At 40.0% G+C, this 144,179-nt stretch overlaps 1 protein-coding gene and 1 pseudogene across 19 annotated transcripts; both read left to right on the forward strand.

Annotated features, from left to right (window-relative positions):
* Nucleotides 1–9,444: 9,444 nt before the first annotated feature.
* Nucleotides 9,445–80,311, forward strand: SLC38A1 (solute carrier family 38 member 1). Of its 19 annotated transcripts, none has more exons than XM_081483118.1 (18): nucleotides 10,216–10,336; nucleotides 21,851–21,967; nucleotides 25,998–26,215; nucleotides 36,084–36,159; nucleotides 36,448–36,563; nucleotides 57,235–57,308; nucleotides 58,726–58,818; nucleotides 59,142–59,223; nucleotides 60,426–60,508; nucleotides 61,996–62,054; nucleotides 62,178–62,291; nucleotides 63,659–63,738; nucleotides 66,887–66,987; nucleotides 69,318–69,436; nucleotides 69,981–70,122; nucleotides 70,214–70,311; nucleotides 72,107–73,397; nucleotides 73,548–78,425. In XM_081483118.1, the coding sequence occupies exons 3-17, from the start codon at nucleotides 26,094–26,096 to the stop codon at nucleotides 72,206–72,208; spliced, it is 1,461 nt and encodes a 486-aa protein (XP_081339244.1). In that variant the 5' UTR covers nucleotides 10,216–10,336; nucleotides 21,851–21,967; nucleotides 25,998–26,093; the 3' UTR covers nucleotides 72,209–73,397; nucleotides 73,548–78,425. The 19 variants fall into 19 exon arrangements, with proteins under 19 accessions (XP_081339250.1, XP_081339253.1, XP_081339244.1 ...); XM_081483137.1 differs by lacking the exon at nucleotides 72,107–73,397 and adding an exon at nucleotides 71,806–71,944 and having other exon boundaries at nucleotides 73,723–75,037; XM_081483119.1 differs by lacking the exon at nucleotides 73,548–78,425 and adding an exon at nucleotides 12,502–12,594 and having other exon boundaries at nucleotides 72,107–72,679.
* Nucleotides 80,312–144,148: 63,837 nt separating this feature from the next.
* The window catches only part of LOC145544606 (cytochrome c oxidase subunit FA4 pseudogene), a 281-nt pseudogene continuing 250 nt past the window's right edge, over nucleotides 144,149–144,179 (forward strand).

Genomic DNA, 144,179 nt, shown 5'->3' on the forward strand with positions numbered 1-144,179 from the left:
TGTTTTCCATTACTTTTTAAAAATGTTTATTTATTTTTGACTGTGCTGGGTCTTTGTTGCTGCATGGGCTTTTCTCTAGTTGTGGTGAGCGGGGGCTACTTTCTAGTTGCAGTGCACAAGCTTCTCATTGCTGTAGATTTCCTTGCTGCAGAGCACAGTTTCTAGGGTGCGCGGGCTCCAGTATTTGCTGGCACATGGACTCAGTAGTTGAGGCTCCCAGGCTCTAGAGCACAGGCTAAAAAGTTGTGGTGCATGGGCCTGTTTCCCTGCGGCATGTGGGATCTTCCCAGTCAGGGATCGAACCTGTGTCTCCTGAATTGGAAGGCTGATTCCTTACCACTGAGCCACCAGGGAAGCCCAACACATTACTTTTTAAACACAGGTTGAAGTTCCTTTTTTTCCTTTTAAAAGTGTCACCCGATAAGCTCTTGATGTTTTAAAATGGCAATTCATTAGCCACAAGTTTCCAAAAATGGCTATTCATTTGCTTTGTGTATATAGGCTCTCAGACTTTAAAAACTTAGCTAAATGTAAATTTGATAAATATGTTATAAATATTTTTATATTCCTTGTCATTTTAAGGACTTGAAATTTAAATTCAATAGAAAAGAATTAGAGCTACTGAACTATTTCTATTTATCCATTCATACATTCATTAATTGGACAAATATTTATTGTGCTTCTATTATGTCCAAGGTGCTTGGAAACAGTTAAAAAACATGCCATCTCCCCTTATGAAGCTTGCAGTCTGGTGGGGGAGATAATCTCTGAATAGATCATTTCAGTGGGTTTCAGAAACTGTCATCTCAGGCAAGTGACTTCTAAACTGCCATGACAAAATCAAGTAGCCAAGAGTGACTGGAGGGGTCCTCCAGCTGGAGGCTCTTGTGGAAAGCCAAAGTGGGGTGACAAAGTGGGCTGCAGGGAGACAATATCGCTCCTCCTATTTAGATGAACAGATTGATGATGGCCCTCTCTCAGCTCACACGTTAGACGCAGCATCAATTGCAGGATCCAAGGTATCTTGAGGAAGGAGCACAGAGGGTGACACCGGTGCCCTGGTTAACTTGTCCCTGCTCAGTATATTGCAATGCATTGCATTTGTGTATGCTCGGTTTAGTGAGTTTATAAAATATATTTTCTGTTTTATCTAGTTTAACTTATCCTCCAAAAATGGACAAAGTAAATTTGAAAGATTCCTCTAAAGAAACTTCAGATGAAAAATAATAGTAATACAAGCTTAAGATTTGAAATACGAAAAAGTAGAACTCATACTTTACTCCTAGAGAGGGTTCTTTTTCATACTGCAAGGTAAAGCAATAACTATCAATCAAATGTGATAAGAAGTCCATCAAAACAAATTCAGAATTGTCAAGTAAGGTCCATGCTATAACCATTGATGATGACCTTTATCTAAGTGTACATTTATAGAGTAACAACGAAATAACAGATCTTTGCAAATTAATGGACAGGATTAAGAACTGAATGACTTGGTTTGATAAGTACAGCCAATAGTAGTTTGCTTCTGTTGGGTCCCTATGTCTCTGTGAGGTTTCTTTTCCAGCTATGACAGCCATTAAATAAAAGAATCAAAATTGATCAAATTTGGAAACAGACTTGTGAATTGCTGTATCACAGAGTATTAAACTAAGATTTTAAAAGTAAAGTATACTTGATAGAATTTATCTTACTAAAATGTTAATATTGTAATAATAATTAGAAATATATTTTAGTAATACAAAAAATAACAAATAAGTATAAAATCCTGCTATTTAAGTTTTGTGAATGTTTTTATGTATATGATAAATAAGACAATAATACAGATGTATTAGTGAGAAATATATACGGGTACATATTATGTTGCAGAAGTAAAATCAAGGTGTATTTAGGTTAAATTAATTTTAAAAATTTAAAAAATATATGTTTTTAGGATGACATATGTTATCAATGCCCATTGATGAGAACTTTTCCAGAAGTGTGTTATTGGAGGCTCATGCCAGCTATGGTCATAAGGAGGAAGGAAAAGGAACAAATGCCAGAAGTATTTAGGAGGCGGAGTGACAGGACTGGTTATTATTCCTCTGAAAATGCTCACTGGATCATGTCCATCACCGCTCCTTACCAAAATCCTCCACATAAAGAGGATAGCGTCCAAGCAGGTCTCACGTCTTCAGGGGAGCCTCCCCAGATTCCCAGACCAGGGCATGTGCCTCTGTTACCCCAAGAGTCATGCTGAGGCCTCTCCCTCACAGCACTTCTCTCCATCCACACACTTCATTCACTGGTGAGATCATTTGCAGAATGTTGGTCCTTCCAAGCTCCATGAAGGACTAGCAGAATGCCTGGCATTTAGTAAATGTTAGTGCAAAGAACGCATCAATTGGATCTGAAAGATGAAGGAGACACTAAGATACCCCCCCTACCTCTAGCCTGAACAGTTGTGACCATGATGGTACAGTTTCACAAGATGGGGTCTATGGGGGAAGAGGAGGGTTTGGGCTGGGGGAAAAATGGATGAGCTCAATTTTGGACATGTTACATCTGAATCAAAAACTTGTGGAGTATTTTATTTTATAGGCACATACATGTGTGTGTGTATAGTTAACTAGAAACATATCAATAAACCTCTTAGTAAAATTATCCCATTTGTGATTATGAAATAGTATTGTATGTCTAAAATAAAACTGAATACCTAGTCCTTCAAAATCAAAAACACTGAAAATTACTGGGTATTTCCTATTTTAAGAACAATTACTTAAAATAGAAATTTATTTTAGTAAAGTGTGTTACTCTACTCAAGTAATGAATAGGGTTCTTCCCCTTTTATTGCTTGCCAGAAGGAATAGAAAAAAAAGACCCCCCCAAAAAAAACCCCAAAAAACCCCTTCCTCCCCAAAGCTACCTTCTCAGCAGAAAACGCAAAAACTATATTTCTGCCCAGCAAGATTTTAGCATCATATATCCTCCCTCTAACTTCCTGAGATGACCTTGCCCTTGTCTTCACCTGAACTAGCTCACACTATCCATCTGGGGCTTGTTTCAAATTTTCATGCCTTCTGAGTTTGTCATTCATTTTCCCATTTTTTTTAATCTCTATCCTCACTTCCCTTGATACCTCTCATCACTTCCCTACTATTGCTTTCATTTCTCTGGCTCTTAGATGAAGATTCTTTCTCTGTTGTATTGCTTTTGGACACCCAAACTGATAAGAAAGTAAAAATGATCATACTGGTTCAGATCTAAGGAACAGTCAGCCCTGTATTCCATTTCTCAAACTATCTCTAAGGGTTTGAGGGTTTAAAGATCTCCCTGAGTGTAGCCACCTGAGTATTTAATTTGGACCTGTCATTTAAATTTGCTATCCTTACTTTGAATGAATGCTTTCCAGCATGCTTTTTGCCTTTACTTGCCTGATTCCAAACCCTGTGCTCTTAGTGAACATCTCTGTGTATTATTTTTAGGATGCAGATTCCCAGAAGTGACACCAATGGGATCTAAGTTCTTCCTATTTATTTCCAAATTATTTTCCAGTAACTAATATTGTTATGTATTAAATACCTAAGATACATTATGACTTACTTGAAATGTTTACACATATTAACAAATGTATTTCATATTACCATATAAGGTAGGTGTTATTGTTTATTTCCACTTTAAAGATGAGGAAATTGAAGAACAGAGAAGTTAAGCAACTCACCCACAGTCGGAAAGTTATTAGGCTGTGGGATCAGAATTAGAATTCAGAAAATTTTGCTTCAGGGCCCACATTTTAATCACTAACTTAAAAATGTGATCAAATTTAATTTTATCACAAAAAAGTTGTAGTAACTTATACTGGCACCATTAACAAGTGTACATAATATACTCAGTTTTGGAACACTTCTATTTTTTGATTAGCACATTCGTATGTAGAGCTTAACTTCCCTTTGTCACTTTAAAATTAAGGTTTGGAATGGACATGGAGGACTAACTAGTTTCTAATAAATACTTTGTCTCTTTACTCCAGTAGTGGGAGAACAGGATTAGAGGTGTTGGTCTGACAGCTGTTTCAGTATGGAATGAACATAATGCAATACTCATGCCTGTAAACTGGGGCTTTGAAAATTCATTGCCCTGTGCTTATTTCTGCAAAGCATGCAAGAAAGTAACAGATACCACTTATTGTGCACTTACTATGTGCCAAGCATTGTGGTGAAGATTCTGGAGACACAGAGTCATTCAAACATCAGACGGGTATCATTACCTCATTCAGTAAGAAGCTAGGGAGATCCAGGCATGTTGATCTGCATAACAATGCATAAAGGTCAGGTAAATAAACCTCTGGGACTGATCACTGGCTCTGGTTCTTCAGTTTAGCTTCAGTGAATGAGACCATACTGCCACACAGTCACAATACAGAACAAACCCTACTCGCTGTTCCCCTGACAGATGAAAATTAAGTGACCCTACAAAGCTAACCTGGGCCAAAATCAGGAAGAATAGACATTTTTAAAGAGGACTGCGCTGCGATTTTATTTTAAATTCGGTTTAGATTCAGTACAATTTGTTGACCTCCTGCCAGAGCCAGTTACAAATCTGGGGAGGTAGATTGTCTATTGAGATGCTGGAAGAGATGACAGCAGACCCTGTCACAGTGCTATTGGGGGGAGGGGGTATCTGCTCCAAGGATGGCCCAGATGACTGGGGACGCTTTTAAGTTGCAAAGTTATTCTTTGCTGTGGCTGCTGTAACTAACTCCTATTGTCAAAATATTGTCATCTATGACTGAGATCCAAAGAACATCGAAGTTGGTAAAATGGGTTAATTAGGCAAAGAAATGTGATTACATCCATCGAAAGAAAAACTAGGTAATTTTAGAGACCATCTGATGTTTTAGACCATATTAGTTGGAGTAAAAGACTGATTTCAGAATAAATAACTTATTTTCTAATGAGGTAAGATTTTTTTTCGTAGATGGCCATATTACTTCTGTTATAAATAGAAGATATTCAGGACACTTATTCTGCAAAAACTGTACCTACTGATCTTTCTATTTCTCATCATTGTCAAAATTCAGACTGTCCTATAATTGATGTAAAAGAAAAACTATACACATTCAGAAGATAGTTTTGATCTCATTTCAAAATTTATCCACAAGAAATATATATATAGATCTACCTACTGATATATTTGGACAGCTTTGAAAACCCATGGGGGAAAGCACCTTTTCTTTGTGAGTGCACAGCTCTCCTACTGGGCACAGGAGACAGGAAGTATGTGCAACCCAGGTGAGTACAGGGTGAAGCTGCGGTGAGAGCACGTGTGGCTCAAGTTCAGGCTGAATTTTGTTGCGGATGTGACTGATCTTTCTTCACAAAGCTGCCCCTCCTTTCTGGAACCCTCCAGAAAGGGCCCATGGGAGCTACTAGAAAACTCCCAGGTGACCTGAGGTGATTCAGTTCTCCTTTCACACTACAGATTCCTGCTCCAACCTCATTTTCAGATACAGAAATGTTTCTTTTCTCAGTACCATAGGGCAGCCCACTGTATAACCCATTAATGTGTCCTGACTACGTGAGTATCATTTGGGGACATCTACTCAGTTGCAAAGGTCCACAGTAATATTAGATACAATCAACAATGCCCTTGGGGCTCACAACTCTGTTACAAAGCAAACTGATTCCTGGCCTGCATGGAAATAGGGTAGCAGTCCCCATGTGAAGGCAGGGGGTCCTTCATCCTCTTGGTCCTCCAAAGGGAGTTGTTCCAGCATCAGGGAACATTTTAGAGCCAGGCATAGAAAACTGGCTTTGGAATCAGTGCTGGATGTAAGACCTAGATATGCCAGTTAGAGCTGAGTGGACTTGGAATAAATTCATTAGACTCCGAATCAAGGGTTATAATGGACTGCACCTCCTAGGAATGATGTGAAGATTAAACGCGAGACCACCTATTAGGTGCTTATGTTGTTGCTTGTCTCTCGAGAGGCACAGAGCGAACAGCAGAGTCATCATCACAATACCCCCTGCCTCCATTTGAGACCACAGCAATTGGGTTTAAATGCTGAGCTACTGAAAGGACCTCTAACGGGAAGTTTCACCTACAAGTGGTTTTGGAGGAAAAGCCACACTGAAGCTACTGGGCACTCTTCCTGAATACCATCCCCATCCTCCTTCCCTGCAATCCTCTCCACAGCAGCTTCTTCACTTCAGCCTCCAAGGGGACATCTACACTCCATTTCCAGATTGTCAACTAAAATCCAGATGAGAGGTGAAGATCTTTGCACACTGGAAGCCCAGGAGTGTCTAGTTGCAAACGGTTGTAGGATCATGGTTAAGCCTGAGCGTGGACTTTGAATTTGGGTCTGAACAAGAATCACTTCCCTCACGCCCCCTTTCACCACTTAATTGTCTTAATGTGAACTTAGCCTCTTCAAATCTGTTTTCTTGTTTACACACAGGCTAATATGGTATTGAGTAGTTGAAAGGATAACATGTAATAATATTTACACATAAAGTGCTTAGCACAGTAGGTGGCAAGGAGTGAAGCCCAATTTGACTACTGAATCCAGTTTGTAAAATGCTACCTTGATTATCGGAGAAGGCAATGGCACCCCACTCCAGTACTCTTGTCTGGAAAATCCCATGGATGGAGGAGCCTGGTAGGCTACAGTCCATGGGGTCGCTAAGAGTCGGACACGACTGAGCGACTTCACTTTCACTTTTCCCTTTCATGCACTGGAGAAGGAAATGGCAACCCACTCCAGTGTTCTTGCCTGGAGAATCCCAGGGACGGCGGAGCCTGGTGGGCTGCTGTCTATGGGGTCGCACAGAGTCGGACACGACTGAAGCGACTTAGTAGTAGTAGTAGTAGTACCTTGATTATTGTGGCCTTGTAGTATAGTCTGAAGTCAGGGAACCTGATTCTTCCAGCTCTGCTTTTCTTTCTCAAGATTGCTTTGGCTCTTCAGGGTCTTTTGTGTTTCCATACAAATTGCAAAATTTTTTGCTTTAATTCTGTGAAAAATGCCATTGGTAATTTGACAGGATTGCACTGAATCTGTACATTGCTTTGGATAGGATAGTCATTTTCACAATATTGATTCTTCCAATCCAAGAACATGGTGTATCTCTCCATCTGTTTGTGTCCTCTTTATTTCATCAGTATCTTACAGTTTTCTGAGTAGAGGTCTTTTGCCTCCTTAGGTAGGTTTGTTCCTAAGTATTTGATTCTTTTTGTTAAAATGGTGAATGGGATTGTTTCCTTAATTTCTCTTTCCAGTCTTTTGTTGCTAGTGTATAGGAATGCAAGAGATTTCTGTGCATTAATTTAGCATCCTGCAACTTTACCAAATTAATTGATTGGCACCAGTAGTTATTACTCAGCCATAAAAAAGTAATGAAACTGTGCCATTTGCAGAGATGTGGATGGACGCAGAGACTATCATACAGAATGAAGTCAAAAAGAGAAAAACAAATATTGTATATTAACACACATATCTAGAAAAATGGTACAGATGAACCTGTTTGCAAAGCAGAAATACAGACACAGATGCAGAGGACAGAAGTATGGACAATGGACATCAAGAGGTAAAAGGGAGGTGGGATCAATTGGGAGATTGAGATAGACATATATACACTACTATGTATAAAATAGATAACTAATGAGAGTCTACTGGGAGAACAGAGAGAAAAAAAAAGGTACAATGTTTATAGGACATAAATTAAGTTAACCTTAAAAATGCATTACAATATATATTAAGAGCAGACAAATACTGCTTGATTCCACTTACACAGGGTAGTTACAACAGCTGTCAGAAAGTACATTGGTGGGGGGTGGAGGGGGAATGGGGAGTTAAGTGTTTAAGGGGAACAGAGTTTCAGTATAGGAAGCTGAAACATTCAGAAGATGGATGATGGTGAGAGTTGCAAAACAATGTGAACGTACTTAGTGTCACTGAACTATACAGTTAAATACAGTTAAAATAGTATGTTTATATATATGACTTTTACCACAATTAAAAAAATTTTTAAAGGCTACCTAACTGCAGCCTTAGGTGCACAGAAATAAGTTAAAATCTTAATCAAAAGATAAGCTTCCATCAGACGATCAGACATGCTCTCTAAACACTGGGGAATATACCAGTGATGATAAGGTAAATATTTCAACTAGCTGATGGAGCCATGCTCCGTCTATCATCTTGCATGTTCAGATTTCCTATCTTATTCATAAGCATTATCCCTGCCAGGCAAAGTACACACTACTTCTAATTAGCAATTTCATTCTAAATTAGCTTCCTCTAGAAAGGGAGGGGGGAGAAAAACCAACTTTTTGGCGACGTGTATAATATTATTATGATATGGGTACTACTAACTGTGGGTTGTTTTTTTTTCTTTTACAAACTTGGGAACAAAACTAAGGACAAACGTTAGGCAGGCGAGGGAAGCAGTGTCAGAGGCAGAATTTGATCGCAGGTCTGTTTGAGCAAGGCTCCCTATCCATCATCTTCCCCTTTCTGTTTGCACTGCCGTTCAGCTTCTCCGGTTTATTCAAGAGCTGGCCTTCTGAATTAGGTTCTCAGACAGCCATTGTTGAACTAACCAAGACCAGTTTCTGCCACTCGACGGAACGAGTATTCTAGTTATGAAGCGTTTGGTTTTCCTCTCCCTTTTCCAGCGGTGACTAAAAAGCCATAGCCACTCCATCAAAGGCTACTCCGTCTGCCCTTTTGAAATGCGCCAGGTAGATTAATTTTTGAAAGATGATTCACCTTCCTTTTCCTGTTTTGATGGAACACGGAGACGCAACCATTCCCGTCAATAGAAGGCTCGAGTTTCCACTCCGCAAATTCGCGCGGCGCTGACTATCTCATTGGCTGACGCGCAGGTGGGATTTCCTGTCGCCATTTTAAGGAAACACACTGCCCTGCAAGGAAGTGCCCAGTCAGTTCAGAGGGGCTGTGCCCGGAACAAGGAGAGAGCGAAAAAAAAGGGGAAACGGGCCCAGCGGCCCCAGACCCCTCCATCCTGCGCCCTCGCTCCCCGCTGACCCCCGATTTCGAGTGCCGGGCTTCTTGATCCCCGACGCGCCACGCCCGGGGCTCGATCACGTGGGGTCTCCCCCGTAGCCCAGAGCGCGCCCCAGCTCAGCAAAACCACCCAGTCCCCTCAACAGAGCCCCTCAGCATAGATCTCGGGATGGGGGCTGGCCGGGACTGCGGGTGCTGGATCCGGAAGAGGGGAGGCGCCTCCCACTGCGGGTGATGGACAAAGGCTTTCCAGAGGTGCCCGCCCTCCCCGCCGACCCCGGCCTCCTCCGCGCGGTCCTTAGGGAGCCTACAACGCCGCTGCCTCGCTGCCAGCGGCTCCCACGCCGCTTGCAGGGCTGTGAACGGACCAGTCACTCCCGCGGCCATCCTCACGCGGCGCTCTTCCCACAATGCAACTCCCCTCGCTCAGGCGCCCCGGCCTGGCTCCGGCGTACCCCCAACGCTCCCCCAGCCCCACATCGCACAGCCCTCCTCGCCTCCTTCCGTGCCCTCCAAGCCACCGCCCCCCTCCATCTCCGAGGGCTCCCAGTTTCCGGCCACCGCTGCAGCTGGGCTCTGGGCTCGCCGCAGGGCACCAGGAGGGCGTGGGGCAGGTGTCCAGGCTGCGCGCACACTCCGCTCCCGGTGCCACCGCCGGCGCTCCCGACACACAAGCGCCCCGCAACCCCTCCCTCGCTCCCTCTCTCCCTCTCTCTTTCCGATGCTCAACCTCCGCTGGCCGCGGTCGCCGCATCCTCGGCGGACGGCGACAAGGAGGCAGCCAGGGACGGCCGCCTAGGCAAGAGACACCATGTGATGGGCACCGCTCAGTGACACGCAGCTTCGGTTAAAGAGCGGACGCGCAGGAGGGGAGGCGACGGCACGCGAGACGCGGATGAATAGCCTGAACAGCTAATCCATCGCAAGCCATGGATGAGCAAGGGCGACGCGTCCTCCAGTAGGAGAATGACTGGGCTTTGATTCGAAACCCTCTGTGGCCGAGCGAGCGGATGTAAGTGCGAGGCTGGCGAGCACCGCGTGGGTAAGGGTTGCTGGTGGGGGGAGCTTCTGATGCAATCGGCCCCGAAAGGAGGAGGAGAGTCAGGAGTGCGCGGGCTGGGGCGGCCCGCCGCTCCGCCTGAAGGTCGCCGCCCTTCACCTTCCTCAGAAATCCGCCACGCCACGCCGAGCCTCCCCGCCCAGCCCTCGCTGACGGAGGGCACCTTTCATCCGCCAAGGCAGCCAGACCTTGACACAAAGGACATCGCACGGCTGGGGGAAAATCCGGGAAGGGCGGATACCACTTTTCCCTTTTTTTTTTGGCCCGAGGTAAGATTTCCCGTTCCCAGGGAGAGCTGAGGGAGCAGCGGTGGGGAGGAAAGGGACGTTTTAGATGTGAGAGGAGGCGGTAACGCAGAAGTCATCCATGCGAGCGTGAAAGGAAGAAGTGCGCGGCTGAGCCGGATGCGTCCGGATTTTGCTTTTACCAAGAGAAAAGTCAGATCCTTGGTTCTGCTGACCGCCTGCGGCAGTGTAAAGAGGCGTGGAGCCCCTGGTTTCAGCGTTGCGTGGGCTGCGGCTTACTTTTGGGGTCTGTTTTCTTAGTGGCATATTGTGGTGCCAGATCTGGTTAAATCATTCGAGGGTTAGGAACCACGCGGGTCTAGAGAGCCGCTCCGAGGTGAGGGCTCTACTGCATTCCCGAGGAGTGGTTGAGTGCTGGGCATTTGCGGGGAATTTCCTGTGTCTTAGGAGCCTCAAGGAAGGCATGTGATGTCCCCGGGGTTGAGTGTGCGGCCGGCTGGGTCTCGGGGACTGGCCGCGGAGCCCGAGTAATCAGGAACACGCTCGCCGGCCCTTCCCGAGCTCTGCCCGGCTCTCAGGAACGGAGAGGATGCGGGCTGTGAGGTTGGGGGACGGGGGGTGAGGGGGATTATTAACGGATGCTGGCAGTGACTCACTGCCCTTTCCCGCCCCAAAGAGCTTCTTTCCCAAAGGAAGGAGAGAAAGAGAGAAGTGCCGTTCTGAAAGCTGGGAGCCGCTGGAGCTGGCGAACAAAAGGGCACCGATTGCGCGGGGCCCGGGCGCCGAGGGTCCTCCCAGCACGCCCACCTCTTCCCCCGACCCCCTGGCGTCCCTAAATGTTACCACAATAGGCCTTTAACCTGGCCGGGCGGGTACCCGGAGGAAAGTGCTCCTTCGCCCCGGTGCACGCCCCCACCACCGTCATTCCCCTCCCGGAACTTCGGGGTCCTCATCACCAACTGGTGCCCCCAGGCTACAGGGCTGCTTGGGCGCCGCTTCCCTGTGGAAGTGCCCAGCCCTGGGTTTGGACTGAACTGTAGTTAGAAGGTACAAGTACATATGGCGGCAAAAGGAATTTAGCGGTAACCGCGTCAGGGCGTTTCGCCGTTGCCTTTCACAGGCTGCCTTCAGCTTGGGAAGTTGGTGCTATAATTGAGAGTCCTTTGTGTCTGACCCTGTTTTTATTGCTCTGGTTCTCCGGTGAAAACCTATTTGCCACCAGGATCACATACTTTCGCGGACGAATTCCTGGTGATGTATTTCATGAGTTGAAAAAGACCCGAGCGCTAGGAAACCGTATTTACGTTTGGAAAAGGATCTGACATCTCTGCTATGGGCTTAAGACTTTTTAATATAAGGGGAAGGAGAGAATAAATCCATCGTTTGCAGACTTCAGGACCCAACAAGACTGTAATTTGTCACCTTGATAGAAGAAACTGCGGCAACTCGTGCTTTTTCTGACGTCAGAACGACGACGGAAATAAAACCTGAGCTAGGTGGCTGGCTGGCCTCATTGTTAAATTAATCTCTCGCCGGCTGGGTATTCCTGAAATCTATCAGCCAAGTCAGGGCTCTGATCCATGGTAGGCCCCCTGGATTTCAGTTTGTGCCCCAACCTCAAATTGGCTTTACTCCTCAGAGTTATTCAGTTCTCAGTAGTTCCTTAGACATCAGGAAACTCACCTGGTTTGGCTTGAGGTCTTAACCTTGATGAGGTGAATTCACTTTTTTCCCCCAAACATATTCAATGAGTGTTTCCTACTGAGAGTTTATGTGGCAGTTAGCAACTACAAGATAAAGTTCCTGTTTCTGTGAGATGTCCCTTCTCTGGGGGGAAATAGACAATAAATACACCTATAAATGAATGTTGGAGATTTGTTCCTGCAGTGAACAAATAAAACCAGATCAATCTTGTGAGGAAGGCTGATGCCTGAGATAGATGACCCTCTAGGTGGATCTTTGTAAGAGGGTACATTTGTCCTGAGACTAAGAGCCCAGGCACCTGATTATTGCTAGACTGTCTTTTTCTCTCTCTGGGTGATGCATGAGGGCAAAATTAGTCACTTACCATTGTTTCCCTAATGCCCAACACAGAATAACTGCTTAATAAATGTCTGTTGGATTGAGATCTTAGTCAAAACATCTTGTTCACCACTTAATGCTACTGTTGACCATCCTTTTCTTTCTAGATCTCATTATTTGTTCCTCTGCTAAGTCGGAGAAGGAAATGGCAACCCACTCCAGTACTCTTGCCTGGAAAATCCTATGGACAGAGGAGCCTGGTAGGCTGCAGTCTATGGGTTCGCTAAGGGTCGGACACAACTGAGCGACTTCACTTTCACTTTTCACTTTCATGCATTGGAGAAGGAAATGGCAACCCACTCCAGTGTTCTTGCCTGGAGAATCCCAGGGACGGGGGGGCCTGGTGGGCTGCCGTCTGTGGGGTCGCACAGAGTCGGACACGACTGAAGTGACTTAGCAGCAGCAGCAGCTAAGTTGAAGCATCAGAGTCTCTTTTTACTCTGCTTCTTCTCTCTTGCCTTCTCTCCATTCCTGAGCAGTTACCAGGAACCTGCAAATGATGGATAAACCTGTCTTTTCATCTCCATTCCCACTGCCCAGGTTCAGGTCTCTATCACTTGATTTAGACAGGGTAATTTAAGGAGTTTATTGGGATTCAAAAATGGTGAAACAGACATGGAGGTGCCCTGAAGAAACCAGTACTCAGGGGAGCAGACACAAGCACGGTGAAGGGTAAAGAGTGAAGTAGCCAGCAAAGGAGGCGTAATGGGCTTCTAGTTGGCCTCCTTGGTATCAAGCTCTGCTCCCCTAATTCAGTCTCAACAATTCCATGGGATCTGTATTTTTAAAACTAATTTTTAACTAATCTTTCTTTTGAAAACCTTCAGTGGTTTTCAAAAACCACTGGTTTTCAAAATCAGTTGCCTACAATTAAAGTCTAAATTCCTTAGTCAGGCACCTGGGACCCTCCACAATCTGTTCCTTACCTCTTTCCATTACTTTCTCCCAGTTCACTGTATGTCCTGTCACTTTCTGCCTCAATATCGATGCTGATTCCAAACTGGAATGCCTGCCGAAATGCTATATATTTGTAAAAGGCTTAGCCCAAATGCCACTTTCTGCCTCTTCAAATAAGTGTTCACTGATCACCTCCTAGCCTTTTCATGCTTATCTTTCACATTTTCACCATCAGTCCAGGTGATGGAAGGTGAAGTAAGGACAGATACTTTGAGTCAAATGTAAATGCCCAGTCTCAACTTACCAGCCTAGACACCTTGGGCAAGTTGTTTAGCATCTCTGAGCCTCAGTTTCCCTCCCCCCCCATTTGTTAAATGGTAGTGATGGTGGTGATGATAGTGGTACTTATCTTCTTGAGTTATCCTGAAGGGTTAATGAGGATAATAGATGTGAAGAGCTTGGCACACTGTTAGTGCTCCATAGGTATTGAATTAAAAGAGACTTCAGGTTTCTCATCTATCAGAGGAGGTGGGGGAAGTTGATCAGGAAAGTTCCCCTTACCTCTAATGTTCAATGAATATTTAATCATTTAAAAATATTTTTCTGAAAATGTCTTAATGGAAACTACCTGAAACTTTTCAGTCCCTGGGCAAATGTACATCTATGAAAGGTAGTATGGAGGTGGGGGAAGCAAGTGCATAGAAGGAAGTGAAATCCAAACAGCATCATAGACTTCAGAGAAGGACACCTTAGAACACTGGCCCTAAATTGATCTTTTTAAAAAACTTATATCTGGAAGTTGATCACATTTTATTCATTGGTTTTCAGCTCACCACCTGTGTGTTAGGGTTACTTACTAAGCATAAAGGAATCCAGTGATAGGAAAGCACCATGGTTTGGGTAAACTTTGCAAGCACCCAGGTTGCTGTCAAGGAACTCTGCCTCAGGTAATGGTATAGTGTATCTTTGCCTGTAACTAACTGGGTCCCCTTGGGTAACTCAGTTAACATTTTTAATGCCCCCTTTTCTCATCTGTACAATGCTAATGACAGTGTCTGAGTTGTGAAGGTACAATGAGAACAGAGCTGAGAACATCCTTGAACAAGTTCAAACTCTGCTAATCTGCAGGTTTAGGAGATAGGTAAAGATTAATGATTCTCAAAGCAGGCTTCACACCAGATTCACCTAAAGTCTTTTAAAGCTACCAATGCCCAGACTCCATTTCCAGAGATTCAGATATAGTTGGCCTGGTGTAGAGCTCAGACAGGAATTTTTTAAAAACAACATCGGGGTAATTTTTATAAGTGATTTGGATTTAAAAACAAGCAAAACAAAAGCAGAAATTAAATAATGACTTCCATATCCCATTTGATAAACCTCTTGGTAATATGAAGTTATGAGCTTGATTGGCTTTTTCCCCAACTTCACCAAATCAACTGGCTGTTGACATCATGGAGTCACAGCCTCAGGTAACAATTTATAACTTGAATTTTCCCAGGTAGAGAAGCCTGTCAGAGTGATGCAGCCAGGGCCACATAAAGATTTAATGTGTGGATCTCAGTTTCCATCTGTTAGGAGTGACGGAAGACAAAGAAGATTGGAAAAGAAGGGAACAATGGAAAGGAAAAGGAAAGGGAGAGTTTATGGCCTGAGGTCTGGGAGGAGGGGGCTTTGAGTTGGGAGAATGGCAGGACAGAGCACAGAGGAAAAGTTGGGCTTGATTTACTGAACTGGTTTTGTTATGTTGGTGACTAGAGAACCAAATGAAACCTGTGGGTGTATTTTGTAGGTCTTGTTTTCTTAAAATTGTTTGGAATTAGCTGTCAACATTTAAGTATCTGAATTTCACTTAAAACTTGATTTCTGGCATTTCTTGAAAAGAAATAAAAAGATCTGTCTTATTTTTACTGAAATAGATGAGACACATGTTCTCCAGTTTCTTGTATGCAATCTGTTTTGCTCATTTGTCTTACCTACTTAAGCTCCAGCTACATTTGTTTTTAGCTTTTAATATAATCTGCAGATCTTAATATTGGCAACACATTAGAATCTTCTCAAAGCATTTAAAATATCCATTCTTAGATTCCATTCTAGATGAACTGAATCAGAAACTTGTGTGTGTTAGGGGGCATGTTATTACTGTTATTTTTCCAAAGCTCCCAAGGTGATTTCTATGTGTGGTTAGAATTGAGGACTACTAGTCTGAGTCACCTATTCAGAAGACTTGTCTACAAGCCCATCTTATCTCTGAAAGTGATCCATTAAGAAACAGTGTGTAGAATCATAAATTGAGAGGATTTTAGAACCAGGAGAGATCTTTGAGAGTGTATCCATTAATCCGAACTTCAGATTGTGTCTGAGAAAAAGTCCAAAGAGAAAAAAAGCTTGTTCAAAGATTGTAACATCATTTAGTATGAATTATAGTGTTTCATTATATTTTCTCTTTTCAAATAAAGGCATATTTTTAAATGTTGATAAGTGATCCTCTTTACATGCACCACTCTGTGGTGCTTTCAATTGGTCGTGATTTCCATTTTTCCTAGAGTATTTTGTTTGGAGTTAGCTAGAACTTAAAAAAAAAAATTGCCATTCATTGTTTTTAGTCCAGTAGTAATTCTTGATCAGAGGTATTGCTAGAGCAAAAAGTACATGTGCAGAGAAAGAGACTTTCTCAAAGGTTATGGGAATATATTTTGGGCTGTTTTTTAACTCTGTATATAATTATTTAAATCTATTAATTTTCAGTTGATGAGAGGGATTTTTACTTTTGTGTGTTCACACTGCTTAAAGACACTCACCGTTTTAATTAAAGTTAAATTTTTAAATGTAATATACAATACAGTCTGTCCCCCTGTATCCAGAATTGCAGGTTAACTTCATTAACTTTTAAAGTTTATTAGTATTTTCTCTCTTTAAGAAATGAGAATAATTCTAAAACATTTGAATGAGAAGGTTAACTCCTAGACATCTTAGGCTGGACATGTTGATAAGAGACATTTGAAAAATCCATCTGGATGAGTCAAAGATTTTAATGTAAAAAATAAAATTGTGAAAGTTATAGAAAAAAACATGGGAGGGAACTTTTGGGGGAATAGGCAGTGAATGCTCTGGAGTAGAAAATGACAACCCACTCCAGTATTCTTGCCTGGAAAATTCCATGGACAGAGGAGCCTGGCAGGCTACAGTCCATGGAGTCGCAGAGTTTGACACAACTGAGCACGCAGCTCAGCAGTGAAGGAGGATTTTTTCACTGTAGACGCTTTTGTACTTTATGAATGGTGTACTGTGTACATGTATTACCTAGTCAAATATTTTCTAATAAAATGACATAGTTAAATACAAAAATAAAAATAAAACATCATCTAGGAACCTGAACAGAGTTCTTGTGGAGCAGGTGTTGGGATACTGTAAACAAGACAGGACCAGGGGTCCATCATTACAAGGAAGTGAGGTGCTCCTCTCTGCCCCACGCAGAAGTGGTCAGTCCTTATTCCCCTGTGAGCTTCCTGTAACACAGGGCTTCTCAGCCCCAATGCTCCTGGCCTTTGGGGCCAGATAAGGCTTTGATGTGAATAGCTGTCCTGTGCATTGGATGATGTTTAGCAGCACCTCTGATCTCTCTCCGCTAGAAGCCTACAACATCCTTTCACTTGTGACTGCCAAAAATGTCTCTAGGCATGGCCAATGTCCACTGAGGGCGGGGGCCAAAATGGTCCCTAGTTGAGAACCACTACTTTAATATTAACCCTTTCTGTGGGCTTGTAGAAATCATTCCAAGAATTCTTAAACATTCCAGCCATAGTGACTGGGTTGTTAATGATAGATACCTTTCATTAATATAGTACTTTACAATTTTAAATATATTATCACATACTTTGTACATGCACAGATCAAATGTAAAATAAATTGGCAGAGTTGATGAAAATTATGTGGAGCAGCTGTACATGTTGCTTCTTTTAACTTCTCACTTTTGTTTTCCTGAGAAATTGTGTTTGTGAGGATTGTGCTGTCTTGTCTGCAGGCAGATGATCAGTTTAGTCATCATTATTAACGTTTTTACTATCACTGTGTTAGGGAGCTAAGAGGTCTGTGCTCCCTGTCTTCGAGAAGTTGAGAATGTAATTAGGAAAGAGGATAACTCCATAAAGAGATTATGAAAACATATAAGACCCCTTCCTATAAGCCAATGAATATACAAAAGTGCTATGAGAAGTCATCACAGGTAAATAATCACAAGTTGGTCATTGGAGAAAGACCTTACAGAGAAGGTTGGCTTGAAATAATCTTTTTTAAAAAACCACACAAGCCAGCAAGCTGGGCTTTTTAACAGAAATGTACTTCAGTGGGCACAGGCTCAATGGGAAAGGAAGTGGCTGAGAAGTATGTTAAGGGCCAAGTTGGGGGGCAGTGGGAGGAAAGCCGAAAACTGCAAAGCAGATACATTACAGGAGTGAAAGGTTCAGAAGGAGCATCCTGGGAGAGAAATTAAAGAGTTAAGAGGGGACTTCCCTGGTGATCCAGTGGCTAAGACTCCATGTTCCCAAGGAGGCCTGAATTCCATACCTGGTTAGGGAATTAGATCCCACATGCTGCAACTAAGACCCAGCACAGCCAAATAAATAAATAAATATTGAGGGGAAAAAGAAGAGTTAAGGGCAATCTTGGCTTTGAATTTGCTGTTTCAGGGATTCGATTAGTAGAAACACTTAGGATTGACCAGGGGAAAACAGGAATATGCAAGACATGGACTTTCAGGAAAAATCTAGTCTGGGCTCAGTAGGCAGCACGGCGGAGGGGGGGGGGGGGCGGGGGCGGGGCGGGGAGGGGGAAGCAACCAGCCAGGCTAAGATTGTGGTGCCAGAAGGAACAAGAGGAAGGAAGGGATGGTATGAAATGTTGATGGGACTCAGAGACTGATTAGATACCCGGGCTCCAAGTCTGAGTGATGAGGGGAACCAACATTATCGTGAACAGAAATAGAAAAGCTGATGTGTGAGGTCAGATGGTATGTTCAGTGGGGCACGTGGAGTTGGAGGTCACGGCAAACATTCATGTGGAGAGGTCTCCCAGGCGGCTGGGGTCTGAAAATAATTTGTGAAAATTTTTCTGAGCAGGAGGAGGGAACCTGAGAGATTGTCTCTCCCCTCCAGCTTTCTCAGTTTACAGATGAAGAAATACGTGGCATGTTAAGTGATGTGATCATCAGCAAGTAGTATGTATGACAGAGATCCTATCTCCTAATTTCTAGAGGAATTCTAGCTTTGTAAAACGAAAAGGCCTGGGGAAAAGAGATCTGAAAGACACCCTTGTGGGATGAAGACTGACACTTCAGGCTTGAAACTTACAAAGGGAAGAGTTTGGAGTGTGTGGAGGGGAGGGCAGCGGGTAGGGCTGCCCCCACACAGAGCACAGAGGATGGGAGCAGGACTGGAGCTGGCAGTGGAGGCTGGAAACAGTTCCTCTGAGAATAAGGAGGCTTGCAGATGCAGTGAGAAGCAAGGTGGTGGGAGTCAGGAAACAGTGCCCCTCCCGTGGGAGGTGAAAGGTTGAGAACTGAGAAAAGGCCAGTTGCCTTGATTAGGAAGAGGTAGCAATAGCAGCAATGACAGTTGCCCTCGTTTGCCAGAACCAGGGCAGGCACCGACCCAGTTGTGGAAGCTTTACAGTGACTCTGCGAGGTAGATACTGCTTTATCTCTATTTTACAGATGAGAAAACTGAGGCAAAAAGATGTTAACCTACTTGCCCAGAATCAGCACAGCTCCTGAGGGGTGGAGCCAGGATTTGCCAGTGGAACCAGGGTTCTAGGGAGTGATGAGAACAGGGGCAAGTTGTTCAGACTGTTGGCAGTAGAGACAGGAGCAGGCTGGTTGTTCAAAGTCACTTTCCAAATATGGAGCTGAGCGTGATTGACAGAAGTTGGGGGAGCCAGCAGAGGGAGAGTGGGAGGTCAGGTCCTAGCGGAGCTGAGACCAGGAGCACTAGCTAAATCATGAGTTTTGAGTAAGAGAGAAAACACCTTCTCTTCTGAGACTGCTTACTGGATCTCAGTCTTTCACTACTGAAGGTCATTCCTCACCTCCCAAGGACCCTGGATTTTCAAAGATTGTATCCACTTTAAATTTTTATTTTAGTTGAAGTATAATTTATATGCAGTGCAACAGCTGAATCTTAAGCATATTGTTTAGCGAGTTTTGACTATAACTTGAATTATATTAATTCACTTCCCACTTTTGCTACTCCAAGGTATATAACATTGCCAGTCAGAATCTAGGATTATCACACCAAGTTAAGGCAATCTTGCCAAAAGTAGGACTTTTGACATTCTAATTAACCTGTTTAGCCTGTTTGAGGCCTTTTGAAATATAGTGAAGCAACTCATAGATCATATTATTACCATCTGAGAGTCCGGTGAGCCAGGGACCCCCAGTATGTAAATAGACTCAGTTTGTTGTGGGAAAAGATGTCGTGGGAAGAGTTGTCAGGAAGACATAACCATAACTGGCCTCATACCTAACACATTCTCAAAACCACTGACCTAGCTGTCATAATTCATTCTCAGGAGTTGAACTAGGAGAGGTGTGATCTTATTCTTCCTAATCACCAATAGTAATTCATAGCAGTTTTGAAGTTAAGTGTACCTGACTGGATATTTGGCTTCCCAGGTGGTGCTAGTTGTAAAGAACCTGCCTGCCAGTGCAGGAGATGTAAGACTCAGGTTTAATCCCTGAGTCAGGGAAGATCCCCTGGAGGAAGGCATGGCAACCCACTTCAGAATTCTTGCCTGGAGAATCCCATGAACAAAGGAGCCTGGCGGGCTACAGTACCTAGGGTTCCAGAATCAGACATGACTGAAGTGACTTAGCACACATGCATGACTGGCTGTTTAGTGTCATTTAGGAATTCTTGTTATATTTTAGATGTGATTGTGATATGGTGGTTTTTTTAAAAAAATGGATCTGACCTTTTAGAAGTATGTATTGAAATATTTACACATGATATCTGGGATGTTTTGTAAAATAATTCTAGGTGATGCTGGGTGTAAAACTTCAACAAGACTGGCCTGAAATGATAATTATTGAAGTTGGTACATGGGTGTTCATTATTATGTTTTGTCCACTTTTATATATGTTTAAAAGTTCTCATAATAAAAAATTTCAGAGGTTGAAAAGAATAAAATTAAGAATATCAGTCAGGGTTTAACTGCATATAAACAGAGATCTCTTGCATGTTAAGCAAAAGGGATTGAATACAGGGAATTAAAGCCTGTAAAATTGCTAGAAAAGATGGCAGACCAGGCTTTGGGCTCAGTCTCTAGGAATAATCACAGAGTACCACCACTCAGCTCGCCTAAAGGTCTTCTCTTATGCCTCCATAAGGAAACCAGTTTCTCATTGTTTGAACTGCATCCTCCGGGAACACATCACTGAGGCCAAATCTGATGGTCAGGAATTCACCACCACAGTCGTTGGCTGCAGACTGCAGCACCTGCTAAAATTGTACCAGCACAGTGGGTGCCTGGTCCCCACCACTTTCCTCTCTATTGTGTGCGTGCTAAGTCACTTCAGTTGTGTCCAATTTTTTGTGACCCTATAGGCTGTAGTCCGCCAGGCTCCTCTGTCCATGGGGATTCTCCAGGCAAGAATACTGGAGTGGGTTGCCATGCCCTTCTCCAGGGAATCTTCCTAATCCAGGGATCGAACCCAGGTCTCCCACAATGCAGGTGAATTCTTTACCATCTGAGCCACCAGGGAAGCCCAAGAATACTGGAGTGGGTAGCCTATCTCTTCTCTAGGGGATCTTCCTGACCCAGGAATCGAACCGGGATTTCCTGCATTGCAGGCAGATTCTTTACCAGCTGAGCTACCAAGGAAGCCTGTAAGCAATGTTAAATTCTCTGTATATCCTCTTCTTTGATATGTATCACCATGAAGAGTAGAGAAGTTTATGTTTTTTACATGAGTACTATTAGTAAAATGTACCAATAAGCATACCAAGATAATACTGCTTCTTCAGAGTATCTCTGAAGATTGTAGTGAAGGATCAGAAATGTTCTGTGCTTAGTAAACTGTCATTTGTAACCTGTTACAGACTCTGGGGGATAGTCATTGTAGTTGGGCTAACATCAAGATCTTCACGTGATGATCTCATTCAATCTTATAATTAATTGTACAGTCCTATAATTGCTTCTGTCCTTCAGTGAAACTATACTTCTTTTGTTTCTTAAACTTGACCTGCACTTCCTGTCTCTTTGTCGTTGTTCATGTTCTCCTTCATTGAGAAGCCTCAGCTTAGGGCCCGTCTCCACCTGTCGTCTCCTGTCCAACAGGCACTGTGACTGGCCAGCAGTAGCAAGCTGGATGTCAATTTGTGGCAAGTCAAGCAGTTAAGGAGCATTTTCAGCAATGAGGTAGAACTGTGTTATGGACATTACTCAGGATAGGAGACTATATCTTGTTAAGTGAAAAAATACGTCTTAAAAACTCTATGGTACGATTTCCATTTTTGTAAATGTATACATATTTTTAAAAAATCTGTACTCATTCTTTTCATTTAACAGATACTTATCAAGTATCTACTGTGTGCCAGGCACTATATCTATGTGCATAGAAAAACCCCTGAAGCTCATACTCCAATATATACATACAGTGATCATCTCTGCTTGCTGAGATAACAGGTGATTTTTTTCTTTTTATTTGTTTTTTCCTTCATTTGCAAGCTTGTATTTTCTAATTTTCTACACTAATGTTAATTATTAACATGGAACTAACATATTTTTTTTAAAACATGTCTATTCTTCAAATGTGTACTATGTAGTATTACATGAAAAACAATAGACTAAAAACACTAAAATTCCAAAGTTAATAAAAGAGAGCTAAAAAGGAAGAAAGAAAGGAAAAGAAAAGGAGAAAAGAAGGGAGGAAGAAGCACGTTAAACTTTAACAGTGGCCCATTTTGGATATTGGGTTTCTTGTACAATGTTTGTTCTAGAGATTCTGCAATGGGTGTATATCAGCTTTAGAACCAGAACTTTTTTTTTTTCCTTTTTCAAGAGCCAGTTCAAATGTGATTTTTCTGTGAAACTGCCTCAGATCCCTGAATTTGACCTTTTCAAGCTTTTAAAATCCTTTCATCACCTAGCACTCAATAAATATACGATAAATTGAATGGGTAGCATTTTCTAAGTACGGCCTTAACTTTTTTAGTGACAAGTGTCACTAATTTTGTTACTTTTCTGCATTTTTCCAGTGTTTGTTTTCAAGAATAAGTTAGATTTCAGATAGGCTCTTTCACAACAATAAAAATTTATTCTAAAAAAACAAATAGGAGATTACAACATAGACAAAACAGAGACTGACAAAAAACCATGTGAGGACAGAGCAAGAAGACAGCTATCTGTAAGGCAAGGAGAAAGGCCTCAGAAGAAACAAAACTTGGCAGCACCTGATTTTGGACTTCTGGAACTGTGAAAAAATAAATTTCTCTTTAAGCCAAAGGCAAAAATAAATGTATCCTACGTGATTAACTTAGTACTGGCATTTGCCTAATACTGACATAACTTTAGTGGCCAGAACTTCATCTGTTCTTTCTATTCTTTTCCTCTTTTGTCCGTTGTGCGCACACACGTGTGTGTGTGTATACATATTATATATTTGTATACACACATGTATATTAATATAAAAGTTTGACTACAAACAGTAGACCCAAATCTGTTGCTAGTCACCTTTTCCTCTCCTTAGAAATTTTTTGTCTAGTACCCTATTTCCTACAAGTTTATGGAGAGAAAAGGACTCCTTAGCCCAGATTGGAAACGCCATGCACTGAGTGAACTTTCTAGAAGCCCTGCCGGATCGCTTCAATAGCCTCTGAAAGAGTCATTTAGGTGAGAGCCAGGGTAGCAAGACTCCTAGGAATGACCCAGTCCAGTCCACTTGTGTGGCTTTCTTTAGAGGGGGCCAAAGGGTGATGGGGGCTTTAGCCTTTTTAATGCACTCCAACTTTTGCAAAGAAAAGACAGGCTGTGGACATTGCTGCTGTGTGAAGGCACTAAAAGCAACTAGTCATGGCCCAAGCTCCAGCACTACCACCATGGCTGGAAGAATTAGCTCCGAGCTGCCAGATTGGCTTTAGATCAGGAGTTCAAGGAGCTTCAGTCTCTTGTCCCTGGTTCCTGGTTTCCAGAAGAGGTCCTGCTCTGCAGAAAGGGTGAGCCTTCTGGAACCTGAGGTATTAGCCAGTATTTATCTTGTGGAAGCTTTAAAGGATCCTGGAACCAGGGAAGTCTCTTTCTAAATGTGTGAATGAAAAGGAGTAACGTGTGGCCTAGCTGTTGGGAAGAGAAGAAAGAAATTCTTGAAGAATTATCATCCCAGGGTACTTTCTGGGGGTCCAGAAAATATTATCAGTTAGCAGAATACTTCCTGGGTATTGTAGGATGCTTACATGGGCACATTGGAGTTTTCACTCTTAACTAGGTTACAGTTGTGGAATTCAGGGTCAGACAAAATATCAAAACATCATCCAAGGGGGTTTACCATTGGAGGTGAAAAAAAAAATCACATGACATTCTGCTTTATCCCTTGGTTCCCATCACCTCACTGAGATTATCCAAGTGAGGCTCCAGGCCAGAATACTGGAGTGAGTAGCCTTTCCCTTCTCCAGGGGATCTTCCCAACCCAGGGATTGAACCCAGGTCTCCCACATTGCAGGCAGATTCTTTACCAGCTGAGCCACCAGGGAAGCCCAAAAGGATGCAGACCAACAGCCTAATGTAGAGGTACAGTGGCAAGTTCCTCAACAAAGGAGCTTCTGTCCTTGTGGAGTGTGGGGTCCAGGACTTGGGGGAGTTCTGGGTCCCTAGTATGGATAATCTTGAACCTCCTTTATTAATTTTTTTTCACGGCTTCATTACGTAGGCATTGTTGATGAACTCATTGGCCATGAGTGATTGATGCAAGTTCTCTCCTCTCCCCAGAAATCATGGATGGGACTGAAAATTCCAGTCCTCTAATCAAATGTTTGACTCCACTGGCAACCAGCCCCCATCCTTAGGTGCTTTCCCAGAGTTGTCCCATTAACATAACAAAAGACATGTATCACTCTTACAGTGTGTGTAAGTCACTCAGTCATGGCCTACTCTTTGCAACCGCATGGGCTGTAGCCCGCCAGGCTCCTCTGTCCATGGAATTCTCCAGGCAAGAATACTGGAGTGGGTTGCCATTCACTTCTCCAGGAGATCTTCCCGACCCAGGGATTGAACCTGGGTCTCCCTCATTACAGGCAGATTCTTAACCATCTGAGCTCTAAGGGTTTGGTGAGCTGTGAGCCAGAAGTAGGAACGAAGACCAAATATGTATTCTTTATAATAAATCGGGGCTTCCCTGATAGCTCAGTTGGTAAAGAATCCATCTGCAATGCAGGAGACCCTGGTTTGATTACTGAGTTGGGAAGATCTGCTGGAGAAGGGATAGGCTACCCACTCCAGCATTCTTGGGCTTCCCTTGTGGCTCAGCTGGTAAAGAATCCGCCTGCAATGTGGGAGACCTGGGTTCAATTCCTGGGTTGGGAAGATCCCCTGGAGAAGGGAAAGTGAAAGTCATAAAGTGAAAGTCACTCAGTCATGTGTGACTCTTTGAGACCCCATGGACTGAGTCAGACATGACCGAGTGACTTTCACTTTATGATAAATCACAGTACCACACCTCTGTGGCCACCTGCTTTTTGATTTGTGATGCTGTGTGTCTGAAACTCTGTAGTGATAGTGCTCAGTTGCTAAATTGTGTCTGACTCTTTGTGACCCCATGGCCTATAGCCTGCCAGGCTCCTCTGTCCATGGAATTGCCCAGGCAAGAGTACTGGAGTGAGCTGCCATTTCCTCCTCCAGGGGATCTTCCCGACTGAGGGATGGAACTCTCATCCTCTGTATCCTCTGCATTAGCAAGTGGATTCTTTACCACTGAGCCACCTGGGAACCTGAAACTCTTATATGTCAATGGTGACCGCTTTGAAATTTAAATCACAGTCATCCATGTAGGGGAAAATGTGAACTCGGCAAGTCTTTCATTTCTGTGAGGAAATATAGTTTCAGGTGGATTAACCTAAATCCCCAGAGTATGAGTTTTTAATTCCCTAATTCCCTGACATGGAGTGATTTCATTGAAGAGATTGATTTAATCTCTTGCAGTTGATGGATAAACTGTTTGCTAAATTTCAAAACACAGATTTGTCCTTTGCTGCTTGGCCTCCAGGTTGTGTGGTTGATCCTGCATGATGCCATTTATTGAGGATTTGCATTTTTATTAAACTGGGATTGCTAAATCAGAGGTGCTTTTGTGTCTGTTCAGTCTGTACCCAGCTATGTGTGTGCCCTGTGGTCTGACGCATTAAAATAACTGAGTCGCTTTCCTTTTAAACTTACTGCTTCATAAAAGGGCATCTCTATTGCCTAAAGATGACATGGCATTTCTATAAACATGAACATAAAGATTATGGGACATGACTCATTTTATAGTTAAAAATATAGGGAGACTTATGAAAGACATAAAATTTACAGTCTGTATAATTTGATGTACCAAGATTGCTTTAATACATTGAATAACAAAATGTAAAAGTTATGTTATCAGTAAATTAGTTGTTTGTGTGTAATAGTTTATTTTTAATCAGTGGTATTTGTATGTTTAATTATTTTTCCTTGTGTTGTATTTTAGGGGTGTCAACCTTATATTTTTGCTGCTATCCATTTGTAGATACACTCAGAAAAAGAGAATTTGGACCCAGTTTTTGACGACAGGTAGTTTCTAAACATGATGCATTTCAAAAGTGGACTCGAATTAACTGAGTTGCAAAACATGACAGTGCCCGAAGATGATAACATTAGCAATGATTCCAATGATTTCACTGAAGTAGAAAATGGTCAGATAAATAGGTGAGTATTTTTCCACTAACACTTTCTCTCCAATGAAAGAAATGTCTCTGAAATATTATTCTGGTTTTTCAGTTATTCTCTTGAATTATTCATTACTAAAGTTATGCTCCATTTGAAGATGTAATTTGAATTTCATATGTGACATCTGTTGGGCATAGTCTGCAATAGCAGATGAAGCAAATAGGAAAGAAATTTATTCATCCTTTCCAATCTTTCAATTGAGTCTAATAAAAATGTATAAATACATTGGACCCCAACCAGCTCTAACTTTTCAAAAGCTTTATGCTTATGAATTAGACCAACTGTTGGAATTTAGCTGCACACCATATCTGAATGTGTACTACAGTCATCTGGCTTCCCCCACATTTTAATCAAGAAATGGTCAAAGTCGCGTTTGCCAACGCTCCCATGTTAAAACGACAAATACGTCATTACAAGCATCATTCGTAACATGGATTTTAAGTAATAATAACATAGAGCTAAATGCCTCTGTGAGAAACTAGAGAAATAGTACATGAAACAGAGAGAAATGAAGAGATACTGTGAGTGAGGGGAGGTAGAGGGCAGGTAGGAAGAATGCTGGCCTGGCAGCTCTCACCCTCAGCTCTGACTGCAGCAAGTCCTTCCAACCCTTGGGTCCTGTGTTTCTTAAGTTACATGAGTAGGACTAAACGTAAATATATATGTATACATATGTATATATTTTTAATTTTAATGATTCAGGGCATTATCTGACCTGATTTTTTCTTTTTAATTTATTGAAGTGTAGTTGATTTATATATTGTGTTAGTTTCTGGTGTATAACAGAGTGATTCAGTTTTACATATATATACATTCTTTTTTATATTCTCTTCTAGTATGGTTTATCACAGGATAAATTGAATATATTGATATTGAATATATTGATAATTCCCTATGCTATACAGTAGGACCTTGTTGTTTATCCATTCTATATATAGTAGTTTGCACTTGCTAACCCCAAACTCCCAATCCTTCTCTCCCCTACCCCCTTCCCACTGACAACCACAAGTCTGTTCTCTATGTCTGTGAGTCTGGTTGCATCTCATAGATAAGTTCATTTGTGTCATATTTTTAGATTCCACACATAGGTCATATCATATGGAATTTATCTTTCTCTGCCTGACTTACTTCACTTAGTATGATTATCTCTAGGTTCATCCATGTTGCTGCCAGCTTATGTGGATCCCTATCAGAAAGCTTTTCAGCTTGGGAGTTTGTGTGTGGTTTGTTTGGAGTTGAGGCCTCCTAAAAGGCTGAGAGAAAAGTGAAATATGCGGGGACAACTTACTAGAACATGGACCATTCTGCACTTGGGAGGGCAGGGTCAAAAGGAAATTGGGAAAGAGGAGGATGAAAACATTTTGTCAGCTAACCAGGCATCTCTGCAGCAATCCTTTCTGATAATCTCTGCATTCTGATACAATGCGTAATTGAAAGTCGGGGGTAGGATTGGGCTGCCCTCTACATACACTCAGAAGTTTTAGGGCCCCACCCCCTTATTCTCTTCTTTAAATGTTCTCAGAGGTTAAGTCTCCAACGCAAATACTTCCTCACTACCATCCAAGTATCATTTAGTGTGTGGTGATATTTCTTATTGTTGGACCCAAGTTTGCTTCTTTCACCTTTTCTGCATAATTATTAAGAATAACTGCCATTTCTTGAGTGCCAGTTGTGATTGTATATTAACATATCCTTATAACAATCCTTACAATATCATGCAATGTATTCTTTTGCAAATAAGGTAATTTAAAAATTCAGTGTACCAATAAGAACATGGAAGCTCAGAGAAATAAAATAACTTGCTCAAGGGCACGTACAGGTCTGTAGGAAATCCATGTCTTTCTACCCTCTTCTGCTACCTCTGATTAGAGTGCTCCGGCATGAGTGAAAAGGATAGTTCCTACTCTCAGTTTCAGTTCAGTTCAGTTCAGTCACTCAGTCGTGTCCGACTCTTTATGACCCCATGAGTTGCAGCACGCCAGGCCTCTCTGTCCATTACCAACTCCCGGAGTCTACCCAAACCCATATCCATCGAGTCGGTGATGCCATCCAACCATCTCATCCTCTGTCTTCCCCTTCTCATCCTGCCCCCAATCCTACCCAGCATTAGGGTCTTTTCCAGTGAGTCAACTCTTCGCATCAGGTGGCCAAAGTATTGGAGTTTCAATTTCAACATCAGTCCTTCCAATGAACACCCGGGACTGATCTCCTTTAGGATGGACTGGTTGGATCTTCTTGCAGTCCAAGGGACTTTCAGTTTAAACCCTGCTAAACTCTACTGGTGCTGTTTTCTGCTCTGGGTTCCTGGGATGTTCTGTAGTCATTACTGATTTCCACTGAACAATGGATGGGACATCTGTCAGCTGTTTCATAAGTAGCAAATTTTGGGTTTGTAACAACTTCATTCCCAAATCAGTGTAAGCCTTGAGGACATTAGAATGAGAGTCTTTTATAATATTCAGCTCAGGCTCTGAACTTTATCTTTAAAAGTTTTACTACGAAAAAGTATTGTTTTGGAGGCGATAACCCCTTGCAATAAGAGAAGGCACTGCTTCTCACCCCTTTGGGTGCCTGCCAAGAGAGTCCACTTGCCTACTAGGCATGGGCTGTACAGCCTCATATTTTTTGGAATTTGGTTCCACTGTTGCAGATGCAGTGTGATGCATTTGTTTGTCTCCCCTCTTTCGGTGACATGGTTTATGAATCTCGCTTCATTTCTGGCTCTAGACCAATAAAAATTAAAAATAACATATTACAGCATGAAGCCAAAATGGTAAATAAACATCAGAAGAGATCCCCCACCCCCATGATTTCTGCAAAGCTACACCTGAGTACCTCTGACTCTTCTGGTAGCTTTTTCACATTGGTGGGAAGAAGTAGGCCTGATTATATGAATCTCAGAGAATCCTCTCCCAAAATAGTGAACTTCTAGGTAACAGTGTGTCTTTGTGAAGAAGCTAGAGAAAATGTTGAAAGCAAATGTTGAACACTGATAGCCTAGCATGCAGCTGATAGCCTTGCCTGGAAACTTCTCCCCCTAGAATACTTTAAGAAGCATTTTTTAAAGTTTAGTTAAAAATAGAGTAGAACCCTTTGGGTATTAGGACTCCTGCCCTTCTTCCAGTTCAGTTTTATTTCATGCCCTAATTTTTGGGATTTTAGTCATAGAAATCGTGCCTGACTCTCTTGTGATCCCATGGACTGTAGCCTGCCAGGCTCCACTGTCCATGGAATTCTTCAGGCAAGAGTACTGGAGTGGGTAGCCATTCCCTTCTCCAGGGGATCTTCCCTACTCAGGAATGGAACCTGGGTTCGCTGCATTACAGGAGAGTTCTTTACTGTCTGAGCCAGACAGCAGAAGCCCTGCAGTCATAGAAGTCTACCCCTGGAACAGCAAAACCTTTCGAAATGTCCACTGGACCAGTATTGCTGACACTTTAATGTGCCTATGAAACACCTGGAGAACTTGTTAATATGCAGATTCTGATTCAGTAGCTCTGGAAGTGGGCTTGAAATTCTGACTTCCTGCAAGCTCCCAGGTGATGCCCTTATAGCTGGTCCATGAACCACATTTTGAGTAAGGAGCTCTAGACATTCCTCTAGATGTGATCTTCTGGAGAGAAGGAACCATCTTAACCATCTTTATATCTCTTGTACCTTGTTATGATACTATAATGGTGCCCAGTACAGAGCAAACACCTCAAAGTATTTGTTAAATGAAAGAGACAGAGACAGACAGAGAGAGCTGTTAAGTACATGGTTTGAATTTCAACTTGTATTGAATGCTGGCTCTATCCATAGGTCTTGTGTGATCTTGTGCTTTGAGCCTTAATTCCATCTCTATAACACAAGCATGAAAATAATACCTGACCTCCTGGGATTGCTGGGGAGTATTAAACGCAATGCTGTTTGTAGGTTAAGGACTCAAGCTGTACTATCAGCCAGCTTAAGTTCAAATTCTGACTCAATGGGTTAGTTATTAGTAATGTAACTTTAGTCAAGTTATTTAATTTCTCTAAAGTGGAGCTAATTATGGTGAAAAGAGATGAGAAAACTCATATAAAGTACTTGGCACAGGGTCTGGCAAGATATGGGAAAGTCTCTAACAAAATTACAGACCTCTTTCTTTGGCAAGCACATCTTTCTTCTCCACCCAAGGGCTAACAAAACTGTTTTAGGTTTGGGGTGATTGTTGGTTATTGTTATCCTAAAGTTGTTGAAATATTCATAGATGATACTAAATGTATCCAAGCAAATATTCACATATTTTAATATTTATATACTGTTGTTCTCATCTCCGTGTATAGTTATTGTTGTTATGACCCAAGAAGCTTGTAACAAAATTTGAGAGTCTCTCCTTAAGATTTTCCTTAATGAGAAACTCTTGTCACTACACACTGCATCAGCCTTTTTTCTCTTGGTCCGTTATCTTTTAGAGTTGATGAACTACGTTTGTATCATTGGGAGGACTCTTGAAAAGTTATCCCTTCTTTTCTTCTAATGTCTTTTCGGTACCTTTGGGAAGAAGAGGCCATGCTGCTGCTGCTGCTGCTAAGTCGCTTCAGTCGTGTCTGACTCTGTGCGACCCCATAGACGGCAGCCCACCAGGCTCCGCCGTCCCTGGGATTCTCCAGGCAGAAGAGGCCATAACTTCTTCTTATATTCAGTTTTCATGTCGGAAAATTCTTCCCTGGCCTTAATCGCTCCTGTTACAACAGAAGTCTGTTTTCTCCTATTTTCAGTAGAGTTTATCCATCAAATAAGGCTTTGTTCACCTCTCAGTATTCTCTTTAAATACCTGCTGTTTCTTTAATTCTTTCATGTTTTCCAGTCCCTTTCATGCATGTTTTTTTCCCTCCTTTTCTCTTTCCTTCGTATAGAATGTAGTGTTTTAGAGGAAGAGCTAGGAAAGGTTATTTAAGTTCAGCTATTCATCTCTTTTGTGTTATAAATCCTCCAGTGAAACAGTATAATCTAGTAAGAACCTGATTGGTGGAGATTAAAATAGGAAGATTATTTTCCCATTGCACAACCCATCCTTAATTGGATTGTTGTTGTTGGTTTATTTTTGGTTTTAAATAACTGCTCTATATTGCTTGCCTCCTTCACATACCTCAGTATAATGCCTACATCCTTTTTTAAGGCTTTGTCTATTGAAGGTCAGCATGACAGCCACTGTAGATTTTTGTTTTGTTTTGTTCACAGAACAGTTGCCTACCTAAGAATTGATCGAATTCTGCTTTATGGGTACAGACCGACCCAGCGAACACTCTTTCTTAATAATACTCTTATCATCCTGAGACCACATGTCAAAGACACCTTCTCCAATAGCCCATTTTTAAGTCAATAAAGAGGTCTTTGCAGAGGTCAGTGCTTTTTTAACAGGCAATTGCATTTTTAAAATGGTGAGATAACAGAAACTTGTGATAAGCTGCTGACCTAGTTATTGTAAATGGACTTTTTCATCACAAAAAAAGATTGTTTTTGATGTGTGTGTGTGTGTTTAAGTTTGCAGCAATACAAAGCAAAGATTGAAAAAGAGAAGAAAATGTGGAAACACCATAAAGAAAATGCAGAGGCTTTCTTGGAGTACTTCATTCTTACCAAGCAAGATTTCCCTGTAGCCTAAGCCAGTCTAGTTCCTCAATGGAAGAGGAACCTTGGGTTTATGGAGGGTTCCTCTGAGTTGCTAATGAGAGGGGCAGGTACATAGAAGAAGGAGCTAACGGGGTGAGAACATGACACCACCACTCTGAATGCAAGATTAGTGCTTCGTGCCACAGTTGGTGCCACAGAAAAATCATAAATAGGTCAGAGTCAGAAAAGTCCGTTCAATCTAGAGTATGCAGCACACACACGGAGGATGAGGACTGTGAACCAGGCAGGAAAACACTGGCTTAGAGGAGGATGGAGGGCCTCTTGAGGGGAGAGTGCATTCCTAGTGGTACTGTTTTTCAGTCTCTCTTCTCCAAATGCCCTAGTCTTAGCTCCGTCCTCACTGCCTCTTGGGAAGACCATTCGGAAGAGCAGGGGGAGCTAAGATTGAACAACGAAGCCAAATCAAATTCATCAGTACCTGGAATTTGCAGGTGAAGCAATTTGTACTGAAAACTTTTTCAGTAGGAGTGCTAGTAAAGATTTTTGGGAAAACCTATTAAGCTTGGCTGCATAACGTAGACGAAAAGAGGCAGAATCGAGAGGCCCTTGAGGCACAGTGTGTTTTCATAAGCTTTTTCATGGTTACTCATCACAACAGCTCTGCAAGTCCCTTGCATTATTTTCCTCCTGTGGAAGCGTTGCAGCAGGGAGCTAGCAGGCACGCAGGGGCCTCTTCTTCCTCCCCTTCTGTTGCAGCCTCTGACCCTGCAGAATGCCCCTGCATCCTGGTGCCTTGATCCATTTTTCTCTTATCAGCTTTCTGCCCCAATTCTGGGGTACACAGGCAGGCCAGGAGCTTAGGTCTGCCATAGCAGGAGGCTTATTGGTGTTTGGTTTAGTTGATTTGAAACTGTTTGGGATTTTCCCCTTTATTTAAAAATAATGAAAATTCTCTTTGGAAAGCAAGTCCTTCCACAAGAAAGGCAAACGGGACCTTCTGGATAATGATTTGGCAGACTTAAGTTGGTTGTTAAAATTAATCTGGTTACATGCAGTCTTTTATTTAACAGCAGCACTCAATATGAGTCCATTTCATTTTGGCAAGTCCAGCACCCCCATTTCCTTGGGCTGCCAGGATGAAAAGGAAGGCTGCTCTCCCTTGTCCCTCTCCACCCAGATCTGTAAACCTCAGTTCTGTGGAAAGATTTAAAATGTTAAGGGCAAAAGAAGGGCCAAGGTTAGAGAACTGTCAGATGGGTCTCCAGAGAAGTGGCTTTCATTATGTCATTCTCTTGTTAAGACCCTGCCATGCTATTTCCCAGACCTCAGCCTTTAAGATTCCTCTGGCTAATCCCATCCAATAACGGTTTTTCCTTTTCTGGCTTCCTTATCTCCGTTTCGTATGGTCTGATGTTCCTATTCTGGTGTTTTGGTCTGTTGTTGTCTTTCAGTCGCTAAGTCGTGTCCAACTCTTTGTGACCCATGGACTGCAGCATGCTAGGCTTCCCTGTCCTATACTATCAGAGTTGACTCAAACTCACGTCCATTGAGTCAGTGATGCCATCCAGCATTCTCATCCTCTGCCTCCCCCTTCTCCTGCCCTCGATCTTTCCCAGTATCGGGGTCTTTTCCAATGAGTTGGCTCTTTGCATCAGGTGACCAAAGTACTGGAGCTTCAGCTTCAACATCAGTCCTTCCAATGAACTGGTTTGATCTCCTTGCTGTCCAAGGGACTCTCAAGGGTCTTCTCCAGCACCACAATTTGAAAGCATCAATTCTTCGGCACTCAGCCTTCTTTATGGTCTCACATCCATACAGGACTACAAGAAATGCTCCTCAACTGGAAAGTCACCTCCTGTGTTTCAGGAGACCAAGGTTTTCTTCACTTCCTTTTCATTTCTGACAGTCACTGGACAGGTCCTAGGCAAATGCAGATGCTAAAGGAAATAGACCACAACTGTGTTACTCATACCAGGTGGTGGCCTCAGGGGAGGTTCATAGTTTGTATGTTGCTTGCCTTTGGTTTACCAGGTGAAAAAAGCAAACCTGAAGAATATGGATTCAAGATAAATAAAACCAACACTGATGATATATATCGTTCATTAAAAAATGGTTTGTTGTGAAATACAGCTTCGTTCAGAAAAGCATCTGAAAATGTATAGTTCAAAAATACATGCTTCTTTAAAATAGTCTAGTTCAAGTGTCTTTATATTTATTAGTGAAAAATTCATGGATTATTTCTTACTAAAGCCAGATAATTAAATGTCCAGAAAAACCAAAAAGAATTCCTAACATGTTTTACTATTACACATAGCAGTTTACTTATGGGTGGACTTTTCCTTGACACTTCTTTTTTTAATGGGAAATTTTTTAAATTAGAAATTTAGGCCATAAAGTTCTAACGTTAATCCCAATAATATATTTGCTGGTTCTTAGAGCATTCTGATTGCCTCCTTCTGTATCTTTTGTATATACTTGACTCCACTCAGCCTATCTGAATCTTCCCCAGATTCAGAAAGAGTTCCTTTCATTTTGTCCCTGGAGCTATACTGATATTTTGCATGTGCTCTCATTTAACTGTCCCAGTAACACTGTGAAATAATGCAATAGTGTCATTCCCATTTCACAGATGAGGAAACTGAGGTAGCATACTCATGCCCTCAGAACAAGTGAGGATTGAACTCAAGTTCTGAATCCCTTTAAGCCCTAGCTCTGCCCCTGACCATGGACCATATGCCCCTCCTCCTCTACCATAATTTCCTCATCTGAACTCCTATGGGCTAGTGTCTACATCACTTATGACACACCTCCATGCCTCCCACATTGCCTGTATATAAGCAGGTGCTAAAGGAATGTTTCATGGGGAAAGAGTTATTTTCCACTTTTGCAGGGGTAAGAGGAGGGAATTCCTGTGTAATAACTTTGTACTCCAGGAATGTGAGCTTATAAAGAGTCCTGCCTCCAGTATTCTTTTTAAATGCCAGCCTTATAGTATTTTTGACATTATCTAATGTTCCATTAGAGAAAAATCTATATAAAAGTTAACTTGCATTGCATATAGTGTTTTAATTTATTGATATTAAAATTACTCAAAATCTATAGCTCTTTTTGATTTAGAGTTGTCTTTTGTTTCCTGTCAAGATGAGCATCTACTGTTTGCATTGTTTGGTACTAAGTAAAGTGAGGGATATACTTTGGCCGCCTCATGCAAAGAGTTGACTCATTGGAAAAGACCCTAATGCTGGGTAGGATTGGGGGCAGGAGGACAAGCAGACGACAGAGGATGAGATGGTTGGATGGCATCACCGACTCGATGGACATGGGTTTGGGTGGACTCCGGGAGTTGGTGGTGGACAGGGAGGCCTGATGTGCTGCAATTCATGGGGTCGCAAAGAGTCGGACACGACTGAGCGACTGAACTGAACTGAACGTGAGGGATATAAAAAGGAATGAGACAAAGTATCTGCTTTTGGAGCACTTTTAGTTTATTAGGTAAAACAAGAATGTGAGCAACTAATCCTGACAAAAAAGCAGCCATGAAATTAAAAGACACTTGCTCCTTGGAAGAAAAGCTATGACAAATCTAGACAGCATATTAAAAAGCAGAGACATCACTTTACTGACAAAGGTCCATAATGTCAAAGCTATGGTTTTTCCAGTAGTCATATACGTATGTGAAAGTTTGACTATAAAGAAGGCTGAACACTGAAGAACTGATGCTTTCGAATTGTCGTGCTGGAGAAGACTCTTGACTGTTCTTCGGGCAGCAAAGAGATCAAGCCAGTCAATCCTAAAGGAAATCAAGCCCGAATATTCATTGGAAGGACTGATGCTGAGGCCACCTGATGCGAAGAGCTGACTTATTGGAAAAGACTCTGATGCTGGGAAAGATTGAGGGCAGGAGGAGAAGGGAACAACAGAGGATGAGATGGTTGGATGGCATCACCAACTCAATGGGTATGAGTTTGAGCAAACTCCAGGACATAGTGAAGGACAGGGAAGCCTAGTGTGCTGCAGTCCATGGGGTCACAAAGAATGGGACACAACTTAGCGACTGAACAACAAGAACAATCCTGACCAAAAAAACAAAAACAAGTTAGTGAGAGCAGTTGGATAGGGCTATAAACTCTTAGATAACTGATTGATAACTTTTCATGCATGATGTTTTGGTAAATAATAAATCATTTAGTCACAATGTTAAGCTCCAAGTCATTATAATGAGATTAAATCATTATGCCTCTCTTTACAGCAAGTTTATTTCTGATCGTGAAAGTAGAAGAAGTCTCACGAACAGCCACTTGGAAAAAAAGAAATGTGATGACTATGTAAGTGTCATTTTAATAAAGTTTGCTTTTTTTTTAAATTACAATAATTGCAACAGATGTTTTTAATTCATCCAGCATAGTACCAAAAGGATAGCAATTTACTCACCAAGACATTCCTTGGAGCCTGTGTCTTCTCTCCTGAAACCCATTTGAAAAAATAACTAGACCACGAAGAAAGAATTCCTTGAATTTCATTTCCCTATTGGTTCCTGATAGTGCTTTAAAGGCTTTGGAGTGATGATCTTTCTGGAGGACTGTTTTGTTTAGTGTGACTGTGTCTCTGTTCAGATTCCAGGAACAACCTCCTTGGGCATGTCTGTTTTTAACCTAAGCAACGCCATTATGGGCAGTGGGATTTTAGGACTCGCCTTCGCCCTGGCAAACACTGGAATCCTACTTTTTCTGTGAGTGTTGACACAGCCATACTTTCCATTTAAAAACAGTATTTCTGTATGTTTCTGTTCATACCCAAAGACATTGGAAATATTTTAAAATGATTCCTATTTCTTTTTATGTTTTACTGGCTTGACTAAGTTATAGTGCATACTTTTGTGTTGTTTGTTTGAATGCTTGTTTTCCAAGAAGCACATTAGTCTGTACACCTAAGAAAACAGAAAATCATTTTATTAATCAAAAATACCAAAATAAGCACTTGTGAAAAAGATAAAAGATTTGAAAATAGCCCTTGTTTTTTGGACTCTTGACTTGTCACTTTAAATCTCAGCTAAATGGTGAAAATAAGAGGTGTTTAATCCATCCAGTCACCACTTTGGTATTTGAGTTGCTGTGGGACATGAACTATATCCAAAGGTAACTGCAAACTTGTTTGTGAGAAATATTCAAGAAGCACAGAAGTTTTCAGTGTTTTAAAGATGAGAAAATAGGGTGTACTTTCCCCCTGAGATTCAGTGAAAAGAAAATGGACAGTTTTCTTTCACAATAAGTTCATCTGAAACTGTTGAAGAAGACTTTCTGCAAATGTACAGAGGGCTAAATTTCAGTTGGAATGAGATGGCAGATCATAGAAATCATTGTTTATACCAGGAAAATTCCTACCCAGTCTGATTCCCCTCTCGCACCTCAAAGGAGTATGAGTGGTGCTTTGCCTGATGAGGCTAGTACAAAATGCTCTTCTCCTGGGATCTTGCCTTTTTGCCCCTGACGACACTCCCACTCTTCTTTGGGCTTGCCCAATAGTTCTCATTGTTGTATTCATCATTTCTTTGGAAGCAGTTCCGAAAAGACTACTAACCCTGCAAATTGTGTTTATTTCTTTAGAAAGACTTAGAAAACTGACAGAAGTACATTGCTACCCATCCCACTACTCAGGCATCAGAAAATGCCCATCCAGGCTGTGCTGTAGGGATTAATATTCTTACTTTTGTGTGTAAACCCATTAGAGGTGTCCTTCCTAGAATCAGAGCAACTCTGTATAGGACAGTGAATCTAATATGTTGCCTTCCTTTTTTCAGTGTAATTCAGGAAACCCTCTTCTCTTTATTGCCCAGACTGAATCTTCCTAGGTGGTCTTTCTGTGTATGTATATCTTGAGCCAAGTGCCAGGTTTTAAAAGGACAGAAGTTGAACAAAATATTTCTATGGTGATATTTTTTTTTGTATATGTGAAACTCTGGCCCTGTGACCCTGTGATACCATAGGTGGAGTTTGAGTAGCTGCACTTGTGATTTTCAGTGCATTGACATGAAATACCTGACTGCTACTCTCTCCTTCTAAGTGGTTATGTAGTCCAGCAAGTAACTTAGCTACTGTGAGCTGCAATTCCCTATGCTTTGAAGCAAGAAAATTGCACTAGAAAAAAATCTCACAACCCTATTTACCTCTAAAACCCTATGGTTCTGTGACAATTTTCAGTTATTCCAAAGCTGGAAATAAGTTTGGTTCAGATGTAAGTGTTTTACATTGATTTCTTTCTTTTTAGCTATTGTAATATACAAAGTGTCAGTTCTTTAATGAGGATAATAAGAAAACTCCTGTGGCTCATACTCTATGTCAGGAACTACTCAGAGTGTTTTATGCTGAGTCCTGACAAGTCTATGAGGCAGGTACTACTGCCAGTTCCCAGTTTCACAGATAAGGGAACTGATGCTTGGACTTCTATTCTGGAATCTCTCTTTGTCACCATCCTGGTAATTCCCTCTCCCTTTCTTCTCTGCTAGGTCCTTTGTTCCCTGTATTTTCATTTCTTCCTGTTTCTGGATTTACTTCCTTGCTTTTGCTGCTGAGAAAGGGTAAATATAAATAAAATTTCTGAGACCTTCATATCTGAAAAATATTTTTATTCTGCCTTCATCATTGATTGGTAGTTTGGCTAGATATAAACTCTCTACTGGCAGACATTTTCCTTCATAATTTTGAAGGCATTGCTTCATTCCTTCCTAGTTTTTTTCTGTTATGAAGTTACAAATGCTTCTGATTCCAGATCTTTTATATATAGCCAGGGCTTTTGTTTTTATTTTGTGTTTCCTGGAAACTTGCCAAATCTCTTTGTTCCTAATGTTCTGCAGTTTCACAATGTTGTGTCTTGCTCTGCATCTCTTTTCATCCGTTGTCTCAAGCAACTGGTACAGCTTTTCTTTTAGAAATTCATGGTCTTCAGTTCTGGAACATCTTCTTACATTGTCGTCTTGATGAATTTCTTCCGGCTCTTTTTCTTTTTCTCTCTTTCTAGAACTGTTACCAAGATTTTAGACCTTCTGTACTAGCCCTCTAATTTTTTATTCTTTTCTTTATTTAATTTGTATACTTTTTCACTGTACTTTCTGGGATATGCCATCAAGTTTTTCTCCAACTCTTTACTGAATGTTTTATTTCTTCTTATTTTTTGTTTACAGGAGGTTTTAAACATTCTTTGAATGTTCCTTTTTTTATATTATTTTGTTTCTGTTTTATGATTTCATTGTTTCCCCTGAGGATTCTAGTGATCATTTTTCTCTGTTATGGAAAATTTCAAACACCAGTAGAGAGTCTAAAAGCTTCCCTTGTTCCCTTTATCTCATGACCTTGCTTGTTTAGTCAGCCCCTTTCCCAGGTTGTCTTGAAGCAAATCCAAGCCACCATTTCATTAAAAAATATTTCAGTGTATTTCACTAATATATAAGGGTTGTAAAGCATAACCATAATATGTCGTACCCAAAAAATTAACCACAGTTCCTTAATATCATCAAATATTGAAACAATATTTAAATTGCTCTGATTACCTCATTTTTAACAAACAATTGGATTGTTCACATCAATACTCAAATAAGGTCCATATAGTATGAGTGTTTGGTATGTGGTTTAAGTCTCTTTGAGTCTGTAGGCCTCCCATTCTCTCCCATTCTCTTCTGTTCTCTTCTGTGCAATTTATTTGTTGAAGAAACTGGGACATTGGTCCTATAGTGTTTCTATAATCTGAGTTCTGCTGATTGTATTCGTGTGATGCAAGTTGACTTTTCTGTTTTGGACTCTTTCATTTTAGAATCTTTCCTTAGATGTCACGTTGTCCCTCTCTGCTGTATTCAAGAATTGCCAGGGGGTGGGGGGAGAACGAGGCTAATTGAAATCTGGTATACATGAGTGGGGCTTGTTGGAAATAGCTTAACTAAAGATGCTGTCAGTAGCCCTTTTCTTGGGGAACCAGCCATATCAGTTTCTCCTTGGCTGTTCACATCACCCAGAGATCTTCCTGTAAGGCCTGGACATTGCTGCCATCTTTCTGGGGACCAAGTAGAGGGAAATGGCTTGGGGGAATATCTCTGTGCATGTGTGCACCCAATCCTGGTTTTCATTGCAGTACCCCTCCCCCACAAGCTGTGCTGGGTCTCTCACTTGGAGACTTACAGTTTATATTTTTCAGAGAATATATTTATGTATCTTTTGCCTAGATGGGAAAGGAGCAGTCAGCTCAATTTACAGAGTAGATACCTGGTCTGAGGAATCTAGCTATTTCTTGAAGTTTGACAGATCCTCTTTATTTTAGCTCATCGTGTCCATTGTTGCCTACTTCCAGTAATGCCACCAGGGCCTTTTGGGAATTCTCTGGTGTAAACTGGCTTGGCTTTCTCCACTGCAAATTTAAGTTTCAGATCTGTCTGCTTCCCAGCTTCCAAAACTTTGTAATTGTCTCCTCTCTCCTATTCTTACTATCCTAGCAGTTTTGTGCCTTTAAAAAAAAAATCCCTTTACAGGTTTATTGGGGCAGGGGAAGCAGGAGTAAATTCTAGTATTCCATCAACCATTCCTGAAATGTGGTTGATTTTTAGTTACACTGGTTCAGGGATAAGTCTTGTCTTATGACTCTTCAGTTTCTGATTGAGGCAAAACTTAGATGAAGGTGACTTTTATAGTTGTAGGAAGATCTCCTCTGGATAAAACCATCATAGGTTATTTGGTTCTTTGCAAGATCCATGAATAGCCAGCACCACACACCAAATCTTCAGGGTAAAGCTCATGAAGGTAGTTGCATAGAGACCCAAACTTACAAGTTTTTCACAGAATGCAGAACTCTCCTACCTCAGAACAAGGGCTCACTCTGTGTTGTAAAACCAGCTGCTCCCACAGCTGCTCAAAGCCAAGAAGCAGTTGGCAGGATGAAGATAATTCATGTGGTACAGGGCCCTGTTCCAGACTCTTATTGGCCAACACCGAGAAGGAGTCCAAGCCTGCCCGGGCTTCTTTAGAAAAGCAGCTGGGAAGGCTCCTCTGTGTCTCACTGAGGCTGGGTGCCCGACTCTTCACTGGGGTCATCTGGAAACTTGCTGGGGTGATTGCTTTTTCTTGGATGAGATTGGGGCTTATTTGGGGGACCTGACTATAATGGCTATCATTCGTGTTTAAAGCACATCTGATTTAGCTAGAGTCAGTGAATTCTGCCCTATTATAAGAATACTGTGAGGATTTGTGTTATCCAAAGCCTTTCTGAGGCCTTATGTTGTCATCTTAAGAAACAGGAAATATGGTCACGGGGAATCTCAGCTTATAGTTGTTCCAAATGTATATGTTCTCTGTTAAAAAAAAAAAATAACGGGGCTGTTCCCTGAAGCAGCGATTTGGGGATGTGCTGAGGCATAACGTGAAAGTGTTAGTTGCTCAATCGTATCCAACTTTTTGCAGTTCTGTGGACTGTAGCCTCTGTCTGTGGAATTCTCCTGGCAAGAATACTGGAGTCATTGCCATTCCCTTCTCCAGGGAATCTTCCCTACTCAGGAATTGAACCCAGAACTCCCACATTGTAGGCAGAATCTTTACCATCTGAGCCACCAGGGAAGCCCATCAAAGTAAGGGTGAGATGCTCCTATCGAATCGAGTTTTCCTAAGAGTGGGGTCCAAAGGAAAGGCAGTGGATGCTGAAGGAATCTCTCTGTGCTATATCCGCCTCCTCTCTTGCTAATCTCTTTGCACAGCTTCCCCATAACTTCATCAGAGCAAAAGCAGGAATTAAAAGTAAATATTAGCATGGAAGAATGACGGCTTTTGTTATGTTTGTTATTTCACATTACCATCTCCTGAAACAGGAAAGTTGCATTTTCTGAAGATTTCTATTAAAGGCCTACATTTTATAGAAAATTAATCTCTGAAGAGCATGTTATCTCCTCACTGTGCCAGGTGAATGAGAGGTTAATTACACTATATAGAAGCTGATAAAATAATAAATGCTTTATATTTTTCCTTAACTTCTTAGCATGTATTATTATTTTAACCATGTAACCTTTAAGTTTAAAACCATGAAAAAGAAGAATGTAATTCATGATATTCCTGGGAGCTCAAAGAGATATCACAGTTTATTGTAAACACTGAGTTTGTAAACTATCTGTTCAAAATGATCATTGTGAAATAACATTATAATCTGTATGGAATAATAATTTAAATTTTATTTTGGTTGATTATTACTCCTACCTATTTTTGGTGTTTTCCATTTTCTGTCTCACTTAGGTAGTGGTGATGAGAATAAAAAAGATAATGTGTCTAAAAGCACACTTTGAAAAGTGACAAGCAAGAAGACATGTATTAATTAGTAATGACCCCATCAGGCTCCTTTAAGAAACTAATGAGTGTGAGTATAGACTGGCAGGGGAGATGGAGATGGAGAGATAACCAGGAGTACCTGGTACATAGTAACACTATGTACTAAGCATTTGCTGAAGTATTAACTAGGTAGCTACTAAATAGTAGGTAACATTTGTTGAACGGTAACTATATATACCATATTATCGCATCTAATCCCTACAGCAACACTATGAAGTAAATATTACCCCCATTTTAATGATGAAGTAACTGATGTTTAATAACACCTTAGAAAGTAGAGGAACCAGAGTTGCATTCAGGATCTCTTGACTCTAGAACCTGAGTGACCTAAAACACTGTGCTGCCTTTTAGTGATGCCTTCAGAAGCCAAACTTACATTATTAATGTACTTCTTGAGACAAATCTTATTCTTAACAATGGGTACTTGCAAGTTAATCCCTTAACTCTTGAAAATCACCATATAAAATCAGTCAGTATTCTTGAACTACTTTACTGATGTTCTACCAAGAAGCATCTGCCACCTTTTTTGTAATAAAAATAGTTCAGGAATACTAAGGATACCAAATTGTGTATCAGGGGTGGTCAAGTTCCTGGTCGCAGCAAATATAGTACATGCCTCATGTGTTCAGTCACCTAGTCATATCTGACTCTTTGTGACCCCATGGACTGTAGCCTGCCAGGCTCCTCTATCCATGGGATTTCCCAGGCAAGAATACTAGAGTGGATTACCATTTCCTCCTCCTGGGGATTTTCCCAATCCTAAGCCGGGTCTCCTGTGGCTCTGCACTGGCAGGTGGATTCTTTACCACTTGAGCCACCTGGGAAACCCTATACAAGCCTCAAGTATATTGTAAAACTAGTAGGCTTTCTGAACTGCTTCATATTTGTCTTTATCTGTACTTGCCTTTGCCTTTGCTATTTAAGATTTCTCACTGCCCTTGAACCTAATTCCTTCCAGGACTTTAACTAAATTTTTTGTAATTAAGAATTGAAAACCAAGAAATAGCAAAGTCAAATAACATCAAGTTCACTATTAGGGAATTGGTTAAATAACCATAGTAGTTCCATGAAATGGAATATTAGACTACTATTTAAAAGAGTGAAATAGACTTATATGTCCTGGTATGGAAAAAATTTCCAGGAATGTTATTATGTAGAAACAAAATGAATATTGGGTGGAAGTAAGCATGGGGATAGATTGCATATATGTATGTGTATTACATAGACTTTGTGGGGAGGGTTCACAAGAAAACTGTTGACAGTGGCTACTTCAGGAGTATGACACTGGGCCTGGGGGTGCAATGGGAGTGGAAAGTTTACACTCTTGAAAGTGTCTTTTTCACCATATGCTTTAAGGGAAGAAACTAGTTAAGAAAATTGTTTTTTAAAGAACTTAAAACCCCTGCAATGAGACTTTCTCTTACCTACAGAAAACTTGAGAAAAAAAGAGAAAAAAATATTTCAGTGTGGTTATTTAGACCACAAGAGCTAGAATGAGCCATCAGTACAGTGCCACCTGCTCCAATCTGCATTTTCCCCTCATCTCCCTGCAGACTGCCTCTGCATCAGCCACAGAGGCCACCAGGACTGTACCCATCACCTCGGCCTTTCCACTACCCCATGGGGGCCACCCCAGTCCCATACCATCCCTGTGCTTCTGAATCCTGACATTCCTATAAGACCCAGGTCAGATGCCACCTCCAAAAAGGTTTCTCTGATCCTCCAAGATAGAGAGAGGATCTCCTTTTCTTCTTTTTTTTGTGTAGCCTTTATAGCAAATAACACTTCCATTATTTAGGGCTTCCCAGGTGATGCAGTGGTAAATAATCTGCCTGCCAGTGTCAGAGATACAAGAAATATGGGTTCAAGTCCCTGGATTGGGAAGATCCCTTGGAGTAGAAAATGGCAGCTCACTCCAGTAGTCTTGCCTAGAAAATGGACAGAGGAGCCTGTTGGGCTACCGTCCATGGGATCTCCCAAGAGTCGGACATGACTTAGCAACTCAACACAGCACACATACTTCCATTATTTAGGCATATATATTCTGTTTCCTGTTGGGCACTGATCCCTACAAGGGCAGGGTTAATGTCTAATTCTTCCTTATCTCTCCCCCCACCCCAAAATCCGAAACAGTGCTTGCCTATAGCTGATCTCAATAAAGTTTTCCTGAAATGAATGAATGACTCTGTAAGAATTAGCTTAGTCTTACAAAGGCTTTAGGGAAAACAACGTCCCTTATAATTTTGCAAACTTATCAGAAAGAAGAAAATCAACTATGAGATTTAGTTCACCCTCCAATTTTAAACAGTCTGTGGAGATGTAATGAAAATTATAGAAGGTTAGCAAGGGACTCACCACCCTTTGGTTACTTTCCTGGGAATGCCTCCTTCATTTGAAAAATCAAAATAGAGACTGTTAAGAAATACTGTATGAGGTTAGCACTGCATTGCTAAAAGGGCATTTGTTGCTAAATTGCTGTTTGCAGAAAGGACAGTAATTTTCATTGTCAGTTTACAGCAATTACCTTCACTTTGTGGTGGGTTGTTTGTTCCAATTGTAGGTAAAGTCCCTCTCTTAATATTTACCTTTGTAGACAGTTATCATTATCTTATCACCAAAAAGATGCAACACAGTATTGTCTATAATCACAGTGTTTGCAAACAAATCAGTAAATAGCCATTCAGTAAAGATAAATCTAAAAAATGAGGAATGCTGGAAGCCAAGATCAGACTACCAGATGCCTTCTCTAGTGTTTTACAATTCAGCCTGCATAACGGGTAGGCAGAAATGGAATTAGAACAACAGACTCATCAACACATTGCCCTAAGTCCTGTTCATATATTATGGTTATCTGATCATTACTGTCGTGTCATAAATATGGGCTTCTTGTTCTATCAGGAGATTTGCTGTCTTAAACAACTGCCTCAGCATAGCTCTCTGGCGTCTCTCAATCTTTTTCTGAAAATTTTACCAAATTGGAGTGGGATTGCAGTGTGCCTTTGCAAATATTCTGCATGATCTTGAACTGTCATTGCTTTATTACTTTAGATACATTCCTAGAAGTTTGAATCACACCCACCAAAGATAGTTTTGCTCTTAGCCGTAACGAAGATGATCTGTGTGATATTTATCAAGTCATTTCTGGTAAATGTTGAGTTGTCTTTTCTGGGGGATCTGAAGCAGCCAGTTCTTTGCCTCCTAAGTAAAGACCAAATTGGATGTTGTGATATCAAAACAGGCACAATAAAGAGGAAGTCAATAGGAAATGCTGCTCTTCTGATGATCCTAGGAGGTCCCTGGGTAGAGGCTCACTCATCTTCCATCTTGTCAGTCACTTACTTGTTTTCAAAATTCTTTGAGTTATGGTCTCCGTTCCTTAGAAATGATTTGAAGAGAAAATTGTTGTCCTTCAGCTGGCAGCAAATATCATTGGCCTCAGAGTCTCTTGTTTGGGAATAATGATACTGGAAGGGGAGCAGTGGCACATTCAGGCTTGCCAGCATTTGAAATACATGTAGAAAGGACAGCGGCAGTGCCCTTGACCTCTATTGAAATTCACTGGATGAGGAAGCTTTTCAGAAATGGGGAAATAGGAAAGGTATTAGTGTTGTGCTAAAAATGAGTGCTTATTTTGTAGACAGAAGGAGTTGGCAAGTGAAAGAGATAGGTCCCACCCACTGTTTTTAAAAATTGAGCAGTTATGCTTAGTTGATGAATCATCTGAGATGTGTCCGATAAGGGGTTCCAAGAAGTCAATTCTCTTGGCCCCAGAGACATGGGAGTGGTGTGTGGTGTGCGTGTGTGTGTGCATGTATGCATAAATGTGTACACTGAGTCTTCACTCAGATCTTCCTATGCTGAGTTGCATCCAGTGCCCTGGTGCTACCCAAGGACAACAGTGTGGCCCCATCTTGGAGCCCTCTGTTTTTCTTAGTCTGCATGAAGCAGCTTAACTAAACTGAGGTTTTAACAGTACTGTTCATGGCCATGATGCATAGAATGCCTTTAACATTTACTCTTCTGGGTTACAGTAAGACAGATGTGTCACACAGTAGGCCCAAATAGTCCAGAAATTTGGATTTTCCAGACTAGCTTGAACTCACAGAGTAGTAGGTAGTTTAGCAGATTGGAAAACTGCCCTAGTGTGGGCCACTTAGTCTGGCTTTGTTCTATGGCCCCAGGCTTCACCTTTCGTCAGGCACACTGTATCAGTGATCTACGTCAGGATCAGGGCGGGCAAACTATAGTCTACAGACAAAAGCCACCTGCAGCCTCTATTTGTATGGCTTGCTAGACGAGAATGGCTTTATTTTTTTTTTTTAAGGGTTAAAAAAATGAAGATACTTATAAAGTATGCATTGTTTCATGGAATCTTTTTAACAATTCTATTTATCATCCCATTTTACAAATAAAGAAGCTAAGATTTACAGAGGCTAAGTAACTTGCCCAGGATGACACCAGTCAGGAGTGGGAGGAGGGACGTGAGGGCAATGATGATGTATTCCTCTTAACTCACCTTAAGTGTATGGGTTGTTACCTTGGAAACAGAAAAAGTGTGAATTGAGCCTGTATTCCACTATTCCTACTGAAATAGAAGTCCACACAGCCCATCAAGTACAGCAGCTTCCTTTACCTAATGGTTATATGGAATTCTTTCGTCACTCAGAGGTCACATCTTTAGAGTGTAATAAAGGCGGCATCATTTTGAAAGGTAAGGATCTAGGTTTGAGGAGAAGGGAAGCCAGTGATCCTTGTGGAATGGAAGGAGAGGAAGGAAGCCATGTCTAGAGTTAAAAATGGAGCACCCACAAAACCCACAGCGTTCTATCAACAAGTATAGGCAAAAAACAGGAAGTGGGGGTGGCACATGGCTTTCTTTCTTGCTGGTACAACTTCCTCATTTAAACTCAGACCTCCTCCTAACTTTCTTAGCTTCTCAAAAGTGTCAACTAAACTGATAAATTCTATTTCTATCTGCATATCTCTTTAAAAGCTTCTCTCTCTTTAGGATTACATTAATTATTATTTGATTTGATCACCAGTGATATACATTCCTTGCCTTAGACAAAACAAAGTACCTAATCAACAGTGAGCCTAGTTTAAGAGAACCTTTGCACCACAGAATTTAGATTTGCCTACAAGAAAAGTAATGGAATTGTACAAATAATTGATCCTCATCTGTTCCCTGCCCAGCCTTTGAAAACCATTCCTTTAATTCTCTTGTTCACTTTGTAAATATTACAAATAATCACATGCTACCAGATCCTAGTGTGCTGGTCCTCTGACCCTCAGAATGTTGAAATTTAATCAGGGTGTAGTGACTAAGAAGTCCATTTTGGGACTGAATAACTAGATGTTTCTGCTCTTTTCCATAAGTATTTCATGAGTTCCTTAAGTTAAATAGGGATTACATTAATGAATTTTGGGCTTAAACAGATGCGCACCCCCCAAAAAAGGGTTTGGAATAATGATACTGGCATTTGAAAGATTCTTTATATTTTTTTATTTTAATACTATTATTGTAAAAGTAAGATAATCATTAAAGCCATTTTGAAAATGTATAAAATATAAAAAAATCACTCAAAGTCTGTTAAAACAAGCTCAATTATTAATACTTGGATATATTTTACTCTAAGTTTTTTTGTCTTCTGCTAGGGTCTTGCTTTTCACACTCGTATTCTTCTGTGGACATTTGACTTTGGCAGACAGTAAAGCATGGTGGATAAAGACTCTGGAGTTCAACTACCAGAGTTTGAGGGCTATGATGCTGGCTTTGTGACCTTGGATAAAATATTCAACCTCTCTGAACTTTAGTTTCCTTATCTGTAAAATAGGTAGTAATAGTACTATTCATAATTAAAATACTGTTAAAAGTGTTTAGTGTGGGCCTGACAGAGTGACTATTTAAATTTATTGTTCTGGTCAGTTCAGTTGCTCAGTCATATCCAACTCTTTGTGACCCCATGGACTGCAGCACACCAGGCCTCCCTGTCCATCACCAACTCCCAGAGCTTGCTCAAACTCATGTCTATTGAATTGGTGATGCCATCCAACCATCTCATCCTCTGTTGTCCCCTTCTCCTCTTGCCTTCAATCTTTCCCAGCATCAGGGTCTTATTGTTAATATAAATTTCTTGTTAGCAGTGATCAACAAAGTGTTTAATTATACCGAATTCTCATTGAAGTAAATGAAAGCTCTAGGAGGTGCATTTGTTATGTAAAAAATAATTTTGATTTTTCAAAATATTTAAAATTTCCTCATGAATTATAACAGCTTGTCCCTCTCTCCTAATTTTCAGGCGTGTCTTCTTCCATTTAAGCTCTCATCAAAAAAAAACTTCTTCTGTGTGCCCTTTCCTCTCTACTTAAGCCTCTCCCACTGGCATCACTCCCCAGACCAGAAACTATACTGCACCACCCACTCTGCACGTACCCCCCAGACACCCTGCTTCAGACCACAGCCTCCTCTACTTCCCTCCAGGGGCTTCCCTTTGGATACTCCCAACTGTGCCTTGTATGTCATTTAAGACCTCTATGCTTGCTTCCCTGTCAAGCTTAGATGTCACAGCCCTTCACTTAAACTCCTCACTTCCCCCCGCCTGAAATCCCCTTCCTCCCCTGGTGCTGTATTCCTCCCCTGGTATCTGGGCCTGGGGCCGCCGGAGCTCCGCCGAGATGCCTGTGCCCACCCTTGGTTACCCCTATGTTCCCTTTTCTTCTAGCTTGGAAAAGCCCTGAACCTGAGCTCCCTGACCACACAGATGAATGACATTTCAAATTCATCTCATTGGGCTCTCCAGCCCTTCCTTCATCCCCAGCAGGCACTCTGCTCTCTTCAGTATTTTAAAATCTTTATTCACTTCATAGAGATATTTCTTATATGAGGAGTTGAGGGTGGAGTGAAAGAGTGGGGAGAGTCAGTGGAGATGAGAGGTGAAGGAGAAAATGGGGAAGGTGGAGCCAGCCTGGAAATGTGGAAGAAAGGTGGGAGATAGAAGACAGCTTGAGAGAGACCAACATCACAGGGAAGGACTGGAGAAAGATGATTGGCCAGGAAACAGAGCTTTTCCTACACTTGTTAAATTCCCTTGTCCTGGGGTTTTACATTTTCTTGCAAATATTCTGCCTCAATCAGCATGTCTGTCTATGAGTTTGGGAGTGAGGGGCTGCAGTTTGGTGGGACACGATGTTACATAAAAGCAGGATGAGTAATAAAGACCACTTTCTCTCCAGCAAAGGAGTTTTCATGTGAACTATTCTAATGATGAGGATGGCAAAAGTTTTATTATATTTTTTAAGCAAATAATTCATTTATTCATCAAATATTTATGGGTACATTTTATGTGCCAGACACTCTCCCAGGCACTGGGGATATCAAAGGATATAGAAACAGAGATACCTGCGTATCTCTGATACCTATCTCTGATAAAATAACATTAGAGTGTCAGAAAATTTTTCAATTCAAGAAAGCTTTCGTGGGCGCCAAGACACAGAGCACTGGTGCTCTGGCTCCGCCTCAGGTGCCAGCGCGCATGCGCAGAGCGCCGCAGCTCAGAGAGACGTGCAGGCAGAGCAGAGAGGAGTCCGCGGCCGCCTGAGGCCTCAGTGTAGGGATGCTAGTAAGAACATCCTTTCCTGAGTGACTTGATGTGAGAGAAAAACACCAGCTTGTCTTTTGGTTCTTGGGCAGGGGCGCTCCAGATCTCACAGGAAGCTGATGTTCTTTTCTAGTGGGGAAAGAAGAGGAGCCACAGTAATGATTTGCGTAGTAATTGCTTCCTTTCATGGCCTCCCTTGTGATAAGAAAGAACTGTTCATTCCTCCCTTCTAGCTCTTCTTCCTTGATCTTGATGTTCTCCCAGCCTCTGCCTTCTCAGATGAACAGCCCCTACTAGTGTAGAATGTGGTTAGTAAATTCTTCCCTTTGGACATCCTCCCAGGAAGGTGCCCTGGCCCTGTGTTTCCAGAGGAGCACTGCTGGCCAGTGCAGACCCGACTCTGCGTGGCTCTGGGCCTGGGGCCGCCGGAGCTCCGCCGAGATGCCTGTGCCCACCCTTGGTTACCCCTATGTTCCCTTTTCTTCTCAAAGCAGAACTGAAAAGAGACAGGAAATTACCAGAAGCCTAGCTTTTTCTGGAGAACCTGCAGAAAGGGCAGTGCCCTAAGGTTGGGAGTGCAGGCAGAGGACAAGTCAGCTGAAAATAGGCCCCAGATCCACTTTCCTAGGACCAGCTGAGCTCCTTGTTTGGGCTAAACTGACTACAAAAAGGAAGATAATAACTGCACTCGTAAGGTTTGGGTTGGAGGACTAGCCCTAGGAATTCATAGGGTTTCAGCCTGTCTCAGCCAGGTGTCAGGGTCTCTCAAACAATCTCAGGCCTAGCCCTTGGCTCCAGTCACAGCACCCTGCCAACCAAGACCTTTACTTGGAAAATCCAACTTCACACCCCCATCCCCAACCCCCACACCCACACCCACCCCTCGCAGTTACGTGTGGACACCGTTGCTCCTTGCTGAGCTGGCTTGTGGATTTGTACTTCAGAGGTACAAAAGTAATTGATATAATAAGTCTGTTGCTTTATGTCACCAGCCTGAAATGCCATCACCTGGTAAGAAATAAAACAGGCATCTCTGGACATTATTTTTTAAAAAGGTTTTATACTCTCAACCAGGTTTAGATAGAAGAGGGGGGATTATATAGTGTAGTCAACCTCAGGGCCCCTTTGGAAGAAAGGACATGGCAGTTGGGGAGGAGTGTGAAGTTAAAAATAATTTAAAATATAATTATCCTAGTGAAGTAAGTCATGCCCTAATACCCTTAGGAAGTCGACTAAAGGAAACAGGACTCACTTTCACACTAAGAGTCGGTCAGGGTCCCACAGGAATGGCATTGGTTCAGTTGTAAATGCTTCCCTTCAGCCCAGTCTCACCTGGACAGCGATGGGGTCTGTGTCCCAGGTAATCACACTGAACATCTGCAGACAGTGTGGCAGGTGATGTGGTGGCACTGGTTCAGAGGTTGTGAGAAATAAACACTGAGATGGACATGCCAGGGGACCAGAGCTCGTAGCTTTACATCCTGGCTACTCCAGGTGCAGTCCATGGACCAGCAGCATCAGCACTACCTGGGAGCTTAGGAGAAATACAGAATCATCTGACGTCCCATCCCAGACCTGCTGACTGGGAATCTTCATTTTAACAAGAACCTAAGGAGATTCAGATAGACTTGAAGCTTGAGAATAACTGCTTTAAACACTGGCAAGGGAGAGGACAGGGAGAGTCATGCTGGGAGGGTTGGTAAAGGTTCTCTCTTTTTTGAGAGAAGTGGGGCCTGGATGAATTGAAAGCCCTCACCTGTTGGCAGCCTTGAACACCCCCATCTGAGCTATTTCTGGATCCATAGTGATGACGGCTGCTTCATCTTCACCTCTTTCAAGGGCTCTGACGCTCTGTTGGAGAATGTCATATGATTTCTTGTTATATAGCTGAGCTGTTAAAAAGATAGTTTCATCTTCCTTAAAGTGTTGTGAGGTTGGGTTTTATTCTTTTTTTCTTTTTTTTGAAGGTATAACTTATGAAATTCTTAATTTAAATTAAAGGATGTAGGATTGGATGAATTTACCCAGATACAGTTTTGAAATCACCACTACAGCCATGGTATAGAACATTTCAATCATCTTAAGTGTTGGTTCCATTTATTGTCACAGCTTTCCATTTCATTAGCATAAAATACTTTTAAAAATGAAAATTTTTATGACATTAGCCATATAATCTTTGTATATGTTATAGAAGAACAAAGAATCACAGTCCTATAAATATGTTTCAATGACCGATAAATGTTTTTAAAATAGATGTTTAGGTGTTCATTGTTTAACGTATGAGACAAAATTTTCTTGCAGCAAATAGAGGAAAACTATCTCTGAATATATTGCCAGAGGACTGAAAATTGACAAATTTCATCCCATGTTTCAAAAGTGGTAAAAAGTAGAGCCCAAGCATCATTCCAGAGCAAATTACTAAATAGCTTATTTATGTGCAATTACTGCAGAAAATTTTGCTCCATGGGGCAAATAAGTATTTCCTAAATAGTCATGCCAAACTAATTTATCTTTTGAAGAATGAACTGGTAACACAGGGAATACTTCTCAATACTCTATAATGACTTACAAGGAAAAGAATCTTGAAGAGTGGCTATATATATATATGTATAACTGATTCACTTTGCTGTACAGTGGAAATTAACATAGCATTGTAAATCAACTATATGCCAATAAAAATATTAAGAAGAAGAGTGAACTGGTAGGTCACAGGACTGACTTAAGCCAAGTGTATCTTGATTTTTGTAAGATATTTGGCAGAATCTCACATGACTTAAAAATGAGATTCTAACCTTTGTAAAGTCACTTATTCTTAGCTAAGAGTCTGCTATGTGCTGTGTTTGATATTATAAGTATAGGTAAATAGGACAGGCCATGAGTGCATGCTTAGTCACTCACTTGTGTCTGACTCTTAGTGACCCCATGGATTGTGGTCTGCCATACTTCTCTGTCCATGGAATTCTCCAGGCAAGAATACTGGAGTCGATAGCCGTCCCCTTCGCCACAGGATCTTCCCAACCCAGGGACTGAACCTACGTCTCCAGCATTGCAGTGAATTCTTTACCATCTGAGCCGCTAGGGAAGCCCTAGGACAGGCCATGGCTTTGAATTAAACCATCATGGCCGGTCCTACAGTCCAGTGATGGAGACATATAATAAAGCAATAAAACAAGAAGATTCCTCTGGCTGCTGGATCCAAGAAATCAAGAAAAAGGAGACATAGAGATTATCACAGCTGCCCAGAAATTAAAGATGATAATGGCTTGGATTTGAGTAGTGGCTGTGGAGATAGGAAAAAAAAGAAGGGTATGGATTGGGGTTATATTTTGGAGGCAGAAATGATCAGACACTTGCCAATAAATTAGACACGGGGGTAAAATAAGGACCCAGGATGAAAATAGCAGCACTACTTTCAGCTCAGCCTCAGTTCGAGTGCAGAGCACTTTCCAGAATCAGGTTGGGCTGTACTTGTGTCTCCTGACAGAAGATCTGGCAGACCTAGATGCCTTTGTGTTGGCACAGGGCAGAGAGGTTTCCCATCCTGGCTGAAAAGCTGGGCAGGGTAGTCTCTCAAGCTCTCTCCTGAGTCCAGGAGTCTAGAATTCTGTTTCCTAACCAGCCTCTTGGTTCTCAGGGGACACAAAATCTAGTGGAGTGTTCCTGCACCACATTTACAAAGTATCGCTGATGCATGCTGAGAAGGCAATGACACCCCACTCCAGTACTCTTGCCTGGAAAATCCCATGGACGGAGGAGCCTGGTAGGCTACAGTCTATGGGGTCACTAAGAGTCAGACACGACTGAGCAACTTCACTTTCACTTTTCCCTTTCATGCACTGGAGAAGGAAATGGCAACCCACTCTAATATTCTTGCCTGGAGAATCCCAGGGACGGCAGAGCCTGGTGGGCTGCCGTCTATGGGGTCACACAGAGTCGGACACAACTGAAGTGACTTAGCAGCAGCAGCCTCAGCAGCTGATGCATGAGGGTTCTCAAACTTCCTGACGGCATTCTTCACAAGACTGACCCCCCTCCACTGCTTGCCCAGGGCCTGTGTCCTGTCACGTTCTAGATCCCCTCCTCTTCAAGGCTGAACATCAGTCTGGACTACTCATACCTTGACAACTGCCTGGTGCTGGGTTTGCTTCCCATTGAAACAAGCCTTTGTCAGTGAGCAGCTTTTGCCCCAGCCATATGAAAACTTTTGGTCAGTGGTTAGCAATGTGAAAGGTTTCCCAGGTGGCGCAGTGGTCAAGAATCCGCCTGCCAATGCAGGAGATGCAAATCAACGCAAGTTCAATCCCTGGGTTGGGAAGATCCCCTGGAGTAGGAAATGACAACCCACTCCAGTATCCTTGCCTGGAAAATTCCATGGACAGAGGAGCCGGTGGACTATAGTCCACAGGGTCTCAAATAGTTGAACACGACTGAGTGACTGAGCATGCACACACACAGCAGCGTGAAGGCTTATATGACACCCAGATGAGATGAGAAACATGAATCACTTCTGTTCCTCTTAGTTCAGGAATACCTGCTTATGTTTCTCCTCCAGGAAACCAAACTATATGTCCAGATGTTTACTTGGACAAGTAGGGGCACAGTTATGCTGAAAATAAATGTTCAAATAAGTCATTATAGTCTCTCAAGTCATTCTTCCTGCTCTTTCTTTTAGATGTCAGCTCCCACTGGAGCCTCTTAAACTATTCTGGGATCTGTGATAACTAATTAGATACCTTATCACTTCTTCTAAGAATCTAAATAGGGAGGTGAATTTGTCTAAATTTTAATCCCAATAGTGCTAGATTCTGTTATAGGCTAAAGCAGTCTTAGAATTTTAATACATGCAGAAGTTGCCTTTTAGTGGCAACTTGGAAAAAGCTTTTTGCTTTATATTAGCTTTCAGTCTTGGAAGGGAAGGTGTATATGTTGGAAGGGCTGTAGAAAAGGGTCTTCAGGGATTGGCTATCAGACTTACTATAGGGTCATTTGGTTGGGGGTGTGGCCTGATGGCTCTCAGACATGGGAGCAGGGGGCTTGTCATCACGTTGGGATGACCTCAGTTTGCGAGGGTTAAGTGTGGGGAAGAAGATAGCTGAGTTTCCTGCTAAAATCTTCCCTGATAAACCCTTTTCTCCCACTTGGAAAAGAAAAGGAAGCGATATGCATGCGTGCGTGCTGAGTCACTTCAGTGGTGTTGACTCTTTACGACCCTGTGGACTGTAGCCCTCCAGGCTCCTCTGTCCATGGGATTTCCCAGGCCAGAATACCAGAGTGGGTTGCCATTTCCTTCTCCAGGGGATCTTCCCTACCCAGGGATCGAACCCAAGACTCTTGTGTCTCCTACACTGACAGACGGGTTCTTTACCACTGGTGCCACCAGAGAAGCCCTGATATAAGTGCGTCATCTCCAAAGAAAGTCCACCCAAAAGAAAGGCAAAGAGGCAGCTGGTACGAGAACACCACGTGGTCCTGGGGTTACTAGCTGGGGAAACAGATGTTTCCTTAGAATCTTTCTTTTGCTACTGAAGACCCAGTTCTTCCGGGCTGAGGGCCGTTGGTTAACCATTAGGTAGACATTAGTAATTATCCCTCCTACAAGGTACGTATTTTGAAAGGTCATACTCTTTACTCGATAGCTCGGGGCCAGTGGTAATGTGCACTCTTCTCCCCAGCTCAGTCCCAAGAGAGTCAATTGAGCAGAGGACAAAGTCACTCCAGAAGAGCACATGGCTAATCCTCAAATTCCGTCCACTCAGCCCCCAGTTGGGAAGCCCAAGCTCTCTGTGCCACACAGAAATAAATCCCCTGTGGCCTGGCACAGGCACATGTGGAAATTGCTGTTTAGGGTTCAGTGTCACTGTGAGTGAACTCTGGGTGAAACTCAAGGCCTGCTTCCTCAACATACATATTATCTTAAAAGATGAAAGAAAAATCATACCACAGTCCTGTGTCTTACTCTGTGGCATATCAAGTCATGTTCCACTGCTTATCTCAAAACTGCTCCATTGCTTAATAAACGCTTGCTCTCAGCTCTTCATGTCCCTCAACCAGAATAATAATAAGGCACTTACCCTCTTATTCACCCTCTTAGTCCGAGATCTAAGTCGGACATATTGACATATCCAAATGCACTTCCTTACAGTCATACATAAATTCCCCTTTATTAGCTGGTCAGTTGTACCTTCACCCAAAGGGTTAGGTTTTCTGATCTTTCTCCCAGTATTTGTTTTACCTCTGCTGAGCCCTGTCCCTCTTTTATGTTTCCTGGCCAGTCTCTGGCCATTCATTCTTTGCCCTTGACTGTCTCTGCTCCCCCGTTTATCTCCCCATGGTTGAAACACAGGCGAAACAAAATGCTGCAAGACAAGGGAAAGCTAAGAAGCTGTCTTTCTGCCTGGAGCAAGGGAAGGCACCTGAGGAGGTGCCATCTGAGCAGGGGTTCAGCAGGTGTGCGGGATGCGGGCAGGTCTGGAAAGAGGCCCCTGCAGAGAGAACTGCACAAGGGGCCAAGCACCACCCAACAGTACTTGCCAGAAAAATAAGTGCCTTAATTTCTCAGACATGGAATCAATTGCACTAATGTGTTGTTTCCAGGACATTTTTCCCAACATCAGGAAGTGAGTGGTTTCATCTTGTTCTTATTAATAAATAAGCTTTATTTGCAATTCTTATATCTGTTTTGACCAAATGATTCTGAAATCTATGTCATCTCCCACATCATTTTTAACTGTGCTCTTTCTTGAGAGAGGTTTGGCAATGAGCCAGATGTACTAAAACAAAAACATGAGTTCATCATTCAACAAAGTCTTTTCATTACAGTTGATTGTTAGAATTTTCCCATCCATTAAAGGAGGTTCTTTTAAGAGACACTGGGAGCAAAAAAAAAAAAGTGAATTATCTCAGTGGTTTAATTTATAGATTCAAAAATAGCCGTAGAGTAATTAGATGGAAAGAACCCTAGACACCATTTGCCTTTATATTATAGGCAAGGAATCTAGGGATGGGAGACCTCAAGCAAGGGGCCCAAAGTCACATGGTCACTGACCTAAAGGTCACTTCATGCCTTCCTCTCCCAGCCCCCACCCCTCCCTTCTCACACTTCCTCACTCAGATGTCACAGAAAGTATACCAAGCTTTTGTGGTATAGACCACAAAAGCTTTCTTTCACAATGTTGTTTTAAAAGTCACCTCAACTGAAATGATCCCAGAGTGCCATTTATATTTAAGCTTAGAATTATGTAAAAGATTTGAATTCTTGGAGTTACAGTCCAATGAACAGTTCTTTACTTGGTAGAACATTTTTATTGAAGATGTTAAGGAGGGTGTGACTAATAGGTTCCAGTATTTGGGGCCTATCAGTGAATAGTGTTAACCTATAAATCAGCCTTGGCCTTTCTACAGTTTAAGGTCAGAGTCTTTATAATTATCACAAGACTTATTTTCTTTGCTTTAGGGTACTTTTGACTTCAGTAACTCTGCTGTCTATATATTCAATCAACCTGCTGTTGATCTGTTCAAAGGAAACAGGTAAGCTGTTTGTAAAGCCAGAGTGATAAATTCTCACAGTGACATTTTGAACAAATGATACTTTCCCTGTTCAACAACTTGTTTATTAAAGAAAAACAGTACTTTGACCTGTTGTCGCTGGAAGACCTATAGTGGTATTTACTTAGAGAAGATACAGGAACATATAAATGAACTTGTTATGAATAGTAAGCAAAGAACATTGTAATGTAAAGAGAACCCTTAAATATACTTGCTTTTCTAGTTTAAGATGACTTCATTTTAAAGACCTTGGTTTTCCTTAAGTATTTATAAATTCAGACCAAGGATCCCATGCTTTTATATTATAGGCTCCAAGGTTTTAAAAGTAAACAGAGCTTTCATTCTCTTTTGTGCATATTCCAAGGAGAAAATGTGACTCCCAAGCAATGTGGGCGTCAGTGTGCTGTGAAAAGACTTCAAGTTCTCTGGGCAGTGTAATACCTGAAGTGTTTATTTTCTATTCCTGGGACACTGGATTATGTTTGTAATACTTTGACTTTTACGTTAGCTAAAACCACATTGGCCAACCATTACTGTATATAGATGACTCCATTTAACTGGAACATTTTGTAATAAACTGTGGATCTAACCATTGTCTAGTTTAAACATCAGTCTTATGAAAGAATAAACAAAAGTTTAATTATAGTCTTACCCAATTTCTTTCTGTGAACCTTTTGAAAAATGTGAGCTGAACTATTACAAAGAAACATAAACCCATTTTTTTAATGAATGGTTTACCATTTTAGTATTTGTTGAGATGAGCCAGTTGAAGACTTTAGAATTTTGCTATAGCCAAATTATTCTCTCGAAAGAGTTATCTGCTGCTCTCTTTTGTGAGTGTCAAATCTCTGAAATAAAGATCAAAATTCTAATGTCGTGGTTATTGCATGTTTTTATGTTATTATATTTAGGACCCACAAGGCATTGTTGGAATATTATTATTCTTTGTTAGCCTCATCAGTTTAGGCAATTCATTCAAAAGGAACCTTTCTTCCCAGCCATCAGGGTTTTTATTTTTAAATCAAATTTTTATTTTAATGACATACATCAGGCCTGAGAATAAAATTAGGGTGGGAATTTCCCCCCAGTAAAGTAGGGAGATTTTTGAGATGATTAAAATAAAAATAAGGCTTATGACCTAATCATATACTTGTAATGCTTTTGTAGCCAACCTGGAAAAAAAATGGTGGTCATGTCTGACATTTTAAAAAGTCAACAAGTTGTTTTTGTTTTGTAATGAGAATGCCTTAATTCTTGCAAAGCCAAGAAGACTATGTATATGATTTTTGATAAAGACACAGTAACTTGGGGAATAGTCAATAGAATGGTGAAATCCTGGCTATTTTTAATGTAGGGAACTCATCATTTTTACTGTTCTCAACTATGGTTTTTTAAACAGGCTGCATGGTTTATGAAAAGCTGGGAGAACAGGTCTTTGGCACCACAGGGAAACTCGTCATCTTTGGGGCCACCTCCCTACAGAACACTGGAGGTAAAAAGATTATTTTTTTCTATACATTAAAGTTGTGAACGTTATTACTATTTTTTCTAATCTCAGTGGTTGGGTGGCTACATGAATTTTAACACAATTCAAGCAGTATCATTCTCACTGCTAAAATTGTGCAATGAAAGTGAAGCAGAAACAGTAGTCACTCACAACCACTTACACTTACAACCAGGGGTACTTGGACAGTGTCTACAGCCATCTTTATGTCCTACTGAAGGTTAGTCTAGAGACAGTCTGGTCACCTTTTATATAGCTTGCAACGTGAGCCTCAGTGTCTTCTTTCTAAAAATGTTCTCATTTTCTTCTAGCAATGCTCAGCTACCTCTTCATAGTAAAAAATGAGCTACCTTCTGCCATAAAGTTTCTAATGGGAAAGGAAGAGGAATTTTCGTAAGTTATAGACTGTTGTTTAAAAGATAACTAAAGTTCGATGCATGATACAGGGTGCTCGGGGCTGGTGCACCAGGATGACCCAGAGGGATGGGATGGGGAGGGAGATGGGAGGGGGGTTCTGGAAGGGGAAAACATGTACACCCATGGTGGATTCATGTCAGTGTATGGCAAAACAAATACAGTATTGTAAAGTTAAAAAATATATAAATAAACTAATTAAAAAAAATTAAAAAGTGAAAAAAAGATAACTAAAATGTTTTTAATTGAAATGTGGGCTAATAACCTAAGTTTTTGTTTTATGAAGACTGCAGAAACAGAATTTTCCCTAGGCTGTTTTTTCTTGGTTTGTTGTTTCTGAGGGTATATAAATGAAGGAAGCAAGGAGAACCATTTGAATCTGAGCATTTAAAAGATAGATTCATCGGCCGTGCTATAGACACTAAGTCCTGCAACTTCCCAAGAGCTTGAAATTGACATCTAGTTCCTATGAAATAGAACAGATATGGAGTATTTTTAACACAGAAATAGAACATGCAAAATTAAGACCTGAGACTCTTCCTTAAAGATGAGACAGAACGTTTGGGGAGCAGAATTGACATGAGCCAACCTCATTAAAGATGTAGCTAACCTTGGAAAATGTTGCCTCTGCATTTGGCACACAGTTATGTTTTGACTACCTCTTGTTCAACAGTTCTTGTCAGTCTTAGTTTCTCTGTCTTCTTTCAAAGGGAGAATTGTAGAAGCCAGAGTTCCTAGTGTTCTAGCATCAGGATTCAAGGTCAAATACAAGCGATTAGGGAGAAAGCAATGCCTACCTGTGGTGACTTATTTTTTGACGATATTTACCAAGCCAAGCAAAAAGGAACTTTCTCTTTAAATAATTGATAAGACAAGTTGTAACCTGACAGAACGTAATGTGTGCATTCAGCTTTGAAGTCATATAAATAATTCAGAAGAATGGCACGCTTAGCCAATGGGGGAGAGCAGGGAAAAGCAGTATCTCTTCCTCAGTCACATGGAGAGAGAGATGATAGTAAATGACTAGTGATTGGCTTAAAGTGTTTGGAAAAAATCGAATAATTACAATTAATGGTAAACATTAGTGATAATAAATTTTTTTTTAATATTGTGAAATTTTACATGTGAGAAAAAAAGTCGCTGTCTAAGAAAATATGACTGTATGCTTAAATGCCTTTCAGAGCCTGGTACGTGGATGGCCGCCTGCTGGTGGTGGCAGTTACCTTTGGCATAATTCTCCCTCTGTGTCTCTTGAAGAACTTAGGTAAGATCTTGCTTTTATCACAGTCTCTACTGCAGTCAGATGAATCAGAAACCTAATAAAAACAAACAACTTTGGTCCCTACTTTGACTTGCAGGGTAAAGATTGAGTAATAATATGTAAGTATTAATGAGGCATGACTTTAATAGGGGATAAAAACACTGGCTTGTATGCGACTTTGTAAGCAGTCCCTCTACTAAGCCATGGAAGGGTAAAGGGGGTCCTGGGGCCAGCAACAGAAAATGCTCTGTCTAAAAGCCCAAAGTCCAAAAAATGGAATTGTCTTCATAGAAGGTCTTACACACTCTGATTGTTTAGATGAACAGAATTTCACATCTAATACCACAGAAAGTGGCCTATATTTTTACCCAGAGGAGAAGGGGACGACAGAGGATGAGATGGGTGGATGGCATCACCAACTCAATGGACATGAATTTGAGCAAGCTCCAGGAGGTGGTGAAGGACAGGGAAGCCTGGTGGTCCGTGGGGTCACAAAGAGTCGGACACAACTGAGTGACTGAACAGACAAAAATTGATATTATGCATCAGTCTTAAATGATCAGAGCCTAACCAGGCTCAATGATTTGTCTCACTGAAGGGAGAGAGGGAAGTGAAAAGTGGTAGATAATCACTAAGCCATATCCATTTGGTTTTGACATTTTTGCATGTGTGCTTGTATTTGGAGATAAGAATCCCTGATGTTATGAAAATTTCATGTGTGAAATAATGCAGCCAGACTTCTGTCCAGTCCAACGCTTCTGAAATGCATTTCCTTATAATTATGGGCTCATTCGAGGCAGACATTTCAAGTTCTTACCACACCTCTGTAGCTGTTCTGTTAGACCTATAAGTAGATTTTTTTTTTTAAGCTACTTAATTTTCTGGTTTCTGAGACTGTGTTTAAGCTTTTCTGTGTATATATAGCTCTTTTTAGTACTAGGGGGAAAGGACTCTTCTCCCCCAGAGCTGAGAACCGTGCAGCCCCCAGAGACCACTGAACTCTGCCTTTCTGGAGCTTACGGTGCTCAGAGATCTCCCAGGCGTTCTAAGGGGAACAAGGTCGAGTGCCTCGGGTGCTCAGTTTATCCCTAGAAATCACTTCATCTCTTCTGTGCATATTCAGTATGTACACAATAAGTACATAATCAAGAACTATTGAATGGATCAAGCAGTAAATGGATTTGGCTTTAGGAATTCATTAGAATACAGCAGCAGAGACTTAGAGCCAAATTTGGGAGGCTCTTTTCCCCTGGATTCTGGAAATCTGCATTCTCTAGTGTGTCAGGAAGAACTGGAATCAGGTCACATACTACTGTATTGTTTTAATTTAAAGTCACCATTTTTTGCCAAATAAGATAGCCCTATCAAATAGAAAATCTTATATTCATATTAGCATGTATGGATATTATTGGAACCCCAAACTGTGCTTGAAATAATGCATTGAAAGAGGTGATGAATAAAATAATAATAATAATTTAAATTCTTTTTAGGTTATCTTGGCTATACTAGTGGATTTTCCTTGAGCTGTATGGTTTTTTTCCTAATTGTGGTAAGTGCTGGTTGAAATGGTTGGCCTGGTTTTGCCATAGTATGATGCTACATAATAATTATGCATTATTGGGCTTTATTTGATAAAGTTTGATTGTTTCTCCTTTATTTTTTTTAATGCTAGGTTATCTACAAGAAATTTCAAATTGACTCTTGTGTTCCAGAGCTAAATTCAACAAGTCCTAATTCAACAAATGCGGACATGTGTACGCCAAAATATGTTACCTTCAATTCAAAGGTAAGTTTCTTGTCCTTTAGATATAAAAATAGGAGTGCTTTTACAAAGGACATTGTGTTTCTTAAACTTGTTTTAATTAAACTGTCTTTGATGCATTTGTTCTCAAAGGAACAGGGTACCACAGGTTTCAAATGCCACAGTCCATTTAATGACCTTGAAGACATACACAAATGGTGTATTTCATGCTCCCTTTTACCCAGTTTAGTGTATGACAACCTAAAGTATTCTCTGTGAAAACCTCTTTCTGCACAGTTATCTCAGCTCTGCTATTTCTTATAGTTCTTTAAAAACAAACTCATAGCATCCTTTAGCCCACTGCTTCTTCTTTTCTTAAAATTAATTTTTTAATAGGAGGATAATTCCTTTACAATGTTGTGTGGGTTTCTGCCGTACAACAACTTGAATCAGTCCTGACTATATGTATACCCCCTCCCTTTGAGCCTCCCTCCCACCCATCCCCATCCCACAGCTCACTGCTTCTGTCTCATGGTGACAGAAAGGAATACTTCAAACTTCCCCAGCTTGTACAGTTGAAATACAGACCCCACCACAAACTGGCACTTAAGGAACATTCATACGACATATTAGGGAAGGGTGGACTATGAAAACAGGCAGGCTTGGATTTGAATCCTCAGGCAAATTGTCAATCCCATTTGTAAAACGATGATTCTATTGTGTATCTTACAGGGTTTCTTAGAATGTGCCTGATACCTTGCTTGGGCAAAATTATAGCATGAGAAATGTTACTTTTCCCTTCTTCTCTGCCAGCTTCTTTTTGCATAAGAAGTTACTATATTGAATTACTGTTTTCTAAGAAACTAATTTAGATTGATCTCTCACATGCTGTCTTGATACTCTTAAAGGTACACCAAAGTAGTGAAGTAGTTTTCTTTTAAGAAAGTGATTTTCTTTTTAGATGCCATATTTATGCACCCTGTATAAAGCACAGAGCAGTGAAACGAAGGTGCCTGTTCTGGCTGTGTTGCCTCACCTGTCTTGGGGGGAGCCAGGAGAATAGCACTGGTCTGTCTCAGGATTGTGGGGATTCAGTGAAATAACAGAGGAAAGTGCTAGTAACCAGCTAGTGCCACATAGATAGAGGTGATGCAATGCCTGGAGGATGTAAAATACACTGTAGGTGAGCCTGGCTGTAAAACCCCTCTCTGCCAAGTGCCTAATGTCTCAAGCTAGATAAGCTGTCTTAGAAAAGCTGCCCCTATTTTAGATATCAAAGTTCCCCTAATAACCAAATAATCCAAGGATTCTGAAGGGCTGTCAGATAAAAAGACAGCTCAGAAATACTGGAGCTATACAGTTTTTAATGGTAAAAATGCCTTCCATAACGTTTATTTTTTCCTTTCAAATAGACCGTGTACGCTTTACCAACAATTGCATTCGCTTTTGTCTGCCACCCGTCGGTCCTGCCAATTTACAGTGAGCTTAAAGAGTAAGAGATTTGTTTAATTTTTTTTTTTTTTGCAAACTGGATCATTTTACAGCCTCTCATTAATAGGCAAGTGCTGTATCAAAATAAATGGACTCGTATCATGAACTCCCACAGCCCAGCTTCAACATTTACTTTGTCATTCTTGAGCAAGACACAAACCTGCAGTATATTTTGGCCATAAATGTTTAAAAAGCTTTTATTATGTGGGCTTTTTCTTATTAATTTGGTTTTTCAAATACTATGTTACTCAAGAGAGTTCAAGTGTTTGTGTTGCTTTATATTACTTGTGATTAGTTTGCAAATGAATAATGGTAATCTTCAGATTCATCTGTGAACCACTGAATACATTGTATATGATTTGCCTTTTGGTTTAGTTGGAAAAGGCTGGTAAATCAGGCAGGAAGAAATGAATGTTAAGACCACAAACTGGACAGAAGAATATTGTTGTTCATTTCAAACTATTACATTGATTACGGATTTGTTTTTGATTGCTCTTCTAGAGAAAACGAAAGGACTGCTTATGAATTCCCTCATGGGTTCTCTTCTTAGCCTACTATTATCAGACTTTCTACATAAAAATATTTATCATGGCATAGTCTCTTTTTTTGAGATAACTGGTTTACAACTTATATAGGTTTCATGTGTACAACCTAATGTTTCTACTTCCATACACACTATGTCCTGCTCACAAAAATATAATTTCCATCCATCACCATACAATGGATCTCCTTTACCCATTTTGTCCTCCCTTACCCCTTCCCTGCTGGTAACCACTACTCTATTCTATGTAGCTACATCCTTGTAAATTTATTCCTAGATATTTTATTCTTTTTGTTGCACTTGTAAATGGATTGTTTTCTTAATTTCTCTTTCTGTTATCTCATTGTTAGCATATAGAAACATGGCAGATTTTTGTATAATTTTGTACCTTGCAACTTTACTGTACTTGTTTATTATCTCTAATAGTTTTTTGGTGGAGTCTTCAGGGTTTTCAGTATATAAAATGATGTGTTTTACTTTGTTCTTTCCAATTTGGATGCTTTTTATTTTTTTCTTCCCTAATTGCTCTGGCTAGGACTTCTGATATTAGGTTGAATAAGAGTGATAAGAGTGGGCATCCTTGTCCTCTTCCTCATTTTAGAGGGATAACTTCTATTTTTCATCATTTAAAGTGATGTTTGCTGTGAGTTTGTCATTGCTAATATTTTGTTGAGGATTTTTGCATCTATATTCATCAGACATATTAGCCAGTGATTTTCCTTTTTTGTGTTGTCTTTTTCTGGTTTTGGTATCACAAAAGATGTTGGCCTCATAACATGTTACGAACCATTCCCTCCTCTTCAAATTTTTGGAAGAGTTTGAGAAGGATAGGTGTTAAATTTTTGAATGTTTGGTAGAATTCACCAGTGAAGCCCTCTGGTCCTGGACTTCTGTTTTTCCAGAGGTTTTTGATGACTGCTTCAATCTCTGTGCTAGTGATGGGTCTATTCATATTTTCTGTTTCTTCATGTTTCAGTCTTGAAAGGTTATATGATTCTAAGCATTTGTCCATTTCTTCTAGATTGTCCAATGTGTTGGCATATAACTTTCACAATACTCCCTTGTAGTCCCTTGTATTTCTGTGATGTCTATTGGTACTTAACTCTCTTCTGTTTCTGATTTTATTTATCAGGGCCTTCTGTCTTTTTTCTTTGTAAGCCTAGCTAAAGGTTTGTCAATTTTGTTTATCTTTTCAAAGAATCAGTTCTTAGTTTCATTGATCCTTTCTATTATCTTTTTTCTATTGTATTTTATTTATTTCCACTTTTTTAAAATTTCCTTTCTTATGCCGACTTTGGACTTTGTTTTTCTTTTTCTAGTTTCTTTAGGTATCAGGGTAGATTGAGATTTTTCTTGTTTCTTGAAATAGGCATCATGGCATAGTCTTAAGCTCAGAAAAGATATACAGTATAGTTACCTATTTCCATTATGAAAGAAAGATGATGTTATTCAGGATTGACTTCACTCATGATTGTTCCTCTTTCATTTTAAATTGATTTATGACTAAGTTTTGAAGTATTTACATCTACCTATCTATGCACACATTAGTCCTACTTTATGATCTTAAATTTAAGGTATTTAAACATAAGATGATTAAACAAAAGATGTCTTTGAACTTTGAACTATTAAAGAACTTTTAATAGTTCTGCTTGTAGTTTGTAGTTTTCTTATGTGGGTATTTCTCAATTTGTCTTGTTTTCCATATTTCCTGTTATGACACAGTCAAATGTCGTGCTTATTGGTGGCCTACTCTTGAGTACAAGTCTTGTAGATTAATTGTTTAGGCAGCTAAAGAAACTTAGAGGTTCATGCAAACTCCCAGGATAAACTTGACCTAAGAGAGAAAGAGAGAGCCTTTCATTATCCCAGCTGTGAGTTCTTGGGCACTCATTGCTGTGGAGACATACAGCTTCCCTGAGGCTGTGTGAGTACGTGCATGCTTAGTCACGTCTGACTTCTTGCATCCCCGTGGACTGCAGTCTGCCAGGCTCCTGTGTCTATGGGTTTTTCCAGACAAGAATACTGGAGCAGGTGGCCATGCCCTCCTCCAGGGGATCTTCCCGACCCAGGGATGGAACCACTATCTCCTGTGTTGCAGGTGAATTCTTTACCCACTGAGCCACCTGGGAAGCAAGCCCCCCTTGAGGCTATTCAATGGGAAAATCAGACCTTAAATAGCAGCTTTAGTGACAAAACACCCCAAGTCAAATTCTAGCTCAGCTCCTGATCTCTGGAGCCAAGAGAACAGCATTGGAACTTATTCTGCCTTTTTCCTGTGCATCCTGAGTGTGGAGATTGTATCAAACAAATGTTAAAAAAATACTCTCTGCCCTTCAAATGAGAACTCAATATTCTTTCAGAAGAATGGGGAAGAACATTCAAGGGATTGTTTGTTCCATGGCTCTTTCTCTCACAATACCCAGTCAGTGTAAAGAAAGTTATTGGAAACTGGCATATTTGCTATAATTACTGGGGGTAATTACAGCAGGTCAAGTCAGCCCAAGCCTGATAGAAAGAAAGTTAAGTTCCATTCTTTAGGGTTAATATTTGTGCTTATATTCAGTAACATGGTTTTTAATTTTTCAAATTTCTTTTTCTTTGTTTTTAGTCGATCACAGAAAAAGATGCAGATGGTTTCAAATATCTCCTTTTTCGCCATGTTTGTTATGTATTTCTTGACTGCCATTTTTGGCTACTTGACATTCTATGGTAAGTACCTTCTGTCAGTACCTAAATATAGGTATTAGTAAGTAAATTAGTAAAAATCAGTATCAAAACATGTACTGATATTCCAATGTGATAACCCCCAAAAGCAACAAATCTATCCATTGATTTTGCTGATCTTTTCTTCTGCTTAAAGCAAATGGCTGTGGTTCCTTTACATATTCATGCTGACTATGCAGTAGAATAATTACTGAAACAATATACCATAATTTTTTCTCCTAATTCTGTCCTTAAAAAATACATTTTATAAGCATGTCACCTTTACTAAGGAAGGTTTAGAACTATATCAGAGAAGGCTTTCCTAATTGCTGTTGTGAACTGGGTCATTTTCCATTAATAGAAAAGAGATACAGAGACAGACTTTGAAAGTGAGAGAGAGCAAAGTGCTACACTCATGACACTGTGCGTTAATTAATAATAAAACACCTGATTGTTCAGCGGCAGGTGGAGCTTTGCTTCAATATGAAGCAATGACAGAGTTAAACGAAATCTGAAAACGAACAAAGTTTCATTTGTAACTTTCATTGACCCTGTATAAATGGTCTACCTTGCTGCTTCTTCATCCTCTCCTATTCCAATCATCCTGCAATTTTATTTAACATCTTTCGTTATCATTATAATTTGGGACCTAGTTTAAATTTGAATACATAAATTTCACATTACATTCTCTATTAAATAATGTTTCTTGGGGGCACTTTTTTTCATAAACACAAATGTCTCAAAATTTAAACACATTTGAGATGATTAATTCAGCCTGGAAAGGCTTCCCTGATTATACAGTTGTGTCATTACCATTACCACAAGCCTCACAGCTTGTGGGACCATAGTTCCCCAACCAGAGATTGAACCCAGGCCTTTGGTAGTGAAAGCACTGAGTCCTAACCACTGGACTGCCAGGGAATTCCCTAATTACCATCTTCACAAGCAATGGAGAAGAGCATTGTCTAATGAATCCATAAATACCACATTTAATTTCTGCATAAAGATGGTGTTCTCAAGTTTCCTGCAGAGTTGCAGGGCTTGGGGGTGGGTAAAGGGAGGGAAAGAGAGAGAGAGAAAGCCTAATATTAGTTGATTGGTCTCACCGTTGCCTTGTTCAAACTATGATTTTTTCTGGCAAATCCATTTTTTTCCCACATAGAAGAGAATACCAAACCCTTTCATACTCTTAGGTCAAAGAAACAAAGCTCAGCTATTTTTAGATGGTTATGAATTTTGAATCAAGGAAATTAGAACTAAGGAGATTTTTATTATAATCTAGGATCCTTTTTCTAAAATTGAGACCTATCTCTGGCCCAGACTGTTAAGTGGAACTGGAATTCCACACCCTGAACCTTGAGATGGGAAGGGAACGATCTCTTGTCAAAGGAGTGGATTTTTGAGTTGGAGACAAAATGGCAGAGTAGAAGAACCTTGAGCTTAGCTCCTCTCCAGAGCACATCCAAGTTACAACTAACTGCTGTACAGTCATCGATAAAAAAAGACATGAGTGGGCCTTCCTCAGTGGTCCAGTAGCTAAGACTCCATGCTCCCAACGCAGGCGGCCTGATCCCTGGTCTGGGAACTGAGTCCTACATACCACAACTAAAGATTCTACACACAGCAACTAAGACCTGACATAGCCAAATAAATAAATAAGAATAAATATTTAAAAAACAGCAATTATTCTTTAAAAAAGACAGGAGTCAGCTTTTTCTTGCTCAGTGACTGCCTTTCTAGCTTTCATTGTCTTTGAAATGACACTTTCTGAAGTTCAGTGTTACGAAAAAGTTCAAAGTGGTATATAAGCTTTATGAGGAAAACATATCTGGAAGAGAAGAATGAGTTCCTTGCAGCAGTGAAGTTCCATGGGCACTTCTGCTTGTACGTTGAGTGATAACAGAAGACTTTGAAGGAGGCTTTAGGTGACCTGCAGCCCACTCAGCAAGACTGAGGCTGATGGGCACTGTTGGATGAGTGGCACCAAGTTGAGGAGAATCTAGATGAAGAAGGGTTTTGTGCTTCAACCGTATGGTATTTCTAACCTCAGCTCACTCCTAGATTTAGTTTAGTGCAAATGAAGCTCCCCACTCTGTGTAATTTCTGGTGATTTCTGTTACACTCCTTTTTGCTGCAGGTGTGGACAGGTGGGGCATGTCTCACATGGGGGATTTTGCTTCAACTTTATAAATTGTTGAATAGACACTTCAGTTCCCAGAACATTGCTTTCCTTGCCCCCTTTACTTTACAGATCCTTTGTGGTTCAGAAAACCCGTCACTCCATGATAATTCTTTGGTCTTGTTTTAATGCCCTTTCACATTCCACCTCATTTTAGAAACCGTGCAGTCTGACCTCCTCCACAAGTATCAGAGTAAGGATGACATCCTTATTCTGACGGTACGGCTGGCAGTCATCGTGGCCGTCATCCTCACCGTGCCCGTGTTATTTTTCACGGTGAGTAAAAGGCCTCAGTGCAGCCTGAGAAAAGATGAGGGCTCCTCTTCTGTGCTGCCTTCAGGAGCCACTTGCGGGGCAAGGCTGCTGTGGGGAACTCCTGCATCACTGAAACTGCCTCAGGGAAGGCTTTCAAGGGTCTTTGGAAAGAAAGTGGGATCAGTGAGTTAGGGTAGCCTTCTGACAGATAAATCAATTCTGATTAATCTATCCCTCTTCCTTACAGAGAAATGTAGATAGACTGTTTGAATCCCAGTCTTCCAAGACAGGGGAATATAGAAGGACCAGAAGAGAGTGCTCAGTCATAGATAAAATAGAAATTGTCCCCCTCTGCAAAAGAAAACTACCTACTCGTAAAGAAAAGGACTTTCCATCTTAAGTCCAGCCCCCCTGGCTTCCCAGATGGTTAAGCCATCTATAAACTCACGAGGTGTGGACTGAACATGTCCAAATGCCTGTGCCCAAATCCATCCATAACTGATGAGAAACATGAAAGGCATCAAGCTGGAGGCATGACAGAACCTTTTGCTTTCTTTTTCTACAGGTTCGATCTTCTTTATTTGAACTGGCTAAGAAAACAAAGTTTAATTTATGTCGTCATGTCTTGGTGACCTTCATACTCCTGGTTATTATCAACTTGTTGGTGATCTTCATACCCTCCATGAAGGATATTTTTGGAGTCGTTGGTATGGCTTTCTGACCTGCCACTTATTCTACGATAGCTGTTTAGAAAGTTCAACTTTCACAATGATAACCTCAATTTTTCTTATTTTCCAGGCGTTACATCTGCTAATATGCTTATTTTCATTCTTCCTTCATCTCTTTATTTAAAAATCACAAGCCAAGATGGAGATAAAAGAACTCAACGAATTTGGGTATGTCTCATGCTGGCCACTCTCTTTTTTCTAATTTGTTTTTCACTGAACTATGCCGGATAATTAGTCCATCTCCACCATCTAGTACTTACAGTGACCTCAAAAGGAGACAACCATCCTAGTGTTTGCCCATTTGGGAGATTTAAAATATCATATCAGGATCTTCTCCATTCCCTCAAAATATCTTCAGGTTCTGCTCCTTTTGTGTCAGAGTGGCCTGCCAAGAGATTAGACATTTATCATCCTGTGTCTCTCCAGGGTGATGCCTTGTCATTAGCAAGATCTAAAGTGGAAAGGGACTCAAAAATTTTCTGCAGTCCACTGTTTCTGTATAGTCCCTGGTCCTGTAACTCCATCCTTCAGCCCAGGGAACCTGCAGTGCCTTAATTGAAACAGCTGAGTTAGCATTGGCTCTTTTTATGATTTGACAGAAATGCTTTGGAGCAACAGACCTGGATTCAGAAACTACCTTTCTATATTGGAATTCTTGTTTCCAGGTCTGGTGAAGTTCAAGGGCATCTTGAAGGTGGTGCACTTGGAGACAGTGAGGGGAGCAGGGGTGAAGTGGCTGCTACATGAGTACCTTCTGGAGCACCATTATGTTTGGCCTCGGAGAAGGCTTCTCAGCCGCCCTCCCAGATAGTGTAAGCACTCCAATCGCACACGTTACCTGAGTCAACAGACCCCAATGAGGGGCGTAGGCACAGGAGAACATCCCTGTGTATTTAGAGGAAGCGTCGTTGATGCTGCTGGAGCATCTGCTTCCCCAACAGGGCTATCCCTAAAGCCATAAATCTCAAATCCTTCTAAATCTGACCAGTGGGGGCTTCATGAGGATAGAGAGGAAGGAGCAGTCTTCTGGTCCTGGACTTTTTGTTTTTTGGGGAGGTTTTTGATTAAATTTTGGCAGTAAACTTAAGATTCAATCTGACAGTGATGGAGACCTACTGATCATGAATTCTCTAGGTCTCTCCAACCTTGCTCCCATTATAAAACCGCTGGGAGGATCTACCAAATAGCATTAAGCAAGAGATCCAGTCCATGTAGGGGTTCACTGGGAGTTACACCAGACCAGTGATGGTGAGCCTGGATGCAACCCTCTCAACCCCACTCTCCGCCCCCTCCCCTTCCCATACCTCTGTCTCCTCCTCCAGACTTCAGTCCAGCCCGCCCTGGCTCTTATGCCACTTCATCCTTCTCCCTGAATTTCAGCTCTCATTGGAAACCCAACGCCAAGCAATTTGTAAGCTTGTGTTCTCCAGATTTTAGACTTAGTAACCTGCCCCCTGGGCCTTCATCAACCCTTGAAATCACTTAATTTTGTATACCAATTTCCTGTCTCACTCGATCAAATCTACTCTGTTTTTAGATATCCTTTTAACACTTTTTCAAACAGAAATGTTTACCTGCCAGTGATAAACTAGGCTGGTTGATGAAATGACCTGTATGTTTTCTAAGGATAATCTTTTTTCTTTTTTTCGTTTTCACCTTTAGTCTGAAAGAAGCTAGCAAGAGTAATATCCAGTCAGTTGTAGAGCAGATTCACTCTAAGATGACCCCGAAGTCAAAGAGCAGAATACAGAGGATGGTTCTGCACAGCTAGTTTTTCTGTTTCCCATCCTTGGAGAATCAGGTACACAAAACTTTAGAAAGAATCTCACAGTTCAGTAATAGATGTAACAGACCAAAGATTAGGGGACACGAGAAGAGAGGAAAAGCCTTTCTGTTCTTTCCCAGGTGTGTGTGGGAAATGTTTGCTTCCCTGAAAATAACCCTTGCCTTTCTGTTACTCCAGGCTGCCCTTTTCTTGGGTCTGGGGGTGTTGTTTTCCCTGGTAAGCATTCCCTTGGTCATCTACGACTGGGCCTACTCATCAAGTGGTGACGAAGGCCACTAAGACCAGCTGAGAAAAAGAAACAGTCAAGTTACCACGCATCAGCAACCCCTCATCACTTCCTTTGCAAGTTTACAGAAGCAAACAGAAATTTACAAGATACACAATGAAATGATACTTTGGTAGCAAAACAAGAGACCTGTTTCTATCATGATTCATGCCCCTCCAGGATTGGGGATCAATTTTAAGGATTGTGGATTTTTTTTGGTTCCAAATTTCATGCAATCATATTTTCCAGTACTTTTCACAGTTGATTGTTTTTCACTCTACTAACTCTATTTTTTTGTGTGATTTCATCGTCTCTTAGAACTTTGAAGACATGATCATCCATCGTGTTTATTTATTGTACATCCAGATTCTGAAATAATTTTCCTACTGATATTCAGCTTATAATATCTGTACCTTTTTAGCAGAGAAAAGAATCTTGAATTGTATATATTTATTTTGCTTTACAGAAAAAAATGGTTTCGTAAATAATTTGCCTATTTTGGTTAACATAGCACATAGGGATAATCAGATGAGAGTCACAGGGCACATACCCTTGTTGGATCAGAGAATGCCCAATATTTGAGGCAGCTCTGATCACCTGGCAGGCGAGCTTCAGCAGCTCATGGCCTCGCTGGCATTCCATCCACTCTGTGCAGAGACCTTCACTGGCGAGTGTTCTCAGCTCGGAAAGGGGTGGGAATGATTCTTACCTTGGTAAATATACTGAACTACACATCTGGGTTATCTAGCAAATGAAGTTTTGTTTCCCTCTTTGTGTCAAAGTTACTCTATATAATCTGAGTCAGCTTTTGTTGGGGAAGACCCACAACACCTCTATAACAAACTGAGAAGCAAGAGTCCTACAAAAAGATTGTCCAAAATGCATGAGGAAATATTTTTCAGATGCAGATAGCCTTCAGCCCTACATCTGTATTGTTGAAGGGGGAAAAACATTTTCTTAAATTATAAACCCAGCAGCTTCTACTCATGTCCACCAGCTTTTTGCACAGAAAATCATGTGTATCTAACCAAGGATGATCTAGGGAAAGTAAATCCTGTTTTATATTAGGTACTTTAGGGGGGTCTTTAAAAGATTTGTTTTATATCTATGAAAGTGAAAGTGTTAGTTGTTCAGTTGGGTCCACCTCTTTGCAACCTAATGGACTGTAGCCCGCCAGGCTCCTCTGTCCATGGACTTCTCCAGGCAAGAATACTGGAGTGGGTAGCCGTGCCCCTCTCCAGGGTATCTTTCCAACCCAGGGATCAAACTGGTGTCTCCTGCAGTGCAGAAGACCCTGGTTCCATCTCTGGGTTGGGAAGATCCCCTGGGGAAGGGCACGGCTACCCACTCCAGTATTCTTGCCTGGAGAAGTCCATGGACAGAGGAGTCTGGCGGGCTATAGTCCATGAGGTTACAAAGAGGTGAACACAACTGAGTGACTAACAGTTTGTATTTATAAAGTTAGGTTATTGCAAATACAAGATTTTTGTACCTTAAATAAGCCTCATTCCTATTTCTTCTCCACTAGCCATCCATCCAGTCTTGAAAAAAGAAAAAGAGCCTTCAGAGGTGATTTTGAAGACAGCGTGTGATAAAAGCACTGTGTCCCTTTCTCCCCCAAGATGGGGCTTTGGTGTCAGTGCTGTCCCTCTCCTCATCCCTGGTCAAGGGTGGGCTGTCACTGCCCACCTGATGTGACCCACATGGGGGACAGAGTTGCTGACACTCTTACTGTAGCCCCTTTCCTAAAAGCCAGTGAAGGAAATTCCGGAGAGACTGCAAAAGAAGAGAAGTTTGGGGCACGGTAGCTTGAAAAGGCATTGGGGACAGGATAGAAACCCAGCACCACATCCCCCCTGTGCTGGGCCATCACCTGTGCTTGGATTGTCTGTATCACACAATGAGAAGCATGTGTACCCTGTGAGCTAGTCTCTTGAAACAGGGCTTGTGTTATATCTACATCCTGGTTGAATTCAACAAATACGTCAGTTCACTGAACAGATTTCTTATCCAAAGATAAGTAGCCTCTAACCACAGACTCTTGGCAGAGTTTCGAGGCACTTAACTCTGGGCTCTGTTCCTCCTGCACTGAGATCCCCAGAGGCCTCCACACTTACCGGGAGTAACACGGAACTGTCCCCTCCTCTTTACAGACTAATATCCCATACAGAAAGCAAGCTTCAGGATCATTCCTGACCCTCTTGGGGGAAAAGGAAAGATTATTTTGTGCCTGTCTTAGTAGTTTCATCATAGCTTCTAATGTCATGCTCCAGAATTACATCCACAGAGATCAGAGTTCAGGTATTTAGAAATGAGTACCTACCTATGTATGAATTCCTAACCCAGTGAAACCCACAGCCATTTCTGTCCTTCTTAACAGTCTTCCATAGATGAGAAGAAGAGAAACTCAACCAAACAAGATGCCTGGCCCTTGTTGCTTGTCCAGGGGACCCAATCATGTAATAGCTAGATAGTGGATGACCCTCCATTAAAAAAATATAAATTTCATTTGCAGGCTATATTAGGCTACTTCCTGTTTTCTTCATTAATTTAAAAAATTCACTTTCTGCCCATAGAGTCAGTTTAGAAGATTATCATTAGCTCTTGGGATGTGTAGTGATATTTTTGGATCTCTGGATTTTATGTGTCAGAACGGGATTTTTTTATTATTTAAAATATGCTTATTTAGAGGAGGCACTTGTTGATGTCTGCACTACTACAGGTTTTAAAAATCTTCTTTGTATGTTTATTTAAGTTTATTGTTGACTGAATATAATAGATCCTACTGTAATTTGTCAGATATCAGTGATTAATTTCACCATTTGTGTGGGATTACCTGTAAAGTGTACTGTTCTTATTCTTCTTGTTCCGAGTAGTGAACCCGTAGCCAAAAATACATGTACCACAGATGTTAGGTAGAATTTAAATCACACAGTCAAGTGCTGTACAAGTTTTTCTGCTATGTGAGTAGAGTAACGAATTTTATACCTTAAGCCTTTGGGAGCAACACATTTTCCTTGGGTAGGTAGGATCTCAGCACCAGTGAAGAGTGCTAGGTTCACACTTTGGGGTGTGAACTGTTCTCTAGTTGTAATAACATAGCACACTGTAAATCCCTAATTTCCTTCATGTTACTTATTGGAAGTGAGGATAGCAGCATATGTACAGGAAAGAAATTCAGTCTTGTTAATTATAGGCTGTCCCCAATTTATAAGCTAGTGCAGAACCCCAGCTTATAGGCAGAGCATAGTGCAGAACTGTCAATTGGTTGTTTGCAACCTGGAATGTGTTTTCCTTCAGAAACCAAGTTATACATGATGGTTAGGCCCCCAGACCAACTAGAAAAGATGATCTAAACTCATAGTTTAGCTGAAATAGGATACTATATAACAAGACTGCTAAGGAATCTAAGCAATGAATATGATTTTGTTTCTAGCAGGTGTTTGTTCAGAGTTGCCAAGAATCCGTCCCTCATGTTGTTAGTGGAAGCTGGATCAACCGCTCCAACCTCACACTGCCTGCTGGATGGTGGCACCAGAGTAGCCACCAATTAGAAGTGCCCAGAGTGGCCTACAGCTGGGTCCCCAGCAAAGGAAGAGGACCAGGTCCAGGGCAACCAGAGACCTCATAGAAGGAGGAGGGTTAAGGAGGATGAAGGGTCCTCCGGTGAGCCGTACATCACCAGGGACATTCTCCCCTGCTACCCCTTCTTTTCTCTGGAGGCTCAGGCCTGGCCTGCCTGCTTCTGTTTGTAGGACCTTTTGCTCCTGGAGTTTATCTCCTTCACTCCCACTACCATAAATGATGTCACTGCATAGTTTCTCCTACATGCCAGTTGCTGAAGCCAGCACGCAGCACTTTTAATGGATTCACTGCTAGGAAACCATAGTTTAACTGCCCAGTAGTCAAAGAGGGGTAAAAAGCTCTCTACCCACTTTTCCTCTTAGATTTGCAGACCCTGTTGAGAAACACATACATGGGTGATGGCCGTGGGGCTTGAGGTGGACTAAGGTGTCATGGTATTTCAGAGGACACCTCAGACAGTCACCCCAGAATTAGCTTCTTTCTAGAGTTGGATTCAAGTCTCCAAGTCAATGTTTCTCAAAGTGAGGATCCCCAGATCAGCAGCATCAGCATCACCTGGGAACTCAGTGGGATGCACATACTCAGGCCTCACCCTAGACCAAATAAGATCAGAAACTCTTGGGGTGGAGGTCCAGCAAACTGTATTTTACAAGGCCTCCCAGTGGTCTTGGCACAGGTCAAGTTAGAGACCCATACTGAGCCAATTTGTCTCCCCTTTTTCTCCCCATTAGTCTTATCTGTCATTCTCAGACAGTGGTTCCTGGGACTTGAGGGATAAGAAGTGAAAACCAGGATTTAGGGAAGGGAGAAATGCAGCCCCCTTCCCACTGGAAATGCTGGTACAGGTGCATCATTGCAAACAAGGCTGCCTGCATGTGGCCTGAGACACAGTAAGATTACAGTTTTGGCAGTTGTAAAGAAATTAAAATGAGGTGTTTTACGTTTTTTTTTTTTTCTTTTTTGAAGACAATTGAAAGATATACCCTTTGTTAGAGGAAATACTGAATTTAGGTCAGAAGTTTCTCTAGAATGTTTGGGTTCATCATGTGATGATCAATCCTGTCCTCCCTTTAAAGTGAGTTCTTTGCTGAAAGGGGCTAAAGACTGCTTTGAAAAGGTTAGTGCTCCACTCTGTTACAGCAGATCAGTGCTGAATGGGACATCTTGTTGGGTTGCGGGTGGGGAGGAGGTCAGTGAAACGATCAGGTATTTGATTTTATGCCTTCGGTGCAAAAGCCATCAGTTTCCCTCTGTTTTTCAGTGTAAGTTGGCTTGAGGCTTAGAAAGGATGTAAACCTTAAGAATTTCATTCCTCCATTCCAGTTCATGGTAAACTTCTATCCACATTCAAAATAAAGATTGAGATTGTATCATTTAAGGATGTTAATGTTTTCCTTAGGAATGGCAAATCTGAGAATCTTTTAGCAACAGAACACCATTCCTCTAAAATACAGTGAATTATTTATAATGATCTAAGGTTTTCAGATACAAAACTGGGGACAGGATGGCTAACAACTGAAAAATACCACTAAATCTTAAAGGGAAAGTTCTTGAAAAGCATGTAAAATTCACAGGGCTCAGACCTCCTTCTTTCAAGTTTTCTGTAAGGAAGGACTGAAACTGGGCCCATGTGCATACAGGCTTGAATTTGTGTTTTTAAAAGGAAGAATCTATGCAGTTGAGGCTTATTGTAGGAAATACTTCATTTGTATGTAAATACATTGTAAATAAATAGGAGGCTGTATATTTTTGAAGTTGTTGATCCACATTGAAATAGAAGTCACTAGTATCTGCATATCAAGAATAAATGTCTTCATTGATATTAGCGGTTTTGTTGAGAATTAGAAAAATTTACATTCTCTCCCAGGTAACATAGTTTTCTTAATGAAAACTTGGAACCTACAAATCTTACTTGTTTAGAGAGAGAAATGTCTGAGAAATAGTTACATTGATTTCTTATACTGATATTAAGATTAATTATTTCAAAGGTAGTCCTCTGAGCTACAAATAATAAGGAACATTTTAGACCCAAATTATTGCCGTATAGAAATAGAATACCCAAAATAATGAGTTGTTTCTTCGCAATACTGTTTCACTATTAACACTGATGCTAATATACAGTATTTATGAAAACAGAAGTTGGGGAAGAGGAATTTTTTTTTTCCAAAATTGAATTCCTGTTTCCCAAACTTTGGTCTCTTTGAGAGGGGGAAAGACCTGAATATTAACTGTGAGCACAAATTTGAAAGAAAGAAAAAAAAGAGGAACTATTATTTTATCAAGCTTTTGAAAGTCTTGCATGTTTGCCTTTTCAGTGTCCACGCCAACATAGGATGTCTTAAGTAATTTTTTTCCCAAAAGACTTGAATCTTGATCGCTGGTATGTAATCTACTCTCTATAGAGTTCAGTGTATTCTAGAATTCATCTACCTGTAGCACACCACTGATTTACTAATGTAAAACCTTGTCAATGACTTTCAGATGGATTATTTAAGTGAGTCACACGTCACAAAACTTTGTCATTCATGGTTGATTAAACACATAGTTTTGTTTTTTCCCCTCAGGATGTGGTGTAAATAAAGACATGTAAGAAGTTCTGTTGTATAACTGCTCTGTTAACATAGTATTAAAATGTGGAATAAAGCATTTATGAATTTTTGTGTTCATTCTTCTAGGGTACAGTACTAAGGTGGTTCAATGGCTAAGAATCTACCTGCAATGCGGGAGACATGAGTTCGATCCCTAGGTTGGGAAGATCCCCTGGAGGAGGAAATGGTAATCCCTGCCAGTTTCTTGCCTGGATAATCCCACGGACAGAGGAGCCTGATGGGGAGCCATGGGGTTGCAAAGAGTTGGACCTAACTGAGTGGCTGAACACGCACACACACACTAACTAAAAGGGCAAAGAGGGTAATTGGGTACTTGCTATACTGACTATTTGGGATTGTTGGAGACAGATTGGCCACACTTGTCAGTGTTTTGGGACACTGAGAGTTCACAGAAGCTTATATTCAGGTGTCCAAACTTTAAAAAATGCTTCCAGTTCTACTAGTAAGCAGAAATGCATGTTTGTTTATGGCTTTAAAAATAATTTTGTTCCTGTGACAATGTTATTCCAACCAACTGAATTATTTACAGAAAATTGAGCATGTAATAGTTCTTCATTACTGGTTGGGATATAGACTTGGATTACTGTGATATTGAATGGTTTGCCTTGGAAATGAACAGAGATCATTCTGTCATTTTTGAGGTTGCACCCAAGAACTGCATTTCGGACTCTTTTGCTGACTATGATGGCTACTCCGTTTCTCCTAAGGGATTCTTGCCCACAGTAGTAGATAAAATGGTCATCTGATTATTTGCCCATTCCAGTCCATTTTAGTTCACTGATTCCTAAAGTGTTGATGTTCACTCTTGCCATCTCCTGTTTGACCACTTCCAATTTACCTTGATTCATGGACCTAACATTCCAGGTTTCTATGCAATATTGTTCTTTACAGTATCAGGCTTTGCTTCCATCGCCAGTTACATCCACAACTGGGCATTGTTTTTGATTTGGCTCCATCTCTTTATTCTTTCTGGACTTGGTTCTCCACTCTTCTCCAGTAGGATATTGGACACCTACCAACCTGGGGAGTTCATCTTTCAGTGTCATAACTTTTTGCCTTTCATACTGTTCATGGGGTTCTCAAGGCAAGAATACTGAAGTGGTTTGCCATTCCCTTCTCCAGTGGACCACGTTTGGTCAGAAAACTAAGATCATGGCATCCAGTCCCATCACTTCATGGCAAATAGATGGGGAACAATGGAAACAATGACAGACTTTGTTTTTGGGGGCTCCACAGTCACTGCAGATGGTGACTGCAGCCATGAAATTAAAAGATGCCTGCTCCTTGGAAGAAAAGTATGACCACTGTAGATAGCATATTAAAAAGCAGAGACATTACTTTGCCAACAAAGGTCCATCTAGTCAAAGCTACGGTTTTTCCAGTAGTCATGTATGGATGTGAGAGTTGGGCTATAAAGAAAGCTGAACGCCAAAGAATTGATGCTTTTGAACTGTGGTGTTGGAGAAGACTCTTGAGAGTCCCTTGGACTGCAAGGAGATCCAACCAGTCAATCCTCAAGGAAATCAGCCCTGAATATTCATTGGGAGGACTTGATGCTGAAGCTGAAACTCCAACATTTGGTCGTCTGATGAGAAGAACTGACTCATTGGAAAAGACCCTGATGCTGGGAAAGATTAAAGGCAGAGAAGGGGACAACAGAGGATGAGATGGTTGGATGGCATCACCGACTGGATGGACATGAGTTTGAGCAAACTCCAGGAGTTGGTGATGGACAGGGAGGCCTGGCATGCTGCAGTCTATGGGGTCACATGACTGAGCAACGGAACTGAACTGAATAGTTCGTGTACCAGTAAGAACTGGTTCCCCTGAACTTCAGTTCACTGCATTGTTCTAAGATTATTTGTAAAAGCTAAAACTCAGTGATTAAAGACAAATGAGAATTCTAAGAAAAAGAAAAAGAAATACTTCCAATAGGAATCTATCTGATCTGAAGCATATTACATTTCTCCAATCCTTCATAATCATAGTAGGTTGAACATAATATTTTCTTCTTAAACTCAAGTTCATCTTAATGAGTATCAGTTTCTGTGCCATCTTGTAGGAGGGACTGTAGTCTTTCTCTGCCCACATTGTTGCTGTTGTTGCTGTTGCTAAGTCGCTTCAGTCGTGTCTGACTCTGTGCGACCCCATAGATGGCAGCCCACCAGGCTCTGCCATCCCTGGGATTCTCCAGGCAAGAACACTGGAGTGGGTTGCCATTTCCTTCTCCAATGCATGAAAGTGAAAAGTGAAAGGGAAGTCGCTCAGTTGTGTCCAACTCTTCACAACCCCATGGACTGCAGCCTACCAGGCTCCTCCGTCCATGGGATTTTCCAGGCAAGAGTACTGGAGTGGGTTGCCATTGCCTTCTCCGGCCCACACTGTAACCACTCACAAAATAGGAAATCCTATCAACACTTCCATTTCTTCAGGAACTATTGAAGGGAAAGCTCCTCCTATAGCCCAATTTTTACTTTGTCCATCATCACTGGCTCCTCTCCACGATCTTAGGAAAGTTTTATCCAACCAAGATGGCAAGATGGCCATGGTCTGATGTCTGCATTTATCTGTGGACAGGGTTAGTGCAGGAGCAACTTGCACCTCAAGCTATGACTGGGTGTGAGGCTGCTCTTGACCCTAGCTGGGCTGCCCAGGAAATAGCTCATTCTGCAGGGCCACCTTCATGCCCATGTGGATCTCAAGGTGGAAATTTGGAGACAGGAGTCCAAGCTGTGGACTCCAACCTAGCTTCATTAGCAATAAGGCTGATACTTTCATCCTTCTGTGCCTCCTGTTTCTGCTTCTTAGTTAATCAAAACCCCAGGGACAAAGGGTCTGAGTCAGTATCACTTTCAAACCCAAGCAGTTGTAAAAGTGTGTTAGAATATGAGCAAGTTTTGTTATAAATCAAAAGGTCTGGTCCTATTGTACTTTTAATGGCTCTGACTGCTTCCACTACCATTCCATGCTAATGTTGTTCTATTCTGCCCTATTTTACACATAATTGTTTGGGTATGGGTTATTCTCCCCTTCCAAAATGGAATAAACTGTGGACTTTCAGATTACCTTGCAACTCAGAAGACATACTTGCTTACCTTCTAGATTTATAATTAGATTCTGTCTCATTAGCATAGTCTGAGAAGGAGTTGATGAGGCCTAAATAACTGAGCCAATTTTTGTATACTAGTGTTTTATCTTTCATTATTTCAAATTTTAGACTAATCCAAATTGGCAGGACAATCTGTTCTTCAGTAGTTAGTGCAACATTAAAATAACCTGCCAAGTTATCAAAATGCATTATAGAGCAATAGCACTTAAAACAGACTTATGATGTGGAAATAAATAGATCATAATAGAGAACACAAATAACATCAGAAAAATGGCCTTTCAAATTAATGGGGAAAATAAGCGATACTCAATAAATGGTGAAAAAAATGACTTAGTTTTAGGAAGATAATAAAGCTATATCCTTATATTGCCCCTTATATCTTAAAAAAAAAAATGCTCATCTAAAAGACTTTAAAACACACAGGTAAATATGTCTTTTTTTTTTTTTTTAACAAATGTAGTGCTATGACTTTCATATAAAGTAGTCAAGTGTCAAAATGTTTATCTAGCTCATTATTAAAGGAACAAATAAGATGTTTTAAACTGGTTCCAAGGAGAATTCAAAGAAAAGACACATATATGAGCAACCAGGGATGCTGAAATGAATTTGCTAAAAGATGCATAACTGGCTGTTTCCACAGGGAGAAATCAATTACATCTCCATCAGACAGAATTCATTTGCTTCTCTGGGCAATAATCATTTCGGTCTCTATCAGCTTTCTACAATTTACAGGGTTATGAAACAGCTCAAAGACAAAAAACTGAGCAAAATTCATTTAGAATCAGATAACTCAGAAGGGACATCTAGTATTACACAGAAAACCAACTAATTTTTTTTTTTTGCTCCTTTTAAAACTTCAAATTCTTTCCAATTTTCTTAATATCTTTCCCCTTTTTGACCATAAAAGTCTCTAAGATTATTTTTGGTCATTAAAAAAAGATGGCCTTGTTAGGTTTGACCTAATAATTCACATAGGTGCAGTGTCAGTTAACCAGGTAGGCTTTCTTGGGGCTTCCCTGGTGGTTCAGTGATAAAGAACATGCCTGCCAATGCAGGAGACTCAGGTTCGATCCCTGGGTCTGAAAGACTCCCTTGGAGAAGAAAAATGGCAAACCACTCCACTATTCTTGCCTACAAAATCCCATGGACAGAGGAGCCTGCTGGGCTACAGTCCATGGGTTCACAAAAGAGTGGAACATGACTTAGCTACTAAACAACAACAGGGCTTTCTTGGGTTTGTATTGTACAACTACTGGAGCTCTGAATTGCATTTTTAAAAGTCTCTATTATTTGCCAGCTCAAGCCTAGGAAGGGCTTCCCTTGTAACTCACATGGTAAAGAATCCACCTGCAATACGGGAGACCTGGGTTTGATTCCTGGGTTGGGAAGACCTCCTAGAAAAGGGAATGGCTACCCCCTTCAGTATACTTGCCTGGAGAATTCCATGGACAGAGGAGCCTGGAGGGCTACAATTCATGGGGTCACAAAGAGTTGGACACAACTGAGTGACTTTCACTTTCAAGGCTAGGAAATCAAGCTCAAGAAACTCCACTATACTTGGCCCATATTGCCTACAAATTTGAATGAATTCCTCTCTTATTTGAATTCCCAAATTTGCTAAGGAGCCTGGTATAGAAAGTGCCCTTTCTCACAATCTATAAGGATAGTGCTAGGCCAGCTTTCCTGGGATGGCTTTGTTGGCACTGGCTTCATAAGTAAAATCAATCTGTGTTCACTAGAGGTGTTCAATTAAATTAACATCCTTCACAAACACAACATTCCCAGAAATTGATATACAATTCTTTTCAATTATATACTGGTAGAAAGGAAGCTATGCAAATAACTATACATTGCTATGAATGAGTAAAAGAACTCAGAGCTTTTTAATTTGTTGATTGTGGGAAGATCAATGAGTTTAACTTCACTTTACAAAAGCAGAGTCTAGTGAATTAATGTAGATTAAAGATAGCTTAAAAAGAAAGATAAATGGCTTCCTTGTTTATCCGGAAAAGAGTATTAAAACAGTCTCAACACAACCACAGAAAACTTTCCCTCATTAGCTCCTTCCATCCTGTGTAATTCTGCTCTGCTGGATCTTGGTTTAAGGCTCTGCTGACATAAATGTATCTGCTTCTGGACTAAAAAGAGTTATGGAAAGTCACACTCACTTCACAGGTACAGCTTGAAAGTTATTTAAGTAACATCAGCCCAGAAACGTGTACCCAAAAGTCTATTCTATGAAATATCAGTAGTTTAATGTACTTGGCAAGTCCTTTTTCATGATGCAGTGGGCCTCTGTGTCTTAGCTTTGTTCTTGCCGTTCAGCCTCCAAGTCGTGTCTGACACTGCAACCCCATAACTGCAGCGTGCCAGGCTCCCCTGTCCTTCACTATCTCCTGGAGTTTGCTCAAACTCATGTCCATTGAGTCAGTGATGCTATCTAACCATCTTATCCGCTTGCTGTTCAGCCTCCAAGTCATGCCTGACGCTGCAACCCCATAAACTGCAGCGTGCCAGGCTCCCCTGTCGTTCACTATCTCCTGGAGTTTGCTCAAACTCATGTCCATTGAGTCAGGATGCTATCTAACCATCTTATCCGCTGTCACTCCCTTCTCCTTTTGCCCTCAATATTCCCCAGCATCGGAGTCTTTTCCAATGAGTTGGCTCTTTGCATCAGGTGGCCAAAGTATTGGAGCTTCAGCATCAGTCCTTCCAATGAATATTCAGGGCTGATTTCCTTTAGGATTGACTGGTGTTATCTCCTTGCAGTTCAAGGGACTCTCAAGAGTCTCCTCTAGCACCATAGTTCAAAAGCATCAATTCTTCAATGCTCAGATTTCTTTATGGTCCAACTCTCACATCCATACATGACTACTGGTAAAACCACTTTGACTATGCAGACCTTTGTCAGCAAAGTGATGTCTCTGCTTTTTAATATGCTGTCTAGGTTTGTCAAAGCTTTCCTTCCAAGGAGCAACTGTCTTTTAATTTCATGGCTGCAGTCACCATCTGCACTGATTTTGTAGCCCAAGAAAATATAACCTATCACTATTTCCACTTTTTCCCCTTCTATTTGCCAAGAAGTGATGGGACTAGATGCCATGATCTTTGTTTTTTGAAGGTTGAGCTTTAAGTTAGCTTTTTCACTCTCCTCTTTCACCCTCATCAAGAGTCTCTTTACCTATAGCTGATTCATGTTGATGTTTGGCAGAAACCAGCACAATACTATAAAGCAGTTATCCTTCAATTAAAAAAATAAATAAAATTTAAACATAAGTAAATAAATTTAAAGATAAAAAAGTCTCTTTAGTTCCTCTTCACTTTCTGCCATTAGAGTGGTGTCATTTGCATATTTGAGATTGTCCATATTTCTCCCAGCAATCTTGATTCCCACTTGTGATTCATCCAGCCCTGCATTTCGCATGATGTTCTCTGCAGGGTGACAATACACAGCCTTGACATACTCCTTTCCCAACTTTGAAGCAGTCTGTTGTTTCATGTCCAGTTCTACCCATGTCTGTTGACCTGCATACAGATTTCTCAAGAGACAGGTAAGGTGGTCTGGTATTCCCATCTCTTTAAGGATTTTCCACAGTTTGTTTTGTGGTCCACACAGTCAAAGGCTTTAGCATAGTCAAGCCTAGTCGATGAAGCAGAAGTAGATGTTTTTCTGGAAATTCCTTGCTTTCTCTATGATCCAGTGAATGCAGGAAATTTGATCTCTGATTCCTCTACTTTTTCTAAGCCCATTTGTACATCTGGAAGCTCTGAGTTCATGTACTGCTGAAGCCTCGCTTGAAGGATTTTGAGCATAACCTTGCTAGAATAAAAAGTGAGCACAATTGTATGGTAGCTTGAACATTCTTTGGTATTGCCCTTCTTTGGGATTGGAATGACAGTTGACTTTTTTCAGTCCTGTGGCCATTGCTGAGTTTTCCAACTTTGTTGACATTTTAGTGCAGCACTTGAGCTTTAAAAGTTCAGCTGGAATCCCATCACCTCCACTAGCTTTTTTTTTTTTTTTTGTAGTAATGCTTCCTAAGGCTTACTTGAACTCACACTCCAAGATGCCTGGCTCTAGGTGAGTGAATATACCATAGTGGTTATTCTGGTCATTAAGATCTGTTTTGTATAGTTCTTCTGTGTTTTCTTTCCACCTCTTATTAATCTCTTCTGCTTCTGTTAGGTCCTTACTGTTTCTGTCCTTTGTTGTGCCCATCCTTGCATGAAATGTTCCCTTGATATCTCCAATTTTCTTGAAGATATCTCTAGTCTTTCCCAGTCTATGGTTTTCCTCTCTTTCTTTGCATTATTCATTTAAGGCCTTCTATCTCTCCTTGCTATTCTCTGGAACTCTGCATTCAGTTTGGTATGTCTTTCCCTTTCTCCCTTACCTTTTGTTTCTCTTCTTTCCTCAGATATTTGTAAAGCCTCCTTGAACAACCACTTTGCTTCTTGCATTTCTTTTTCTTGGGTATGGTTTTGGTCACTGCCTCCTGTACAGTGTTATGAGCCTCCATCCATGGTTCTTCAGCCACTCTATCTACCAAATCTAATCTCTTTAATCTATCTGTCACTTCCACTTTATAATCATAAGGGATTTGATTTAGGTCATACATGAATGGCCTAGTGGTTTTCCCTACTTTCCTCAATGTCTGCTAAAGATCCTGATTTTGACCTGTAGCTTACAGCAGGGCCTCAGACATCTTTCAAGAATCATGCTGCTGCTGCTGCTGCTAAGTCACTTCAGTCATGTCCGATTCTATGTGACCCCACAGACAGCAGCCCACCAGGTCCCCCTGTCCCTGGGATTCTCCAGGCAAGAACACTGGAGTGGATTGCCATTCCCTTCTCCAATGCATGAAAGTGAAAAGTGAAAGTGAAGTCACTCAGTCGTGTCCGGCTCTTTGCGACTCCATGGACTGTAGCCTACCTGTTTAATAATGAGACTGAAAAGCTGTGGTTAATTTACTAGGTAACTAATGGTTTCCACTCTATCTTAATTATACTTCCAGAAAACCTTAAAAAGCTGTGTAGTATTCCACTGAAAGGACACACAGTAATCTTTTTTTGCCTATTCCAAAGCCTTTCAGAGTTTTCCTATCACTATCTATATATCTGTGGGACTTCCCTATAGTTCAGATAGTAAAGAATCTGCCTGCAATGCAGGAGACCCGGGTTCAATCCCTGGGTCAGTAACATCCCCTGGAGAAGGAAATGGCCGCCCACTCCAGTATTCTTGCCTGCAGAATCCCATGAACAGAGTAGCCTGGTGGGGTACAATCCATGGGGTCGCAAAGAGTTGGACATGACTAAACAATACACAGGTATCTGTATCTTATATATACAATATCTTGGAGAGGGGAAGGCCTTTCTGCATACAAAATGCAGAGGTCACAAAGAAAGTAATTGAGCTATAAATATTTTTAAACTCTCTATGACTTATGAAAGTAGAAAAGTGCAGGAAAAAAAATTCAAATAGATGAAACTAACATTTGCTACATGCCAGTTGCGACTACTATGATCTGACTCTCAAATTTGAGGTGGAAATTATTCAAAGTAGTCCCTTGATCGTATTACCAGGATGCTCCATGCTTCTCTCTTGATAGTCCCCATTCCAAATTGTCCAAGAACCCTTGAGGCATTTAGCTCCAGAAGTGCCTGCTTCCAAACTCCAGGCAAAAGCTAACTTCCAGGTGAATTTAATCAGTTCACAGCAGGCTTTCATCCCACTGCGGTGCAGTTTCTGTTGCTGCCACACAGTGTCACTGTTGAACACTGGCACTGCACAGTTTGTTAATTTGCCTCTACTGTTACCATGGTGCACTCGCTGGTCCACACTCGTCCAGGGTTGAAGCCACAGAGGAAGGATGACTAGTGCAGGCAGTGCTATAGTGACTTCCACCTTGGGAACCCAAGCAAAGAAGAGCAGTTTGCCAAAGCTTGTTCCCAACTCATGCCCTCCAGGCTGTCTGGCTTAGGCAGGACTCCAGTTACAGCTGCACATGGTATCAGGATCAACTCTTTCCCTCCCCCCTCCACCCTGCTGGGTATTTAAACCTGATATTGATGCCAGATCTCCATTCTGTATGTCCCTCATGATGAGTTCCCCTTTAGGGAATCTATGAGAGAGGTTCTAAAAATAGTAAAATTCAAAAGAGAAGGTACTGGTAGCAGAATTAATCCTATCTTTGTGATGTCTCTGCAAATTTGCCTGACTTTCCAACTGTCATTGTTTCAATACCTCAAGGGATGTTTGACTTCAAACAGTCACACTAAACCACAAAAATGTTTCCAGTACAGTTCTCCCTTGAGGTGATGCCTGTATGTTTGGCTCCTATTTAGAACTTTAGAGAGGCCATTCCATTGACTTTTTCTTGTTTGAAAGTTGCTAAACTGTGTTCACAAAGAAGCAGTTTAAAGTTCTGCCTAGGGGGGGTGATCCTAAGATGGCAGAGGAATAGGATGGAGAGAGGACTTTCTCTCCCACAAATTCGCTGAAAGAACATTTAGACGCTGAGCAAATTCCACAAAACAACTTCTTAATGCTGGCAGAGGACATCAGACACACAGAAAGGCAGCCCATAGTCTTCAAAAGGAGGTAGGACAAAAGATTAAAGATAAAAAGAGAGACAAAAGAGGTAGGGACGGAGATCCATCCTGGGAAGGGAGTCTTAAAAAAGAGAGAAGTTTCCAAACACCAGGAAGCACTCTCTCCAGTGGGTCTCTGGCGAGCCTTGGAATTGCAGAGGGCAAAATAACCGGGAGGAAAAATAAATAAATAATTAAAACCCGCCATTTACGTACCTAACAGCAAATTCCAGTGGACCTGAAGCCCAGACACGCACATCCCCAATTAGCAAGCAGGGGCTGGGCAGGGAGGGCGGACTGCATTGCTTTGGGTAAGGACTGGGCCTGAATGCCCCGAGGACAATCTGAGGGAACTAGATTGAGACGGCAGTCTAGACCATGGGATAGCTTTCCCGCGAAAAGTCTTAACCTAAGACAACGCCAGGCCCGCTCACAGAACAAAGGACTGAGCAGAGCAAGCCTGCTGCGGACTGGCCCATCCCCTACAGGAGACAGGCAAGCGAGGGCAGCCAGAGCTGGAAGGGCGGAATCGCGGCCCCAGAGAGGCATCCTATACCAAACTGCAAATAGACCTCGCTGCTAACCAGGACTTCTTGGGACTCTGGAGGGTTGACACCCGCCGAGAGGGTCACAGTCAGAGATCAGCTCCCCAGGGGAGAGCACGGCACACCTGGGAAGCTGCACCCGTTAAACACCCAGAAAACTGAGCGGCTGGGATGGGGGAAGGGAAAAAGGCACAGCCCCCGACTGTGCTAGCCAAAAATCTGGTCACCGGAGCTGCTCGGACCTGGGAAGGCCACAAAACCCAGGCTCAACCAAGTCTGCGCCTTTGTGGAAGTACCTGGGAACCAGAAACTGAGCAGCTTAGACCTGGGAAGTACAGGCAACCCCAGGGGCCGCTTCAGACAGTTCCCAGCAGTGCAACCTAGAGCCTGAGCAGTGTAGACTGGGAAAGCACACACGCTGTGAGCGGGGCAAACCCAGTGTGGCTATAACATTGTGAGCACACACCAGTGAGATTTGTTTGCAGTGTTCCTCCCTCTCCACAGCACGACTGAACAAGTAAGACTAAAAAAAAAAAAGTGACCACCACCACCACCCCCTTGTGTTAGGGCGGAAATTAGACACTGAAGAGACCAGAAAACAGAAGAAGCCAAAAGAAACAGAGGGAAGCGCTTTGGAAGTGACAGATGCAACAGATTAAAACCCTGTAGTTAGCACCGACTACATAGGAAGGGGCCTAGAGACCCTGAGAAGTACAAGCTGGACCAAGGAACTATCTGAAAATGAACTGACTGCACACTGTTGGTAAGAGCTCCAGAGAAAGTGCTAGATATATTTTTGTTATCATTTTTTAAGAAAAATTTTTAAACTTTTTAAATTTTTTTTAAATTTTATTTTATTTTTATTTTTAAGTCCCCTATCACTCCTTAAATTTTCATTTTTATAACCTATTATTACCTTGCAAAAAAAAAAAGACCCTATTTTTATTTCTATTTTTTTAAGACCTTATTTTTAAAGCTAACTTCATATGTATATATTTTATAATTTTTGTGACTCTGGTGGTTTGTTTTCCATGTTTATTTTTTTTCTCTTTTTTTTCCTCTTTTTTTTAATATGGTATTTTTGAGAACCTAACCTCAACTCTAGAATTTTAATCTTTGCTTTTTAGTGTTTGTTATCAACTTTGTATCTTCAAGAACCCAATCTTCAGCACCCATTTTTACTTGGGAGCGAGATCACTGGCTTGCTTTCTCTCTGCCCCTTTTAAATTTCCTTTTTCTCCACCAGGTCGCCTCCATCTCCCACTCCCCTTTTTCTTCTCAATCCAGCTCTGTGAATCTCTTTGTGTGTTCCGGGCTGTGCAGAACACTTAGAGAACTGATTACTATCTGGATCTGTCTCTCCCCTTCTTATTCCCCCTTTTCTCCTCCTGTCCACCTCTGTCTTCTTCCTCTCTCTTCTCTTCCCTGTGTAACTCCGTGAACATCTCTGAGAGATCCAGACGGTGGAGAGCACATAGGGAAGTGATTACTGGCTAGGTTGCTCTATCCTCTTTTGATTCCCCTCTTCTCCTCCTGACCACCTCTATCTCCCTCCTCCCTCTTCTCTTCTCCATGTAACTCTGTGAACCTCTCCGGGTGTCCCTCACTGTGGAGAAACTTTTCATCGTTAACCTAGATGTTTTATCATTGGTGCTGTATAGATGGAGAAGTCTTGAGGCTACTGTAAGAATAAGACTGAAAACCAGAGACAGGAGACTTAAGTCCAAATCTTGAGAACACCAGAGAACTCCTGAATCCAGGAAGCATTAAACGACAGAAGCTCATCAAATGCCTAAATACCTACACTGAAACCAAGCACCACACAAGGGCCAACAAGTTTCAAAGTAAGATATACCATGCCATGCAAATTCTCCAGCAACATAGGAACATAGCCCTGAGCTTCAATATACAGGCTGCCCAAAGTCACACCAAACCCACCAACACCTCAAAACTCATTACTGGACACTTCATTGCACTCCAGACGGAATAAATCAAGCTCCACCCACCAGAACACCGACACAAGCTTCCCCAACCAGGAAACCTTGACAAGCCACCCGTCTAACCCCACCCACAGTGAGGAACCTCCACAATAAAGACGAACCACAAACTGCCAGAAAACAGAAAGGCCACCCCAAACACAGCAATAGAGACAAGATGAGAAGGCAGAGAAATACCCAGCAGGTAAAGAACAGGATAAATGCCCTCCAAATCAAACAAAAGGGGAAGAGATAGGGAATCTACCTGATAAGAATTCCAATAGCGAAAATGATCCAAAATCTGGAAAACAAATTGGAGTTACAGATAAATAACCTGGAGACAAGGATCGAGAAGATGCAAGGAAGGTTTGACAATGACTTAGAAAAAAACAAAGAAGAGTCAATATATAATGAATAATGCAATAAATGAGATAAAAAACACTCTGGAGGGAACCAACAGTAGAATAACGGAGGCAGAGACAGGATAAGTGAGGTAGAAGATAGAAAGATAGAAATAAATGAAACAGAGAAAAAAAGAATCAAAAGAAATGAGGACAACCTCAGAGACCTCTGGGACAATGTTAAACACAACAACATATGAATCATAGGAGTCCCAGAAGAAGAAGACAAAAATAAAGACCATGAGAAAATACTTAAGGAGATAATAGTTGAAAACTCCCCTAAAGTGGGGAAGGAAATGATCACCCAAGTCCAAGAAACCCAGAGAGTCCCAAACAGGATAAACCCAAGGCAAAACACCCCAAGACACATAATAATCAAATTAGCAAAGATCAAACACAAAGAACAAATATTAAAAGCAGCAAGGGAAAAACAACAAATAACACACGAGGGGATTCCCATAACGTAAACAGCTGATCTTTCAATAGAAACACTACAGGCCAGAAGGGAATGGCAGGAGATACTTAAAGTGATGAAAGAAAATAATCTACAGCCTAGATTGCTGTATCCTGCAAGAATCTCATTCAAATATGAAGGAGAAATCAAAAGCTTTACAGACAAGCAAAAGCTCAGAGAATTCAGCACCACCAAACCAGCTCTCCAACAAATGCTAAAGGATCTTCTCTAGACAAGAAACACAGAAGGATGTGTAATCTCGAACCCATAACAATAAAGTAAATGGCAACGGGACCATACTTATCAACAATTACCTTAAATGTAAATGGGTTGAATGCCCCAACCAAAAGACAAAGACTGGCTGAATGGATACAAAAACAAGACCCCTATATATGTTGTCTACAAGAGACCCACCTTGAAACAAGAGACACATACAGACTGAAAGTGAAGGTCTGGAAAAAGATATTTCATGCAAATAGAGACCAAAAGAAAGCAAGAGTAGCAATACTCATATCAGATAAAATAGACTTTAAAACAAAGGTGGTGAAAAGAGACAAAGATGGACACTACATAATGATCAAAGAATCAATCCAAGAAGAAGATGTAACAATTATAAATATATATGCACCCAACATAGGAGCACCTCATTATTTAAGACAAATGCTAACAAGTATGAAAGGGGAAATAAACAATAACACAATAATAGTGAGAGACTTTAATACCCCACTCACACCTATGGACAGATCAACTAAACAGAAAATTAACAAGGAAACACAAACTTTAAATGATACAATAGAACAGTTAGACCTAATCGATATCTATAGGCCATTTCATCCTAAAACAATGAATTTCACCATTTTCTCAAGCGCACATGGAACCTTCTCCAGAATAGATCACATCCTGGGCCATAAATCTAGTCTTGGTAAATTCAAAAAATTGAAATCATTCCAAGCATCTTTTCTGACTACAATGCAGTAAGATTAGATGTCAATTACAGGAGAAAAACTATTAAAAACTCAAACATATGGAGGCTGAACAACACACTGCTGAATGACCAACAAATCACAGAAGAAATCAAAATATGCATAGAAACGAACAAAAATGAAAACACAACTCAAAACCTATGGGCCACTGTAAAAACAGTGCTAAGAGGAAGATTCGTAGCAACACAGGCTCACCTCAAGAAAAAAGAAAAAAGCCAAATAAATAACCTAACTCTACACCTAAAGCAACTAGAAAAGGAAGAAATGAAGAAGCTCAGGGTTAGTAGAAGGAAAGAAATCATAAAAATTAGGGCAGAAATAAATGCAAAAGAAACAAAAGAGACCATAGCAAAAATCAACAAAGCCAAAAGCTGGTTCTTTGAGAAGATAAATAAAATTGACAAGCCATTAGCCAGACTCATCAAGAAACAAAGGGAGAAGAATCAAATCAACAAAATTAGAAATGAAAACGGAGAGATCACAACAGACAACACAGAAATACAAAGGATCATAAGAGACTATTATCAGCAACTGTATGCAAATAAAATGGACAACTTGGAAGAAATGGATAAACTCTTAGAAAAGTACAACTTCCAAAAACTGAACCAGGAAGAAATAGAAAATCTCAACAGACCCATCACAAGCACAGAAATTGAAACTGTAATCAGAAATCTTCCAGCAAACAAAAGCCCAGGACCAGATGGACTCACAGGTGAATTCTACCAAAATTTAGAGAAGAGCTAACACTTATCCTACTCAAACTCTTCCAGAAAATTGCAGAGGAAGGTAAACTTCCAAACTCATTCTATGAGGCCACCATCACCCTAAAACCAAAATCTGACAAAGATGCCATAAAAAAAGAAAACTACAGGCAAACATCACTGATGAACATAGATGCAAAAATCCTTTACAAAAATCCAAGCAAAGAGAATCCAACAACATATTAAAAAGATCATACATCATGACCAAGTGGGCTTTATCCCAGGGATGCAAGGAGTCTTCAATATCCACAAATCAATCAATGTAATACACCACATAAACAAATTGAAAAATAAAACCCATATGATTATTTCAATAGAGGCAGAGAAAGCCTTTGACAAAATTCAACATCCATTTATGATAAAAAAAACCCTCCAAAAAGCAGGAATAGAAGGCACATACCTCAACATAATAAAAGCTATATATGACAAACCCACAGCAAACATTATCCTAAATGGGGAAAAACTGAAAGCATTTCCCCTAAAGTCAGGAACAAGACAAGGGTGCCCACTCTCACCACTACTATTCAACATAGCTTTGGAAGTTTTGGCCACAGCAATCAGAGCAGAAAAAGAAATAAAAGGAATCCAGATTGGAAAAGAAGAAGTAAAACTCTCACTGTGTCCAGATGACATGATCCTCTACATAGAAAACCCTAAATACTCCACCAGAAAATTACTAGAGCTAATCAGTGAATATAGTAAAGTCACAGGATATAAAATTAACACACAGAAATCCCTTGCATTCCTATACACTAACAACAATGAGAAAACAGAAAGAGAAATTAAGGAAACAATTCCATTCACCATCGCAATGAAAAGAATGAAATACTTAGGAATATATCTACCTAAAGAAACAAAAGACCTATATATAGAAAACTATAAAACACTGGTGAAAGAAATCAAAGAGAACACAAATAGATGGAGAAATATACCATGTTCATGGATCGGAAGAATCAATATAGTGAAAATGAGTATACTACCCAAAGCAATCTATAGATTCAATGCAATCCCTATCAAGCTACCAACGGTATTCTTCAGAGAACTAGAACAAATAATTTCACAATTTGTATGGAAATACAAAAAACCTCGAATAGCCAAAGCAATCTTGAGAAAGAAGAATGGAACTGGAAGAATCAACCTGCCTGACTTCAGGCTCTACTACAAAGCCACAGTCATCAAGACAGTATGGTACTGGCACAAGGACAGAAATATAGGTCAATGGAACAAAATAGAAAGCCCCGAGATAAATCCACACGCCTATGGACACCTTATCTTTGACAAAGGAGGTAAGAATATACAATGGAGAAAAGACAATCTCTTTAACGAGTTGTGCTGTGAAAACTTGTCAACCACTTGTAAAAGAATGATACTAGAACACTTTCTAACACCACACACAAAAATAAACTCAAAATGGATTAAAGATCTAAACGTAAGACCAGAAACTATAAAACTCCTAGAAGAAAACATAGGCAAAACACTCTCAAACATAAATCACAGCAGGATCCTCTATGACCCACCTCCCAGAATATTGGAAATAAAAGCAAAAATAAACAAATGGGACCTAATTAAAGTTAAAAGTTTTTGCACAACAAAGGAAACTATAAGCAAGGTGAAAAGACAGCCTTCAGAATGGGAGAAAATAATAGCAAATGAAGCAACAGACAAACAATTAATCTCAAAAATATACAAGCAACTCCTGCAGCTCAATTCCAGAAAAATAAACGACCCAATCAAAAAGTGGGCCAAAGAACTAAACAGACACTTCTCCAAAGAAGACATACAGATGGCTAACAAACACATGAAAAGATGCTCAACATCACTCATTATCAGAGAAATGCAAATCAAAACCACAATGAGGTACCATTTCACACCAGTCAGAATGGCTGCTATCCAAAAGTCTACAAGCAATAAATGCTGCAGAGGGTGTGGAGAAAAGGGAACCCTCTCATACTGTTGGTGGGAATGCAAGCTAGTACAGCCACTATGGAGAACAGTGTGGAGATTCCTCAAAAAACTAGAAATAGAACTGCCATATGACCCAGCAATCCCACTGCTGGGCATACACACTGAGAAAACCAGACTTGAAAGAGACACATGTACCCCAATGTTCATCGCAGCACTGTTGATAATAGCCAGGACATGGAAGCAGCCTAGATGCCCATCAGCAGACGAATGGATAAGGAAGCGGTGGTACATATACACAATGGAATATTACTCAGCCATTAACAAGAATGCATTCGAATCAGTTCTAGTGAGGTGGATGAAACTGGAGCCTATTAAACAGAGTGAAGTAAGCCAGAAAGAAAAATACCGATACGGTATACTAACACATATATATGGTATTTAGTTAATTGCTAAAGATAACCTTGTATGTGAGACATCAAAAGAGACACAGATAAATAGAACAGTATTATGGACTCTATGGGAGAGGGCGAGGGCGAGGGAGGAAGGATATGGGAGAATGGCATTGAAGCATGTAAATTATCATATGTGAAACAAATTGCCAGTCCAGGTTCAATGCATGATACAGGGTGCTCAGGGCTGGTGGACCGGGATGACCCGGAGGGATGGGATGAGGAGGGAGCTGGGAGGGGGGTTCTGGAAGGGGAAAACATGTACACCCATGGTGGATTTGCGTCAATGTATGGCAAAACAAATACAATATTGTAAAGTTAAAAAATAGATAAATAAACTAATTTTTAAAAAATACAATAAAAAAAATAATAAAGTTTTGCCTACCCAGTCCTTGGCTACATAGCAGAGAGCTTATCTCCTTAATGAATCAAAAAAAAGCTTTTAAAAATCAGCAAGAAAAAAATTTAAATCCCCATGAAAAATGGGCTACAAAAATGTAAAAAGGAGCTACCAAAAAGAGAAATAAACACTTGAAATGGTGCCCAATCTAATAATCTAACTCATAGGTAAATAAATGTAATTTAGAACATTTATATAACTTTTAAAATTGTACATTCACACTGGCAAAGATTAAAACAGTTGCTAATGTAATTCTGGTAAGAATGTAAGAAACAGCCATTTTGATATGCAACTGATGACACTGTAAACTGTTGCAAACTTTTTAGAGATAAATTTGGCAACATCTATTAATATTGTAAATACCCTTAACTTTTGCCCATCAATTCCACATCTGTGAATTTTTCTAACTCACAAGAAGGTACAAAAATAAATGAGTAATATACTATCAGATTCTCATCTATTCATCTCAATTTATATTCTTGTCTCTCTTTTTTCACTGCTTCTGCTTCTCTTAGGCTGTTTCTTTGTCTCTTCATTCTATACTCTTGACCAGTCCTTATGTTAACACTTCCCCACAAGTAAACCCAGCACCACCTCCCTATTTTTCATATTCAGGCTCCCAGTTAGCCTAGCTCCACATCCCAGATAGAAATTAGAGACATTTTCTGATCTTATACATCAGAAAATTTTAATTGAAAGATTCTTGTTCAACCACAGCTTGATTCTTCATAGCTAGTTCCAAAACAGGATGGGTAGCTTTTATATATTTTGTGAATTTGTTGTTGGTGTTGTTTAGTTGCTAAGTCTTGTCAGATTCTTTTGCCACACTATGGACTATAGCCTGCCAGGCTTCTCTGTCCATGGGATTTCCCAGGCAACTGTGGGTTGCCATTTCTTTCTCCAGAGGATTTATGCTAGAGTCTGTCTTCAGGCCAGTTTAATCATAAAATCTATAGTGGTATAACCAGAGATATTTTCAAAATTATCTAAAACTTAAAAAAATAAGACAAAGAAAAGAAAGATATAATATCGGACTGGGACATTATTTATCAGGGCTACTCACAGATTATTTAATCATCTATAGGAATGTGTACTACTGACCATGTGTGTTAGTCGCTCAGTCATGTCCAACTGTTTTTGTGACCCCATGAACTGTAGCCTGCCAAGCTCCTCTATCCATAGAATTGTCCAGGCCAGAATGCTGGAGTGGGTAGCCATTCCCTTCTGCAGGAGATCTTCCCAACCCAAGAATCAAACCTGGGTCTCCTGCATTACAGGCAGTTTCTTTACCATCTGAGCCACTAGGGAAATCCACTACTGACTATATAGGCCCAGATTTTGTGATAGTCCATAGCTTTTAATATTACAACATACATAATTACATTTGTAATATTTAAATGTAATATGTAATTATATATTTATGTATGTAATTTGTAATATGTAATTGCATATTTATATATGAAATGCATAATTTTTATATATAAATGTGTAAATATTGGAAATCATAATTTTAAATATCACATGTTAAGTGTTAATTTATAGATTTTTGTCTGAGAAGCAAATTACTTCTGCCCAGTCAAAATAAAACCTCAAAAGCTTTGTATGTAATTTAGCAATCTTATTCTATCATTCTTTTCTGTTATTATTGTTCAGTCCCAAATTGTGTCCAACTATTTGCAACCCCATGAACTGCAGCATGTCAGACTTCTCTGTCTTTCACTATGTCCCTGAGTTTGCTCAGATTCATGTCCATTGAGTCAGTGATGCCATCCACCCATTTCATCCTATGTCACTCCCTTCTCCTCTTGCCCTCAATCTTTCCTCGGATCAGGGTCTCTTTCAATGAGTCAGCTCTTTGCATCAAGTGGTCAAAGTATTGGAGCTTCAGCTTCAGCCTCAGTCCTTCCAATGAGTATTCAGGGTTGATCTCCTTTAGGATTGACTGGGTGGATCTCCTTGCTGTCCAAGGGACTCTCAAGAGTCTTCTCCAGCACCAAAGCTTGAAAGTATCAATTCTTCAGCAGTCGGCCTTTTTCATGGTCCAACTCTCACATCCATACATGACTACTGGAAAAACCATTGCTGTGACTATATGGAACGTTGTCAGTAAAGTAATGTCTCTGATTTTTAATACACTGTCTAGGTTTGTCACAGCTTTTCTTCCAAGGAGCAAGCATCTTTTAATTTTGTGGCTACAGTCACCATCTGAATTGTCTCTACATTTTCCCCATCTATTTGCCATGAAGTGATAGGACCAGATGCCATGATCTTAGTTTTTTGAATGTTGAGTTTTCAGTCAGCTTTTTCACTCTCTTCTTTTACCTTCATCAGGAGACTCTTTAGTTCCTCTTCTCTTTCTGCCACTTAAGTGGAATCATCTGCGTATCTGTGGTTGTTGGTATTTCTTCTGGCAATCTTGATGCCAGCTTGTAATTAATCCAGCCTGGCATTTCACATGATGTACTCTGCGTATAAGTTAAATAAGCAGAGTGACAATACACAGCCTTGATATACTCCTTTCCCAATTTTGAAACAGTCCATTGTTCCACGTCCAGTTCTAACTATTGCTTCTTGTCCTGCATACAGGTTTCTTAGGAGGCAGGTAAGAGGCAGGCAGGTGAGAGTCCCATCTCTTTAAGAAGTTTCCACAGTTTGTTGTGATCCATACAGTCAACAGCTTTAGCATAGTCAGCGAAGCAGAAGTAGATTTTTTTTGGAATTCCCTTGCTTTTTCTATGATCTAGCGTATGTTGGCAATTTGACCTCTGGTTACTCTGCCTTTTCTAAACCCAGCTTGTACATCTGGAATTTCTTAGCTCATGTACTGCTGAAGCCTAGCTTGAAGGATTTTGAGCATAATCTTGCTGGTATGTGAAATGAGTGCAATTGTATAGTAATTTGAACATTCTTTGGCATTGCCTTTCTTTGGGATTGGAATGAAAACTGACCTTTTCCAGTCCTATAGCTGCAGCTGAGTTTTTCAAATTTGCTGGCATAATGAGTGCAGCACTTTAACAGTATCATCTTTTGGGATTTGAAGCAGCTCAGCTGGAATTCCATCACTTCCACTAATTTTGTTCCTAGTATGTTACCTAAGGCCCACTTGACTTCACACTCCAAGATGTCTGGCTCTAGGTGAGTGACCACACCTTCATGGTTATCTGGGTCATGAAGATCTTTTTTGTACAGTTCTTCATTCTTTGCCACTTTTTCATTCTTTTTTAAATGCTGATAAACAACCAGTCCCTAAAAATGCCTTTTAAACTGGTTTTACTATCTTACTTCAGATTGTGTATTACTTGAGCTTGTTACTTCTATTAAGAAAACTCTAAAATGTTAAATTCCTACCACTGTTATGATATTTTATGTTATCATATTCACTGTTCCTTCAAACATAGATTATTTTTTATCTTTGATTCTCAACTTTTTGTTCATAATATGAACACTCTGGACACAAAATAATTTTTGATACTTTTTTTGTCGGCAAAATTTTTGATACTTTTTTATGGACAAATATTGAAAGTCCAATTTTTAAACATACTACACAGATCAAACAAAATACATCTGAGAGCGAGATAGGTCTCTGACCACTAGCTGGTGCCTATTTCCTTCTCAGGCTTTGGAAACAAACTAGGTCTATATGACTATCTCAGCACTTGGAAATTGGGTGTCACAGGAAGTAGTATGTACAGTCCTGCCTGTTGAGAAGATGGCTCTTCTCAGTAGTTGAGAAGCAGTCTTTTCAGCTTGGGGAAGCAGCTTTTCACTTTTCCCACATCAAAGTTTACATCTGAGGTATAGGTGTGTTTTCCTGTGGAAAAGCATGAAGGTTTAGAAGAGTGGAAAGGAAAGTGTGAAATCTAGTTTTCATTCAAAGCTTCCAAAAATCCCTTTGGCACACAATGTCCTTATTCCTGGATCTTTTCTCTTAGAGGCTTGTGGTGGAGCCCTCTATGTGGCCCACATGCCTGAGGAGGCAGAATCTCCCCATTTCCCGTAGCATATGAGCGATGACTGACAGGTGTGACATACCACAGCTCGGTAACCTTGTGGAATCAGATGCCTGATGTGGATGCCTACTGTCTGCATAGCTCCTCTGGGAACCAGGGCAGTTTTCCTTCAGACATCCATGATCAATTGTGCCCAATTCCTTGCCTGGCTACTTCCCTTCCCAGTCCTACTCCCTGATCCCCTGAGGGTTCTTCTTAGGAATACTTCTTAATAAAACATTCCTACACAAATTCTGCTTAGAATTTGCTTCTAGGGAACCTGACTTAAGACACTAAGTTTGCCTCAGCTTCCCAGGTGGCACTAGTGGTAAAGGACTCTCCTGTAAATGCAGGAGCCATAAGAGATGTGGGTTTGATCCCTGGGTTGGGAAGATCCCCTGGAGGACGACATGACAACCGATTCCAGTATTCTTGCCTGGAGAATCCTATGGACAGAGGAGCCTGGCGGGCTACTGTCCACTAGGTCACAGAGTCAGACATGACTGAAGTGACTTAACATGCACACACGCTTTATAAAATAAATGATCTGAGATTTTTGAGCTTTCTAACAAATCAAAATCCTGGGTATTTTGTGTTTTTGGGGGGTTTTGGGCAGGGGGAGTGGTGTCAGTCCTGGGGACCTTCTTCCCCTCATTCAAAGTCAAAAAACAACAATCCTTCTGGAATGAAATATCCTTATCAATTTACCAGAGTTTCTTTTGTCTGAACAAGATAGCCACAAAACAAATGACACAGAGCAGCACGTTTTGTAAGAAAGGGCCCACACGAATGACAACAGGATTTCCAAGTACCCCCAACAAGCCCACTCAGGACCCTCTCAAAGTCCTCTGGAAACCCTCCTAGACCACATAATGCCCTTGCGAGAGACACTGCAGTGTTTGTGTGTGTTATGTGGAGTGAATGGTAAATACTGTACTGCCTTCAAACTGAAACGGCCAACTAAATGTCCTTCAGATCATTAGTTAATGACCTGTCACAGTTCAGTTCAATAGCTCAGTCTTGTCTGACTTTTTGTGATCCCATGAAGTGCAGCATACCAGGCTTCCCTGTCCATCACCAGCTCCTGGAGCTTGCTCAAACTCATGTCCATTGAGTTGGTGATGCCATCCAACCATCTCATCCTCTGTCATCCCCTTTTCCTCCTGCCTTCAATCTTTCCCAGCATCAGGGTCTTTTCAAATGAGTCAGTTCTTCGCATCAGGTGGTCAAAGTATTGAAGTTGCAGCTGTCACATCAGTGTTTAAAATCCTCCAGTGGCTTCCTGTATTACTCACAGAAAAAGCTGAAGTTCTTCTCTACATGGGGTATTTCCATGGTATTTTTAAATTTTACCTATCCACCCCAATCTGGCCTCCCTGTTCCTTAAACATATCAAGCATGCTCTGACCTCAGGGCCTTTGCACTTGTTATCTTTTCTCTTGATGAAAGTGAAAGAGGAGAGTGAAAAAGCTAACTTAAAACAACATTCAAAAAACTAAAATCATGGCATCCAGTCCCATCACTTCATGACAAATAGATGGGGAAACAATGGAAACAGTGAGAGACTTTATTTTCTTGGGCTCTAAAATCACTGCAGATGGTCACTACAGCCATGAAATTAAAAAACTCTTGCTCCTTGGAAGACAAGCTATGACCAACCTAGACAACCTACTAAAAAGCAGAGACATTACTTTGCCGACAAATGTCCGTTCAGTCAAAGATATGGTTTTTCCAGCAGTCATGTATGGATGTGAGAATTGGACCATAAAGAAAGCTGAGCTCCCAAGAATTGATACTTTTGAACTGTGGTGTTGGAGAAGACTGTTGAGAGTCCCTTGGACAGCAAGGAGAACCAACCAGTCAATCCTAAAGGAAATCAGTCCTGAATATTCATTGGAAGGACTGATGCTGAAGCTGAAACTCCAATATGTTGTCCACCTGATGTGAAGAACTGACTCACTGGAAAAGACCCTGATGCTGAAAAAGGTTGAAGGCAAGAGGAGAAGGGGGTGACAGAGGATGAGATGGTTGGATGGCATCACTGACTGGATGGACATGAGTTTGAGCAAGCTCCGGGAGTGGGTGATGGACAGGGAGGTCTGGCGTGCTGCAGTCCATGGGGTCACAAAGAATCGGACATGACTGAGTGGCTGAACTGAACTGAACTGATTCTTTCTCTTATTATCCTTTTCTCATAGTTATCCACATGGATAACTTTGCTTTCAGATCTCTTTCTCTAAGACCCTCTCTGACCATTCTATTTAGAAAATAGCAACTCATCTAACACTCATACCTCACTCTATATTGTTGTTCAGTCACTAAGTCGCATCTGACTCTTTGTAGCCCCATGAACTGCAGCACACCAGGCTTCCCTGTCCTCACTGTCTCTCAGAGTTTGTTAAAATTCATGTCCATTGTGTCAGTGATGCTATCTAACCATCTCATCTTCTGCCTCCCTCTTCACCTTTTGCCTTCAATCTTTCCCAGCATCATGGTCTTTTCCAATGAGTTGGCTCTTCATATCATGTGGCAAAAGAATTGGAGGTTTGACTTCACTAATAGACTTCCAGTGACTATTCAGGATTGATTTCCTTTGGGATTGACTGGTTTAAGCTCTTTGCAGTCCAAGGGACTCTCAAGAGTCTTCTCCAGCACCATAATTCAAAAGCAGCAATTCTTCAGCACTTAGCCTTCTCTATGGTCCAGCTCTCACATCTGTACATGACTACTGGGAAAACCATAGCTTGACTATACAGACCTCTGTCAGCAAAGTGATGTCTCTGCTTTTTAATATGCTGTTTATGTTTTTCATAGCTTTTCTTCCAAGGAGCAAACATCTTTCAATTTCATGGCTACAGTCACCGTCCACAGTGATGTTGAAGCCCAAGAAATGAAAATCTGTCTCTGCTTCCATTTTTTCCCCTTCTATTTGCCATGAAGTGATAGGACCAGACACTCTGATCTTAGTTTTTTGAATGTTGAGTTTTAAGTCAGCTTTTTTCACTCTCCTCTTTCACCCTCATCAAGAGGCTAATTCCTCTTCATTTTCTGCAGAGGAAATACCTTAAAGTGGTATCGTCTGCATATCTGAGGTTGTTGATATTTCTCCCTGCAATCTTGATTCCAGCCTGTGATTCATTTAGCCAGGCATTTCACGTGATGTACTCTGCATACAAGTTTAACAAACAGGGCTGTAACAATATACAGCCTTTAGTACTCCTTTCCCAATTTTGAAGCAATTCATTGTTCCATGTCTAGTTCTAACTTGCTTCTTGACCTGCATATACGTTTCTCAGGAGACAGGTAAGGTGGTCTGGTATTCCCATCTCATTAAGAATTTTCCACAGTTCGTTGTGATCTGCGCAGTCAAAGGCTTTCATGTAGTTAATGAAGCAGAAGTAGATATTTTTCTGGAATTCCCTTGCTTTCTCTATGATCCGTTGAATGTTGGCAATTTGATCTGTGGTTCCCCTGCCTTTTCAAAACCCAGTTTGTAATCTGGAAGTTCTCAGTTCATATACTACTGAAGGAGTTTGAGCGTGATCTTACTAGCATGCAAAATGAGGACAGTTGTATGGTAGTTTGAACATTCTTTGGCATTTCCCTACATCACTTATCTTATTTTCTTCTTGTTGCTAGAATTCTTATCTCCATCTGAAATGCTTTATTTTGTTCATTTATTTAAGATATGTCTGTCCCTATCTGAAATGTAACTCATAGAGGGCAGTGCGAGTATACTCAGTTGCTCAGTCATGTCCAACTCTATGAGACCCATTGCACTGTAGCCCACCAGGCTCCTCTATCCATGGGATTTTCCAGGCAAGAATACTGGAGCTGGTCGCCATTTCCTCCTCCATGGCATATTTCATTCACTGCTGTAATCCCAGCAACTGGAACAGGGTAGGTGTTCAATAAATATTTGTTGAATGAGTAAATTAATGTGTTTACATTAAGTCATTTTCCTCCTTAAAGTGTGATAATCAGATTCTCATTCAATATTATGCTTCTAGATTTATTTTTCTCCCCCTTTACAAAATTTTTAAATTTAATTTGAAGGATTTTTCTTTATAGGTATTTTAAAAATTATAAGCACCTCTTTGCAACAAGGTAAACTTTGTACAGATGCATTAAGAAGTAATTAATAATCTTCTCTTCTAATCTGTTTTCTAAGGCAGTAGTAATTAATACCTTTTTCCTTACACTCATACAGATCTCAAATAGATGTGGGGCTGAATTTGTTTTTAGACCACTAGATTAGAACTAAACATGAGAAATATACATTTAAGTATGGTGGTTACACATATAGATTCCAAAAATATGTATTGGCTCTGCAAGCTCAGACATGTTACTTAATATTTTGATGCTTGGTTTTGCCTTTGTGGTAGTAATAACAGAACCATTCCATAGGCTTGCTGGGGGATTAAATGACTTAATTAAAACAACAATCAAAACTTAGAATAGTATATATTGTACTGTAAGTACAAAGTACATTGTCTAATTTTTTTTTCCCCATTTAACAGTAGAGATTGGATATCCCTTCAACAAAGTACCTATAGATTTAACTCATTCTGTGAATAAATTCATAGCATTTCCTGGTATGGAAAAGCCAGAGAAATAATTTTTTTCAGTCTTTCCCCTAATGGTGGACATACAGATTTTTACAGTTTTTACCAGTATATACAGGACTACAATAAATATGTAAGACTGCAGGACCTTGAAAGTTGATGTATTATTTCTCTCGGATAAAAATCTCAAAAGTGAGATTGCTGAGCTGAAAGGTCTGTGCTTATTTATTTTTGATAGAAATTGAAAACTTACTCTCTAAATTGTTATAATAATCCACTTCCTCACAAATAATATGTATCTGCCCCTTTTCTGCATCTTCACTAGAACTGGGTACTGGGACACTTTTTAAAATATATATATTTATTTATTTCACTGGGCTGGGTCTTCACTGAAGCATGCTGGCTCTTAGGTAGCAGCATGCAGATTCTGATTTGCCGCATATGGGATCTAGTTCCCTGACCGGGGATCAAACCCGAGTCCTCGCATTGGGAACTCAGAGGTGTAGCCACTGGACCACCAGGGAAGTCTGACACTGGGACACTTCTGAAGTTTTGCCAAGTTGTAACCAATAAATCGGAGAAGGCAATGGCACCCCACTCCAGTACTCTTGCCTAGAAAATCCCATGGACGGAGGAGCCTGGTGGGCTGCAGTCCATGGGGTCGCTAAGAGTCGGACACGACTGAGCAAATTCACCTTCACTTTTCCCTTTCATGCACTGGAGAAGGCAATGGCAACCCGCTCCAGTATTCTTGCCTGGAGAATCCCAGGGACGGCGGAGCCTGGTGGGCTGCCGTCTATGGGGTTGCACAGAGTCGGACACGACTGAAGCGACTTAGCAGCAGCAGTAGCAGCAGCAACCAATAAATAGGATCCTGTTTTTATTTTAAATTTCTTAACTGTTAATCAAATTGATCATTTTTTCATGTATTAGCAGTTTTCATTTTCTTTTTAATGAAGTGCCTATTCATATTCTTTACCAATTATCCAATAGGATTTTAAAAATTGATTCTTATACAAAAAAACAAAGGAACACTTTATTACATGTATTGTAAAATATTTATTTTTTCCCAGTCTGCTGTGTTTGTTTCGGGACTTTGTGATATATTGAATCCTTTTATTTTCTGCTTTCATATAATCAAATATAGCTATTTTTACTAGATGGCTTTAGGTTTTTCCATATTTCTAGACTTTATAAAGAAATTCTCTCTTAGTACCAAGTAATAAAAGTGTCTTCCTAAAATTTCATCTAATGTGTTTGTTATTAATATTTTGTTTAGAATATTTAAGGTCTTCAGCCCATGTGAAGTAAATTTGTGTGTGAGAGAGGTGGGGATATAACTTTCCATGTAGATTAACGGGTTGGTAAGTCAGTACCACTTATCATATAAATCTCTCTGTCCACTTCTTGTTAAGTTTTCAAGTATATTTTGATCTGTTTCTGGGCTTTCTATTCTTCCCATCAATTTTTCTAGTCTTATGCTAAAGCCATCTAATTTACAGTTGTTGTTTTTTCTAATTTACCATCTTAACTATTTTTTAATTTTTTAAGTATTTTTTATTTATTTTGCTGCATCTAGTCTTAGTTGCAGACATGGGATCTTTAGTTGTGGCATGCAGGCATGAGGACTCTTAGTTGCAGCATGTGGGATCTAGTTTCCCAACCAGGGATCAAAGCTGGGCCCCCTGCACTGGGAGGATTGAGTCTTAGCCACTAGACCACCAGGCAAGTCCCAGTTGTTTTATTTTTTATTTTAAAAACATTTTGAATTTACTTAAGACAGTTTTTCTTTTTTAGCTTTATTGAAGTATAATTGACAAATAAAAGTGTAATATACCTAAAGTGTAACATCACGAGTAAACATGTATGTACCTTGCAAAAGAATTCTTCTCGTCTAGTAAATTAACACTCCCATCACCTCAAATATTTATCCTTTTGTGTGTGTGAGAGAGAGAAAACAGATAAGTTCTACTCTCTTAGTGAATTTCAATTACACAACACAGTGTTATCAACTATAGTTACAGTCATTTCATGCTTTAATAATTGGGAAGGCAAGCCCTTCTTAATCCTTCTTTTAAAAAAGTATTGCTTGTTTTTAAATATTTAATCTTGCCTCTTGATTCTAAAATAAGTTTTCCTAGATTTTTTTAAAGCCTTTTGGAATTCATGATGGAATGGCAGTACATTAATCTTATTTATTAGAGTATTAAGAATAGACTTTAAAATATTGAGTCTTCGATTCAGCCACTCAGTCGTGTCTGACTCTTTATAATCCCATGGACTGCAGCACACCAGGCTTCTCTGTCCATCACCAACTCCTGGAGCTTTCTCAAACTCGTCCATCGAGTTGGTGATGCCATCCAACCATCTGATCCTGTCATCCCCTTCTCTTCCTGCTTTCAACCTTTCCAAGTATCAGGGTCTTTTCCAATGAGTCAGTTCTTCGAATCAGGTGGCCAAAGTATTGAAGCTTCAGCTTCAGCATCAGTCCTTCCAATGAATATTCAGGACTGATTAGGATTTACTAGGAGAAGGCAATGGCACCCCACTCCAGTACTCTTGCCTGGAAAATCCCATGGACGGAGGAGCCTGGTAGGCTACAGTCCATGGGGTTGCTAAGAGTCGGACACGACTGAGCAACTTCACTTTCACTTTTCCCGTTCGTGCACTGGAGAAGGAAATGGCAACCCACTTCAGTATTCTTGCCTGGCGAATTCCAAGGATGGCAGAGCCTGGTGGGCTACCGTCTATGGGGTCGCACAGAATCGGACACGACTGAAGCGACTTAGCAGCAGCAGCAGCAAGATTTACTAGTTTGATCTCCTTGCAGTCCAAGGAACTCTTAAGAGCCTTCTCCAACACCACAGTTCAAAAACATCAATTCTTGGGCTCTCAGCTTTCTTTACGTCCAACTCTCACATCCATACATGCTGCTGCTGCTGCTAAGTCGCTTCAGTCATGTCCACCTCTGTGCGACCCCAGAGATGGCAGCCCACCAGGCTCCCCCGTCCCTGGGATTCTCCAGGCAAGAACACTGGAGTGGGTTGCCATTTCCTTCTCCAATGCATGAAAGTGAAAAGTGAAAGTGAAGTCGCTCAGTCGTGTCTGACTCTTCGCGACCCCATGGACTGTAGCCTACCAGGTTCCTCTGTTCATAGGATTTTCCAGGCAAGAGTACTGGAGTGGGTTGCCATTTTCTTCTCCAGGAGATCTTCCCAACCCAGGGATCGAATCCGGGTCTCCCTCATTGTAGGTAGATGCTTTACCGTCTGAGCCACCAGGGAAGTTCAATCTCAAGGGAATATTGAATTTCCTACTGCATTGAGATACGACTGAAGTGACTTAGCAGCAGCATCAGCAGCACTGAGATAATTGAAGCATCAGAAGAGAACTTCCCTAGACTCACACCTTCTCTTGTACCCTCCAACCAGCATCATTTCCCAGATATTCAGTTTTCCTGCTCGTTACCGTGATGAGCTATCTGAATGCTCTACAAAACCAGTCTCTGTACTTGAGGGACCCAGCCTCCTTCATCTAATCAAGGATATTGCTCTAGCAATTTTCCTTTGTCTCTTCCATACTATTGATCTTCCTCTCTGTTGGATCATTCTTAATAGACATACTAGCATGTTTATATTTCTTTTAAAACTCAGCCATAAAAGTGAAAGGGAAAGTGTCTATCACTCAATTGTGTCCAACTCTTCGCAACCCCATGGACTGTAGCCCTCCAGGCTCCTTTGTCCACGGGATTTTCCAGGCAAGAATACTGGAGTGGGTTGCCATTCCCTTCTCCAGGGGATCTTCCCAATCCAGAGATTGAACCCAGGTCTCCCTTATTGCAGGCAGATTCTTTACCATCTGAGCTGCCTGGGAAGCCTATGACACAATGACAGACATAAAAACACCTCTTTTAACTCCTTATTAGCAACTGCCTCTTTTCTTCTCCTTTCCATTTGTAGCAAGATTCCTAAAAAGAATTGTCTATATTTACTGTCTCCAATTACTTTCCTTTGATTCCCCTTGAACCTGCTTCAGGCTTTAACCCCATTATTCCACCAAAATCGCTTTTGTCAAAGTGAAAAGTGAAAGTCACTCAGTAGTGTCCAACTCTTTGTGACCCCGTGGATTATATGGTCCATGGAATTCTCCAGGCCAGAATACTGGAGTGGGTAGCTGTTCCCATCTCTAGGGGATCTTCCCAACCCAGGGATCAAACCCAGGTCTCCTGCATTGCAGGCAGATTCTTTACCAGCTGAGCCACCAGGAAAGCCCAAGAATACTGGAGTGGGTAGCCTATCCCTTCTCCAGTGGATCTTCCTGACCCAGGGTCTCCTGCACTGCACATGGATTCTTTACCAGCTGAGCTCACTGGTATTAATTACAATGGTCAGACCTCAGGCCTCAACCTGTCAGCAGCTTGACCTGCCTACTTCTCCCTCATACTCTCCAGCATGTCACATTCTCTTACTTTTCATACTATTCTGGTTGTTTCTTCTCAGTTTCTTCTGCTATTTGGTTCTCTTAATTTATCCTATTAACTTTAGAATACTGCAGAGATCAGGTTTTGAATCTTATCTTCATCTACATCTTGATAACCTCAAGCAGTCCCATAAATTTAAATAAAATATATATGTTGACAATTCCCATATTTTATATCTCTCTTAAACGCCAAGCTCATATACTGAAGTGCCTACCCAGCATCTCCAAAACAAACCTCTTGATTTCCCCTCATTCCCTAAACTTGCTCCATGCCTCCTCCTTCCCTCAGTTGATGTCAACTCTAATCTCCTGGTAAATCAGACCAAAAATTTGAATATATTCCTGACTTTCCCCATTATTACCTCTTGTTTTGTCCTCTTCTATTATCCACCTGTTCAATTTGTTTCAGCTACACTGGCTTCCTAACTGTTCTTTGAACACACACGTCACATCTGTGTCATAGGGTTTTTGCTCTTTGCAGCTCTTCCCATAAATATCCTCTGGCTAACTCCCTCTCATCCTTTTAATCCTTGCACAATTCTCACTTTCTTAGTAAGACTTACTCTGATCACTTTTATGTAATGCCACCACTCACACACACACACACATATACATAAGTGTCCCTTGCTCTAGTTTTTCATTTCCTCTTAACAATTGCTGTCTGAGTAAAGTTTATTGCTTGTTGACTGTCTCCCTACTGGAAGATAAGCTTTGCAAGGTCAAGAGTCTTTTTATTGTGTTCACAGATGTATCCCAATGCTTAAAACCATATCTGTCACCTAGTAGGCACTCAAATACTGAGTAGCACTCAAATTATGATGAGTGAATGGAAGGTGATTTAAATATTAAATTCTGCTGGTTTGAGGTAGGAATCTAAATCTGTTCACATCCTGCTAATTTCAAAAAACTGGGGTCAAGACTGGAGCAGATCAGAGCTTACAGATGTCATCTACCTCAAAGGATTTAGATAGGAGAGTCCAGTCAAAGCAGAAGTAGGTGAAAGGAAAGGGAGAAAGAGCCTGAAGCTTCTCTCAGTCTTGGGGCAGTGTAAGGCTCAACTGAAAGTCCTTTATCAGTTCTAGAGTTTGGACTGTTCTATACATCCTGGCTGTGAAGAAAGTAAGAAAGGTCAAAGGTTTATTTATGGACATTTCCTCTACTAATGAGGAAATAAGCATCTCAGAATATATTTGTAGAAGATACTTAGTTTAGAAATTATAGATGTGCATGTGTGTAGAGTGTTGTTGCTGCTCTCTACTTTTCCTGAATATAATTTTTATAAGTCAGAAGGAATAAAACAATATACAAGCCTTAGTCAACAAATGGGTTCCAAAGTTTCAGTGTTCAGGTTTGTCTTTCCAACTTCTATAAGTTTCACTGTCTGAAGAAATGCTATATTAGCATCTGTCAACATTAATCCCCTCTTGTATGGCTTCATTGTCTTTCAAAGAATGATCTCTGGACTACCTGAATAAGAGTAGTTGGATGTCTCTTAAAAATGCAGATTTCTGCCCCCAACTAAAATAAATAAATTTATAAAAAATAAAAAAAAATAAAAAAAGAATTAGGAAGGTAAACAAACAGGTTAATGTAACTCTAAAAAAAAAAAAAAAAAATGCAGGTTTCTGAGTCTTCCCAAGATCTATTAAGCCATGTGGTGGGGCCAGGAATCTGCATGCTCAGTAAACTCTCTAGAGAGTTCTGGTGCATGTTAAAGTTTGAAAACTTTTATCATAGGTGAAAGGAATTACTTTGCCCTAGTTTAATTTGTCTATACTATTTCATCTTTTATTCTGTGTCCCATCTTTTTAATGTCACTCTTTAAAAACATAAAAAGAAGATTTTATTATGAAAATAATCCGTATTCAAGACTGACAAGGAGTCATGGATGACATTTACTTGGTTCAACAATTTCTGTGACCCATTTTATTTTACTTCACTTACTTTTAGGTATAGGATAAGAATCACCCATCCATATTCTAACCAGGCATACAAATTGCACTTTTCTCCTGGCTATGACTTTGCTGAACTTTTAAACTGCCTGCTTCAAACTTCAGAATAACATGCCTTTAAAATTTACGAATTGCCTCTGGAGAAAATGGATAGTTTCACACTAAGTATACAAACAGGAACACAGAAGAACTTATAGCTAAAATATGACTAAATATCAATTAACTCAAGACCAAATCATGTTAGACAGACTATCATCTATAACATTATTTAGAAAAATGTATTCATGAACTTCGGTACTTCCTTAGTAACTCAGCTGGTAAAGAATCCGCCTGCAATGCAGGAGACCTCAGCTTGATTCCTGAGTTAGGAAGATGCCCTGGAGAAGGGATAAGCTACACCCTCCAGTATCCTTGGGCTTCTCTGGTGGCTTAGATGGTAAAGAATCCTCCTGTATTGCTGTAGACCTGGGTTCAAACCCTGGGTTGGGAAGATCCCCTGGAGGAGGGCATGGCAATCCACTCCAGTATTCTTGCTGGAGAATCCCCATGAACAGAGGTTCCGGGAGGGCTACAGTCCATGAGGTTGCAAAGAGTTGGAAACAACTGAGCGACCAAGAACAGCACAGCATTCAAGAACTGCAGTCTTTGACTATAGTTTCCTCTGTCAACCAACAAACACAGAAGGCTACAAATAAGAAAAGAGCTTATTTTGGGTCTTAAGAATTGCAATTCAAGAGACACAGATTTGGATTAAAACCTTAAGAGTATTCTAGGAAAGAGTAAGTATCAGGGGCTTCAGGGGCTTATAAAGGCAAGAGCTATGAGGTTGTAATCTGACACAAGAAAGGAAATATTTCTCCTTGAGGAATAGGCTGTCATGAGTTATTTAGGGTAAGGCTCCAATAAGTATCTTGAGTTTCTGAAACATTGTTTTGGATGCCTATATTAAGACAAAAAGTGTTCAAAAGATGGGGTTTCATCCAGACTGAGATGTCTGCATAAGTCACATGTCCTTGATGGCCTCCTAGATGCATTTTAGAAGACTCTCTTAGCAACACTGACTGCAGCTTTATTTTCCTTTCACATTTCTCCCTTTTGATTAAAATCTTTCTTTAGAAAGCACTGATGATCAACCATTTAGTTATTTGGCATCTAATTCCCAGCACTGAGAAGGCTCATTCCCAGAGTCGTATACCATGGAGGAGAGAAAGAGCTGGCTGTGTGAAAGGTATGCTATTAGAGAGTTTATGGCCACAGATGAGCAACAAGGAACCATCCAGGAAGTGAGTCTTAGCCAGCACTCAAAATAGGAGAACTTCATAAATCTTCATCAGGAGGAATCTCATAGGAGTAGTTAATCATCTCAACACTGAGCTATCATTATTCCTGTAGAGGGCATCATAATACAGCAACATGAGAGACAAAATAACAACATTTTAACAAACAAATTAGAATTATTATCAGTATAATTAGTTGCGATCTAGATCTCAATAAGATACCAAGTCCAGCAGGGAAAAAGATCTCTAAATGTCAAGTTCAAAGCATCTTTTGCAGTTTCAACTTTCTGAATGTCTCATACAGCAAGAGTCATGAGGATTGTCTATACATGTACACAGTGGCAGTGATTTCTCTGGGGTTTATATCAAGTTGTGTAATTTTAGCTCGTATGGCTTTGGGGAAAAGGCAATTTTAGTTCTCAAAGATTTCAACATTAGTTTGAAACTAATAGAAACATTAGTTTGGAGAGTCACAGCCACATATTGGAGGTAACTAGAAGAATTAAGGATCTAGCCCAGTTTAGGTAAATACCAAAACCTCAGAGACAATTAATAGCACTAAAATCTAATATCCACAAATGCATATTACTGAAACAAAATTTTTCTCTCAAAAATAATGCTAACTTCTACCAAATGTAGCCAAATTAAGACTACTTTGCTTACAAAATAAATTTGTTTTCAATAAACTTGGCCTGATTATTTACATAAGTGTACCAAGAACAATGATTGATCATATAGACTCTTAAATCTGTTTTATTGGAGACTTTCTTAAAGAATATTAGGTTCAATTTTTAACACTCTCTTAAGGCCAGAAAATCCAATCCAAGTACTTTCCATCAGATTTCATTTGAAATATCTATAGATTTGGGTGAATCACTCACTTCTTGTGTGCTTAGTCACTCAGTCATGCCCAACTCTTTGTGACTCCATGGACTGCAGCCCGCCGGGCTCCTCTGTCCATGGGGATTCCTCAGGCAAGAATACTGGAGTGGGTTGCGATGCCCTCCTCCAGAGGATCTTCCCAATCCAGGGATCAAACTCAGGTCTCCTGCATGGCAGGCGGATTCTTTACCATATGAGCCACCAGGGAAGTCCACGCTCTTCTTGAGGTATCCCAAATATCTTGAGATTCCTCCACCTGCCAGGAAGTGACCTAGTTAGGATGCCAGGAATCTTGCAAGCGAGGAGCCAGGCTGCCTTCCCAAGGGGCTTTATTAGTTCTATGAAGTCAATCGTCGTTCCTTAAAGCTACATGATCATATCTGAGTTTATGTATACTCTCAAGTCAAAGCCTTGGTAATATAGTCAATATTTCTGACTATGTCAGATTGGGTAATGTTATTCATTATAAGGAGAATGGATTTTTGTTTTACTTCTACAAATACCATATTCCCATTAAAATAAGAATAGATAAGAGTTTCTGAATTCTGGAGGGGTCAGGTAGAAAGAAAAAGATAACTGCTTCACCTTTGTTTACAAAGGTATGCTGTACCAAATTGCTGCAAATCACAGACAGTTTGAAAGAAAAAGATTCCTTAAGTCTGGAAAACCAAAACAGAAAAGAACCAACAATGTTTAAAACAAAAATCATTGTAGTTATAATTAGTTCTTGACCTTGACCTTTGTTAGCAGTTTTTTGAAACCATCAATTTTTCCGTTAAACGTATATAGTTATTTTTACCCAGTTTAGTGGTATGATCTGAAAATTATCAGAAACCTATATTTATCAAAAAGTCCCTTCTATGAATTTTCTCAAAGATGAAGCATTTTTGCAAAAGCATCAGAGTAAAACAATAACTGCCTATATATGCTAAAAGACTTAAAATGGCACAGTTAAAGATCTGGTTACAGTGCAATTGACAGGAAAATTTAATTATTTCTGTGGTATACAACATTTAAAAATAACAACTAGAATTGTAGCTGGTAATATTATATCAGGACTTATCAGGTTTTTAGGAATTTCACATAGTTTCTGAAACACTAATATACCTTTACAGACACAACATAAAGAAGGCTTAGTATTATTTTTAATTTGACAATGCTTTCCATGTAATTTAACATATCAAATAAGCCTAATCAGTTTAAAATCTCTCTTTTCATAAAGAGAGATCAATCTTTGAGATATTTCCAGAGCCCTCTGAAACATCTCATATCTCAAAATTAGTTCTAAGCCAAAAGGACTTCATTTAGAATTCGATTTGAGGACATTTGTCAAAAAAATAGAAAGTTTTAAAAAACACTTGGTCAAATAGGATCATAGATCACTGTGAAACAATGCTTAGTTGTCTGTTTAACCAAAATAACAATTAAAGACCTCATAGACAAATACAGAAAGTTCAAAATACAGTTCTGAGGAAATCTAAGCTCTTTCCATATCAAGAGGACAGAGTTTACTAAAGTAGTCAAAGACCTGATAAAGAACATAGAACATAAGAGATTAACTTGACAAGATATAAAATCTTTGCTGTTTCTTTCTTTCTTTTTTTTTTTTTTTGAAGTATATTACTCAAAGGAAAAACAAAAACCTTTCATAATTTCTTATTGTCAAAAGCAGGTCAATATGAAAAAAAAAAGATAAAAATCAAATTTAAGATTCATAGCAGCTTACTTTTGATATTAAAACTCTTTTACTTTACTACATTAAATTTATTCTAATTTTAGCCAGTTCTGACTACACACAAAATTCCTCTCTAAAGATTCCTTTTTTCCCCCGAAATCTTTCACAACTTTCTATGGCCATTTATTTATCCCTTGCTTTCTTTCCCATTTAGAATTTACCTGCTTTGGGACAAATTTACCTTCTTTTCCTTTAATAAAATCAATTTCCATTCCTTATACCTTTAAAAAATTTTCCTTGCCTGGAAGATTTTTCTTATTAATTCTAGTAGCTTTAATTACCTATATTAATTAGGAATTTTAACTCTTTGAAATCTTACTTTATTAGTGCAAATAAAGAAGCAAACATTTGTTAATGTATTAACATTTTGTGGCTTGGAGAACTTACAAATTTTGTACTTTTTAGAAACATATGCTGCTTCATACTATAATCTTTCAATAATGCACAAGATATATATGTTTATTGGAGAAGGAAAAGGTACCCAACTCCAATATTCTTGCCAGGAAAATCCTCTAGACAGAGGAGCCTGATGAGCTACAGTCCATGGGGTTGCAAAGGGTCAGACATGACTGAGTACACATAAACACATGTATACATGTCTACACATATTTACTAACAGACCCATGCATATTTAGTCTGTATGAAATAAGAGGTCAAAAGTAGATAACCTCAGACTTGTTTACCAATTAATATTTCAGTATTTTATCTTATTTGGAAATGATCTAGATAATTAATGAATTCCCATCATTTATCTTAACTTAGCAAAACTCTGAAGCTTAAAATTACCAAACAGATTTGGGGAAACTATTTTCAAATAGACATATAATAAAATATAGTTGTTGTTAATGAGTTCATTTGAAAGTTCTTATCCATTTACATTTAATTTGCCTATGATAATTCATCATACCAAGTTATTTTTCTTGTAGACAAATTTTATAAGAGATAATATAAACTTGTTTGACTTTTAGTAAACCTAGGTAAAATAAAAGTATTATACTTAATGTTGATAATTCTCAAGACATGTCTGTATTAATTAAATCAACAAACTTACTAACTTTAATACCAAATACTTTCCCAGATCACATTAACCTGAAATTCATTTGAGTTAGTTTCTATAATGTTTCTGAGAGTTTTATATAGGCACTTACTTTTTTAAGCCAATTAAGTAGAGCTCTTTCACAAATTAATTTTGGCAATACCATCCAGAGACAGAAAAACACCATATCTATAATGTGCATATATAGACCTACATACATACAGGTAAACACAAAGATCTAGTAATTTTCATTTTAAAACTTTATTCATGAATCAGATATAACATAAAACTCATTAGCTTATAAGAAACAAATGGAACAAATTAAGACTACTCACTTAGAAGATTTTTAATATCCGTATTGACCCTTGACAAGAAATTTAAGAAAGCTGTTTGAGCAAGAGAGTCCTTTTAGCAATTTGTGTTTAAAGGGGGCTCTTTTCTTTCTTTCTTTTTTGTCTTAGAATTGGAAATGGTCTAGATCAGAGTTCCCAGACAGGTTACAATTTTTTTTTTAGATAAATAGGGCTCTCTGTAAAGGAATGGGTGGAATTTGAACTGCCTGTAGGGCTGGATTTCCAGTTTTGCAAAGATTTGTAAGATGTTACCTAAATGACATCATAGGCTAGTCTACCCATCCAGCTATGTTACACCTTGTTTTAAAAGAGGCTATCAAAAAAAAAAGAGGCTATCATTACAGGAGGTGATGAGGTGGGGGTGGAGGCAGTATGACTAGCCTTCTGCAGAGGATCAATCTCCATGTTATAAAAAGAAAGTTCAGAGAGAAACGGATAGCAGGGAGGAGAGCATTACAGTGAGCATTCCAAGGAGAAAGCAGGAATAGAGGGACCTGGAGAGAGAGAGAGTTCTCAGAAGCCTCAGAGGATTTTTCCAATATAGAAATCCTTTGAGATAATTGTGAATTAGTTTCTCTAAGGGAGCAGTAGTGGATTAATTATTATGTTTGGAGGCTTCAAAATACCATTTGACATATGTTTCTCGTTCTTATTTTCTTGCAACTTTTTGCTAACTGACTAGACAGATAGACTAATTTTGGAATTACAGAGGAACCCCAAGTTGGCCAACTTAACTGTAAATCATTCCAGGTAATCATAGTTCAGTGAGACAAATATTTACAAGAGGAGGGCTGGCCTGTAGTTCTTGGACATAAAGTCAGCAAAAGTTCCAGAAGGAAGCTGCTCTGTCAACTTATTCTTAAAAAATACATCTCCCACTATTCTCAGACTAAGTACTCACCAGAACAAAATGGGAAATGAAGTCCTAAGAACAGACTCTTCCAACAGAGGACACTCAAAAGAACTATAACCTCTACTGAGACAAATTTTGGGGTACAGCAGGACTCACCACCTTGACCTGGAGCCACCCAGGAGACAACAAAGCACAGTGGATTTTTGTAGGTACCTTACTTAAATTTGTGACAGTGCTGGATGAGAGGGTTGGTCATTCCGTATCCCATTTGTCTGACACCATGTAATGTTGTCCAAGAAACACAAAGGCTGCAAATAAGAAAGCAGTTTATTTGAGGTCTTAATAACTGCAATTTGGAAGACAGATTCAAGTAAGACTGAAAGACTATTCAGAATAAGAGAAAGAGTCAGGGCCTTATAGAGGCAAAAACCATAAGAATGTTTTCTATCACAAGAGAGGAAATATTTGCCCTGATGCGATAGGCTGTGGTGAGCTATTTTAGGGTCAGGGTCTGATAAGTATCTTGAGTTTCTGGAACATTGGACAGATGTTCTGGATGCCTGCATTAAGACAATAAGTGGTCGTAAGGTTAGATTCTATTCGTGCTGAGATGTGCATAAATTATACTTCCTCAGTGACCTCAGGCTCCATTTTAGAGAGATGTCTTGGCAAAAACTGACTCCGTTTTGATTTTCTGTTTACACCTTGCAGACCAAGGCACTGACTAAGCAGCAAACAGGCTAAGCTCATATCTAAGGAAGTTCCTCCAAAAGTTAAAACTATATTTGATTTTGACAAATAATTGGATAATCTTAAAATCTTCCAGAACATTTATTAAAGAGGTTCAATAGAGGAAATTTAGGTAATATAATTTTTATCATTCCAGCTTCTCTCTAAAATAAAGTGATTCCACTTTCATGGAAGTGGCCTTTAAAGGAAGCTCTTTGCACCCAGTTCATCTCTCTTATCATTGAGGCCAATTCTAAACAGACCCCTTTCCAGTGTTAAATTACCTCTCTTTCTAAAATAATATCCAACTACCTCGGACCATCAAGCAGAATTCCAAAACTCTCCCAGAGAGCAGGAAAATTTCACCTCATCCTGTCTCTTCAGACCTCATTGGCTTTTAGAAGGAAGAGCTCTCCTGACATCATTTTACAGGGGTATGCTGAAATGTTTGTTATTTTGGCATTTCTATTTATTCTGTATTGGTTTTTAGTTTTGTGTTCTCAAAACATCTAAAACGATGTGAATCTTTATATTATAGAGTTTGTTCATGCACCCTTGTATAAATGAAGCAGGAAAATGTTCACACAGTGAGTGTCCTCAAGCTAGGCTGGGAGAATCTTCATTGTATCTAATGGTGCTTGTATACAGGTGGGGACTGAAGCAAGTACCTAATTTGATTTACTCTTCAGTTGCCTCAGGTAACAACATCAAAATCATCTTAGATTTCAGAAGAACAAAATAAAGAAAAATTAATTTACAGTTTTTCCAATAGTCATGTACGGATGTGAGAGTTGGACCATAAAGAAGGCTGAGTGCCAAAAAATTGATGTTTTTGAATTGCGGTGTTGGAGAAGACTCTTGAGAGTCCCTTGGACTGCAAGAAGATCAAGCCAGTCAATCCTAAAGGAAATCAGTCCTGAACGTTCATTGAAAGGACTGATGCTGAAGCTGAAGTTCCAATACTTTGGCCACCTGGTGCAAAGAGCTGACTCATTAGAAAAGACCCTGATACTGGGAAAGATTGAAGGCAGGAGGAGAAGGGGATGAAAGAGGATGAGATGGCTGGATGGCATCATCGACTCAATGAACATGAGTTTGAGCAAGCTCTGGGAGTTGATGATGGACAGGGAAGTCTGGTGTGCTACAGTCCATGGGGTCACAAAGAGTCAGACATGACTGAGAGACTGAACAACAACATCCATAAATCTATTTGCTGTTCTTGTTTAGTCACCAAGTTATGTCCTACTCTTTTGTGACCCCATAGGGCTTCCCTGGTAGCTCAGCTGGTTAAGAATCCATCTGCAATGCAGGAGACCCCGGTTTGATTCCTGGGTTGGGAAGATACCCTGGAGAAGGGATAGGCTACCCACTTCAGTATTCTTGGGCTTCCCTGGTGGCTCAGACAGTAAAAAATCTGCCCGTGGTGCGGGAGACCTGAGTTCAATCCCTAGGTTGGGAAGATCCCCTGGAGGAAGGGATGGCAACTCACTCCAGTATTCTTGCCTGGATATCCCCATGGACAGAGGTTCCTGGAGGACTACAGTTCATGGGGTCACAAAGAGTCAGACACGACTGTGCAACTAAACACAGCACACTGTACTGTACTGTGAAAGTTAAAGCCTCTCAGTTGTGTCCGACTCTTTGTGACACCATCTTCCCTCCAGGAAGATCCCCTGGAGAAGGGAATGGCTACCCACTCCAGTATCCTGGGCTGGATATTTCCATGGACTTTTTTTTTTTTTAATTTATTTTTTTATTAATTTATTTATTTTAGTTGGAAGCTAATTACTTTACAATATTGTAGTGGTTTTTGCCATACATTGACATGAATCAGCCATGGGTTTACATTTGTTCCCTATCTAGAATGCCCCCTCCCACATCCCTCCCCATCCCATCCCTCTGGGTCATCCCACTGCACTAGCCCTGAGCACTAGTCTCATGCATCGAACCTGGACTGGCGCTCTGTTTCACATATGATAATATACATGTTTCATTGCCATTCTCTCAGATCATCCCACCCTCACTTTCTCCCACAGAGTCCATAAGACTGTCCTATGCATCTGTGTCTCTTTTTCTGTCTCTCATATATGATTATCGTTACCATCTTTCAAATTCCATATATATGCGTTATTCCATGGACTTTATAATTCACAGGGTCACAAAGAGTCGGACATGACTGAGCGACTTTCAGTTTCATAGTACAGTACAGTACAGTGTGCTGTGCTTAGTTGTTCAGATGAGTCTGACTCTCTGAGACCCCACGAACTGTAGTCCTCCAGGAACCTCTGTCCATGGGGATTCTCCAGGCAAGAATACTGGAGTAGGTTGCCATCCCCTCCTCCAGGGGATCTTCCCAACCTAAGGATTGAACTCAGGTCTCCTGAATTGCACAGTTCAGACCAAACTGGTTAATCAAAAGTGACTGTAAAGATCTAGAAAATTTGCACCAAATGACTGTTTTGCTATAAAAAAAATCATATCTAGCATAGTACTTAGTACATAATTGGAGCTCAATAAATACTTGTTGGATGAATGAAAAAAACTGTATTGTAGAAATGGCTACTTGTCTGATTTTCCTGACTTTGGTTGGGGAAGAGACTGCTTTGAAAATTTATTAAGTGTAGACTGGAACTTCACAGCATTCTTTACTACAGAGAGGAATTTGGTAAGGAGGGTCCATCTTACATGTCAAGTGGGTAAAGTGAAGCTGTCACTGACAAAGGAGGCTGTCCTCTTAAGGAAGTTTCTCTTACACACCAGATCAAGCCTTCACATGAAAGGAGAAACATGTCTTCCACCCTGTCCAAAGAGGCATCCATCATGCCCTGCCTTTATGGAGCTGTCTTGGCCTCTCTTTTGGAGAGTGGTCCTGAGGTGGTTGGGGTAGAGGCAAAGTTCCTTTCTTGAGATGGAGAATTGGCCTGAACAAAACTGCTCGTTAGTGCTGCCCATCACCATGTGAGGCATCAAAGAAGAGCTATGTCTTGGAGAGACCTGGTGCACTAAGCAGAGCAGAGACACCCTTCAGTCAGCTCCAGAAGCACTAATCCCTTGTCTGACTGGGAGCAAAGCTAGACTACAGGGTGTGTGTGTGCATTTGTGTGTGTGCATGCATGCATGCACATAATGCCTGGTCTTCTCTTCCAGGATTCGCCACGTGATCCAGGGACAAATGGGTTGTCTGGGAGAAAGTGTAAGAATGTAGGAACACAGCTTTGGACTCAGACTAACCTTTGTTGGAAGTATCTTTGAGCAGGTTTTCTTCATCTTTCTCAGGTTCAGTTTGCTTGATCATAAAATGGAAATTATAACAACCATCCCATAGAGTGGTTGTGGATGAATATATGGGACAGCACATTATAAATCACTTAGCACAGTGAGCCTGGAATACAGGTTACTGGCTATCATGATGGTGACCTAACCTGTGGGCCCATATTCCATGTTGCCTCTGAGTTGACAACGGAAACGGGGATAAAACTCTACTCGGTACAAGATCACTGTTTATACCAGGTTTGAAAGTGAAAGTGAAGTCGCTCAGTCGTGTCCGACTCTTTGCGACCCCATGGACTGTAGCCCACCAGGCTCCTCGGTCCAAGGGAATTTCCAGGCATAAATACTGGAGTGGGTTGCCATTTCCTTCTCCAGGGGATCTTCCCGATCCAGTTATCGAACCGGGTCTCCCGCATTGTAGGCAGACGCTTTACCGTCTGAGCTACCAGGGAAGCCCATACCAGGTTTGAGACTGGCATAAAAACCAAAAGAATGCTGTAGTTAAAGAGTTCAAATGCGATCCTAGCTCTTCTGAGTTCTCAAAGGGGATACTCAAGGTGGAACTATCACAGAGAGTCTGTGACTAGACCATCGTCTGAAAGCCAGACAAACTGCATGCTTTGAAAAGGAGTTCTTTTCACAAGAGTAATTGGCAGAGGCTGATGCAGTCAAGAGGCAAAGCAAGGCAGAGTCTCATCAGAATAGTGTGCTCGCAGCAGACTCCTGGCAGAAGGCAAAGCATGTTCTGCTGTGGTATCAGATTTGTGGACTGTTGGGGCACATAAGCAGGGCCAGCAGGGCAAAAAGCTCACCAGCAAAAATTCATCAGAGCACCAATTCCCAAACAAGATGAAAAGTCACATGTGCTGTGGGACAGCTGGTTCCTTCAGTGTCTGAGATAATTGTCAGATTCCATCTTTTTGTGTAATAATGTATCACCTCTGTTAATTTGCAGATTTCAGGGTGAGATCATATGGAAAGTACTAGATGCTGTGCAAATGGCCCCTTATATATAATTAGGAGTTATGCATAAGTAATTAGTTTGCTGTAACAAACTGTGAGCTCCAACACATCAGTCTTGTATCTCATGGCATTTGACGCATGAGCTGTTTTATTTTATTAACTGTCTGGCAGCTGCCCAATCATACCTAAAGTGAAGCAGTCACTTCTGCACCCAACGCTACCTCCTACCCACCTCCACCCACCTCCCCACCCTCCCCGCCACCCCCTCATCCCTAAAACAATCAGCCTAAATAAGAAAAAAATGTTGAAATGCTACTCTTTTATTCACCTCAGAGTCACTCAGTATTATGATTGAAACAAAGCCAAGAATGACTTTGTGAGTCATTATATCTGCACAAAGACATCTTTTATGTACAAGAATATTGTTTAGCAATAAAAAAGAATGAGATAATTCAAAAAACTAAGATTATGGCATCTGGTCCCATCACTTCATGACAAATAGATGGGAAAACAGTGCGAGACTATATTTTTGGTCTCCAAAATCACTGCAGATGGTGACTGCAGCCATGAAATTAAAAGATCCTTGCTCCTTGGAAGAAAAGCTATGACCAACCTAGACAACCTACTAAAGAGCAGAGACATTACTTTGCCGACAAAGGTCCGTTCAGTCAAAGGTATGCTTTTTCCAGTAGTCACGAACGGATGTGAGAGTTGGACTATAAAGAAAGTTGAATGCTGAAGAATTGATGTTTTTGAACTGTGGTATTGCAGAAGACTCTTGAGAGTCCCTTGGACTACAAGCAGATTCAACCAGTCAATCCTAAAGGATATCAGTCCTGAATATTCACTGGGAGGACTGATGCTGAAGCTGAAACTCCAATACTTTGGCCACCTGATGTGAAGAACTGACTCATTTGAAAAAACCCTGATGCTGGGAAAGATTGAAGGCGGGAGGAGAAGGGGACAACAGAGGATGAGATGGTTGGATGGCATCACTGACTGAATGGACATGAGTTTCAGCAAGCTCTGGGAGTTGGTGATGGACAGGGAAGCCTGGTGTGCTGCAGTCCATGGGGTCACAAAGAGTCGGACACAACTGAGCAACTGAACTGAACTGAACTGACAGCAACATGGATGGACCTAGACATTATCGTGTTAAGTAAAGTAAGTCAGGCAAAGACAAATATCATTAGACATCACTTGTATGATGAATCTACAAAAAGATATAAAAGAACACATTTACAAACCAGAAACAGAGAGAAATATGAGAAACAGACTCACAGACATAGAAAACAAACTTATGGTTACCAAAGAGGAAGGGAGACAGAGGGGTAAATTAGGAGTTAGGGATTAACAGACACACACAACTATATATAAAATATATGAGTAACAAAGGTTTACCATATAGCACAGGGAACTATATTCAATATCTATAACCTATAATGGAAAAGAATCTGAAATATAAATGTGTGTGTATATAACTAAGTCACTTTCCTGTATACCTGAAACTAACATAACATTTTAAATCAACTATAATTCAATAAAAAATTTAAAAACAAAAAGAATGGTGAATTAAAGTAAGACATTTTTGGTAAAGTGCTCTGGATAATTAGCTACACACATATGTTTATAATGGAGGGCTCTTGTTCACCTTTTTGTTCCCACATAGTAGATTCTCTTTAAATATTTGAAGTGGATTTGCAGATTGAACAGTTACAGACTACTCCATGGACTAAGAGCAGTGGTTCTTAAACAAACATCTATGTATGTGTTAACCAGAATCTGACTTTCATTGGTCAGGGGGAAAATGAGAAAATTAAGGACATTATAGTGAGTTTTTCATACATTTGAAATTATTCCACTTAAAGGATTGACCTTCATTCTAAGATGGCTCAGCAGTATAGAATCCACCTGCAATGCAAGAGACGCAGGAGACTTGGGTTCGACCCTTGGGTTGGGAAGATCCTTTGGGGGTGGAAAACAGCAACCCACTCCAGTGTTCTTTCCTGGGGAAATCCCATAGACAGAGGAGTATGGTAGGCTACAGTTCATGAGGGTTGCAAAGAACTGGACACAACTGAGTGACTAAACAAGCACACGTGTATTTCAATACTTCTTTTATTTGTAATTGTACTTGTCCATGAAATGTGCATTCTGTGAACCACTGCTGGAATGGGCTAGCAATATGAGAGCCTACAGCTGAGAACTGGCTGAGCTAACTATATTCATATTGCACAGGCCACAGAAAAGCTGCCAGCTTTAGGTCAATAACAGTCTAGCTAATCTAGCTGAAAATAACCCCAGCTGGTGTCCAGTCTCTCCTGGCCTAGTAAATCTATTCCCTCCCCAAATCCTGACCATCACTAGGAGCTTCCATTTTAAATTATGGATAACCTAGGACCAAACTCATCCTTTGCTTGAACCATGAGTGAGTGCTAGGTAAACCATGCTGAATCCTGTATGACAGAAGAATCCTCAAAGAATAGAGACAGAGGGAAACAAATATTCCCTTCTGTCTAAAAAACAGTGAAAATAGAGGGAAACAAATATTCCCTTCTCTCTAAAAAACAGTGATCAACCACATAAAAAATGCATAGGCAGACTAGCACCATTTCAATTCAATCAGACAATTTCACACTAGTGAAGAAAACATTTTGGCAAAGAAATACTTTAATCAAGAGGTAAAACAAAAATTTTCAATCTTAGCTAAGGCCATCTGTTAAAAACTACAAGAAAGTGCATTGGAAGGAAATCTATCCATTGCATTGTAGTGTTGTTGATACTCATTGGACCTCTTAACATTAAGCCACAAAGGGAGTGCCTATATCTGCAACACATCTTTAGGTGAACTGGCTGGGGTAATGTATTCTCTAAAGAAAGGAAGAGCACAAGAATCCTCCAAGGAGAAAAATCCTGGTGAGGACTCTGGCTAGGACTACAGGTCACAAGGATTGCAGATCCTTCAAAGTGTTTAGGGGTCTATCCCATTTTGCATCATTGAGGAAAAAAGAACTACAAAGTTCTCTTTTTATAGAAGATATTTTCAGATTGAGACTTCAGATAACTCCAAGTTGTCCTCTTTCGCACAGGAGACAAGATACATATAAAACTGTCAGTTTGATGAAGTCCTAGGGAAAAGTTAATATAATTTTATAACCTTACTTAAGTATCAACAACCATCCCTTATACCATCTCCCCCATAACCAATTATCCGCTCTAGCTAAATGGGAACCTTCACAGTGATTCTTTTAGCTAGGTTTTGTACCATAATGAAAGCAAGATTTCTGAATTTGACACACAGAAAATCTTGGTGCTAGGAATTCTGAAGAATTGGAAGCAGTAATCCTAAAACAGAAGTCAGAGGCAAGAGCTTGTGTCAATCTCCTCTTCCCACATCTATGTTCTCCTACTTCCTACTACCCTCCCCCACAACACGTAAGGTCTGAGGAGGCATCATTTAGTGTGATAAATAACGACTTTTGAGTAGTTCTTTGATGCTCCCAAAAGTATGTTTACTTTCCTGATATATTTCATCATCACAGAACATATGCTGCAGATATTCTCACTATCTTTAACTTATTGATGAAGAAACTGAGGTTCAGAAATGGACCATAACACCAAGAATGTGCAAAACTAGAACTCAAATACCACTTTTCTTAACTTCATATCCCATGGGTTTGGGGGTTTTTGTTTGTTTCTGGTTTTTTTTTTTTTTTTGGTTGTGCTGGGTCTTCATTCCACTGCAGGCTTCTCCCGTTGTGGTGTTCAGGCTCTAGAGCGCATGTGCTTCTGTAGTTGCGGTGCACAGCCTTAGTTGCCCCACTGCATGTGGGATCTTAGTTCCCCAACCAGTGATAGATCCCATGTCCCTTGCATTGACAGGCAGATTCTTAACCACTGGACAACCAGGGAAGTCTTCTAGTGGATTGTAAGTGACAGCTCATTGTGATTTTGATTTGTATTTCTTTAATGACTGATGATGAGATCCTTTCACATGCTTATTAGCCATTTATATATCTTCTTTGGAGAAATGTCTATTCAAATTCTTTGTGTAAATGGCAACCCACTCCAGTATTCTTGCCTGAAAAATCCAAGGGACAGCGGAGCCTGATAGGCTGCCATCCATGGGGTCGCAGAGTCAAACATGACCGAGCCACTGGGCATGACTGAGCACACTCACATTGAGTTGTAAATGTTCTTTATTCTAGCTACAGGTGTCTTAACAGACATATGATGTGCAAATATTTTCTCCCCTGTTGTGGTTGTCCTTTTCTTCTGATGGTGTCCTTTGCCGCACAAACATTTTTAATTTTGATGAATTTCAGTTGATCAATTACCTCTTTTACCACTTGTGCTTTTGGTATTGTATCTAAGAAACTGTCACCTAACCCAAAGTCATGAAGATTTACTTTTGTTTCTCTCCATGGGTGTTATAGTTTTGGTTTCTACATTTAGATCTATGATTCACTGGGGTTTATATTCTAAGTCTTGTCACACAAATAGCTTGGGAGTTTAGGAGGAGGCCATTTATGTTTTGGTAGGATTATGTGATACCATTCAGCTATGATACATTTGCTTTCTTCCAGCTCTGATTAGAAAAGGTTTGGAAACTATAAAGGAAAATTATGTAGTGACCATGAACTAAACCTTTCTGTAATGATTCTTTAATAGAGTATCTGACTGCAAAAGTCATAGTACCTGGGGATTTGGGGAACAAGCTTAGTTATAATTTCATAACCCAGTTTTATTGATTCTCTGCTGCAGACCAGTCGGTTTTCTAACTAATTAAAATTTCATCTGTAATCTACTGCTCTTCAAAGAAAATCAGTTTTCCTTTTGTGTACACATGAAATGAAAAAATCACTCTGTACTCCAAAGTAGAACTTTACTTGGATTCTGAGAGTTAAGAGTGGTATTTATTCTTTTCTTTTTCTCTAGAACTCTGTTGCTGACCAGGTGCCCATTCCTTTGAAGGTTCTTCTTTTGCTGGATTCTTGGTCTTGACGTTCCCACATACGATGTTTGACACCTTCTGTAAAATTCAAAATTGGATAATCCTAAGGGGCATTTCACATCGTCAGAATTCTGCCTTATTTTTGATATGTCTCAGATGAATTTTTTTCTCTGAACTCTTCTCTTGAGATCTGTTTTTCTCAAGCCTCATATGTATTTTATCTATGCCCTGCAATCCCTTTATTGATAATAAAAACTTTAACAAGATGTAACTGCTTTTTCACAAGGTTTCTGCTGTATCATGTTAACAAATAGGTTCCTTTCTGCTGGTCAGAATTCAAGCCAGGATAGCCTTCAGAGCCTCCAAGAAACAAAACTTGTGAGCAAAGGAAGTAAAATGTACATCCTATTCTCTTCAGTTCCGTAATATATGCCTTCATTTTGGTTTTGCAATTTACAGTAAGAAAACATTATCTATCCCTTCCATCTGGCTGGTAATTCATTGGTTTTCTGCCACAATGATTTTCTACTCCTGTTTCTTTTGATTTTATGCTCACCAAATGTTTTTCATTGTGCTCTACCCTAAAATTCAATGTTATTCAACAATTATTTATTGAGAATCTACTGTATGCAAAGCACTATTTCCTGGGGGATAAGGCTCTAAACAGATATATTACTTCCTTTTTGGTCAGTTAATAATTTTCATTTATTGTTTAGTGATTGTTTTATCATCATATAATAGCTTAAATAGCTCAAGCTTAAAGGAGATATATTTTGGTTTATATCATTTTAACAGCATTCATGAGTATAATTCACTACATATCAATTGCAAATAAATACTTAGTCTATATTCATTTTTTTCCTGAAAACCTATTGCTCCAATCTATAAAAGATCCTTAGCTATAGTTGCTTGATTTGCAATCTAATTTGTACAAGTGTATCAAAAAGAAAATCATATGATCCAAAACTTAATTTCTTTTCAGAAAGTCTAAGATTTTGGTTATGAACTTGCATTATAGTAATTGATTTAGAAGAATTATGACCATGCTGTGGAAGCAGAGGATGCAGTATTCCTTCACAATATTTTGATGGTGAAATCATCTTGAATGGTAGAATCTAAATTATCCATAGGCCTCCTGTCTTATTGACTATACTTCAAATGCTAGAACTTGATGTATTACTTCTCAACATACATCTAACTTTTCACCATTTCAACTAGGTCCTTCTCTTTTGAACAAGATATATGTCATAATATGCTCAAAGAAGAGAATCGAATATTGCTGTTCAGTCGCTCAGTTGCATCTGACTCTGAGACCCCATGGACTGCAATATGCCAGGCTTCCCTGTTCTTCACCATCTCCCACAGTGTGCTGAAACACATGCCCATGAGTCGGTGATGCCATCCAACTATCTCATCCTCTGTCACCCACTTGTCCTCTTGCCTTCAATCTTTCATAGTATCAGGGTCTTTTCCAATGAGTTGGCTCTTCGCATCAGGTGGCCAAAGTATTAAAGCTTCAGCTTTAGCATCAGTCCTTCCAATGAACATTCAGGGTTGATTTCCTTTAGGATTGACTGGTTCGAATATACTTTATTCTTTTCTCGCTAATCAGTTTTGTCTCTTATGAAGCTCAGAAATTCTGACCAAAAGGGGACAGAATATATACCATAAATATGGGCACAATTCACTAGCAATTGTTTTATTTTAAAAAAAACTTTAGGTATAAAATTGTATTAAAATTTTAAATATGATCAAGACTTTCTTGAAATGTGAATGCATATATGTCATATATATGTATAACATAAATATTTATGTTTAATACATAAGGAATACATATTTTTATAGCATCATTTCTATGACACTTCTGCCCAAAATGTATTACCTGAATCTAATCATGAAGAAACATCAGAGAAACCCAAATTGAGAAATACCCTACAGAGTAACTGGCCCATAGCTTCCAAAAGTGTTAAGGTCATGAGAGTCAAGGAAAAACTGAGGAGTAAAGTTCTGTATTAAAGGCCACAACAAAATGTAACACACAATTTTGAATTGGATTCCATAGCTATAAGGAACATTAGTGGGATAATGCTGCTGCTGCTGCTAAGTCGTTTCAGTTGTGTCTGACTCTGTGCGACCCCATAGACAGCAGCCCACCAGGCTCCCCCATCCCTGGGATTCTCCAGGCAAGAATACTGGAGTGGGTTGCCATTTCCTTCTCCAATGCATGAAAGTAAAAAGTGAAAGTGAATTTGCTCAGTCGTGTCCGACTCTTAGCGACCCCATGGACTGTAGCCTACCAGGCTCCTCCGTCCATGGGATTTGCCAGGCAAGAGTACTGGAATAATAGGTAAACTTAATTCTTATTTTCAGAAGCAAAAGTTTCTGAGAATTAGGTGAAAGGAATGTGCCAGTGTTAATTTCTTAATTTTGATGATATATTGTAGTTCTGTAAGAGAATAACCATGTTTGTAGGACTTGTATTCTATTTGTGAGTAATGGGCATCATGTTGGCAATTCAAGCCCAAATAAGAAGTGTTAGTTATTTGTATTATTCTTGCCCAAAAAAGTAACATCTGATGTTGGATAAGTGATTCATGACAAATTCACACCATTATTGATTAATGACATCTATTACCAGTACAAGATGTTAATACCCATGCAATATATTTCTGATCCTAGCCTATGGACATAGTGACATCCAACAATCTCTAGCACCACAGCTGACTCTGTTGGTAGCCTACCCAACTGTCATTTCTTCCTTCCATTCATTTCTTGCTAGTAGAACCCCAACTTCATTGAGATATGAACATCAGGGTCCTTTCTACCTCCAGGAAGTGGATTTTTCTTAATCTAAGTCATTCATGGTTTAGACATGAGCATGTAATATATGATTCTGTCTAATAATAATGACACATAAAAGCAACTCTGCTGGGGTAGGGGTTAGAAGCGCTTCAAAGAAAGATCTTCCTTACAAATAACAAGAGACCCACAGAATGAAATGCCTCTTCTTTTATTTGATGAGGTCATGTCTGTAAGTAACACCTAGAATTAGAGCAGTTGTCGTGCAACCATGAGGAGATAAGCCTAAGGACAAAGCCAAGACAGTAAAAATGACAGAGTAGAAAGAGAAAAAAATCTATGTCCTTAATAATACCACTGAGTACTAAATTAAGCAACCTCTAATTACCCTATCCCCTTGCCTGTTATGTGAGATAATAGTTTTTTGCTTATTTTTTATATGTATTTGATATGTAATTATTTTTATATTGACATAGTATATATAATATATATATTACATCTTTGGTAATGTCTTTGATTTAAAATCATAGTTATAAATTTCGAAGTGGCATTAGAAGTAATCTATATTCTAGTCCAACCTTTTCATCTATTTATAAGGAACAGCTTAGACAAGTGAGGCATCTTGCCCAGGGTCAAAGTTAATAGCTGATGAGATTCTAGAATCTAAGTCTTTGAATTCCGTTCTGTGTACATCATGCTGTCTACTCTTCTAAGAAATGAAGATAGCTCAAAATCTTTTCAGGGAGGGACATTGGGTATCAAATTTCTTGACAGGGAGTGACCGATTTTCATACAGTAAAAGATTAATTCAATCATTTTATTACGGACTTCTGCAGGGACAGACAGTTGCCACACCAAAAACAGTCTTCTGCCCAGATTCAAAGAACTGCTGCAGACTCTTTGCAAGAAACACTGGCTTTGGTCAAATTCAAGTAAATATGTGGTGCTATTTTTCTGTTAAGCACCCACAATTATTTAGAGAGTCACTTTCAGATATTTAGGCATTATTTATATAGAAAACTTTATAGAAAGAAATTTTCATCTCTTGGGAAGTGACTTCTGAAAATAAAAATATGTAAGCATTTACTTCTCTATCTTTATGACTTTCACACCGAGGAGGAGAAAAACAACAAACAACAATAAAGCATTATTTAGAGTAAAAGCAGTGCTGTTGGGAATCATATATTGTGTGGCTTTAACAGTCTGCTTACTTGTTTGAATTTGAATAGTGTTGCCAGTTTAATCACCTCAAATATTGCACTTTTATTTTTTTTTGTCCTTGATAGACTTTATTTTTTTTTAATTAATTTATCTATTTTTTAACTTTACGATATTGTATTTGTTTTGTCATTGACATGAATCCACCATGGGTGTACATGTTTTCCCCTTCCAGAACCCTCCTTCCACCTCCCTCCCCATCCCATCCTTCTGGGTCATACCGGTGCACCAGCCCTGAGCACCCTGTACCATGCATCAAACCTGGACTGGCGATTCGTTTCACATACGGTAATTTACATGCTTCAATGCCATTTTCCCATAGCATCCCGCCCTCGCCCTCTCCCATAGACTCCATAATACTGTTCTATTTATCTGTGTCTCTTTTGATGTCTCGTATACAGGGTTATCTTTACCGATTAACTGCTGCTGCTGCTGCTGCTGCTAAGTCGCTTCAGTCGTATCCGACTCTGTGCGACCCCATAGACGGCAGCCCACCAGGCTCCACCGTCCCTGGGATTCTCCAGGCAAGAACACTGGAGTAGGTTGCCATTTCCTTCTTCAATGCATGAAAGTGAAAAGTGAAAGTGAAATCACTCAGTCGTGTCTGACTCTTAGCAACCCCATGGACTGCAGCCTGCGAGGCTCCTCTGTCCATGGGATTTACTGATTAACTAAATACCGTATATATGTGTTACTATACTGTTCGGAGAAGGCAATGGCACCCCACTCCAGTACTCTTGCCTGGAAAATCCCATGGACAGAGGAGCCTGGTAGGCTGCAGTCCATGGGGTCGCTAAGAGTCGTACTCGACTGAGCGACTTCACTTTCACTTTTCCCTTTCATGCACTGGAGAAGGAAATGGCAACCCACTCCAGTATTCTTGCCTGGAGAATCCTAGGGACGGTGGAGCCTGGTGGGCTGCCGTCTATGGGATCGCACAGAGTCGGACACGACTGAAGCGACTTAGCAGCAGCAGCAGCATACTGTATGGGTGTTTTTCTTTCTGGCTTACTTCACTCTGTTATAATAGGCTCCAGTTTCATCCACCTCATTAGAACTGATTCAAATGCATTCTTGTTAATGGCTGAGTAATATTCCATTGTGTATACGTACCACCGCTTCCTTATCCATTCGTCTGCTGATGGGCATCTAGGCTGCTTCCATGTCGTGGCTATTATCAACAGTGCTGCGATGAACATTGGGGTACACGCGTCTCTTTCAATTCTGGTTTCCTCAGTGTGTATGCCCAGCAGTGGGACTGCTGGATCATATGGCAGTTCTATTTCTAGTTTTTTGAGGAATCTCACACTGTTCTCCACAGTGGCTGTACTAGTTTGCATTCCCACCAACAGTGTGAGAGGGTTCCCTTTTCTCCACACCCTCTGCAGCATTTATTGCTTGTAGACTTTTGGATAGCAGCCATTCTGACTGGTGTGAAATGGTACCTCATTGTGGTTTTGATTTGCATTTCTCTGATAATGAGTGATGTTGAGCATCTTTTCATGTGTTTGTTAGCCATCTTCATGTCTTCTTTGGAGAAGTGTCTGTTTAGTTCTTTGGCCCACTTTTTGACTGGGTTGTTTATTTTTCTGGAATTGAGCTGCAGGAGTTGCTTGTATATTTTTGAGATTAATTGTTTGTCTGTTGCTTCATTTGCTATTATTTTCTCCCATTCTGAAGGCTGTCTTTTCACCTTGCTTATAGTTTCCTTTGTTGTGCAAAAACTTTTAACTTTAATTAGGTCCCATTTGTTTATTTTTGCTTTTATTTCCAATATTCTGGGAGGTGGGTCATAGAGGATCTTAATGTGGTTTATGTCGGAGAGTGTTTTGCGTATGTTTTCTTCTAGGAGTTTTATAGTTTCTGGTCTTATGTTTAGATCTTTAATCCATTTTGAGTTTACTTTTGTGTATGGTGTTAGAAAGCATTCTAGTTTCATTCTTTTACAAGTGGTTGACCAGTTTTCCCAGCACAACTTGTTAAAGATATTGTCTTTTCTCTATTGTATATTCTTGCCTCCTTTGTCAAAGATAAGGTGTCCATCGGTGCATGGATTTATATCTGGGCTTTCTATTTTGTTCCATTGATCTATATTTCTGTCCTCGTGCCAGTACCATACTGTCTTGATGACTGTGGCTTTGTAGTAGAGCCTGAAGTCAGGCAGGTTGATTCCTCCAGTTCCATTCTTCTTTCTCAAGATTGTATTTGTTCTAGTTCTCTGAAGAATATCGTTGGTAGCTTGATAGGGGTTGCATTGAATCTATAGATTGCTTTGGGTAGTATACTCATTTTCACTATATTGATTCTTCCAATCCATGAACACGGTATATTTCTCCATCTGTTTGTGTTCTCTTTGATTTCTTTCACCAGTGTTTTATAGTTTTCTATATATAGGTCTTTTGTTTCTTTAGGTAGATATATTCCTAAGTATTTTATTCTTTTCATTGTGATGGTGAATGGAATTATTTCCTTAATTTCTCTTTCTATTTTCTCATTGTTAGTGTATAGGAATGCAAGGGATTTCTGTGTGTTAATTTTATATCCTGTGACTTTACTATATTCACTGATTAGCTCTAGTAATTTTCTGGTGGAGTATTTAGGGTTTTCTATGTAGAGGATCATGTCATCTGCAAACAGTGAGAGTTTTAATTCTTCTTTTCCAATCTGGATTCTTTTTATTTCTTTTTCTGCTCTGATTGCTGTGGCCAAAACTTCCAAAGCTATGTTGAATAGTAATGGTGAGAGTGGGCACCCTTGTCTTGTTCCTGACTTTAGGGGAAATGCTTTCAGTTTCTCCCCATTTAGGATAATGTTTGCTGTGGGTTTGTCATATATAGCTTTTATTATGTTGAGGTATGTGCCTTCTATTCCTGCTTTTTGGAGGGTTTTTATCATAAACGGATGTTGAATTTTGTCAAAGGCTTTCTCTGCCTCTATTGAAATAATCATATGGTTTTTATTTTTCAATTTGTTTATGTGGTGTATTACATTGATTGATTTGTGGATATTGAAGAATCCTTGCATCCCTGGGATAAAGCCCACTTGGTCATGATGTATGATCTTTTTAATATGTTGTTGGATTCTGTTTGCTAGGATTTTGTTAAGGATTTTTGCATCTATGTTCATCAGTGATATTGGCCTGTAGTTTTCTTTTTTTTGTGGCATCTTTGTCATGTTTTGGTATTAGGGTGATGGTGGCCTTATAGAATGAATTTGGAAGTTTACCTTCCTCTGCAATTTTCTGGAAGAGTTTGAGTGGGATAGGTGTTAGCTCTTCTCTAAACTTTTGGTATAATTCAGCTGTGGATCCATCTGGTCCTGGGCTTTTGTTTGCTGGAAGATTTCTGATTACAGTTTCAATTTCCGTGCTTGTGATGGGTCTGTTGAGATTTTCTATTTCTTCCTGGTTCAGTTTTGGGAAGTCGTACTTTTCTAAGAATTTATCCATTTCTTCCAAGTTGTCGATTTTATTTGCATATAGTTGCTGGTAACAGTCTCTTATGATCCTTTGTATTTCTGTGTTGTCTGTTGTGATCTCTCCGTTTTCATTTCTAATTTTGTTGATTTGATTCTTCTCCCTTTGTTTCTTGATGAGTCTGGCTAATGGCTTGTCAATTTTATTTATCTTCTCAAAGAACCAGCTTTTGGCTTTGTTGATTTTTGCTATGGTCTCTTTTGTTTCTTTTGCATTTATTTCTGCCCTAATTTTTTAAGATTTCTTTCCTTCTACTAACCCTGGGGTTCTTCATTTCTTCCTTTTCTAGTTGCTTTAGGTGTAGAGTTAGGTTATTTATTTGGCTTTTTTCTTGTTTCTTGAGGTGAGCCTCTATTGCTATGAATCTTCCCCTTAGCACTGATTTTACAGTGTCCCATAGGTTTTGGGTTGTTGTGTTTTCATTTTCATTCGTTTCTATGCATATTTTGATTTCTTTTTTGATTTCTTCTGTGATTTGTTGGTCATTTAGCAGTGTGTTGTTCAGCCTCCATATGTTTGAGTTTTTAATAGTTTTTCTCCTGTAATTGACATCTAATCTTACTGCATTGTGGTCAGAAAAGATGCTTGGAATGATTTCAGTTTTTTTGAATTTACCAAGACTAGATTTATGGCCCAAGATGTGATCTATTCTGGAGAAGGTTCCATGTGCACTTGAGAAAAAGGTGAAATTCATTGTTTTAGGGTGAAATTCATTGTTTTAGGGTGAAATGACCTATAGATATCAATTAGGTCTAACTGTTCTATTGTATCATTTAAAGTTTGTGTTTCCTTGTTAATTTTCTGTTTAGTTGGTCTGTCCATAGGTATGAGTAAGGTATTAAAGTCTCCCACTATTATTGTGTTATTGTTAATTTCCCCTTTCATACTTGTTAGCATTTGCCTTACATATTGCGGTGCTCCTATGTTGGGTGCATATATATTTACAATTATTATATCTTCTTGGATTGATCCTTTGATCATTATGTAGTGTGCATCTTTGTCTCTTTTCACCACCTTTGTTTTAAAGTCTATTTTATCTGATATGAGTATTGCTACTCCTGCTTTCTTTTGGTCTCTACTTGCATGAAATATCTTTTTCCAGCCCTTTCAGTCTGTTTGTGTCCCCTGTTTCAAGGTGGCTCTCTTGCAGACAACATATTAGGGGTCTTGTTTTTGTATCCATTCAGCCAGTCTTTGTCTTTTGGTTGGGGCATTCAGCCCATTTACATTCAAGGTAATTATTGATAAGTATGATCCCATTGCCATTTACTTTATTGTTATTGGTTCGAGATTATACACCCTTTCTGTGTTTCTTCTCTAGAGAAGATCCTTTAGCATTTGTTGGAGAGCTGGTTTGGTGGTGCTGAATTCTCTGAGCTTTTGCTTGTCTGTAAAGCTTTTGATTTCTCCTTCGTATTTGAATGAGATTCTTGCAGGATACAGTAATCTAGGCTGTAGATTATTTTCTTTCATCACTTTAAGTATCTCCTGCCATTCCCTCTGGCCTGTAGAGTTTCTATTGAAAGATCAGCTGTTTACGTTATGGGAATCCCCTCGTGTGTTATTTGTTGTTTTTCCCTTGCTGCTTTTAATATTTGTTCTTTGTGTTTGATCTTTGTTAATTTGATTATTATGTGTCTTGGGGTGTTTCGCCTTGAGTTTATCCTGTTTGGGACTCTCTGGGTTTCTTGGACTTGGGTGATTATTTCCTTCCCCACTTTAAGGAAGTTTTCAACTATTATCTCCTCGAGTATTTTCTCATGGTCTTTCTTTTGGTCTTCTTCTTCTGGGTCTCCTATGATTGATATGTTGTTGTGTTTAACATTGTCCCAGAGGTCTCTGAGGTTGTCCTCATTTCTTTTGATTCTTTTTTCTTTTTTCCTCTCTGTTTCATTTATTTCTATCATTCTATCTTCTACCTCACTTATCCTATCTTCTGCCTCCGTTATTCTACTGTTGGTTCCCTCCAGAGTGTTTTTGATCTCATTTATTGCATTATTCATGATATATTGACTCTTTTTTATTTCTTCTAAGTCCTTGTCAAACCTTTCTTGCATCTTCTCGATCCTTGTCTCCAGGTTATTTATCTGTAACTCCAATTTGTTTTCCAGATTTTGGATCATTTTCATTATCATTATTTGGAATTCTTTATCAGGTAGATTTCGTACCTCTTCCTCTTTTGTTTGATTTGGAGGGCATTTATCCTGTTCCTTTACCTGCTGGGTATTTCTCTGCCTTCTCATCTTGTCTCTATTGCTGTGTTTGGGGTGGCCTTTCTGTTTTCTGGCAGTTTGTGGTTCCTCTTTATTGTGGAGTTTCCTCGCTGTGGGTGGGGTTAGACTGGTGGCTTGTCAAGGTTTCCTGGTTGGGGAAGCTTGTGTCGGTGTTCTGGTGGGTGGAGCTTGATTTCTTCTCTCTGGAGAATTTTGCACTTTTTCTACAGGTTTTTATATTTTCATAAATACAGCATTGTGCTTTGCAAATATACAGGCATTCTCTGGACATTTTGCTTTTTAAATACAAAACAAAAAAAATGATGATGCAGATTTTTATGTTACTACCCTCCATAAATAAATGTACCATTATCTTTTTGCTTAGTGCATTGCAGATTAATCACTCTCAATTAAAATAGTCCCAAATTGAAAACAGTAGTTTTTTTTTAAAGTTAATAGAAATTTTATCCATTTGGTATTGTTGCTTTAACAGTTCAATTTGCAAATAAAAGAGCAATTATAGTCACTTATCTCCACAAAAAAATAAAAGATTTATAGAATGTTTTCTTTCATGAAAACAGCACCACCATCTGGAATCCTACAGTCTGTGCAATGAAAGAATTAAATTACAAGATTCTGTTTTGTTTTAGCTGGTAGAAAAATAATTCATCTCTTCTTGAGAGGTTTTACTCAAAACCAGGTTTGAGGTTTGTAAAAATAATGCAAAAAATTGCAAGTTAGAAATAGCTGTATTCTGCCCCACCACATTGAATCCATGTTGTTTATGTCCTACAGAAATCAGTGGATTTTAATGGGGCTTTCACATGATTTCTTTCATAGCTAATGTTATTAAAAAATTAACATTTCAATAGGAATTAATTTTATACACCCTCCTGACTATGCATTCTCTTCACAATAGGAAAACACATTTTTAAAAAAATTCAACCTAAGGTTAAAGAAGTCTGATGTTCCAGTTTCTTAGTTTTTTTTTTGAGTAGAGGTTAATTGGGGCAAATGATGAAAAAAAAAAAAAGGAACCAGTCCTCAAAAATTGAAAAACTTGTAAAATATGTTTAATATACAACTGTACAGAATTATTATTATAATTATTACATGAATTCGATGGACCATTAATAGCAAGACATTTTAGGTATACACATGTGGATCAAATATATCTGTTTAACAGTTTTACTCAACACTATATAAAATTAAGCAAATTTTAAGTTCTTCAAAAATGAAAAATACTATATAATATTTGTTAAAATCCTTGCTGTTCTCATGAATGGAAAAAAGCAATTGATTCATGAGTCAAAAATATCATTCAACACTCTAAACCATCATTTTCTTGTATTGTTGTATGAGAATGTTTTAATCAAAGGCTTAATTGGCATTGTTTTTTTTATAAATCAGCCTTAAACCAAACACTCCAGTGTTCCATTCAGTTGCCAAAGTCAGCCTCATCCTGCACTGAGCCATGTGCATCCTCTAAAGTGGAGCCAAGAACAATTGTGTTTCCTGGAAAACAAAGGCAAAGATTCTCCAGCTATGTCAAATGAACATCACAGATAAACATGCTTTTATATCTATTCCCAATCTCTCTTGAATTTCAGTTCTCTACTCTGTAACTATGTTACCAGTCAGTTCATTTGACACTCTTTTCTTCTTTACCACTGTTATTCTAAGGACACTGAACCTAGTACTAAACAGTTACTGAACACTTACCGTGTACCAACCCTGCTCTAAGCATTTCATATGTATTCATTCGTTCTCATTACAACCCTATGTAGTAGGCACTACTACTTCCCCCATTTTTGAAGATGAGAAAGCTGAAGTTCAGAAAAGTTAAGCGACTTTGTGATTTACCCAAAGTCACACAACTAAGAAGCAGACCACAGATTTCAATACAGGAAGGCTGGTTTCCAATGCCCTGATTTTACGCACTTGAATGCTGCTTCTCAACCCATGCATGATCCCATCAGTTGTCTTTGACTTTAACCATTGCTTTGTATTTTATTTATTTCAATCCAAACTTATCTTATTTGGAGTAAATTCCAAATCAATTTGTAAGACTTTTTCCATACTTAATAGTATTTTTTTGTCTACACAGGTTTAAATTGCTCTTTTCAAAAGTCATTCATATTTAATAACTCTTTGAAAGTCATTTATGTAATTTCTAAAATATCATCTAACAATTAAAAATCTATGGCTCAATTAGCATCATTTATCAAAACGAATGATGCACATACACTTTAAACAATTCCTCAGCTATAATTTTATCTTACATATACTCTCCCATATGTCCTTAAAGACAAATGTATAAATATGCTCACTTCATCACTGTAAATGCAAAAGATTGGAAACAATCTAAATGCCTCTGCATAGGGGACTGATTAAGTATAAATTATGTCCCATCCTTGCAATGGGATACAAACCCATGGCTGATTCATGTCAATGTATGGCAAAAACTATTACAATATTGTAAAGTAATTAGCCCCCAACTAAAATAAATAAATATATAAAAATAAATAAATAAATAAATTAATTAAATAAATAAATAAATAAATAAAATGAATGAGCTAGATTTATATATATTCATATGGAACTAGGTTCAAGATAACATGAATTTTAAAAAAGTTGCAAAAAGGATACTTAGGATATTTCGATTTATGTAAAACAAGATATTTATATTAAAATATACCTATATGTAAACAGAAATTTTAAGTAAATGCCTCTGGAAGGAGTTTGTAGGAACAGACGTATCTCAGTGTTCATGCTTGTACTCCATAAATGTTTACTATGTTCATATATTATTTTTAAATTAAAACAAACTAATGATAGAGAAATGTAGACTCAATGTTTCTATGAGCAAAGCACTGCATCTGGAGCAAATATGCTTAATTCCCTGTCCTGCCACCAAGGAAATTGGCATTTGTTATGGAAAAGGACCATGTGTACACACGGTCTTCTTGCCAAGCAGGAATTTAGTGCTGTAAGTACACAGATTTCAAGTAAAAGGAAGGAAAGCACATCTCACTGGGGTGAATAGAGAAGGTATCGGAGTAAGCAGCATTAGAACTGGACCCTGAGGTGTTTTGCTGGGGCAGGATAGGGCTTAGAAGAGTGAATTCTGGACCCAAACTCCCTGGAATCCAATCTGGTTCCAGCAATGAGATGCCACATGATTCTGGGCAAGTTATTCAGCTTCTCTGTCTTTAATTACCTTATTAATAAATTGGGGATAATAATAGTGCTTGTCTCATAGTGTGGTGATAAGGTTGAAATGAGTTCTTCTACACAAAATATATGGAGCAATACATGGCATACAAAGCACTATTCAAGTATTTGCTATTACTATTTATTTAAACAGGAAAAAAATAAATTATTTTCAAAAGGAAGTATGAGAATCAATTAAAATTGGGGGAAATTAAGCTCAAACTCTCTTTCAAATCTTATGCAAAAAATAATTGGCAGGTGAATTAAAGATTTAAATATTAAAAAACAAAATGACAAAAGTATAATAGGAAACATAGATGCATTAATTTTCTACCCTAGTCATGAAAGACACCTTTCTAAATATGACCCTCAAAGTCAATACCTCAAAAAAATCATAGGCTGAACATGCTAAAAAGTAAAACACTTCTTTAACACACACACATACACACAAACTGTTGCAATCAAAGTTCAAAGAAAAACAATGATGAAATATTTGACCTCGCTAAGGATCAAAGAAATGCAAACGAACAACAATGACCAATGCTCATCGATCCTGCAGATAAATGTGGCAAAACAGTCACTTATCTACAGTATCGACCAGAGTAGAAGTTGGAAAGTATTTTCTGGAAAAAATTTTGGCACTAAGTTTCCAAAACTATAAAATGCACATACCCTCTGGCCTAGCAATTCCACAGTTAGGAATTTATCTTAGGAAAATAATCAGATATGTTCAGAATGCATGCATGCATGCTAAGTCACTTCAATAGTGTCCAACTCTGTGCGACTTTATGGACTGTAGCCTGCAAGGCTCCTCTGTCCGTGGGATTTTCCAGGGAAGAATACTGGCGTGGGTTGTCATGCCTTCCTCCAGGGAATCTTCCCAACCCAGGCACCTAACCCTCCGTTCTCACATCTCCTGCACTGGCAGGCAGGTTCTTTATCACTAGCACCACCTGGGAAACCTATGTTCAGAACCAAGATAGCAAACTCAAGACACATTTTTATACCAGTGAAAAATTAGAAGCAACTTTAAAATTTCATCAATAGGAAATTGGTTCAATAACTTATGATACATCCAGATAAGAAATACTGTAAAATTATTTATTAATATGGAAAATGACAAGATGCATTTTAGATGAAAAAGTCAAGTTCAAAGTAGTATGATTAATATGATCTTTTTCTTGTAGAAAATATTTTTGGGCATGGACACAGAAAAATGTCTGAAAAAACACGTATTGCTAAAACGCTAACAGTATTAATTACTAGATAATAAGTTTCCAGGTGATTTTCATTTTCTTCTTTAAAAATCTCTTCACTACTGTAAAGCAATTATCCTTTAATTAAAAAGTAAATAAATTTTAAAAAATCTCTTCATTGGAAGTATTTTCTTACAATGACTAGGTATTATGTTTATAGCAATTTTTTAAACAATGTTTTCCATTAGGGAAATCAAAAGAGAAGTAGATGTTGAAAGATGAGTATGAATACCTTTTCCTTACTGCTAACTTTGGGTCTGTCAGCAATGTTTGTGTGTGTTTGATGGGCAGAGGAGTGAGTACAGACTAGGGGGTAAATATTTTTATTATGAATGTAAATACTTGATCTGACGGCTTAACCACTCAAAGCTGATTTAAATATACCAGTGCTGTGGTACTTCCCCCCACTGCCCCACTAAGGTTCAGCAGAAGAGAGTTTATACAGTGAAGTAAGTCAGAAAGAAAAACACCAACACAGTATATTAATGCAAATATACGGAATTTAGAAAGATGGTAACGATGACCCTATATGCAAGACAGCAAAAGAGACACAGATATAAAGAACAGACTTTTGGACTCTGGGAGAAGGTGAGGGTGGGTTGATTTGAGAGACTAGCATTGAAACATGTATATTACTGTATGTGAAATAGTTTGCCAGTCCAGGCTCAATACATGAGACAGGACGCTCAGGGCTGGTGCACTGGGATGACCCTGAGGGATGGGATGGGGAGGGAGGAGGCAGAGGGGTTCAGGATGGGGGACACATGTACACCCATGGCTGATTCATGTCAGTATATGGCAAAAACAACTACAATACAGTAAAGTAATTAGCCTCCAATTAAAATAAATAAATTAATTTTAAAAAAATAAAAAGTTACAAGAAATTCAAGAGAGAAGAGTTAGACAATCATATTTGCTCTCTCTGAACAAATAAATTTAAGATGATCTCCAAAAAAAAAGAAGAGAGTTTATAATTTCCTTAATCATCAGGTTTTTTTAAAGGTTTCTGACTAGAATACTGATATTTTTAAACAGCACTATAAATAGGCTGGTGAACTACACCAGAGGAGGTAAATTTTTCCTTTAAAGTTAGCCCCTCCACTCAACAAGCCCTGACTTTGTGCCAAGCACAGAAGATACTAAGTAAGTACATAAACATAGTCTCTCTCCTTATAAGGATTACTTTCTACCAAAATGCAGACAGACAAGTAAACATGTAACACAATTAACTCTGATAGATGCTAAAGTAAGAGTAACAAGTATGAGGTAAGTCTACCTGGGGAGTGAGTGATAAAAGCTTCATAATGGAGAAACTCTTGAGCTGGCTTGGAAGAGATAAAAAATATCTGTCTTCAGTGGGGAAGGAGCTCTTGAAATTAAAGATCTGGGTTTAGATCAAACTCTGCCAACCAGGTGCCTCTGTCCATGGGATTTCCCAGGCAAGAATACCCAAGCAGGTTACCATTTCCTTCTCCAAGAGATCTTCTCGACCCAGGGATTGAAACCCCGTTTCCTGCATTGACAGGCAGATCTTTTACCACTGAGCTACCAAGGAAGCCCATATAGTATATATATAGATATAGATATGTGTGTATATGTGTATAGGAGATAATAATAGTACCTAACTCAGGGATTGTTATGAGGATTGAATGGCCAACGCAAGTAAAGAGTTCAGAGTAGCTCCTACACAGGGTAAGTGATCAGTGCTGTGCTGTGCTTAGTTGCTCAGTCCTGTCTGACTCTTTGTAACCCCATGAACTGTAGCCTACCATGCTCCTCTGTCCATGGGAATTCTCCAGGCAAGAATACTGGAGTGGGTTGCCATGCCCTCCTCCAGGGGATCTTAACAACCCAGGGATCCGACCCAGGTCTCCTGCATTGCAGGCAAATTCTTTACCGTCTGAGCCACCAGGGAAGCAGTCAGCAAGTACAGTAAAGCAGTCACTGATGGAATTCAGGACACTCTACCCCCAAAAATGATACCTATTGAATATTTCAAGCTGAAGCAGTCTGAGAAAATAGCAGAAACAAGAACGTCCCTCTAAACTCCCCTGCCCTGTCCTTCTCTCCTGAAATAAAATCATAACACCTTCATGTCAGAGGTGCCCTCCCTACATCTCTTTCTCTTATTAGTCTGCTAGCGTCACTTTAATTTTCAGATCCAGCCAAGGACCATAAGAAAGTTGAGGAAAACCTTTTCTTCTCCTTCCACTATTCTTCTACATAGTTTCCTGGTTTTTATTTTTTTTTCAAATGAGCCTAAAATAATTCTGTCCACAAAATTCTTAGGATTCCTATTCATATATGCATAGGGTATGAATCTGGAAGAGATTACAACTTGTAACCATAGTTTCCTCTATAGAAGGAAGTAATTTGGAACTTCATACAACTGAATTTTTAACTTGTGCATATATTACTTTAAAAAAAATAAAAATCTCTTTTGAGTTTTCTTTTAAATAACATCTTAGTATTCTCATTCGAATTGCATTCATATATACCGTAGCCTGGTTTTGTGTCTTTATTATAAGAATCTGGGTGTTATTGAGCTATTGAAAGGTGGCTAGTGTGGCTGGGGATTGGAAAACTTCATGAGAGAAAAATTTCTAAATCTTGAAGGAAGAATGGCTGTTTTTCTGATGAAGGGGAATGGTGAGGGTACTCCAGAGTTCGGGAATGGTCTTGCCTGAACACAAAGACATGAACAAGCACCGCATATGAATAGCAGAACCCCAAATGCTGGGAATGGAGCTAGAAGGGAGAAATACTGGAATTTCTGTGAAGACAAGGACCATTCCCCTCACATTAAGCACTCTATCTCCAATTCCTAGGGCAGTGCCTGTAAGAACTCCAACAAGTATTTACTGAATGAGTGAATGAATAAATGAATGGAAAGAACACCCGAAACAACTGCAAATATTTTGAATAAGAAATAAAAATAGCTCTCTCAGTTTGGACTCGAGGCCTCTGTTGCAACCATGCTCCGTGAGATCACTGGTCAGGTCAAGC

The sequence above is a fragment of the Giraffa tippelskirchi genome, chromosome 4, assembly GCF_054371585.1.
Source record: "Giraffa tippelskirchi isolate mGirTip1 chromosome 4, T2T-mGirTip1v1.2.pri, whole genome shotgun sequence".
NCBI classification, from domain to species: domain Eukaryota; kingdom Metazoa; phylum Chordata; class Mammalia; order Artiodactyla; family Giraffidae; genus Giraffa; species Giraffa tippelskirchi.

What these genes read in the sequence shown, in the direction of transcription:
- SLC38A1 (XM_081483124.1), top strand. Translation starts at nt 26,094, where the DNA reads ATGATGCATTTCAAAAGTGGACTCGAATTAACTGAGTTGCAAAACATG. An exon ending in AAAAGAAATGTGATGACTAT is followed by an intron (nt 36,160 to 36,447) that starts GTAAGTGTCATT and finishes GTCTCTGTTCAG; the next exon opens with ATTCCAGGAACAACCTCCTT. An exon ending in TGGCTACTTGACATTCTATG is followed by an intron (nt 66,988 to 69,317) that starts GTAAGTACCTTC and finishes ACCTCATTTTAG; the next exon opens with AAACCGTGCAGTCTGACCTC.